This window comes from Peromyscus eremicus, chromosome 3 (assembly GCF_949786415.1).
Source record: "Peromyscus eremicus chromosome 3, PerEre_H2_v1, whole genome shotgun sequence".
In the NCBI taxonomy this organism is placed as follows: domain Eukaryota; kingdom Metazoa; phylum Chordata; class Mammalia; order Rodentia; family Cricetidae; genus Peromyscus; species Peromyscus eremicus.
The window spans coordinates 123,902,760-124,025,590 of NC_081418.1; the positions used below are offsets into that span (position 1 = coordinate 123,902,760).

A 122,831-nucleotide genomic window follows, 5' to 3' on the forward strand; every position below is an offset into this window, starting at 1 on the left:
CAACTGCATGCATGAAATTCTTAGAAATACAAATTCTAGCTGGACAGTGGTGGCATACACCTTTAACTCCAGCACTCGGGAGGCAGAGGCAGGTGGATCTCTGTGAGTTTGAGCTAGCCTGGTCTACAGAGCGAGTTCCAAGATGGGCTCCAAAGCTACCCAGAGAAACTCTATCTCAAAACCCCCTACCTCCCCACCACAAAAAAAGACTAAAAATTCTGATTTTTTTTTTTAATAGACTTTTCTTGCGACTTCCCAGGAAGGAGGGAAGCCAGGACTTCAACACAAGCAGCCAGGCCTCAGAGATCCACTAGGGCGATCAGCCTACTGCTGCACCAGCGTGGGCTGGGGTGGGCACCTCTATGATGAACAAGTATGTGCAGGAGAGATGGGAGAGAAAGAGAAGCGGAACAGTGTGTGCATGCTGAAGAGAGGCAGAACTGGAGACTCAAAGGCGATAAGGAACAGCCTGATGTGAGAGGCCTGCCCTGCCACCTGAGGCCACGGTGACATCTGGACAGACCCATGATGCTGCTGAGGACAATGTCTGGGTCCATGGCCTTTCTGCAGCAGCTGACTGTGTCAACGTCCATGTCACCACCAGATGTCATGTGACCTCCTTAGTTTGGGCTGCCATCTAAGGCCGTGTTGATGTCTGAGTACTGCATTGAGCTAGACCAAGCCCTCACCAGCCACGGTATGGTGGTGCCGGAGGTGATGTGGATGCGAGAGAGCTGGTGATGCAGGAGAGCTGGCCTGCCCCTGTCAGCGGAGGCACTAGGGAGAGCTGGCTCTACCCCTCACCTGGGCAGCATGGGAGAGCTGGGCGTGGGTGTGGGAAAGCTGGCCCCATGACATAGGTATGGGAGAGCAACCCCATCCCTCACCTGGGCGGGGTGAGAGAGCTGGCCCCTGGGGGTGTGGACATGGGAGAGCTGGCCGGTTGACCAGCTCAGCTGCCACCCAGGCCCAGATCCAGGGCTTTTATCTGGCCCACTCCAACACCTACCCCATCTGTGAGCTGCTGAAGTGTGTGAAGGGGCCTGTCCTGCAAAACCAAAGCGGCAGGATCTCCATGACTCAGGGAAACAGCAGGATATCTGAGAGGCGTCTCGTTGAGGGTCCAGTATTGATGCTACAGCAGAAGCCAGAGGACTCAAACCAGACCTATACTCACTGTAATGAACATTTGCAAGTAAGCTGGTTGGAAAAAGGGTAGACTGTGTGACACACTGTGACACACCACAGCTTCCACAGAGAGACTTTTTTTTCCATTTTCTTTTGGTGGGAAGTTACAAGGGTGGAGGGCAGATGTGGAATGACAGGGGGAATGGTTGGGATTGGGGTGCACGATGTGAAATTCACAAGAATCAATAAAAAAAAAAATCATGGGGAAAAAAAGACTGTGTTTCTCAGGGGTGACCCCTGGAGGTGGGCCTGTTGATGGCCCCTTGCAGTTTGTTTTGGTGTCACAGTTCAAAAGGCAAAACCTATCTTTCTTGAAAAATCATCCCTGGTTATCTTGATATGGTCAAGAAAAACAAACTTGAACTTCTGGCTCAAGAATGGGCATGTAATCTGACTAAATTAGCAACAGTCAGACCCACCCTCTACTTAATGATTGGTCCACAGAAGCATGTGACTCAAGATAGACCAATCAGAGACAGTCCTGGGACTTGGACTCCCGAGCTGGGGAAGAGATAAACTTTTTCCAGCCTAGGCGGCTAAGTGCTAAGGTTTAAAGCCGGGATTCCTTTGGGCTGTCTTCGTTACCACTTGGAAGGAGCAGGATGGGTGAACGGACCGGTGCAGGAGGGAGACCTGAAAGGCGGAGGGCCCGAACTTGACATCTTGGATCTCACCTTCCCATCCTCCATCCAGTTCTACCTCCCTGGGCACTGGTGGGGTGCACCAAGTGCCCTTTTTCTGGTCAGCCAGGCCATGCTGGGTTTCTGTCACTTTGAACTGAGTCCTACTTAATGCATTTCTCAACAGCTTTAAGGAAGCAAGGACCAAGCTATTGTCAATGGATGAAAGACCTGTGAATGTCAGGCCAGACAGAATTTACAATGAGAAAAGAAAATCTTGTTTCACACATGACAGGAGTCTGAAGTGGCCTGGGAAGAAAGGTCTGCAGCTTTGCCACATGTGAGTGAAGGGCTCTAGCCTTGTTGGAGGAAGCGTGTCACTGTGGAAGCATGTCACTGTGGAAGCAGGCTTTGAGGTCTCACACATGCTCAAGCCACACCCAGTGTCATAGTCTACTTCCTGTTACCTTCTGTTCAAGATATAATCAGCACTATGTCTGTCTGCCTGCTGGCATGCTCCTGCCATGGACTGAACCTCTGACACTGTAATTGAGCCACCCCAATTAAATGCTTTCCTTTATAAGAGTTGCCGTGGTCATGGAGTCTCTTCACAGCAATAGAAACCCTAAGACAGCATGTGAAGCACTCCGCATACAGCACAAACTTGATGGACGTCATCACTGGTAGGTGGAAAACGTTAGTGTATTTGATTGAGCATTTTGTAGTGTATCAGTCAGTGACTGCTGTGTAATTACCACCCTAAAATGGAGTAGGACTGAAAAACCATTGCTGTGTCTCATTACTCACAGGCCTACAGGATAAGGCAGCTCTCAGAATCTCCTGTGGTAGGCTATTCTATGCTGACACAGTCTGGATGGCAATGACAGTACCCTAGTAACTAGGAGCTTGTCTACCCCTGCTTATGGTTGTCTATTCCCTACTTTAGGGATAAGCTACTTTAGGGGTAAGCCTGTGGCTCAATTCTAAGGATGGAGAATCATCAGCCTCTCCTGAGGCTGAAGAGGTGCAGGTAGTAGAGGCTTTGTGCATTAAGTAGCCACTAGGCTGTGGTGAGCTAACGAGAGAAATAGCCTAAAACAATGCCCAGCTCATCCTTGCCTCATCCTGAACTTGAAGACAGCTCCAGTCTGGGATTTCTAATGTGGTGCCAATTCTCTCTTGCTTGAGGTTGCTAGGGTTGGGGGGGTTTGTCATTGATAAATCAACAATTATTAAACAGATCTGAGCAGGAAGTAAACATTTCAGCTACCGAGCATGCGTACTTGCCGGGAAAGCAGCCGGACAGCTAAAATCTGCCCTTTGTGCAAATTGTGTGCCTCAGAGTCAGAGGCACCGTTCTGTGAACTGTTGAGTCAGAATTGATTGGGGTGATTGTTTTGTGCAATCAGGCTATGAGCAGCTTGAGAACCGGAGGATAGAAACCGGGTCTCATCCATCTGTGTCCCCAATAGCTAACTTGGGGCCAGGCATATAAAAAGATAATCGTCAGATGAAAGGCTTCTGATTTGGGGCTCCTGGATGAGCATGGTTGCTATGACAAGTAAATGGGTTATGGAATGCATAAAGAAATGTTCCATAGCTGAAGAGCCTGACTTAGCAGGAGGCTACCATGGAGTGTGGGATATGAGTGAGTATGGTAGGCACTGGGAATGTGGAAAAGACCCGTTCTTTTTTGCACAGAGACTGTTTCATGGAGATCCACCAGGGGTGGTGGAGCCTCAGGCCCTGAAGTCTTCCTTGACTGCAGCAGGTGGCTACAAGACACTCTCTAAGGATCCTAGACCCAGTTTGGGGTCATGAATACATAAAGGCAGCATGAAGCACATGAAAAGCACACGGTTTGGTAAACAGATGGTTCAAATCCTTGCTCCTGGGCTTCCTATGCACACCTTGGTTAGGCAAGCCAATCAACCTCCAAGACCCTCTGCTTTACCTCTTGCAGGATTGAGTCTAGGAGCAACTCCCTGCAATGGCTGTTTTGAAAATCAGATGAGGGATTTCCTGGGGGAGGTGTAATCTAGTGCTTGGGACAGAAATGACTGGTTAACGGTGCACATATATGCACACATCCACACCTACACCTATCTCAAAAGTCCAAGAGGTTGTATTGTGTTTAGACAACAAAGGATAAAATTTTGCATATGCCTTCATACTAGACATCAGTGCTCTGAGGCTCTGGCAATTTGTCCTTAAATTTTTAGGACACTTCTGGGAATGTAAAAAAGATCCAGCTTCTCCTTGTCTTAGTTTTCCAATGCCCAGTCCTGTTTCCAGCCATCTTCTTAGCTCTCTACACTTGAAGTAGCAGTCGGTCTTTCTTGCAACTTTGACTTTCAGCTGAAGTATGTTTTCAGGGTGGCCGACGGGGGAAGTAGCCGTCAAAGTGAACTGGAGGGTAGGAATGCCACTCTGGGCCCTCTACCCATACCTGTCACCCTTGCAAACAACCACAGACTATGTGTGAGAAAAAGTTAAGCTGTTTTATTTCACAGGATAGCTCCACATCAAACCAGCAGGCACCATCAGAATACGCAACAGAGGATCCAATCAGACACTCTATAGGACGGGCATTTGGTCATAAGGTAGAGAAATGATACCCAGAAGAGGGCCACGGTTAGCATCACATGGGGACAGGCAACCAGCAATTCCCGAGGGTGGTTTCAGTTTGTTTTTCCTGTCACAATTTGAGGGGAAAAGGAAAGCAAAGAAAACAAAACAGACCAGCCACTCTGAAGCAATCAGAAGCAAACCTATTGCCAAACCATGTAAACAGTCACACCGCCTGGAACGAGGGCCTGGGCACAGAGCTAGCCTTGACCCATTTCCGTCTCAGAAGGAAAGTGCACTCTGGCAGTTCCACTTCAAGGAACAGCTTTGTGATTTGCCTGGGACAGTTCCCGCAGAAAGGAGTGGTCAGCAAAGGGCAGCAATGGCCATGTGGCCAGTCCCAGATGATGGGACAATAGAATACTGGCAGATCAATTTCAGCGCAGCCAGGAGGTCTCAGACTGACAGTGAAGTCCCTTCTGGCAGTTCCCCTGGGCAGCTTGGAGTAGGTGGAACTCTCCACTTGGAACTCAGCTCAGTGGAGAAGAGACCCCAGAGAACCAGGGAAGTTGACCTGCACTGTCAACATTAGCATGGTGGGAAAACCAGCTAAGCCATGCCTCTGCTCGCCCCTTCCTGTCTTTTCTTCTGTCATGCCCTTCCCTCCCTGCCCAGCAGGACCCACTACCACAGCTTAGAAGCACCACCCCCTTCCACCCCTTTCTGGGTTTCTCAGGAGAATGAGGCATTTGCTCTAGTGTGGAACCATCTGGAAGATGAGAAGTTAGGACTAGAGAGGCTAAGAGGGAGGGCCATTGTGTGAGTCCTCAGGGTTTCCCGTCACTTGTTTCAAACGTATGTGCCCTGGCCACTCAACGATGACCAGGTACCAGGTCACGAGATGTCCTCTGCATCCATGCCTCCTGAATCAGAGAGGGCGGCACCCAACAAGGCACTCCAGGAGACGCCAATGAAGGGAGCCCTGTGGACAGGTCTCTCTCCCACCAGCTCCTCTTTGTGTACCACAAATGTTTTAAGTGTTTATAAGGCAGATCTCTGAACTGCTGGTTCCAGCGAGTAGCCAATGGATGGCTCCATTTCCCTGTGTCTCTTCCCACTCCAATTTCGTTTCTTCACCGGACATAAACCTTTCAGTCCCTTAGGAATCAATCCATTTCCCTCCTGACCCCTGCTTTAGTGACTTCAGAGAAAAGACTCTCTGGTCTTAACTCCCAAGCCCACAATTCCCTCCAGTTGTGTGCTCTGTCCGGGGTTCAAAAGGCGCTTCAAGGTGAAAAGTTAGCACTGAAAACAAGGAAAGGCGACAGTTGTTCCCAGGATCCCACAGCTCAGAGCAGCTCGATGAGGAAAAGAGAGGGAGGGCGGGGAGGGCGAGTGGGGTCGGAAGCTCAGCTTGTTCTCAAATTGATCGGAGAAAGGTCTTTAGTGGCAGCTGGGCCACACAGTGCCCAGGAAACTAGACCAGGAATTAATTGTCTTTGGTCAGTTTTAATTAAATGAACATCTTGCTGGTTCATTCCTAAAACAGACTAAACACCGGTTATACACAAAGACAAAAGGCTTGACCTCAGATGAGTTGGAAGTTAAGAAATCATTCTGTGAAGCCAAAATAATTTTTTTAAATGCCCGTTATCAACTAACTGATCAGTACAGCTTTCAATAATGGTGATGAACATTGGTAGACACCACTTCCCCTTGTACGCTTGGCTATATTGAGGACTACTAACTATGTTACTACACCCCCCACCCCAATCACTGTACAATTAGGTTTCTGGTATTTGTTTTTACATTGATCTATCTACTAGGTGCAAAGATTTGGTAAGTGGCATTGGCTATAATGTAATTGTAGCCTCCTTTTAAAAAAAATTACAGTTTCACATTTTAACAGTTACTTCCCAGCATTTAACAAATACAGCAATATATAGTGGACTAAAAACAGGCAGGAGTCGGAAGGGAGATGCTCACACTCGATGGACACGGATGGGACCGAGTTGGGGCCTGGGGGTAGCTGAGACATGCAGGGGACCAGATGAAGAAGTGTGTGTGTTGGGGATGGGGGTGGACAGTGTTTTTCCATTTGTTCCGCATCAAAGCTCAGACTGGGGGTTGGAGGAGTTGGGGACTCGTCTGCCATCTGTGCATGCGCTTCCCCAAATGTGAACTCATCAGCCACTTGCCAATGGGAGAAAAAATAGATGCTTAAGGAAAACAGCTGAGGCTCTGCTCTCAGGACATTTGGGGAGAGGCAGTAAGGAAAAATGAACTAAGTCAACCCAGAGACAAATCTGCACAGCATAACTGGCGTTAGGTGTGTCGGGTAACAGATTTGTAAACTCAATGTTTATCTTATCCAGTATTCAGGCAGAGAATGTTGCATTTTTTGCCTGGGAGGTAAGTGGACTTCAAAATCTGGGACTAGCCCTGGGATACCAAAGAGAAGTCTTACCTCCTGGGCGCGTAGCAGAGACAGCAGACACTTAGAAATGAGGGCTTCCGGAGCCTCACGCAGCCCACTAGACCATCTGCCATGTCTTGCCCAGGTTCCAGCCCACCCCCAGGCCTTACTCTCTTCAACTATAAAATGGAGATGTCGTTATGTGCTCAAAGACAGAGGGCCCATCCTAGCAAGATGAGAGGGAAGGAAGGCTTGCTGGCTCAGGCCTCTCCCTGACAACATTCGCATTTTGTGTCCATTCTTGATCCTCCAGGCAAAGCAGAAAGCAATCCTCCCCACATCCAAGAACCAGTGACTCACTAGGTCCCTCCCTGGGGCAGAGGGCAAGTTGCTTTTTAATGGAGGACCCAAGAGATGGTGGACGCAAGCCCAATGGGAAGAAATGCCCAGGGTGGCATCTCAACGTGTCTGTAGGTGACAGGAGTGCTGTATCCAAGGGTCACACAGCTCCTGTCTGCTGGGAGCTAGGACTCAAATTCCGGGTTTTGTACTGTAAAACTCAGAGGCAGGCAGAAGGGGTGTGGGGGGGGCAGGGAGATCCTTGGTTTGACATGAGGGGGAAGGTAGAAATGGTCCCTTCAGGGGTAGATTTGCCTGTGATGCATTATCCAGAAAATCTGGAGGTATCTGGAAAACGGAGACAGCAAAAGTGCAGGTAAAATGGAACCCAAAAGAGCCATGCAGAAGGCTTTCGTCCTGTTGCAGAATCACGTACCATGTTTCTACCGCCATGTTTGGTCTACATTAACTGCTTTAGAAGAAGTGGAGGAATAGGAAGGGAAGGGAACGTGGAGAGCACTTCCATTTTCATAAAATCTCAGCCCACGGTGTTTCCCAGCACAACCTTGCTAGGACGGAGGCCAAGGGCTGACTGGGCACCGAAGGTTCCGGTGGGGAAGCACAGTGTGCTGTGGCCCAATTTGAAAAGAAATGGTGTGACTCAACACCTCCTTGCCCATTTAGTTCCAAAGCTGACATAGCCTAATTAGTAGAAAGAGGAAGAAGAAAAACATGAAATATTTTGAAGATGAGAGAAGTAAACTTCTATAGTCACCACAGATTTATCCCTACAGCATGTCTGGGGTTTGAACTCCTCCATACTACTGTTTGGGTTCTTGCGGAACTTGTTGTTGTTCTCTTTTCCCTAACCACAGGTAATGCTGTGCCATGATGGGGTGTAGCACCTCACCATCCCGTTTCTGCATACAAACCCAAGGGTCTTCACACCAACCTCCCCTGTGCCTTTTAGGGTACAGTTGACCTCTGGCCTTTGGGTGGCAGGGCAGGGTCTCTGGGGGTAGATGAAGGGTTTTCTGTGAAGGGTTCCCCACCTTTAGGAGCAGCCTGCTTGGGGGTACTGCCTGCCCCACCCTTCCTTGAGGGGCAGACTGTTCTGGAAGGCCACGACTTCTGGAGACAGTTGGAGACTGTTTCTGGTTTTGTGTCTCTGCAGGTTAGTGGTATATTGCTTCGTTCGCAGTTACTGTGGGGCCTCTAAGCTCTCCCAGAGAAGTCCCTGCAAACCCCACCGAATACCAGTGGGAGATGTTTGGTGGCATGGGTCTGAGGTAAATCTAAGTTTCATAAAAAGAAAAAAAAAAAGGAGCGTCTATATACAGTTAGCATGTGTGTATGTCCAGCTCTCTAGTATATGTATATAGATGCATAAATATATATACACACACACCTACAGACACATACGTACACATATGCATATATATATGCACGTATTTATATACACACACATATATACGTATGTAGAGAATATCGAGAGAATAATTTTCCAGTGACAATATGAGAAGCTGGTAAGCATCTGCCTCAATCTTAGGAAACACTGTCCCTGGGACTGATCTTGCTCCAGCATTCCTTGGCATGTCTATTTGCCCACAAGAGGTCTGTGGCATTCACATGGCTGAGTCTGAGGTGCAGCTAATGCCTGGGCCTCTGCTCTCCACAGACATACACCCTCCCAGGCTGACCTTCTAGGATCTGCCCTCCAAGGCCAGGAGATCCCTGGGAAGCAAGTGGAAGCCACCGAGGCCACCCAAGGCCACGGTGTGCTGCAGTGGGCCATGGCGGTGTCACCGGTCCTGCAGGTCACATAGTGCCAGACTTGTCTGAGGAGCTATTGGGGAACATCTTCTCAGTAGGTGTCACAGCCGGGCTGCCCACGCCCGAGCTGCTGCTGCTGGAGGATCGGTGCTGGACCACGGGTCTGACCGGACGCATTGGGGGTGGACGCAGCTGGGCACCAGCCAGTCGAGCCGACAGGGCAGGCTTGAAGGTGGTCATCATCTCGGTGGATGAGCTGCTGCTGCGGCGCATGGCAGCGTCAGGGTCTCGGATGACAATGGTGTGCAGGGGGCTGGCAGGCTCCGAGCTGATGGGGCCTGGTGGATTCTTCAGGGGCTCCAGGGTGTCCAGCACCACATCTGGCGCCTGCTTGACAGTGTTCTGTCTCTCAAGTTCCCGCAACTCATGCAAGGCTGTGCTCATGGTCTTCTCGATGTCCTGGGGACAGAGAGGGTTCCGGTCAACACAGGTTCTTCAGAGCTGCTAGCTAGTTCAAGACTTTCCAGAGGATGTTTTCTGGGAATCCCATGTCCCAGAGGGATACCAGACCCCAAGGGTATCTTGTAACCAAAGCAGGGATCAACATGAGTACCGCCCCCCCATACCTGTCCTGCACAAGAAGTCACCATCATAAAGGTAGGTCAGGTCGTAGCAGACAGACATTCATTCAGAAACTGACTCTGCTACTTCCTTGCTATGGAACTGCACGTACCTCTCTGAGCCTGAGAATTCTCACCGGTAAATTTCAGACAGTTATAATACTTACCTCGGAGGGTTGGTGAACGTATAAAACAATCAAATCTATGCATGGCACCTGGCACTCAAAAACAGTAGTAATGATCCCCATAGCAATGATTCTTAATGCTGAGCGCTGATCCAAAGCTTGGAATAACTTACTGATAAGGTAGGGACAACTGTTACACTCACTTCACACATAAGGAAACGGAGGCTCAGATTAGTCAAGTACCTTGCCCAGGGTCACACAGCTAAATAACACAGTCCAAGTCAGGTGTCTGGCTCCAGAGTCTCTGCCCACGACACTTTTTTTTTCTCTTAAGAATCATTTTAGGGGTAGAGAGATGGGTTGGTGATTACGAGCACTGACTGCTTTTCCAAAGGAACCAGGTTCAATTCCCAGCACCCACACAGTGGCTTTCTAACAGGCTGCACCTCCAGTCCCAGGGATCCGTCACCCTTGTCTGCGTCTGTGGGCGCTGCACACACGAGGTACATGTATACATGCAGGCAAAACACCCATACATGAAATCAAATGAAAAAAAAAAAAAGAGTCCTTCATCTTAACACATACAGATATCGAGAGACTCCACACTCTACCCTATAGAACTGTATAGCTGTATGTCAGTTTTGAAAATGGAAAGAAACCCTTGCCCACAGGGAAATTACTACCTACAGAACATGCAGTGTGCATCCCAGAATGGCAGGAAGACCACTTTCCTCTCAGCATGATGATCTAAAAGGTTCATTTCTTCCTTAAAAAGTGGAACAAATTTAAATGGCACATAGGACATGGTTGTATCTGTATCTGTATCTTTCATCAGAAAGAGGATAATTCAGGTGACAGATGTGAGGCACACAGGCCAGCCTGAGGGCCATGGACACCAAATCCAGGGCAGGGTAAGGCTGGAAAGTGGCACTGATCTAGAAGCTGGGCGAGCACCAGCCACTCTGACCTGCGCTTCATCCGTCTGATGAAAGCCCACATTTGCTGGTAAGGTGTGGTGACAGCGAGGACATGAAGTGCTACAAACTGCCAGACAGTGGCCATCCAACTCCTCAGAGAGCAAGAGTCCTTGTTCAGGGGGCTTTTAAGGGGCGGCCTCCACATCTGATCTGACCCGGAACCCACGGAGGGCACAACAAGGGACCTGGCTTAAAAACCCTCCCGCGCAGGTGCCGTGCCCAGTCTGAGCAGTGTTGGCTGCTAAGGGTTGCTCGCTCTTCTGCAGTCTGAGGCCAGCCCGGGAAGAAAACGCATGGCTCTGGGGAGACAAGTGGGGCTAGAGCCTGGGAATACGGTAGAGGCCTCGATCCATCGGAGTCTTCATCCTCTCCTTCCCGGATCTGCAGGCAGCCTCCTTCCTGCCAGACTCCAGTGTGCCCAGGGCACGTCCCCAAGCAGTCTCTTGCTCACCTCATGATCCCAGTTTATCCCATTTGCTCTCTGTGTCCTGTTAATGACCAACACCAGCTCTTACGCTTCCCCCGTCATGTTTAACCCTTTGCCCACTGTGCTGGCCGTTTTAAGAAGGGGCCTTTAGGAGGTTCTTTATCCAGAGACTCAGTTGTGGGTGACTCTGCAGGAAGGGCTCTTCTACCTGTCTACTGCAGACACACTTGCAGGGTCACCCCACTGTTCTGGGACTTAGTCTCCTATTGCCCTCACAATCTCTCCCCACCCCCACCCCCCATTTGCTCCAATCCAATGGGAACTGAAAGGTAAAAATGTCAATAACTAAAATGTAATTTTCTCATCTCCCCATCCCTGGTAGAGTGTGAATGGGAAAGACAGAAAGCTCAGAGAAAGGTGGGCTGAGGAGTTTAGGCTGCAGCCTTGCATTAGTCCGATGAGGGATGCGTTAAGTCCGCCAGGTGAAGCCGCAGAGAGGCAGTGGGGCCTGGGACACAGTTGGGAAAGGACTCGGTTTTCACCTCCTCCCCACTTCAGAGGACGGTATTGCACATTTCCAAAACAGCCTCTTTACCTGGGCTTCAAATCTACTTTGTTCGAATCTAGGGTGACTCCACCTACTATTTGGGGTTCTCCATACCACCTCCCCTTTGACTCCAACCAAGTCAAGGGCTCCTCAGACATGAAGCTGAGCAAGTGGGTGGCTGTCCAGTGTCTTCTCGACTGTTTTCTACGACCTTCACTTTCACTTCAGTCCATGAAAAGCACTATCCAGGTAGAGCGGGCGTGGACACTGACATCGCAGGTAGTATTGCTGTGTGTATTTCTTGAGCTAGGCTAACAAAATGCTCCTCAGATAAAGACTACAGAAGTCTAGAGACTGGATATACCCTCTTCCTGCTAGAGCTCCACAATGCACAGCAAACTATTTCAAGGTTCTAAAACATCTGTAAGTATGTCTTTCTACCTGGTCAGAGTACCATAGCATAAATGATGCTCTAACTCCACTCACTCCACTGGCATTCCGTAGTAGTCTGTGATGCATTAGGCACAGTGCCCCTGACTGCATTTGACTATCCATGTAAAGGACCCTGAGGCAGCTTTAGGAAGCCCCTGCCTTGTTGTGATGGCTGTCTTTAGAAGATGTTGGGTACTAGGGTGATGGTTCTCAAGAGGGTAGCCTTCAAGGATAGAAGTCCAGGTTGGCTGTCTCCTCTACTTGGTCCATGCCAAGGTACCGACCCCAAGGACTCCCCGGAAATGGGCATCAGGATATGAGGTAAAGGCCATGTGTGGAGTTCTAGCTGGTGGTGCATTGCTTCCAGCCAGGGCATTCTCTGAGGATCTTCCCTAGAGTCTTGTAAGGACATGCGCAGAAGCTTACAAGCTCATCTCATCCTCTTCTAAACGGTATTCAAAAAGACTATCAGCACAACAGATTCTCCCCAGCCTGCAGGACCTGCTAGTCCATGTCTGTCATCTCTTCTAGTCCCTGTCTGTTATCTCTTAAATGAGAGACAACATTGAGGGAGGTACATAATAGACCCTTGCCCAAAATTACAGCTAGGGGAATAAAAGGGGAATATGATGTCAAAAACAGACACAATCAGTGAGGTGAACTCGCAAACAAACTGATTCTGGCCAATGGGGGAAAAAAATCATCCAAACAGAAAACATTCTAGAAGAGCCTGGAATAGTCTCCATTGTGCTTCAGGTATTTAGTCCTGTCCATCTTGGGTCTTGGGTCATACCCAGGGGAATTACTTCCAAACTGAAGACTCTCAAAATATGATATACCCTCCCCTGCTAATTAAAGACAATGGGCCCTGCTGCCATTTTGGGTTGGCAGTTCTCCTTAACTATAAGCTCATGTGGGCAGGGCCAAAGTACATCAGGTCTCCACTGTACTTCACTGTGCATGGTAAATGTCACACAACAGATGCTCAGTCAAGATTCATCAATAAATGAATAATGGATGGATGCATGCATAGATGGATGGATGCATGCATTGGTGGATACATGGACTCAATCATAGCATCTGGTGAAGAGGCCTGCCATTACCTCAGCCCCATAATCCAGCTACCCTCTCTCCAGCCTGGACACTGGGGGGGGGGTCTTTCAGTCTTTATAGGAGCTCTAGCTAGTAGCATGGAAAGGAAGCCAATTCACTGTCTTGTCTGGCTCAGTCTCAAGTTCCACCAAGGCCACTGTGGTTGCCCACTCAGAAGTTCCCACCCTCTGTCCCACTGAGTCTCACTGGCCTAACTGTCTTCTGTGGGGCCCTTACTTCTGCCAGGGCCTCAGCCTCCAGGGACTTGTGGTCCCCTAGGCTGCTGTGCCGGGTGGAGCCGCAAGTCGACCTCATGGAGAGCCCTTCTGCCAACGCCTTCTTGTCAGGGTAGTTGATGCTGCCAGCGCTCCCGAATGTCGCCATCCTCCTCTTCTCAGGGCTCTCAATCCGTCCCCGGCTGAGTGGGATTTTGTGGGGGCTGCTGGGGCAGGCAGCAGCTCGGGGTGGCGTGTCTATGCTGGGACCCAAGCCCCGGGGTGGGCTGTGTGTGTCGCCCCCGCTTCGGCGCCTGGGGATGGCCGCTCCGTCAGACCGTAGTCGCACTCTGCAAAGGAGCCAGGGGCAGGGAGCATGGGGCAGAAGTCAACCCTAGCCAGGCTCAGAACGGGCCAGCCAACCCCCACGCCATAGCTACATGCTAATCTAGAGGAGCCAGCACAGTGAAGCCTCATTCAGCCAGACTGTACAATTTCGGTGATGAAGGGCCAGCTCAGACCTGTGACACCTTCCCTACAGGGGAAGGGTAACTTGGCCCAGGGAGGAGGGCTGAGAGTGGGAGCCAGGCTGGCTGCACTGCTAACCAAATTCTAAGTCAGGTTCGGGCAGGAAGATTCCAAACTGGAAATGCTGTGGCTAGCTGTGGTCATACATATAGTCTGACGCCTTTCAGACTCTAGCTGGTTTGTAACACTGAGGCTTGACTGTACCAAAAGGCCACAGTAAACACAGTAAGCACCCCTGGGAACGAAATACCTGCTCGCCATTGTCACCCACCAACCTCCCTAGAGCAGGGCTGTCTCTACGGCTTTCCCAGATCTCTGGGTACCTTGTCCACCTCCAGGGCTCTACTGGTGTAAAAGGGTGTGAGCTGCTTATCAGCTCATGTCTGCCTCAAGCTTTTCTGTATTCTCCCCAAATCCATTTCTGCGAATCTGCTACATTGATGGACTATCCCTCACCTGCCCAAATTTAAGTGGGTTTAACAATAACTTAAAGACTACTGTGTCCTATGGAGGTCACCCAAGGTACAGAGGCCTCCATGAGGGTAGGGAGGGCTGGATGCGGATGAGGGTAGGGAGGGATAGTGGCTGGGAATGGACCAAGTTCCATGGGACTGGTGGCAATTCAAACCCTGTGCCCCAGCAAAGCTAAGCAAGCCTGTGGGTGCCCCAGTAGGATCAAAGCATAGGTGTTGGGAGGAAGAGGCTTTAAGAAAGAAAAGAACAAGGTTAAGAGAGGGATGAAGGGGAGGAAGAGAGGCAGGAGATGATATGGTCCTCCTAGGAGCTGGGGACCACACCGTTATCCTCTATGGACCCAGCCTTCGACTTCCCCACCCCTGGATTCTATAATCTTGCAGTGTCCAAAGCTGACTTGAGTAGACATCACTAAAAAGAGGCTTCAGGACCTCAACTAAAAGAAATTCTTTTATACCCAGTGTATGATGCCACAAGCATCTCTTGCTCTCTTTGCAAAGCCTGGGTTGATCACAAGACCCTTCAGGCTGCAGTGGGGGGTGGGGGTAGGCGGGACAGACTTTGACCATCTAAGAGGACAAGGGGTTGTGGGGAGAGGAAGCAGAGCGAGACTGTTAGCTTTTTCTCTCTTCCTGTTCCCAGGATGACTTGCACAGCTCCTTGCTGGTATATGGGTAATGTGACACAGCCCAGCCTCAGTAAAGAGAACGGCATATCTGTTCCTACCACACAGGGAGGTGGAGTCGGGTAGTGACTTCCACAGAAGAAGGTGTGAACTCTGTTTAAGTGGTGTGTTTCAAGGATGGGGGAGCTTTACATTTTAAAAAGATTGTGTAACAACAGAAAGCTGGCAGGAGGCACAGGAGCTGGAGAGAGAAAGAAAAGCATTCACCAATTTTCCTCCTATGTGTGTGTCTCTCTCATCATTATTATATTAAAATTCTAAGACAGCCTTACTGTGTAGCCCAGGCTGGCCTACGATTGTTATTTAAAAAATAAGAAGCTCTTTGATGCCAGCGTACGTCTTCCTCTTCCTTCTTTCACACCCCCTACAAAAGCTGGGTCGGTTCACACCTGGAATCCTTGGGTCATTCCCCTAACCCACCCAGCTTTACTCAGGATCACAGCGTGTAGAATCCAGGGGCTGTAAGAGTCTCCTTCTCCCCTTCCTGCTCTCTTGCTTCTCCCAATTCTCACACACACACACACACACACACACACACACACACACACACACACACAAATGGGGCACTAGGGGGACAAAAATGAACCCATTTTCCTACCGGCCCATCACCCCCCCAAAGCCGTAATCAGAGATGTGCTCTGTAGGGGACTGGAGGTCATTCTTGGAGGAGGCCTTGTCATCCAGCAGCGGCCCACTGCTGGCCTCACTGTCAGCCTTTTGGCTCAGGCTGTCGGAGAAGGCATCGTCCCTGGGGAGAAGAGAGACATGAATTGGAGGTGGTCCCTGTCCTCTGGGGGAAGGCCCAGGATGCCCAGAGCTCCTCCAAACCTGTCTGCACATACCTATGACTATCTATACCAGCAGCCCAGGCCGAGCACTTTCCCTCCACACATGCCTTCCACGATGCTCCAATAGCCAGGCTCTCTAGTGGGTGGCTCCCTTGTATTCCACCCCATTCCACTGTTTCTTCCCCCTTTATAGCTTTTTTTTTCTCTCCTAGACCCTTTCAATGACAGGGTGGAGAAATGGGTGTTAAGAGTCTGCAAGCTGAGCACAGGGTGCTGAGTTCTGAGTCTCCTAGCACAGGATGCTGCATGCTGAGTTTCCTATGGCTCCATGCTCAGAGCCAAGCAAGGGGGAAAAGAGCTACCTCCATCACTTACCTCCCTATCTGGGGTGCAGGGTGAGGAGGCCCTCTATTACAGCATCCCCTTTCTCATTCGCTTGGCTCAAGCTCAGAACTTTCTCCCCTGCATCACAACACAGGCTTAGGGTTCCCTTCCTGTGGAGTTTAGCTCCATGGCTGCTTCCAGGACAGCTCAACTCCCTTGAGCCAATCCAAGCCGGAAGGCAATGAGAGCCCAGGAAGAACCTCACACAAAGTGTTAACTTCTTGAACTTTCCGACAGTGCTGGATATTTAGGATGTGTGGTGTTTTAAATTCTTTAAATCATTAAAAATGTCATCTGGTTAAAAGAAAATGGGATGTTTGTGTTTCTCCATCCCCTGAGAAGGTCACATCTGGAATGAAGGGCTGTGAGCTTAAGGGGTAGTGAGCTGGTCACTAGCTCCAGGGAAAGCTCAGGATAGTGGAGGGATATGAAAAGACTATGGGATGCTAGTCAGTGCCCTGGTTGTGACTCATAGGTCTAGATGGTGGCCCCAGACCTAATACTATCTCTGTATCATCTGAAGGATGATCAATGTGCATATTTCTTCTGTGGATTTCCACTTAAAGAAAGTTAGGAAAAAACCCATTCTTAGAGATCATCAAGATTTGATATTGATCCCAGGAGAACAAATTGCCAGCATATAACCCAGTATTCCCCTTCTACTGCCCATTCCAGACATCACTAATCTATTACCTCATTCTTCACAGAAGGCCCCAGTTCTCACTCACATGTCCTGTACAACTATGTACTGATGAGGGATGAGTCCATCCACACCATTGTGACGGCCCTCCCACCAGTCCTCTGAGGCACGGTGGTACAGGAGCAATGAGGCCCCTTTTTTGAAGGACAGCTCACGAGGGGACCGCCCCACATAGTCAAACTTGGCGATGGCCTCGATCTGCTCCACTTCTGAAAGAAAATAAAGAGAAAGAGCATCTTTGAGGTCAGAGGGGTGTCCCAAGACTCAGACAGCCTGGGCTTCAGTAAGGAAGATGGGCGGCAGGTGTGATGAGCACATGTGGGCTGGGGCTTGGGACCCCAGCACCCTAGGTTTAGACTCCTCCCTGCTGTTCAGTCTTAGGCAACCTATGTAACTTCTCAGAATGTCTTGTGAGTACCATGCTCAGTGGCGTAGACCTGGAATCTCAGTGTTCTGGAGCCCAGGGCAAGAAGACTGAGTTTGTAACCAGCCTGAGCTATATAGCGATAACCTAGCTCATAAAAAATTAAATAAACAAACAAATACAAAAATTCCACAGGGAGCAGGCATGCCAGTTCCTTGTTTTCCATTGCATGATTATTGAAACTAGTTTGGCTAGGTGTGGTAATGCATACCTACAACCCAGGCACCTGGGAAGTAGAGACAGGATAACAGGAGGTGGAGCCAGCCTGAGCTACATGGACCCCATATCAAATGTGTGTGTGTATGTTTGAAGAAATTCATTTTCCTTTTACACCTCAGCATACATTCTACCCCCACTTTCCCATGAGCCCTTTTCTCTCTTGTCCGCTTACACGTAAGCATCACGCACTACCTGCAGGGCTAGATTCCCATCTCTGTTCACTCACGATACTTTCAGTGGCAATGGTGAATGGAAATAAGGACACAGCACAATCAAAACTCATGGGTGCAGCTACTGCTTAGGTGGAAATTTAGAGTTGTAAATAGCACTGACTGTGCTAAGAAAAATTCTAAACCAATAACCTCCACCTTCACCTTAGAAAGCAGGAAGTGCAGGAGCTGGAGAGATGGCTTGGTGGTTAAGAGCAGGCTGCTCTTCCAGAGGACCTGGATTTGATTCCCAGCACCTACAACCCAGCTCAGCTTCCAAAGGATCTAACGCCCTCTTCTGGCCTCCAAGGGCACTGCATGCACACGGCATACAAGCACACATGAAGACAAAACTTCATATCCATAAAAATATATATAAACTATAAAAAAAGTAAAGACATTAGAAGTGCAAACTGAAGCTAAAGCAAGCAGAGAGGGGAGTCTACAGATTAAAGGAGAATTAGTGAGATAGAGATTAGGGAAAAGATGAGGGCCAAGCCGCTTCTTTGAAAAAGATCAGCAAGCATTTGGCTGAATAAACTAAGAAAATAAGATAGAAAAATCACATTAATAAAATGCAAAATCAGAAATGGAAAAGGAACATTAAGGTCATTAGTTTGGAGGAAAAAAGGGGTATCATAAAGAAATATTACCAACAATTATTTGTCAACAAATTAGATAAGTTGGACGAAATGGGCACATTCCTAAAAACGTAGACTACTGAAACTGACTTGAGAAGTAGAATATTTGGGGCCAGTGGGAGGGCTTGTCGCCAAGCCCAACGATGTGTTTGATCCCTGAGTCCTTTATGATAGAAGGAGAGAACCGACTCCTGCATGTTGTCTTCCAACCTCACAAGTACAAACCACGATATAGGCACCCCTCCCACAATAAAGAAATGTAAAAAACAAAAATTAAAACATCTGGGGCCAGTAAGATAGCTCATGCTGTACACGTTGAGTCACCTCAGTTCTCACATTAAACAATATAGAAAAAAAGCTGGATACAGTGGTCCACATCTGTAATCCAGCACTCCTGTGCGAAGATGGGTAGGGGAGACAAAAGAGTCACCCAGAAGCTCACAGGCTAGACAGCCTGTAGCATGCAGCTGCAGAAACAAGAGACACCCTGCCTCAACAAGCTGAAGGAGAAAGTTGTCCTCTGACTTCTACACGCATGCCATGTCATGCATGTGCCTGCCCATCACACATGCACATGAATACATGCTAAGAATACATTTTAAAAAAAGAAATAAAAAACCTGAATGAGTCTCCTAGAACACAAATCAACCATCAAAGCACTACTCAGAAAGATATGCCCAGCCCCATATGACTTCACTGCTGAATTCCACCAAACATTTAAACAATAATAATTATTCACCAAGTTTTCCAAAAAGCACAAGAGGGGGAAAGACTCGGTAACACATTTCATGAGGCAAGAATTATCTAACACAAAACCTGGAATATATGACCAGAAAACTTCAGACCGACATCTCCTGTGAGTATGGATGAAATTTTTCTCTACAAAATATTAGCAAACTGGATGCAGGGGTATGTGAAAGGAATTGTTCTCTATCCCTGAAAAGAATTTATCCCAGGGATGTAAAATTGGTTTAACATCTAAAATTTCAATGAATCTTATCAGTAAAATAAAAAAGGAAAAAAATGACATAATCATCTCAACAGTTTGCATTTGGCAAAGATTAACATGTTTTCCTAATGAAACACTCCACAGGAACAGAAAGGCACTCCCTTGACTTGATAAATGCACCTCTGAAAACCTCACTGCTGTGTGGGAGAGATGGCTCAGCCATTAAGAGCACGTGCTGTACAACCAGAGGACTGGAGTTCAGATCCCAGTATCCATGAGACAAGTCAGACATCTGTCACACACCTGAGACCTCAGCTCTGAGATGGGTGGAGACAGAAAGGTCACTGAGGCTTACTGGATTCTGGTCCAGCTGAAAATATGTGAGCCCAGGTTCAGGGATTCTGCCTCAAAGAAACAGTGATCGTGGAGGACACTCAATAACTCTTTTCTTATCTTCATGTGTGTGCCAGGCATGAGAATACATGCACACATATGCATGAAAACACATACATACAGACACTTATGAAAAAAAGAAAGCAAAAACCCTGGCAGCTAATATTATATCTGTGGTAAAATGCTGGATGCTTTCTCTGTGTGGTGGTTTGAAATGAGAACGGCACCGTGGGTTTGTACGTTTAAATATTTGGTCCCCACTTAGTGAAACTGTTTGGGAAGGAATATGAGGTGTGGCCTTGTTGGAGAAGGTGTGTCACTGGGGGTAGATGTTGGACTCTAACCCTCTGACACTGTAAGCCCTAAATAAACTCTTTCTTCTGTAAGTTGCCTTGGTCATGGTGTCTTATTACAATAATGTGAACTAAGACACCTCACAAGAAAGAAGGCAAGACAAGGGTCTTCATGAATATCATCAAAACAATGAGCAACAAAATAAAAACTGGATGAATTGGACTGCATCAAAATTAAAACCTTTTGTGCTTCAAAGGACATTTGGAAAGCAATAAGCAAGTCTTATAATAGAAGAAAACATCTGAAAATCATACTTGAGATAATAAACTTATATTTAAATATACTAAAAAGTATTTAGTATTTATCAATACTAAAAAGACAAATTTAAAATGGGCAACAGACCTAAAGGCAGAATATTTACCGCTGCTTTTCCAGGAGATAGAAGTTTAGTGACATCCCTCAGCACCATGGGTCCTCGGATACTGAAGGGCAGTGGTGCTTCCTGGAGAGCTGTGGGGCTGTGGAGACTGGCCCTGTGGCTGGCTTGAGTAGGCATGGGAGGTCCCTGTGAGTTTTTTGGCCCGGACCCTCCCCTCTACTCACCTTCATCACTGGTGTGAGGCTCTGTACCATTGTCATGGTCAACTTCATCAATGGTCCCTGGCTCACTGTGTGGGCTGTCACTGCAAGTAAACATAGGAAGAGATCTTGTTGGGGACTTTCCTGAATCCTCCTTCAGTGACCCCTAGCTCTGGAATTGATAGATTGTCAAAGGCTTGAGTATGTGGCCCACGTGCATTAGAAACATCATCCCCAATGCCATCGTGTTCGGAGGTACAATCTAAGCAGAGGGGATTAGGCCACAAGGGCTGTGTTGTCAGAAATGGACTGGTGTCGACTGGGGTTAGTTAATGTGAGGGTAGACTTACTGTGTTAGCCCTGACCCCTTTGGGCTATCTTGCTTGTTCTCACCGTTTCTTTCCCTCTGCCTTCCACCATGGGATGATTTCACATGAATGCCCTCGCTGCATGTAGTATACCTCTTAGTTTTCAGAACCTCAAGCTACACAGATTTCAGTTCATTATAGACGACGCAGTCTCAAGCACAGTAGCAGACGCGGACTGAAATGCTTTATGTGTTCAATGAGATTCAGATGGCAGTGGGAAACCGCAAGCGTCTGGAGGCCAGGGCTCTCCTCATGGTGTGTGTGTGTGTGTGTGTGTGTGTGTGCGCGCGCGCGCGCAGACCAGGTTTTCATCAAGATCTTGACTGCGTTCTAATACATACCACTGTATTAAGTAGAAAGGACACAATGACAAATCAAGTGGACCAGGTCCCTGACCTCACTGCTCACATTCTAGGGAGAGAAAACAGCCCAAGTAATGAGGCCAGTGCATAAAACAGTTGCAAGATGAAATAATGATTTATAAGAAAGAACCAGGCTGACAGGAGAGCAGCAGAGGGGACCAACATAGAGTGATCTGGATGGCTTTTAATAGGAGGTGACATTTACAATGCCATTTTAAAAATGGCTTTCGGCAGCTCAGCTGGCAGTGTCTAGCACGTACAAAGGCCTGCCTTTTCTCTTCGGCCCCACACAAACCTGGCCTGGTAGTGCACGCCTGTAATTCCAGCTCTCAGTAGGTAAAGGCAGAAGGATCAGAAGCTCAAGTGAGCTTCGGCTCTATAATGAGTTTGGGGCCAGTCTGGGCTACATGAGACTGTTTTAAAAAGGACAAAAAGAAACAGAGACTCTATTGTAATAATTCCCCATTGCCACCAGGATTAGATCCAAATCAAGGCCATCAGAACCGGCCTCCAGCTGACCTGTGTAGCTTGGCACCTCACCAACCTCCTGTCACACACCCCACCTTGTCACTCTGTGCTGCAGGCCTCAGACTTTCTCAGCCTAGTCCTCTGTGAACTGGCCCCAGTTTAAGTTGCTAACTTGGATCTTTCTTTACCTCCTTGAGAAGCCTTTCCTGGTGGCCTGTGATTGGCTCAGGGGCCCCTACTGAAACAGCTTGCTTCTGTCCTGTTAACACTCCTCCCACCGAAGCAAATCTTGCTCAGGCATCATCCCTGTCACCTGGAGATGCAGTCCCCAGAGGATGTTGGGTGGTCGTGGGGGGCACTGCTGAATGAGTGGATTTTGTCCACTGTACTGAGACCTTCAGCTTCATCTCCCTTTTTAGTTCTGAAAACACCGTCACAATGACCACATAATTGCTAATTTTCCAGTCTCATGGGAAGTGAAGAAAAGTGTAAAAGTTGCGAGTGTGTATTGTACATGTGTAATTTGAATGTTTAGCCTCTGTTTACGCTGAAATTGTGCTTTCTAACTGCATAAGGACAGAGAGCTGTGACCAGACACATTTGTGGCCCTTCACTACAATTAAACACATATTAATCTTCACTCTTGCAGGCTTAGCTTGGGGAAGGTAGCCAGGCCTGGTTCCAAAAAGGTTCTTAACTACTTCTCCTGATACAGAGAGTCATAACAGCTAAGAGAGCTAACCAACTAATGATCTTCGACCTGAGGTGGGACAGTCTCTGGAAGAGAGAACTCCTGGGTAGGAAAGGTTGATGATGGGTGTCACTTTCAGCTGTTGGGGTTCACAGAGGGACACCCACTCCTCCACTTCCTGAGATAGGCCTAAGATACCTGGCCAGCCACAACATTATGAGAGCTCCTCAGACTCAAATGGGAACTTCCTATAGGAACATCTGGGAGAGAGAAGCTCTTCTTTGTTGGGGCTGCAGAGAATGGGCGACAAAGAATGGACCTGCTTGCTGGCTGCCTTCTGACAGCCACTAAGGGAGAGGCTGTCTGAGACTGAAGCCAGCACAGAAGGCAGCAAAGCCAAGGGGCAGAGTCGGCAGGGCTGGGTCCTGCTGACAACAGCCGAGCCTCTGGACTCGGCCACACCTGAAGACACAACCCTCGATATTTCAGTTAAGTAAGCTACAATGCACGATGGGCTTAGGCTATCTGGAGGTGCGTTTTATTCCTTGAAACTTACACAATCTTGGCTGATATCTCTGTCTCTCATGTGGGACTGCTGTGAAGCTCTCATGAAAAACTATGTATGATGAACAGACCCTAGTGTCATGAGAAAACTGGAAGGCTTCTGACGGTTCTTAACAACGATAGGATGGTGTTAATGGTGATATTAAGAGGAAGAGTGCCTTACCAGTATTCTTCCCCTCCAGCCATGCATTTTTCGTACACAGGTCCCTCTAGCTCCCGCGGGCTGGGGAAGATGGCTTCATGGTGGATGATGATGGTTTTGATGACTTCATTGACATGCGCCTGGCAGGATACAGGGTCCTGCCCATCAGGGATGTGCATGAGGGTGGGCCCAAAGCAGATGGCCAAGTTGTAGGGATCCATCATGTTCTCATCACTGTACTGGGAAAGGCTAGGAGAGAGCAGGTACCCACTGTTCACCCAAAAGGCAAATCCTCCCCCGTGGTTTCTTTCTTTTTGGGGGAAGGAGGAACTCGACTCAAATGCAAGAATGTTCTATATTCCAGTTTATAACAGTAGCACTCATAAAAGCCTTGGGACACCCCTCCCAGAGGGGGCCAGTCCCAGAGGGCTCCCCAGGCCAGGTACTCACTGATTGAGGAAAGCAAAGAGGTATCTCATGACGACGATGACCACGCGGGGCAGGGTGATGAGGATCTGCTGGATTGGGTGCACCCTGTCAGCTGGGTTCTCCAGTTCTGTAAGGCACAGGGGATCAGGGTGCCTGTTACCCTTAGAGAAAGGCAGAGGATATCTCCAGGCCCCACCTCCTCCATCAACTCCTTAGGGATCAGTCAAGATGGCTCTACTTTCAGTTGAGATTTGTGTGAGATACCGGCCAGAGCCAATCAGAACAAGACAGGTTGGAGGCTAGCCTACTCAGAACCGCTTCAAGCTGGTCTTGAGACTGTGGAGAAACCTACAGAGAGATGCCTGGAACTTGGGTAGCAGAGAATCTGGAGCAGCTAGGGACTGCCAGGAAAGAGCGTTCTGCCTGAGGAGTGACCAAAGGAGTGACACAAACCCCAGGATGGACATGGGAAGTCCAAAATGGATGGCTCTAAAGTTTTCTGGTAGAGGAACTGACATACTTTGTTTTATGGACTCAGATAGTCTCTGTCACTGGCAGCCTTGGAGTCCTGATGACACAGGCAGGGATGGTGGTTTAGTAAGTGTGACAGGCACCAGCCACATCACAGGCCTGGCACACCACAGTCACTCAGAAAAGAACAGTGCAAACATAGACTCCTCTTGAGTAAGCTATTGACTAGATGGCTCGGCGCATGCCCAGGATCTCATCTGAGATCCGTTCTCAGGTGAACCCTAGAGAGTCAAATGCTGGTATTATGGTCTGGCAAGCAGAGTAGTACCTATGGAGCTGGCAACCTGGACTACAAGAAGTGAGGTGCCAGTGCTGTGTGCAGGGCCGACAAGCCACACATTGCCAGTGATGTTTTCCTCACAGAGCCCCAGCCTTCTAAAGCCCTCTTTCTCCTCAGCGGCCAACATGACAGAGCTACAGACACTCTTGCCTGCTTCGTCTCCTGGCCACCATTCTTCCCCGGAGTCTGAAGACTGTCTAGAGCCATGCTTCTCCATGAGGTGCTGTTGCCAAAGCTGGGGTTCTTGCTTCCTGACAAGGCATTGTGTGGGGATGTATAGCAAATGAAAGTCCATTCTGGCATCAGCACCCACAGGCCCTGACTGTGGAGGGCACACAAATAGATGTTCCCTACCTTAAATTTCAACAGGGTGATCGACCCCTCTAGCTCACCTTCAAGACCTGGCTGGAGGAAGCCTCACCCAGGTCAGATCACAGTCAGTTTTTATGCATAAATAAATTTCATGGCCCCTCTACAAGTCCTCCAGGCCCTCCTGTCAGTCATCCATACCAAGTACCACCCCTGTGGCTATTAACTGCATTGTAGTTCTTAAAGACATTTTTTAAAGATTTATTTACTTATTCTGTATACAGTGTTCTGCCTGCATGTATGCCTGCATGCCAGAAGAGGGCGCCAGATCTTATTGTAGATGGTCATGAGCCACCATGTGGTTGCTGGGAATTGAACTCAGGACCTCTGGAAGAGCAGCCAGTGCTCTCAACCTCTGAGATCTCTCTCTAGCCCTTAAATATATATATTTAAAAGAACTTATATCACTCTGTTCTGAGAAAAAAGGAGAACCCTTCATTATAATTAGGAGGCAGTGTACAAACATGTAACAGTGGGGACACGTTCAAAGACATGCTGAGGGCAGGGACAGTGTCAGACCCCGTCTGTACCATGTCTTTATCATGCACACCTTTAGTAAATTTTACCTCATGAAATAGACACAGGAAGGTACTAACAATTAATAATGAAAGGGAACAGTTATAGCAGTACATAGGATAAAGATCATTTAAAGTAATTCTAATTCTAGGATTTTAATTCTAGGATTTCCCATTCAAAACTCCCACACTTCAGTTAACTGGGGGTAACTGTAACTCTGGAAATCAAAAGCACAGAAGGGGGGCTATTACTCAATAAATGTAATAGGGTACCACTAAATTACAGGTAGACTCTGTTTACAAAGACTTCTGAAGATGACCCTGGTCATTGCGTTTGGAAGGAGGCTGATATGTGTAGGTTTCTCTGTGATATACTCATCGCCCTGGACAGAACAGAAGAGACCCTCACACCATGTGACTCTGGTCGGGCACAGTCATGACCCATGCTGGGACTGCCTTCCTTATCCACTCATTGCCCTGCATAGGACCTGAATGATGGGGATTTGGTCTAATGATACTGGCTAAGCCAGTGACATGGGGCTCAGAAGGATGGAGCCTTTGTGGCCTGGGATTCAGAGTTTGGTTTAGAGTTTGGCATAGATCTTAAAAGATGAGCAGGAAGGAAACACCAAGGAAGGTGACGGACCAAGAAAGAACATGAGAGCTTAAGCATGCCCCTTCTTCTGTCCCATTCCTGGGACACGTCCTGACTGCCAATCTCTCTTCCATCAAGCACTCTCATGACCAGCAGTGTAAAGATAATCTCCCAGTCAGTTAACTATCACCATTTTGCTTGTCTGCTGACCTGATCCCTAACCCTTCCATGGATCCCTATCACCCAAGGCACAAAGCTGTGTGGTCCTTCAAAGACATTCAGATCGACTTCTCTTGCTACATCTGACTGCGCCAAACCTCCTGCACCATGCACTGTTGACCCAGGTGGTCCACTGCCCCCAACCCTCTTAGGCTTCCCCCTCTCCCTTCCTCTTGGCAGGCTTGCTCACATCCCCCAGGTCTACTCTGACCCTAGGTTTCCCTAGGCTTCTCCTCTTCGCTCTGTTGTACCTAGGGAGTGTACCATGTCCACTAGTCCCTTGTGCCACTCACACAGCTGGGCCTTAAGCTCTCTGAGGCCCATACTTCTCTCATAGAATCCCTCTCCTGTGCCTGACAGGAGGAAGAGCCAGCACCTCAACTTCTATAAAGACCTGTGGAGCAAGGGGCCGTTCCACCTGGGAAATACTTACTAATAGTAGATATCAAATCTTGAAACCTTTCCTTAGGAAAGAGTGGGTTTTCCAGTCCTCGGAAATACAGTTTTAAAACACCAGCGACTGAATTGATATCTCGCTCATTTTGGTCGTCCACGAGGGGGTCTTCACCTGTGTGGAGACAATGTTTTAGGCTGGTGAGAAAAGGCAATCTCTCTCCAATACTGGAAGATACTCTGTTGTCAGGTGGAATAGGAGGTGACCTGGCCAGCCTGGACAGGAGAAAAAGAGGATGAGACAAGCCTGAGAACATGCGCTCCTCAGTCTTGGCATGTTTTAAATTTCCTATTAGAAAATGTTCAAATCCTCAGAAAAGGGATAAGCATCCAATCATAAATGTCTATCACCTTTTACTCTCTCCTTTCTTGAATTTTCTCTTTATTATGTACACCATGGTTCAAAGATCTGAGAACTTTTGACATCATAACACAATTCTTTTAAGGATCAGCATATTCTCAGCTAACAATAACTTTATCTAACTCAAGAAAGAGACAATCCCTCCAAAAATAACATCGCACACAGCCCACATTCAAACCCCACCCACTAGTTCTGTCATGGAATTTTGTTTTCGAAATAAAAGCACTATTCTAAGTTCCCACAATTCATTTAGGAGTTGGCAGTTGTTCTTTCTTTCTGTTTGTTTGTTTGTTTGTTTGTTTGTTTGTTTGTTTGTTTGAGACATGGTATCCATGTAGCCCTGGATGGCCCGGAACTTGGGATAATCCTTCTGCTTCTGCTCCCAAATGCTGAGATTTCAGGCGTGTGGTTTTATAAGTATAAAATAAACACCAATGTTCTTTGAGTGCTAAGTTTGTGTTTGATGATGTAGTCCTTTCTGTCTTATAGAAGACAGAAGTGCCTCATAATCTGGCTTTCTCTTATTTTCCTCATGACGCGATTCAGGTTGACTACTTTGGGCAAGAATACAGAGACACACATGCCAGATGTGCCCTGTTACTGGTGACAGAACACCGGGCTAAGGGGTTAGCTTTTTTTTTTTTTTCTTTAAACACCACAAAGGTATTTCCTTTGTGTAACAAACGTGAGACCTGTGAAGTGAGACTTGAAGTCCTGGCCCTTTATGCCTGCCTGAGTCCCAGTGCAGCACGACACAGCCCATGGAGTCAGTCTCCAGTCTTGCCTTGTTACCCTAGGAGCTCACTGATTCGATCAGCCTGGCTGGCCAGGGAGCTCAGACAGCCACTTGTCTGGACTCCCCAAAACTGGGGTTTCAGAAACCTACTGCTGCTCCTGGCTTCTACGTAGATGCTGGGCATCTGAACTCAGGCCCTCAGCCCCTCAGCCCCCAAAAGTTTCTCAGAGAGAAGGCCCAACTTTAACCCCTTCCCTCACACCGTACACAACACCATTTTCTTTAGTCTGACTTGCCTGCTGTGTTTCCTCTATAGCAGATAAGCAAATACACGTACATTCATCCCTCCCTACTCATACGCTGCATATCTGTGGATTCAACAAAAGCTAATGAAGATATTTTGAAGAAAAGATTGCCTCTGGGAACCAGGGAGATGGATCAGTGGGTGGCTTGCTGCACAGCATCTTGATCCCAAGCATCCATATAGAAAGACAGATGTGGTAGTGTGTGTAATCCAGCACTGAGGAGGGGTAGACAGGAGAACCCCTACAGTTCTGAAGCCAGCCAGTCTAGCCAATCAGCAAGTTCCAGATTCAGTGAGGGGCTGGGTCTCAAACATATAAGGTGAAGAAGGAAGATACTTAATGTTGACTTCCGGCCTCCACACACATGCGCGCGCGTGCGCACGCGTGAACACAAACACACACACACCGAACACTCAAGAGATCCTGCCTGCACTGAACGCATGCAAACTTGTTTTTTGTATCTCTTCCCTAAGCAACAGTTTAACCACCACATATGGTGTTTCCATTGCATTGAGCATCGTGAGTCATCTACAGAGGATGGGTGGATGTGCCTACTGTGGGGGGGCGGGGCTCAATAAAAATCCGACATTTCAGAAATGCCCTGAGCACTGTTGGTTTTCTGTCTTCTAGGGTGGTTCTTGAGCCAGCACTCTAAGGATGGGAACGGCTGTCTATGTTCTTTAGACCCTTACTTCTTACACAGAATGCCATTCACTCCTTACGTAAATTTGTTCCTTAGCGTGAGAAAATTCTGGAAATCTCTCCAAATTACTTCCCAGAAGTCTTCTCTCTCTCTAATGGTGGTGAAGAACCCTGTCACATAGGGAGGCCATGCTTGACTCCCTTGACTTCTTACAGGTCTACATTTAACTTAATTTTTAGATTATAATTATTTATTTAGTTATTTGTATGTATATAAGAAGGCACACACCTGGAGGTCAGAGGACAACTTGCAGAAGTCAATTCTTTCTACCATATGGAACCCAGGAATCAAACTTGGGTCATTAGGCTTAGAAACAAGTGCAATTATCCATTGAGCCATATCACCAGCTCCACATTGACTTCTTTAAGTCTCCTGCTGTGGTAAACACTGCCGTGGTGAATACCCTGCATGTGTGCATTTGTATTTGTGGAGGCAAGTCTCTTCTCAGTTCCTGGAAGTGGGCACACTGGGTCATCTTGGGTGTGGTTCCTCACCTATAGTCAAAGCCCTCTGGTGGGGCCACACCTTTGTACTCCTGCTAATGACAACTTTTGAGGAGGCTGTCTTCTCCAGCTCTGCCCAAGGCATATTGCCAATCTCTCGAATCTTTGTCAGTGGATGGGGAAACGTGGCATTTCAGAGGAGCGGCCCTGCAGCTTAACTGAGGACGGCTAAGCTGCTCTATTCCTGGGAATTTTCCTGGGGGAAGTGAAAGGAAGCAGAGAGTAATCTAACACCTCCCTGAAGGTGTTGAGGGAGGTTTGCACTAACAGCCAGAACACCTGGCAAGCCATGAACAGATCTGGTACCCAACTTGGATCTCTTTCCTCTGCTTTCAGAGGAAGTGGACATGTGTCAGCGGCAGCCTCTTCTAGTCGCAATGTGTTGAGTGCCAATCAGAGAAAGTCTTCTCCTGTTCTGTACTGGGGCTTGCAGCTTATAGAGCATGAGCCAGAGATAGCTCCCATCTGCCCTGAATAAGTGTATGTGGCAGCCCAGACACTAGTGTTTCCTAGGTTAACCTCTCAGAGGTCCCCACCAAGGAGGTGAGAATGTTTCTCCCATAATACTTTCTTATGGGGAAAGAAGAAAGAACACATTTAAACATAACTGCTTTATTAACATGTTAATTTTCTATATGTGTAATATATACACAGACCTATACATGCATGCATACACACACAGTCATCATTATCATCATCATCATCACCATCATCATCATCATCATCATCATCATCATCATTTCTTGCCTGTCTCCCAGAAGGCAGTCTGTCCCTGAATGGAATTACCCTGGTGTTCCCTACCATCAGTCCAAACCTCCGGTCTTCTGCAAGACCAGTCTATCTGGATCAGGAATGACAATTCAAAGCTGAAGATCATGTAGATGATGGCTTTATCTAGAAGGAGAAGGAGAGCTAATGTTCCAGGTAAGCCTAATGGAAAGCTATGTCCCACTAATGAATCCTAGCAGAGGACCGAACTCCAATGCAATATGTCTTCCCAAAGAACAAGGCAGCCGGGAGAGGGAGAATCATTGTGGAATGAGAGAAGGAGAGGAATCAACTGCAAATATGGAAGAAGAAAACAGAGAACTTTTTGTTTGTTCTTTTTTCTCTTTCTCCTTCCTTCCTTCCTTTCTTCATTCTTCCTTCCTTCCTTCCTTTCTTTTTCTGTGGCTGTGATGTGGGTCAGGAGATTCCCCCTAGATGGGGACCCAAGCCTTAACAAGAGCAGGGAATTCTTTTCACTCACATGTCAGCTCTACACAGTACCCAAGCAAGCAGCAGCAAGTGCTGGCCTCAGCTGGGAGCTGGGGAAAGGGTGGGGTTGCCCATTGCCACAGCTCACCAACAGAGAAAGAGAACACAGGGAGAGGTTGGGGTGAGGTCCTGCCAGGGTGCCAGTCCTCTCCAAGGAGCACACCAAAGAATGCAAACAGGGAAGGTTCTAGGACAGTGTTCTGTCCATTTACAAAACTGAGGATCGAGGTCACCGTGGTGTCGAAAGGGGTGAGGAGTAGATTCTGGCCTGTCCCATCAGTGACATCAGGAGAGGTCGGGGCAGTGAGGCACGACACTGACTTCCTGGCTTTGCACATGTTGTTCCCTTGGCTTGGATGCCTTCCTTTCCCTTTGCTTCCCTTGGCCCTATGCGTCAAGCCTCAGCTTAGGCACTTCCTCCCTGGAAGCCGTCCCTGGCTCTTCTCTCCTTTCCTCCATGCAGTCAGGATCAGGGGCTCCCATACTAACCAGTACTCACTCCGTTCTGGCTCAGACGCACCGTCTGTTTATTAACCTGGCCTCCCCATTTGTAGGGACAGTTCTGCTTGGATTGTATTTCCAGACCCTGGTCCCACGGTCTCCTACAGTGGAGGGTTTGCTGCATGCTTGCTGAGTGAACAAATGACTGACAGCTGCATTCGGGGGCCTTCTGGTGTTAAATGCCCAGCATCCTGAATGTTCTCCAGTGATGAAGCTTCCCTGTCCCCTAGGAGGCCACTGGGCACCACAGCCAGTCAGATTTGCTCTCAATACCCAAGACTGCAGACTGCTTCCTCTACCCTGAAGCCGGACATGCTCTATAGTAGAACTGAGGGTCTGGTGGACAGAGGCTTCACACCTTCAAGGAAGATAATAAATGTGGGAACTGGGTGGGTGCAAGTCTCACAGGGACTCGCTCAGAGCTCTGCCAGTGGGATCACACCATACACTCCTAAGCCAAGGAGGCTCCCATAAAAACAGATAAAGTGCCTGCTAACCAGACCTGGAGAAGCTGAAGCAGGAGGCTTACAAAGAGTTCAAGGCTATGAAGCATGCCCCAGCCAGCTGAGTATCGAGAAAGGAAAAGGGAAACAATGCATTTTTCTTATTCACTGCCCACTGGGATGGGATGTGCTGCTGGGACATGGTTCTGGGATCAGAGTCCTCAGCATCAGAACCACGCAGAGAATAAGGAAGTAAGTCAGAATGAGGAGGGATGTACTACATGTCTTTCAAAAATGGCATGAAACTGGATGCAGGGATTCAGTCTGGGTTGCCTGCTACCCAGCTCTTCTTCCTGTCCCTGAACTGAGGATGTGGGATGACCAGCGTGGGGCTTGGCTCTAGAACCAGGGATTGAGATGTCTGAATGTGTTTTCATGAATAAAAAGGCCTGAATTTCCAGTTCTACTATGGCAGTAAGCTAGGCACTGTGCAGGTAAAGGAGGACATTTGAGAAGTGAGCTTCTCATGGCACAGTGGGTCCTTCCTTTTCAGGGACACTGTCACTAGCCACCTGTCCTCATCAGCAATTCTAAGGCCAAGGGAGGCTGTACTCAGTCAATCATATGTGCCTGCCCTGTCCTTACCACCTCTGTGTCTTATCCTTGACTAAGTAGGAACTTGGAGGGGGACAGGAAAATACATGGTTGATTCCTCCTATTGTGTAAGTTGCCAAAAACCAGTGTATTGAAAAAACAAAGAACTGGGCTGTTCTAGAAGTCACTCTTCATCTCCCAACTTTCCTAAGGTGTAGTTTCCTTTATACATAGAGACATGCCAAACTTCTTTCCAGGTTCTTCCTCCCAGACACCATTGTTAAAGCCCACTGGAGAGTTACCAGTAAGCAGTTATAACTCAGGATGAGCATCCTTTATCCATCAACTTGACACAGCTAGAGTTATATGGGAAGAGGAAAAGTCTCCATAAGATTGACCTTAATTAGTGATTGATGCGGGAGGACCCAGCCCATTATGGATGATGCTACCCCTGGTAGGTGGTTCTGGGTTGTATAAGAAAGCAGGCTGAGCAAGCCAGTCTACAGCATTCCTCCAAGGCCTCTGCTTCAGTTCTGACTCCAGGTTCCTGCTTTGAGTTCCTGCCCTGATTTCTCCCAGTGATGGAGTGTGATCTGAGAGTTGTAAGCTTTCCTTTCCTCCTTTCCTCCCCAAGCTGCTTTTGGTCATGGTGTTTTATCACAACAATAAAAACCCTAACTAAGACAACAGAGTATGGGAGGCCCAGGGTGGTAGCTCATGCCTGCAATTCCAGTAGGCAGAAGGTTCAGGACTTCAAAATCTGCCTTGGCTATGTAGTGAGTTAGAAGCTAACCTGGGCTATCTGGGACTCTATCTCAAAACATAATGAGAAGCAGGCTGGGAAGACGGCTTAGTTGATGAAGTTCTTGACATGCATAAGGACTTGAGTTTGATCCCCTAAATCCATCTGTGTGAAAAATAAAAAGCAGCCAAAAATGTACAAAAATACAAATAAATAAATAAGTAAAACCCAAACCAGTCAGGCACAGTGGCACGCCCTTGAAATCCCAGTGCTGAGGAGGTAAGGGCAGTCAGATCTCTGGGGCTTGCTGGCCAGCCATTCTATCCTAGTTTATGAGCTCTAGGCCAGTGAGAGATACCCTGACTCAAAAAACAAGGTAGGCAGAACGTGTGAGATAACACCTCTGGCCTCCACAAGCCATATGCTTTGCACATTCAAACACACACACACACACCCCACACTCACAAGTGCATATGTATACCTGTACATACATGTATACTCACACAATCATGTAAACACACACACACACACACACAGTGTGTGGAAAGTCAGGTCTGATAGCTCCCACCTGTAATCTCAGCAGTTGGAAAGTAGAGACAGGAGTATCAGCAAGAGTTTAAGGCTAGTCTAGACACTATCTCAAAAATAAAGTAAAATGAAGCAATAAAAGTATCAAACACTAAAATGAGTGGGGCCAGAAGCTTTGGGATTTTAGAATTTTGGTGTCTTGGAGTGAGAGCAAGTATCTACATAAAAATCCACCTGAGTTGCACACACAGCCTGATGGTTCTTTGACAAGGTATCATTTGTGTAGCTGCGTCTTGGCTGTGTCTGGCCCATGAAGTCAAGTGTGGAACTTTCCACTTGTGTGTTACATCAACGCTTAAATGTGTGGACGTAGAATGTGGGATTAGCAATGTTCAGCACGCGGTAAAAGGAAAAGGGAGAAGAGCTGGACGCTTAGAGGAGAACTGTTGAAAGGATCTTGGGGTCTGCCAATTTCTACGGCGCAAACACTACCAATATGGCTATTTCCAGCTACTGTCACTGTGTCATGGATACAAAGTGAAGAAGAATGTGAACACACAGCTCTTGAAAGCCACTCTGGGCCCAGGGCCCCTGTGCACCACTGGCTCTGAGCCCTGTGTTAACCCTGGCTTCTCCGGCCTCACAAGCTTGAGACGGTTAGTCCACACTCACCTCTCTCAAAGGAATTCTTGATGTCATTGACTTCAACTTGAGACCCTGGAACTCTGAATATTCCCTGCTGCTGGAGTCCTAAAAGAGAAATAACAACACAAGCAAACAGTACATGTAAATAACACAAGGCCCAGAGTTCATCTGGCTCCTGGAATTACTGGCGGTTCTCTCCCATGCTTATCTCTTTCTCCTTCCATCTTTTATAACAGCCATTCCTGGTGACAGCTCCTAGCTGAAACCTCAAGCGAGCACTGACAATGAACTACAGCTGGCCCCAGTACTCAGACACGTGCAGAGTTTCGTGTCTGTGAACTTGCTCCTGGTTCTGAAGGAAAATGCTGCCAACTACTCCTCCCCTCCCACTTGGGTAACTTCTTGTCTTAAGAAAACCTAAACTTCAGAGTACAGCCTGACCTGGGACTGGGGAGTCAGAGGGTTGGAGGCACAGCTCAGGGGCAGAGTGCTTTGTCTTGTGGACACTAGACCCTGGGTTAGGTCCCCAGCACCAAAAAATAATAAATACGATAAACTGGTTAGCTGGGCAGAATTGCTCATATTATAGTCCCAGCATTATCAAAGCTGAAACTGAGGCGGGAAGATTTTTCAGAGTTCAAGGACAGCCTGGGCTATAGAATAGCACCCCTTTCCAAGAAAGAGAAAGGAAAGAGCATGGACTCAATATTAAATAGCAGCCACACTGCTCAAAGTGGAGTCTGACAGGTGGAGCTGTGAGGACCTAACAGCGACCCACACAATTGCAGAATCAGAGGACCCGCCTCTTTGAAATGAAAACGACTGCAGACGCTGGGTATCTTTCCTCGTCTTGGTTGTTTTGGATAGAACAATTCTTCATGCTACAATTTATTGTTTCCCCTTGAAGGTAAGGGTTTAGTGGACATTGGCATGGGCATGCTATGTGCTTTGTTGTTTTTTTTTGTTTTTTGTTTTTTTGGTTTTTTTTTTTTTTGTCTGCTTATTTAAGCCTTTTCCACCAAGGCTAGCCACTAGATGGCCAGGCTGATACCAATAGCTTCGAAATTTTCTTCATGTGTCATGCTTACTGTTAAACAAGGTATGCACCTGGATATTTAAGTTGTGACATGATGTGTCCAGGCTGACCTCAAACTTACAAGGTAGCCCAGGCCAGCCTCCAACTCTTGGTGATCCTTCTGCCTCAGGCTCCCTAATGCTGAGATGGCAAGCATACATAATCACTTTTGAGTGTGGTTTTGTTTAGCATTTCTACCACCCCAGAGTCTTCTCCCACTCTTCTGGGTCATTAGCCCTAACCACCCCACTGCCCTTCCTTCCGCCTGCCATTCCCCATTCTCCCCACCCCAGATGCATGGCTGCTTTCCTTGGGGTTCTTCTCCCACTTCAGTCAAGCAGCCTACCCCCCAAAGTCACCATCTACCCTCCTTTGAATTAGTTTCATGGCTGTGTCGCTATGAGACATTATATTATAGTCTACCATATCCATGAGCTACCATGTTTAGTGAGTCAACTAATGGCAGCTTGGAAATTCAAGAAAAAGTTGCATCTGTATTAGACATGTACAGATACTGTTTTACTAGTCCCCAGACAACATGATTATTTCCATAGGATTTGGTCCTATCTGTCTCTCTGGGAAGATTATATGGGTTATGTGTAAAAGCCACAGTATTTTATACAATGAACTTTGGAGTCTGCTGATCTGGAGGTCTGCAGTGGTCCGAGATCTAATCCCTAGAGATACTAAAGGGTGACTACACTTCTTTTCCTGCTATGGACTTCCTTGTTCTGAGACTGTTACCCTGCAGGGATGACATGGTACTTGTTTCTACCGCTCCTGCATTCCTCACAGCCAAAATGGAGCCTGTTATGTTTTGAGGTGACTGAGTAAGTTAAACACAAGTTGCCTTCTGGTAACACCATGGTTAACTAATTCCCAGCACCATTCCCTTCATGGCGTTTACAGCGTATCAACCCAAATGACTCTGAGTGAGGACAGAGCTGAAATAGTCCTTCTGTCCATGCCATAGCTGCTCCCCTGTGACCTGAAGTGCTGGGCCCCTCACACAACCTTCCTTCTCCCACCCCAGACACAGACATGCAGACTCCAAAGACAGTGCTCCAGGTATCAGCCATTCTCTGGAGCAGAGCGAGCACAGGAAGTCTTCCAGGGTGACGGAGACTATCATTTTCCCCCAGAACAGTCCAGCACCTGTTCCACAGTGAACTGAACACAGTGAGCTGAGATGGCGCTTACCATATAAATTGATGAATCGAATACAGCTCTCGACCACCAGTGGTATAGCTTGTCCTGAATCCTTAAGAAAGAAAAAAAAATGTGAGTTTTTTTCAGGCTTGGCATCCAACCACAGGCAAAAGACATCACAAACATGATGGTCAGGTCAAGCCAGAAGATTAGTACCACGTGATTAGTAGGAAAACAAGCAAGGAACTGCTAAGGCTAGTCTCCGGGAACAGTTACCACACAGCCTTCGGTTAAGTGCAGAAGAAGGCAGGCCTAGGCTAAAGTCAAAGAAATGCTCTCTCTTCTTGCCCAGCTTGACAGGCACGCTGGGGGCAGGAGAGACGGAAGCCAGTGTGTGGAGGGGGCTGCAGTCTGAGCTTGAAGGATGACCTGACTTCTCCCACCTCCACTTCGCCCAAGCTCAGCATCTTTTCCCAGGGCTTGGGGATGAAGAGGCAAGATCAATACCTCTCTCTATTACTAAGGTGTCTCATGTCAGAACACATTGTGGGTGAGGAAGGCCTGGCCCTTACAAGCCCCGTGAGGCTCTAAGAAGGGAAGGTGAATCTTATTCATACTGTTTCAACGTAAATACCCAGGTACATATTTTGCTTAACAGTAAGCATGGGCGTGGTATGTGGAGAAGTTCTAGAAGAGTTGATATCAGACATTGGCTATCTGGTGGCTAACCACAATTAAAAAGGCTGAATAGGATGTAATTTAAATAGTTGTACCTAGGATGTGAAAGGACATTCAATTACACCTTTCTAGATTAGTCTATAGTTCCTAGTTGGGCAAGGGTCAATTTTCTTTCAGGGTTCTAAAGCTGGGTGACCTGTTGTTACTTCAGGTCACATCATGAGTACCATTTAAAACACAAAACAAAGCTTTCTTTTAAAAGGGCCACATTAAATCACTAGCCTCCCCAGAAGCTAGTAACTTGGTGTGCTCCTGGCTCCACCACACCCCCCACCTGCTGATGCTGCATCTGGGAGTTGGATGGGAGACAGGCCCACCAAGCAGCAGGGCACGTGGACCTCACTCTAGAAGGCATCCATCTACTAGTTGCATGGGGCTTGTGGGCCTATCTAGTAAATACCTGGTTCCTGGTTCGAGCATTTCTTCTTCCTCTGATAACAAAAAAAGAAACAGGCAGCAAAGCAGGAGAAAAAGAAAAGATTATGCAGGAGTAAGATCAGTTAGAGTATGCAGATCCTTCAGAGTCCGTGAATGCCAAAATGCAATGGCAGCCAGCAATGGTCCTGGGGCATTTGCCCGATAGCCTGCCCACGGGGAGGGGTCTCAGCCTTGGGGCCTCTTAGGACTTCTGGAGCAGTCCCCAGCCAGCCTTCTAATAGGCGGCCTAGCCTCTTTCCCAGATATCAACGATGGAGGGATCTCTTTCAGTCCTTGTCAAAATGTAGGAAATGTGTTTCAACCTCATTCCCAGATCCATGTCTAGTTTCTCCTCAACACAAGGCATTCACCAACGAGCAAGAGTCCACTGAAGACCTACAAGGTTAGGCCATCTGCCCACAAAAGGGATCCTTCATGTCTATTGCAAGCTGTCTTAGAATTCACCTCTGGAATCTTCATTCTTGGACAGATACTCTACTTCACAAAATCTCCTTAGACATGATCCAGCAGGTTGCACCAGATTCCAGACTCCAAACACACCCAATACCTTCATAACCTTCTCTGCGTGGAAGCGTGGTTCTGCTCCCCTTCCCACTCCTTTACTGTCACCCTGGCACCGAGACCCTCTAGGAACACAGAAGCTGGGAAGGATGAGGAGGGAGAGAGTAAGTTGGAACACCTTTGCAACCTTGAGGGTGCACTGAAATCTTTCTTCCCACATTGGGAGTGTCTGCCCGATTTTTCTGGTCATGTGGGCAGTGACTTGAGGGTCTAGGTGGGAGCTGAGTCACACCCAAGCTCAGTGAAGGAGCCAAGTTGACTAAAGGGACATATGACTTCTTGGGGTACAGTATGTCCAGTTTTGCCATCTCAACAATTGGGATCTGAGTTGCCATGATGTCAGCTAAACCCATATGACTTCCAGAACCCAGCAATAGCCTGGTCCAAAGGGACTCTAGATGATGTCCTAAAATGAATAATAGATCAGGCTTACACAGTGCCAGAAGTGTATCAGCTCATACTATGTTCTCCTAAACTCACAAGGTAGAAGATTACTCTCATTTTATAGAAGCAAGATGGGGACTCTCCACCAACCCCACAGGTGGACCTTCTAGGAGTTACCATGGACTTTTAATATAAATGGAGTCTCCTTAAGTCTGAGAGGATAAAAACACAAGGGTTTTGGGTTTTTATAAGGGCTTGTCTCAGGTAGAGTCCAGGAAGTTCGTAAGTCTGACTCCAAAAATGCTTCTCCATAATTGACCTGGAGCTCCTCTCCTTGTTCTGCTAGGGCATTACAATCCCAGCAACACAACGGGGTTATCTGACCAAAACTCTGTCCATAGGCCTGTGTTTTCAAAGCTGAGGACTCTGTTGTACGTTCAGACATATGAACGTGTGTGTGTGTGTGTGTGTGTGTGTGTGTGTGTGTGTGTTCCTACATATGTATGTATGTGCCAAAGGTCAACCTCATAAGTCATTCCTCGAGCACCACCAGCCACCTTGACTTTGAACTTTCTAATTAGGCTAGGCTGGCAGCCAGAGAGCCCTTGGCATCCATCTGACTCCCTAGTGCTAGGATTCCAAGTGTGTAGGGATTGAACTCATGGCTTGCATGCCATGCCTTGTAATTACCACACCATCACCTCAGCCCTGTAGCGGACCAAAGTATCCATTCTGACAGGAAGTTTTGGCACCAACGATAAAGGCTGTGTAACAGGCTCTAAAGAAGATTAGCCAAAATGCCATTGGGGCATAGTGATGTGGTAGAATAGTAAGATGGCTTCCCAAAGTAACCACCTGAAGGGGCAGACAAACACGGAGTTGAATAAGGTCTAAAGTGTCGGTCAGGTGCACTGTCAAGTTGCTTTATTGCCACACTAGGAAGATAGGGAGTTCCACTAAAGATATGACTTTGAAATAGTGTCAAATAAGAGTCAGTTTCTTCCACGTATACTAACTGATCTCCCATTTCCAGAGATCAGAGACACTTGGGGGAGGAGTCCCCATCTCAGATCTCATTGCATCTTTCCCTCCTTCAGGGACCCCTTCTGTCCCAATCCTCTCTTTATTCCCCGCCCCCTATCTTTCCAAGCCCCTGGCAAGGCCACCTGGGCCCCAGCTCACAGCTTTTCTTGCTCTGAATTGCAACAGCATGTTCCTGTGGGACTTCTCATGTGCCTCTCCTGCACTCTTGGCCCTGTGCTAGGCTCTGTAAAGATGGGAAGTGATCAGCCAGGTCCTTTGCAGCCTGGAGAGTGGCTTAGCCAGGAGCAAGGGTGAGTGAGAGGGAAGTACAGGGGAAGACAGAGGATGACAAAGAAATGAAGCACCCCATTTGCCATGACCCCCTGAGTGGCTCCCTGTGAGTCATACAGTTCCTGAGGGACCTCTAATTTGGGGCCTTCAGTCCTCTGAGGCATCCTAAGGCATCCCCCACTGTCCCTGTTCAGGGGAAATCCCTCCTTCTCTTTCTCTAGCTCTTGTGCTGTTGTGAGGACTCAGTCTACAGGCAGAGGTAGTCCTTTGACCTCGGATGGCCCTGCCTACCTGACCCGTCCTCAGGGCTGACTTCTACATGTCTGTAGTCCTTCTCAGTCCTCCAGGTCTGGCTGCACCCTGCCAGAGACCAGAGGCCGGAGTCCTGGTGCATGGGGTCAGCCCCTGTAACTCCCAAATCATGACTGATGCCATGAGACTCTATCCTTCCCTATCTACAGTAGTCCTCTTTTCTGCAGAAATTGTCTTCATTGGCTAGTGGTGGGCTTTCAAACAACTGGCGATGATCTCCCCTCCCTTTTCCCCAAGAACACATCTTGACTCTATCACCATCTTTGTCTTGTTCAGTTTGATCCTGGATGCCTTGATCTTATACCCACTGGGGGTAGGGACAGGAAAAATAACTCGCTTAGCTGAAACATTTCAATTTTTAACTTCAGCTCAATGTCAAGGGTTAAGCTAACACTTAGAAGGACACCTCAACTCTACTCCCACCTTTCAAAGCAACTCCCCAAAGCCAAATTCAGTGGGAGAAACTCTTCTTATGAGAACTCCATGGCTTCCCATGCTCGTAGATAGTTAGCTAACAAACGGTAGTTGTCTTGTATGGAAACCCACAGGGGCTCCCTTGGTGCTGTTCTCAATCAGTCTCCTATTGTGGGAGGAGGGAGTGAAGCTGAGTGATGGAGTTTCCTCAGCTGCCCTTCAGGTGTTAGGACTGCAGCCCCTGCAGCAAATGAGGCCAGCTGGCTGGGACCACTGTGCTGACAGTCCACCTCCTTTGTGCTTACATGATCAGACCCCTCCCCTTACAGCTGAGATGAGTGGCCACGCAGGGACCACTAGTCAGAAGCAGAATTCTCCAATGGAATGCCTCACTGAAGCCAAGAACAGACTACAGTGAGAAGCTAGCTCCGTGGGGCCTGGCTAAGGGTTGACGGCTGGAGCTGGAAGGGACAGGGAGAAGAGAGGCTGCCATTACTTTGGACTCATTCGCGGACTCCACGGCTCCCCAGCAAGTACCTTAATGAATGCTTCCATACTGCCGTTAAAGAGTTTATGGCTATACACTGAAAGAGGCCTAGGTCTCCTCATTTTCTGTGGTTTAGGGGGAAGACAGGGGGGCCTAGGGGAAAACGGAACAAAAGAAATCAAGAAAGCAACCAACATAAACATACCACTGGGAGAGATGCTCTTCAAACCCACAACTGGAGGAGAACACAAAACACAGAGGGGAGCCTCTGGACCCCAACACACTGGTTTCCCATGTTCCATCTGAAGGCCTCCGGATGTTTTAGATCTTAGTTTACCACAATGCCAAGCAGGAGCAACACTCACAAAACACAAATGCATTCTACGTTCTCTGGGGATGGGATGAATCCAAGAAGCTCCTGCAATGCCAACCAAAGGATGGCATCCTGCAGACCAGATGGAGGGGGGTCAGGGGAGAGAGGTGTCATCTGTAGCCCAAGAAAGCAAGAGACTTCAAACATAACCGAGAGGGTTAATTTTCATAATTTTGGCTTAAATCTATCTCCAAGGCCTAACTCCCAACGCACTGGGGGCACTGTCTTCCTAATGCCTCTTGGCATTTCAAAAGCATATGACTCATGTTTATTGCATAGATCTGAGAGCCAGACAGCTAGATGCCAGGAGGCAAGCTGCAGCTTCTTTAGGATCCGTAGGTGGCCTGGGATGTTATTATCCCACTCATCAATCAAGTTCATTTTTGATTGGAGCATTGTCAAATCCATTATCACACTTAACCCAGTATCTTCCCGTTACACATGGTTCTATCTACAGAAGGAAAGCCCGGAGAAAGCATCAGTCAGACATACCTCCATCCCCCTTCCCCTCCAAGTTCAGGTTTTTTTGAGGGGGGGTTGTTTGTTTTCTTGTTTAATTTCAAGTCATGGACATGGCACTGGGACACCTTGTCATTTCTAATGGCAGACTCATCTGTCCCATTAGTCCTTGTCACAGGGGTCAGGTTGAAAGTGTCTTGCTTTGCTTTCAGATCTCTGTTCCCTGTGTTCTGCTGTTATCCACAGGGAGGGGAAACCTTATACCACAGTCCACGAGGAACAATGAAATGGCCATAGACACTAGACCTGTGTCCACAGTTGCTCGCCATGCATAGGCCTGGGTTGGCTTATTTGCTCATTTCACTACATAAACGGGCCTGACTCAATGTTGCCGGCTCTCAGGGAGAATGGCTTTAGAAAGATAAGGGGAACTACCAAACAAGGTAGTTCATTTACAAATGGTTTGATTCAAACTTTAGGAACAACAGGTATATACTCAGCCAGGCAGATAATAGTCATATATGAGAAGCAAAAACCTGCCCCTTCCCCAAGTCTTGATTGATTGCTATATATGGGCAAGAATCTTCTGTATGTTTGTTTCTGAGACAGGGTCTCATGTAGTCCTGTCCAGCTATGTAGCTGAGTATGACCTAGGTTTTATGTGGTGTTAGCAATTGAAGTCAGGGCCTCATGCATGCTAAGCAAGCATTCTATCAACTAAGGTGCATGCCCAGCTCACAGGCAAGAATCATACGGACTTTAGAACCAATGCAGATGGATGAGGGTTGCCCTGCCTCTCTCCTGTGGGTTTATTGTATTCATGTCCTTTAGCAGTCCAGCCATGCAGGACAATCTAGTCAAGTCCTCCTGGGTGTTCAAATGTTGAGCAAAGGCTGCTAACTCCAGGACATGCATGGGCAAGACACAGTTGAGTCCAAATAGCATGCCACCCAATCAAGAAAACCAAAAGAACAGCACAACCAAAATTCTGAAAAGAAACAACAGGCAAAATTATCTCCAGCCCATCTTGGATCTATGTGGATTTGGTTAGCTAAGTCCATGTCATTGCTTTTAAAAATGCATTACATCTTTTTTTGAGGATGTGTGAAAACAGGGAGGGGGAATTGCATACAGTAGATCTGCTTTTGAGTTTTCAAGTGTAAAAGCCAAAAAATGATTGTCAAAAATGTGACACAAAGCCATAGGATCCAAATTTAGGGATTAAGAATAAGGAGGATACAATATCGCCATTTGTTTTTGTAGTATTTTGGACTCCAGGGTCACTTCTTTATCTCACGTTGCAGGATTAACCTCCTCACCAGCCTGGGCGGCAAAGGAGCCCACAGAGATTAAGGAATTTGCCCAAGGCCACACAGATGGGATCCGTCCAGAGCTGGGAGCTGAATGTAGTTCTTCCTGCTAGAGGCTCCAGCACAAGTATGAAGTTGAGAGAGTGATTTTGCCAACTGTCTATTAAGCTCTCGTGGCCGGCCAGAATGGGCACCTTGGCATAGGTACTGAAAATACAGAATCAAAAGCTCTAGGGAACCCAGGTGGAAGGTTTTCATAAAAGAACTCACAGGGGTTCCTGGTTTTTTTTTTGTTGTTGTTAGTTTATTTGTTTGTTTTGCAGAGTAGAATAAAAGGAAGTAAGTGTAGAGTATGCTTCCCTGTTTTTCCTGCCAAATCCAGAGTGTAAAAGAAAATGAAGCTGCAATGGTTAGTCCCTTTGTCCCCCCGTGGTGCACTGGAATCTCTGACAAGGAAACATAGCTATCCCAACTTTGAATGACATCAAACCGGTATCGACTTACTGGAGCGCTGGGTGGGACACAAAGTGGGGAGAGTGGGGGCAGCTCAGCCAGGGGAAGTGGGGCAGCCTAAGCCTTCCATCTCTTCTGCTGCTCAGTTGCAGAGCAAATAAAAAAAAAAGGAAAGAAAGAAAGAGAGAGAGAAGCCGGGAAGACAGGAACAGAGAAGACCACAGAGGGGAAGGGAAAGGAAACCAGAGACCAATGTCCCCTTTCTGCCTTTCAGCTGGGAGGAAAATTAGCATCTGGTGGCAACACAGGCGTGGCCTCAGAACTAGTCTGTGACACAAAGCGAGTGATTAAGAATTTCCCCTAAACATCCCAACAGATGTGGGCGTCAATATCCAAAATGGTGGCAGTACTGATGCTCAACAGCAGGGGGGCTCTTGGAAACTGGGGTTGGATGTGCACTGAGCTGTGTTTGATTGGCCATGATATCACCCAGCTCCCCTCTAATCAGGACTAGAGCCTCTTGTCAACCTGGTTAAGGAGGCCAACCTCTCTTCAAATCACGACGATTAACAACTGGTGTTTACATCCCACTTTGCCATGTTTAGCAATTCTTCAAAATACATTAGCACATCTGGTCAGCCTGAATCCCAGGGCTGTGATGAATTGAGGGCATTAAAAGAATACAGCTCTTAAGTGTGAGAAAACGGCCATTTAAACAGGGGCAGAAGCAACTTGGCCGAGGGAGCCTGCTCTGATGATGGCCCCAGATGACCCTGACTGTGTCTGAGAATCTACAGTTGGCACAGCCAAGGTGCGGGGACATCACCAAGGACCTCTGTGACTCATTTTAAAACCACTTTCAGATTGAACAATGAGGTCCACAAGTTTAATAATGAGCCAGAAAGTATCTGGCTAGGTCTGAAATTTAGGACGGGATGCCTAAGTGGGAGGTCTAGCAACCTGAACTTGGATTTCCCAGGCCCTAGGCCAAAGCAGGTGAGAAAGATTATATATATATATATATCCTGGGCTTTTCAGGGTTGAGAGATGAGCCTGAGACTGGGCCAAGAGATATATTATGGCCCCTGCCCCCATCATTTCACTGGCGCAAGCTCCTTCTGCCTGTATTTTGGAGATTAAGAGGCAGTGAGCCATGGCGTAATTCATCCCACTTTGGTGTAAAACGGCTTCTGTCCTCTTAGGACTATAGTAACATTCTCTTACCAGAAAAAAATAGTAACAAATTTGGGTTCTCCAAGAGTGGCCTGCCCATCTGCTGTTCCACATGTGGGAGGGTCCTTGCCTGTGAATCATCTCCATGTTCCCAAACTGCCTGGGCCCAGATAAACAGCTGGATTCCTGGAAAGCCCTAAATCTCCAGGTCCAACATATTAAACTCCATAGCTTCCCAAGCCTTTGCCACGCCTACTTGCTTCACCAAGAGCAGGGGAGAGTTGAAGGGTCATCTTTGCTCTTGCCAAGTAGGACAGCTTTTCAGGATTCTGAGCCATTGGGAAGAACTGATTTGGAAGGAGATAATATCGTTGAGTCACTGAGCCCTACTACATGAGGTAAAAAGTAGCTCCCAACTAAAAAGTAGCCACACATGATAGAGGGCAGACCTCTGGGCCACTGCTAGATTCATGGTGAAAACTCAGATGCCAGGGCAGTGCTGGCTGCTTAGGCATCTAAAGCCTATGAAAGGCTGAAAGCTGCTGAGTGAAAGTGTTCACTGGCTCTGGTGTGCTCAGGGAAAGCACAAAGGGAGATGCGGAAAAAGCTAGAAGGAAGCATGAGTTGCCTATATGATTGGCCTCGCCAGTCCATCCAGTTCCCACTGAACTTCAAGCCAAAGTATGACGGGCAGTGCGGGTGGAGGGGGGAGCGTAATCTGGGCACACATTCATGTGTATGCAGCATGCGCGTGGCCATCTGTGCACACTATCAGCCAACCGCAAAGCCTTCGCAACTGAGTTCCCAGGCTGGACCTGGACCACCTATAGGGAAGTTTGGGCAGTGGCCATGTAACATATCCAAGAGAAGAAAACAGCCACCCTGTAGCCTGTGGCCTCTGCTATTGCCTTTAGACACCCTGGGATCCACTACCCTCCCACCGGACAGGACATCTCCCACTGTCCCAAAGCAGCTATGAAAGCCCCCTCCCTGTGGCCAGCCTGCTGGAGCGTGGCTTTGCCGGTCTAAAGCGAAAACAAGCAAGGCTGCCTCAGTAGCCACTGTACCCTCCCCCATCACCCCAAAGCCCCCAGAGGTGGTGAAAACTATCCAGCTTCCCTAGTTCCCGAGAGGCTATCTTCAGCTTATATATCTACCCACCCACCGCATCCTCTCAGACTTCAGGCAGCCAGTACAAGGGCCCAAGATTCCCCAACTCTCACCTGGTTGTGCCGCACTCTGCTCTCTCTCCTGGGGAAAGAAAACAAAATTGCATGTTGATGGTTAGTTGGCTTTGATTGTGGCTTTAACCAGAGAACTTTCTTTCCTTTAAAACAATAACAACATCAGAAAGATCTCACATGCCCATCTACAGTCCTTTATTCCTGCCTCCTGCCTCAGGCAACAGCTAATCTCCCTGTTTCTGCAAGTTTGATAGACATTTCATAGAAAAGAATCACTCTCCTTGTGATTTCTCTCCTGAATCTGGCTTCTTTAGCTTACCATAATTTGTCTGCAGTTCATCCATAGGTCATGATTCAGTAGTTCATTTATTTTTATGGTTGAATAATATTCCATTGTGTGGACAGACCACAGTTTCCTTACCCACCTGTTGTGTAACAGGTTCCTCAGAGTTTGAAGCATTGCATCCTGCAGGGAAGCTCCTTAAGCAGGAAGGTAAACAACTCAAAGTACTTTCAGGAAGTCCCTGAAACTGAACAGATTCACTAGCCAACCCCCCCCCACACACACACACACACACACCCTGGCCAAAGTAAATATAAAAGCTGAGAGTCCCTCTTAGACTGGAAGCCAAGCTGCAAAGGAGACTTGATTGAGACCATACCAGCTGCCTGAAGAAGCAGAAACCAGCAGAGCTCCCTGGAAGAGGTTTAGATCAACTGAGGCACCTGGAAAGGACACTCTGACTTGTTGAGCTGCCTGAGAGCTGTACAGTGGCTCCAGGTTTCCAGCTTTGTGACCTCTTCCCTGAGCTGGTGGTGGACCTTGTCGATGCAGCTGTCTTTGAGTAATTTCTGCTCCTGTAAATAACCCCTCACCCATATTCCTGTTAGTAACCCCAATAAAACTCATGGTCCACCAAGTCGGACTTTGGTCTGCCATGGTATCCCTATATGGGGTAAGTCACACAATGCTGCCCCCCGCAAGGATCTCATACTTTAAATGTTCCCCAAAATGCTCTTCCCATGTCCCCAAACTATTCCTATATAAGTCTTTGACATTTCCATAAGTGACCCCCTCACCTGACCACTTTAATTGGAAGTCAGAGAACAGCTCTCCAGAGCTCTCTGCCCTTCTTAACTTCAGTGGCCCACTTCTCTCCATCTCAACATCACTATCTTGGCTCACTTCTCTCCATCCCAACATCACCATCTCGGCCCACTTCCCTCCATCTCAACACCGCCATCTTAGCCCAGGTTCCCATCATCTCTAGCTGGAGTACTTGCCTTTAAAGTGGAGTGTTTCACTACAATCTATTCACAATTCAGCAGCCAAAGAAATAGCTTTGAACAGAATATGTCACATCTTCCTCTTGCTTTCTAGAGCCCACTGTCACATGTGGAATAGAACACAAGCCTCATACTCTGTATCCATAAGTTCTTCAAGCTACTGTTAGATGTACATAGACTCCTTCCTCCTTTGGCCTTGAAGCCCCGCCACAGAGTCCTTCTGCTAGGTCCCTAGCTTGTTTTCAGGGCTTATCTTGCCCCTAACATTTGAAGGACTGCCTCTTGCTAGCCTTTTGCATCTCAGCTGAAAAGGAGGATCCAGAGCAGAGCTTCCTCCATCTGAAGTAGACAAGGTTTTCCCCAGAGTTCCTCTGTCCGCACTGTCTTCAACTACAGCTTCACTTGTTTACTGCCAGCCTGTTGTCATTAAAAAGTACCATGTTCTGCCGGGCGGTGGTGGCGCACGCCTTTAATCCCAGCACTCGGGAGGCAGAGCCAGGCGGATCTCTGTGAGTTCGAGGCCAGCCTGGGCTACCAAGTGAGTTCCAGGAAAGGCGCAAAGCTACACAGAGAAACCCTGTCTCGAAAAGCCAAAAAAAAAAAAAAAAAAAGTACCATGTTCTATGAGAGACTCACATCTGTTCACCAGGAGAGGTGGTGAAGAACAGGTCTCATGTAGGCCAGGCTGGCCTCAATCTCACCATATAGCTGACACTGGCCTTGGACTCCTGACCCTCCCACTCTCACTTTCCAGGTGCTGGATTACAGGCATGCACCACCATGCTCTTAAAACTCCTAAAGGGATAGGAGATGCTGGGTTGATAGAAGTGCCCGAGTCCAGAGTCCCAGCACACACTTAAAATCAAGGTATGGCAGCATGTGTCTGGAGGCCCAGCACTGGAGGATGGATACGAGAGGCCCATGAGCCAGCCAGCCTAATGAACAGCAAGCTCCAGGTTCAATGAGAAATTCTGTCTCAAAAGAGAAGTGGAGAACATACTATGCTGATCTCTGGCTTCCAAACATGAATGCAAAAGCAAATGTACCTGCACACACATATGCACATGCTGTGGAATGCTGTTCCATATGCTGTGAATGTATGTTGCTCTGATTGGTTGATAAATAAAATGTTGATTGGCCAGTAGCCAGGCAGAAAGTATAGGCGGGATAAGCAGACAAAGAGAATTCTGGGAGGAGGAAGGCTGAGTCAGGAGTTGCCAGCCAGACACAGAAGAAGCAAGATGACAAGGCAAAACTGAGAAAAGGTATCAAGCCACATGGCTAAACATAGATAAGAATTATGGATTAATTTAAGTGTAAGAACTAGTCAGTAATAAGCCTGAGCTAATGGCCAAGCAGTTATAATTAATATAAGCTTCTGAGTGATTATTTTATAAAAGGCTGTGGGACTGTGGGTGAGAGATTTATCCCAATCTAAGGCCAGGCAGGACACAGGGAAACTTCCAGCAACATGCACACACACACACACACACACACACACACACACACACACACACCTTTGCTAAATACCAAGGTTTTCAATGTTGTTTGGCACTAAGTATGAACTCATTAAAGGTTTATTGAGTGGGTAAGTGAAGGAAGAACCCCTCTGCCTTCAAGATGCTCCTTGATAAGTGGCTATAATAGCCTACAAACAAGTGCATCCTGAAATAGGAGAACAAGTGTCACAACACCAGTGTACACAGAATACCATCCCCGGAACAACACACAAGCAAGGAGATCAGAGCGGGCAGAGTAACTTGCTCCAGTCCCTGCTAAAGGGCAGCTTAGATTCCAACATAGGTTGTCTGACTTTACCTCTGCAAACCTGGTTCCACCCACACACACAGGTGGGGGAAAGCAGATATTTACAGTAGAATTTGACTCAACCCAATGCCTTCTAAATGTGGTACTTAGTTTTTAATAGTATCCTGTAGCTAGAGTTTTCCTGCCTGGCCCACAGTCAGGACAAATCTCTCTCCCCTACCAGTCCCACAGCCGCTCAGACCCAACCAAGTAAACACAGAGACTTATATTGCTTACAAACTGTATGGCCGTGGCAGGCTTCTTGCTAACTGTTCTTACAACTTAAATTAGTCCATTTCTATAAATCTATACCTTGCCACATGGCTCGTGGCTTACCAGCATCTTTACATGCTGTTTTTCATCGTGGCAGCTGGCAGTGTCTCTCTGACTCAGTTTTCCACTTCCCAGCTTTATTCTCCTCCTTGTCCCGCCTACATGTCCTGCCTGGCCACTGGCCAATCAGTGATTTATTTATTGACCAATCAGCAACACACTTGACATACAGACCATCCCACAGCAGTATCCCTTTCTTCTGGGCTATAGGGACCCCTTATCTTAGAAGACCTCCCTAAGTAGGAATGGAGTGCTCAAAACAAGGAGATAAACAGCATCTCCTTCTCCCACAAAACTGCACTGACAATGCAGAGGTCCAGGTCCTTATACTAAATTTTATCAAGTTACTGTGTGATCTGCACAGCTCGCTGTCTTTCTTTGGGCCTTGACATCATCAGTTACATTATCCATCCAGGCACTATGGATGCTCACATCTATTATCCAACCAGGCACTGTGGATGCTCACATCCATTATCTACCCGAACTGTGGACACTTACATCCATGAGTTTCACTTGCTGAACAGCAATAATAGGGATTTGTTCCCCTGGCACATCAATGTCTAAAAATGACTTCCATTTCCCCAACACCCCGAGGAGAATAAAACTCCCCCACCTGAAGTCCTTTAAATCAGTGCTGCCAACAGAAATGTACTGCAAGTCACAATTTCTAGAAGCCAAGGAGCAAAATAGCAAAGTAAAACAGGCAAGGTGAATTCAGTGCTTGATGATTTAAAATTGTATCCTGCTTGACCCAAGTTATCAAAATATTGTCATTTGTGTGTGTGTGTGTGTGTGTATACATATATATGTTGTAGAATATTATTTTAAAGTGTGCTACATTTGTTTATGCTTTGGAACATCTTAATGATGCAAAGATGTGTTGCATTCATTTATGTTGCATGTATTTAACTCTGTGAAGCTGTGTTGCTTTGCCTGTCTAAAATACATGATGGTCTAATAGAGTGCTGAATAGCCAATTACAAGGCAGGAGAAAGAATAGGAGGGGCTGGCAGGCAGAGAGAATAAAAGAGGAGGAGAAATCTGGGAGAAAAAGAAGGAGGAGCAAGAAAAGGAGAGAGGACACCAGGGGCCAGCCACACAGCCAGCCACAGAGTAAGAGAAGGAAAGTATATAGAAGCAAAGAAGGAAAAAACCCAGAGGCAAAAGGTAGATGGGATAACTTAAAGTTAAGAGAAACTGGCTAGAAACAAGCCAAGCTAAGGCTGGGCATGTATAATTAAGAATAAGCCTCCATGTGTGATTTATTTGGGAGTTGGATGTGGGTCCCCCAAAAGACCAAAGAGCCCCCAAAAGAGAAAAAAAACCCAACAACATATATATGTATATATGTATACACACACACATACATAAGTATCAAGCAAGATACTTTATATTCTCTTCCCTGTAAGCTAACTCTTCAGATTTTGTTCATTCTGCCCATCTCAATGAACATGACCAATCCATGTTTCAAGTGTTCAGTGGCCCATGTTTCAAGTGTTCAGTGGCCAATGTGGTCCAAGGCCTTCATCTTGGAGATACAGCTCTAGATAGAAACTGACTCAATATTCGTATAAAGTTTTTTTGTTTGTTTTTTGTTTTACTGTTGTTGATGCGGGGGGGGGGGGGCAGAGTCTTATGTAGCACAGGTTAGCCTAATTATTCGATGGAGGATGGCCTTGAACTTTGGATCCTCTTGCCTGCACCTTCCACAGGCTAGGATTACAGTAGCTGTTTTTATGCTGCCTTAAGTATTGAACTCAGGGCTTTGTGCATGTTAGACAAGCACTCTACCAACTAATCCCCAGCCCATGCTGTTTATTTGTTTGTTTGTTTGTTTGTTTTTAATAAAGAGCCTAAGCATGTTTTTCCCCTATAGAAAGCAAGGCAGTGTAGGGACAGAGAGAGGAGTGTTGGGGGATAACCTGAGGTCTGACTCAGGGAATAAAGTGACTTTGTCCCTCAGTCCCTGACCAGGGCTAACTGCAGAGGGTTAAACTGAAGCCAAGGACCCAAGCAGGGGAGAAGTCAGGTAACACAGACACATTTGCTGTCTTTCGTTTGCTCATGTGTCTGGGATCTGCTGCATATTCTCTGAGGCTCTGGTTTGAGCTAAATTTTCATGCAGATGGAGACCTGTGAGAGCCCACAGCATCCTCAAAGAGGCTTCATGATGGCCTGGGATTGTTCTGGGGGAAGGAAGGCCAGTCATACACCTATCCTTTCCTTCAGGGCTGCAGCCAGCTGCTCCCTTAGTACCCAGTAGTCTGTAAGGCCATTTCTGATCCTTCCTTTGTTTTCCAAATGATCCACTCTTCTATGGGCTTGCTCTGGTCCAGTCACACTCCCATCCATCATTTCTCCTAACCTACCACTATTTCCTCTGTCCTGACCCCTCCTGCCAGTCTTTTCACACAGATGGCACCTTCTCAGGCACAAGGTGGGCCATAATTATGATGGTGAACTCATAAAGTGAGAGCGAAGCTGAAAATCCCTGTCTAGTGATAACACAGGCATCACAGGTAATCATGGTGTAACACATTCCCACACTGGTGGTGACACTGAAGTCAACCCTGGTGTAAACACACCTACTATCCTGTCCTTATACACGTGGAGCATATACAATTACATACAGCATGTAACACTTGTTATTGATAAGTGATTGTCTACTATTTATGCTACGTTAGAGAACATTCTTTCTACTCCCAAAAACACGGGTTAACTGTGACACAGTGTGAATTGTTATACCAACAGCACCCTCATCTTGGGTTTTCTGTGTCTCCTGATCACATCATTTTCTCTTGTACTTGACTTAATCTCTTGCTGTGGTCTCACACGTGTATCATATGGCCTAAGGGTGTAGTCAGCCTTGGTTTGTGTCAGAGCTGCTTGTGACATTCATACAGTGATGGAATTGCCTAATGTATTTCTCAGAGGACATCTTCATCACTACATAATGCCTGCATACAGTTGACTAACTGCATGATCAAGAGGTAGTTCTTCCCTATGAGGATGGGACATCATTTGTCTGTGTATCATGGCACCCTCCTCCAGCCCTGCAGTGTCTGTGCCTTTGGATATATGAGAGACAGTTGAGGGCAGGGAGGAGGTAGGAATCAAAGGTTTAGAGCATGGTCCTGGATGCCAACACACAGTCAAGGAATACCATCCCCTACCTTTCAGCTTTCTGCCTGAATCCTAGCTCTCTCTGCCAACAGCTTCAGGAATGTGGATTGTCACTTCAAACACATATCAGAAAAGTTTGTTTTTTAAAGCACTGTCCTTAACCCTAGGGACCTGTTGAGGTTTTAAAAACATATTATAAAATATTGTTAGAACCTGAGTCCTTTTCAAAGTTTGCTTGCAAATGAAAGTGACCTGGAAGAATTTGTGCTTCTTTTAACTGGCAGGTTCTCTGAGCCACACTGTCAAAGTGGTACTTTGGAGAAACAGAGGCACATGACATCATTAAAACAAAACAAAACAATATAAAACAAACAAATAAAAAACCCAGCTCAAATCCTTTTGGATATTCCCTGGGGACTCTATTTCTCATTGGTTTTTAACACTTTTTTCATTTTATCCCTCTCAGCATGAAATAGCTCTCTGGTGACAGGAGAGGGCCAGAGATGAGGCATAACCACACATGAAGCCTGCACTTAGACCATCATCTACTGAGTGAAGAATCAACTGTTCAGGTGGGGGTAAGGATACTCCAGCGTTAAAATTTAGAAGAATGGGTCTGGTATGGTGGCACATGCCTTTAATCTCACCATTAAGGAGGCAGAGGCAGGTGAATCTCTGTGAGTTCAAGGCCAGCCTGGTCTACACAGCAAGCTCCAGGCCATCCAGAGCTACATAGTGAGATCTTGTCTCAACAAAAACCAAAACAAAAATTTAGAAGAATGGATTTGATAATGTTCTGAGCTCTGACTGCCCTGCTCAACTCAAATTCTCCTGGTTGCTTTACTCAGTGTCCTAAGAATTCATAACATACCTTTGTTAGATCATACGTACGTAAAATGAACAGTGATTTGGTGTAAACTTACTCAGTCTCTCTGTTTTGAGTAATTCAGTGTTTATTAACTTTAGTTTATAATAGTGTGTCAAAGACAGGCATGGTGGCCCATGCTTGTAGCCCCAGCACCGGGGAAGCAGAAGGATCAAGAGTTCAAGTCTATCCTTGAATTCAAGGCTACATATCAAGTTTGAAACCAGCCTGGACTATATAAGACCCTGTCTCAAAAAAACAAAATATGTATTTATACTCACTAATTGTGGTATACCATACTGATATAGGACTAATAAAGGGGAATTGAGGATAGACCATATGAGAACTCTACAATTTTTCAACTTTCATGTAAATTAAAACCCATTCTAAATAAAACATTCATTTAGAAGAAGAAAATCTTCCCTAGAACTGACCAGTCTACCAAGATCTGTCCCCACAGTCAAAGGAAGTACTCTGGGCTTTTCTATGTCTGATGTGCTAGACAAGACCCGGTGGGGCTTCTGGGTGCCTCTTATTTGTTCCTCCATTTCTGAGGCAATATTTTCCTAGAGCTCTTCTTGTCAACCAGCTCAAAACTCAGAAGGCAGACATCAGAGTTTACATCTCCGAGTGAGGCATGGTTGATAAAACCCGGAAGAACAAATGAGCCAGGAGCTATGTCAGCCGAAACATTATGATCGAATTGAGGCCATGCAGACAAGGGCAGTAATAGATGAGCACTCAGAAGGGAACGGGGAAGAGAAATTTCTCTACCCCACAGACCAAGGACCCAACCAGAACCTTGGATTTTCAAAAAGTACTTGGGTTCTAAACTCAGAAATCTGATTCCAAAGCACTAGCAGCTGCCCCTCTCAATACTGGTCCAATACTGAGAGGTCAAGATGGGCAGAACTTAACAGATGAAGGAAAAGCTCAATGCAGCCAACTCCTCCACACCCGCAGTCCTAGCGCTTTGCAGGCCTGAAGCTGGAGGATTGTTAAAGTCATGCTAGTCTATATAGTCAGAACTCAGGAAAGGGGGTGGGGTGGGGGTGAGGCTGTGTGTGTGTGTGTGTGTGTGTGTGTGTGTGTGTAGGAATCAGATCAGTGATTTGCTTGGGGCAGAGAATGCAGGGATTGACTACAAAAGGGACTTGAGGCTCATAGAAATGTTTTCTATACCCAGCTGGGTGATGTTTCCACAAGGACATTCAAAAACAGCAGGAATAAGCGGGAAATTTTACAAGGCACAGGTGAGCCTAGCCTGGCTGGAGCATACTAAGGGAGGGGAGGATGCTGGACAGGGTCAGGGAGGCAGGCAGAGGGTCTTATGTGCTCTGGATATCTGAGGTTTTACTCCAGTGCCACTGGAAACTTCTGGGCAGCTTCAAGCCTAGTTTTCTGATCTCTTATGGGCTGAACTCTATCATGTATGTATTTTTCTTCTCTGGACCTAGAACCTTGGTGAGGCCCTCCAACAGTTCCCCTGATGTGTGCTGACAAATGCTGGTCCATGTGTCCTCGGATTCTGTGGGAGCCCACAGAGGTTTCCTAGTAAAATCGGAGCTTGCTTTACCCAGCAGGACTGCATGAGAGGATGATTGGACCACGGGCTTGGGTACCAGGTGTTTGGAAGGGTCTGCACTTGGCTGTATCTAGCAAGGGTGAGGTCTTTTGCCTCGCCCCTCAGTATTGTTATAAAAAGCCCTTTTGAATAAAGTTCTGGGCCCCGGGTATTGACCCAGGTTCTCCCAAAGCTGTTCCGTGTTTCTGTTTTTCTTCTTCTTGGCTAGGCCTATCATTTTATCTACAAGTTCCTTATTCCTCTCTCTTCCTCATAGGAACCCTGTAAAAGGTGGGGCTGGTCACCCACAGGATTCCCACCTCCTACTTATGGGGATACATCCACCACTTGGCCTTGCCTCTTCTTGCCCACCTCAGCCCCTGTACCAAGGTGGTTTTCCCATCCTGCCTAGTGAAGGCACAGAGTCTAACTAGCATCAGGTCTTTCTCTGCCCAGTGCTGGGTGTCTTGAGCTAAAGTGGCTCAGCAGCTCTGGACCACACAGCAGTCCCCCTTGGGCTCTCTCCCACCGACTCACCTTCACCCAGTGTCTGCTTGAGTAAGTCATGCTTGGCTTGCAGCTTGGTGATGAGGTTACTGCCATTCACATATTCTTTAAATTTCTGTAAAACACACAGGCATAAGGAAGTTAAAGGCCACACAGCCAAGTGACGGTGGGGTCTCTCATTCTAAAACTCATCTCCCCAGCAGGGAAACCAAGTAGATGTCAGGCTATCCAGGACCTGGTAGGGGGACAGGCAGGACTTTGTATCTGTTTTGAGCTATTCCAAGTGCCTGTCTAAATCTTGGGGATCCCCGAGCCATGTAGGTTGGGTTGGGCACATAAGAGGCAGGAGAGTATGGCAGCAGTAGAGGTCACTTCTACGGTGAGGACTGTGGGCAGCACAAGGTGAAGGGCCCTTTGGTCACCAAAGCTCCACTGTGTTTCCAGGACCAGAGCAATAGGAAGAGAGCCATGCAGAGGCCCTGCAGCTGAGGCCAAGGGCTAGCAGAGCAGAGCTTAAGATGAGCCTTTTTTCCAAATGAGGAAGGGCTGTGCAGGCCACTGAGAAACCTTGCATCAGGAGGTTTATCAATGCACATCAATGCACTGGGGACATGATTTTCTGGGTGGATGAGATAAAGAGGGGTGTGCAGAAAGTGCTTTGCCCCAAATGCCAGAGAGGAGAAAGAGAGAGAGAGAGAGAGAGAGAGAGAGAGAGAGAGAGAGAGAGAGGAGCCCCTCCATGATCTTGGAGGACAAATGGAGAAAGCTTGATAGTACTTATTCTAAGGAAACAGAAGCCCAGAGTTGGGTTCCATGCTGTGCAGCCTGGAGTGCAGCCCTTCCCATATCTAGACCTTCATTAGCTCCTCAAGGTAAGCCAACCGTAGATTTAGGATGTCTCTCCAAATGTGGAACAGAGGACCAGCAGCTTCATCGCCAGTTGGGAAGACTGTTAACTTGCAATTTTCCATTTCAAGGTACCTTGAATCTAACCCTTCATTTCTCACTTGCGGGAGGGGGGAATCACAGAGGCCCTTACACTTCCAAGTTTCAGAGCCCTGCTGAGGAAGATGGGAGATGAAACACTTGAATTTTAACTGAATGCCTTGGCTCTGGGTAATGCACACCTTTGCTTCAGTCAGTAAGTAGTGACTTACAGGCTGGCGACGGAGGTGTCTAACAATACCCTTCTCTGAGTTCATCACATGTCTAAGAATTAATGAAAAACAGAGGTGAGCTGTACACATAAAAGGTTGATTGTGCCTAAAGCTGTTTTCTGACCTCCAGAAAACATACACACATATATGTATGCATATATGCATGCACACATATCAATATGTATATAAAACATATAAATATATATACACAAACACACACACACAAAAACCCACAACATCTTCTGATCTTGGTCAAAGACACTAGATTTCTTTAAATACAAGCAGGCTGGTCCCCTTCCTCTGTTTCTGCTGCCTAGACTTTGTTCTACTACTGAAGTGACTTTCTATTTATCCCCATATGCACTCCCTGCTCCCTAGAGACAATAACTTCTCTTTGTCAACACAGTAGGCCTCTAACAGAAGTAGTAGATGCCAGGAGTCATGAAGACTAGCTTTTTTTTCCTTTCTTGACAAGGTCAAAGAATACTGATGGAAGAAATGAATGTCAACTATTGGATTGTAGCAGGGTTTTGATTAAGGCTTACCAATTACAGAGTTCTATGCTAGAAATGGGTTAATTTGTGACAGGGTCTATGAGCATAATCCAGTCAACAGCAGCCTAGCTGTGTGTCTCTAGTGACCTGATTGTCAGCCTTGGCAGTAGCCTGGCACAGCCATTACATTTTCTTATTAGCTACCTTTAAGGTACTGGAGGCCATGCTCGCTGAATCTGCATATGATACAAGATCTGAAAAGAGCATAGAGGTCTAGGGATTAGATTAGGATGCTGACCGTCTGGACCTGTGACATGAATCCATCAAGAGCATAGCTCAGTGAAGACCTAAGTTTTTAACCTATAGGGCCTTTAAGAGGAGGGAGACCTGGCTGCGCACAGAGAAGCGTCAGCTGACACCACCTTAGCTTAAAAATAAAACAAGGGCCAGGTGTGGTGGCACACGTCTTCAGTGAGTGTTACTGTGGACATTCAAAGAGAAAGTATTCAGGAGCTACTAGAGTGCGGAGGCTGCTCAGAACCAAAGCTTATAAGGTAGGCTAGAAGAATCGGCACTCAGCCTGGAGGAAGGGAACCTCAGCTTCCTACAGCCAGGGAAAGACTGTTAGAGCATCAGCTTCACTCTGGTCACCAAGGAAAACAGCATCAAGACCAGTGGCCAGGAATCCTAGGGTGACAGATTTCCCACAGATAACAAAGGTGTCAGCCACAACTCAAGCAGGAGAACTATTTGGGTGAACGGGAGCTTTTCACCCTGGGCATTTGAGCAGAATCCCCACGGGCTTTTTGTGGGATGTGCACCAGATGGAAGGTAAGTCCCTTACAGCCCCAATCTCCATGTTCAATAAGCCCAATGTGAACTAAAGCTTCAATTCCCCTTCCCCACTTCCCTCCTGGTCCCTGGCCAAAATGGAGGTCTGTAACCTGGGATTTTACAGGAGGCACTAGCAACTCATGAATAACTTGCTTGCAATTCTGAGGTCCTCATTTTCAAAGCTTAGTCACCGATTTAAGACAATAGCATACACATAACTCTAGGTTGTTACCTGACTCCTTCACTACACTTCCTCATGTTGTGGTGACTCCCAACCATAACATTATTTCCATGGCCACTTCATAACTGTATTTTTGCTACTGTTATGAATCATAATGTAAACATCTAATATGTAGGATGATCTCAGGAGACCCTGTGAAAGAGTTGTCTGACCACCCTTCCCCCCACCACCATCAAAAGGGCCATGACCCACAGGTTGAGAATCACTGCTCCAACCCAATTGAATAAAACTCTTTGGTTCCTTCCTAAAGCATCAGTGATCATCACTCAAGATTAACGTTAATACCACTCACTGCACTTCAGAAAACCAAGCCAGGCAACCTAATGGTAAAAAAGCATGTTAGGAGATTTATGTCCTATTATTTTGCTGGCTCTCTTTCAGACTGCTTCCAACACCACAGGCAGGGAGTCAACAGTGGGCTCCGGGTCCCAGATCCTACTCACTGTGAAATAAAACATCTCTGTTTCCTGCTGGTTGGCTCTCCTTTTGGCGATGTTGATTTTGCTCATGTAGGTCTCAGAAGCGGCTGACTTTATGGACTCTGTAGATCGGCTGTGTTGGAAGGCGTCAGAGACATCGAAGTCCTCCACAGTCAGCATGTCCTGTAAGGTCTGCATGGTGGCATCTAGAGTTTTCCTCACCTAGGGAAAAGCAGCACAAACACCTTTATTCTCCTAATGCCTCTGACGCCACTAAGTCCTTTTCCTGACAGTGGCTTTGTTCCTTCACTTAATGTCTCTAGCAGGTAGGCAGGTCAAGATGGTTGCTCACAGTGAGGCCAATTGGTCATTGGTCCAAGACCAAATAGCTGGCAGGGTGAGAAGCCAGATTGTCCATTCTAAGGTCATTTATTGGATTGCTACTGACTGAGGGACCTTGGGAATGTCATGAGGCTAATGGAGTCAAATTTCTCGGCTTGTTTCCCTGGTCTGGTTAGATACCGTAAAGGAGGCTCCCCCTGTGGGTCACTTGAGCACGGCAGTCAACAGAAATGCTCTGGTGTCTTATCTCATTTAGGGAGGAAGGCGGCATCTGATGGTGGGCAGAGGTCTGCTGGGAGACAGGAAGTTACTGTCACAGGGTTTAGTTGGGACTCCAGCTTCCATCTTGGGTCCAGTGAAATCACACATCACAGAGACTCCAAAAGCAGGGCATGAGGACCCCAGTCTCACAGAAGCCCTGGGATGAGTGGGATCTCAGTGGCAGGCTCTATGTCCCAGAGGTAGGTCAGTCCAAAAGAAATCACTGGCAGAAAATCAGACTCCATTTATTGTAAGATCATTGTCACTCAAAGTCTGTCTCATTGCTCCTCAGCTGAAATATCACCCTCTAATACTGTCAGGCCTCCTAGCACATTCCATTCATGGTCCAGTGTTTTCCCATATGCAGACACTCGTTGGTCTTCATGTTTTCATTTCTGGTGTTTTCTCATCAGAAAGAGGAAAAACTATGGGGCTGTGTTCCTTTGATTTATTCTCTACCTAGAATAATGTTTAGCATGTATTATGTGAATAAATATTACAAAAATAAATGCTTGTTGAATGAGTGAATAGATCACAGTCAATTCTTCTTTCCAACACAGACTGACGGAAGCTGATTCAAGAACAAGCATATCCAAGCCCATCCGCAGCCCACAGAGAGGAATGGGTGCCTCACTCTCCTCCCTGTGGCCCTGATTTCCATTTAAATTCCATTAATGGCATTATACATGTGAACCATTTAAAAGTCTTTGTGGGGAGACAGAAGATAGAAAGCAAGCAGGCAAGCATTCTGCCTAGTTCCTGTCTCTCTCTTGCCAGGTTAAAAGACAAGTCAGTTTGCCTTCTTATGACCTTCCCTAGACACGCTTTGACTTGTGTTAGCTCTGTCCTAGCTCTGCCCTTTGTGAACAAACCAGACACAACTCTCCCTACGGTCCAGGATAGCCTGCAAAAATTTGAAGACAGTGGCCATGCCTTCTCACTTTCCACCATGACTGTACTGCTTGGACATAAGTTTGTCACACAACCTTGGGTGGCACTGCCCAAATCCTGAGGTCGTTTCTCCAGGGCCCTAGGGTTGGCTGGCATTCCTCCTCTGGGTGGGGTATTAAGGTCTTAGTAGGACACAACCTACCTGGCCTCTTCAGTCCACGTTAGAACGGACCCACCCAGTGTGATGCTGGAGCACGATGCAATATGGGAGGAACACTGAGCTAGTGAGACTGACCCACCCCCTGGGGCTTCCCATCCACAATACGTCTAGGGCAGCCTGGGCTATCTAGTTCACTGTGTAATTGTAAATACTTGCTCTGACTTCTGATGATCACCACAGAAACTGAGTGCAGAGAATGAGGTGGGAAAGCACAGAGTCAGTGGTAAACACCAATCACTCTACAGCTGAGATGGAGCCAACGTTCACACTTGGAAACATTTTTCCTGCGGGCCTTTCCTCTATGCCTGCAGATCCGCAATCATTCTAAACATAGAGTCCCACTTCCTCCCGTTCCCCTTCCATTCTTGTACGCATTCTTGTACATTCTTGAGATCTTGTACACAGCCTTCAGGCCATTAAAGATTTTTTTAGTGCAGGTAGGTTGTGTGGTTGTATGGTCTCCCACCAGTGAACCACCGTTTCCTATATATTCCAGGGTATGAGAGCCCCCAGCACAAGCCCAGGGAACTAGACCCAGGGTAGCAGCTCACTCACCTCTTCATTCTCAATCTTGAGAGTGGCCAGCCTGGACTGCAGCTGGTGGTACCGCATAAGCAGCTCCGTCTGGACGGGCTGCTGTGCGCTAACCTGGCACACCTGCAGAAAGAAACTGTCATTGCAGCTGCATGGAGCCAGAGTGGAGGCCATCATTAATATTCCATCCAGAGCCCAGGACACAGGTCCGGCAAGGCAGAGTGGCCTGCCCTGGGTCACCCACGTTGGACACAGCAAAGGCAGTACCAGATGGGAACTAGGGTCCTCTTACTCCAGAGTCTACCCTCTTGCTGTGGCCAGTGTGGCTTCCCAGTCACAATCTTCTCTATTTGCACAGTAACTGTGGGCTAATAAAGACCTTGAACGTAATCTTGGCAAGCCAAACTAATTCACTGCAAGGCAGGAAGTTGTGGAATGAAAGCACTGCCTGAACAGCCAGTAGCAAGTACAATGAACCAGAAGCAGTTGACAAGTGACCCTGTCACCACAGGAGTGCATAAAGATGTATCAGAGAGATACATCTTTGACTATCACACTGTTGGTCCTCTGTGTCCACAAGTTTCATGTCCACAAATTCAGCCAACCAAGAACATAAAGTGTACATAGGAAGGGGAAAAAAACAAAAACAAACACCTGGACTGAACATGGGCAGGCATTTTCTTTTATCATTCCCCAAACAATACAGTACAACAACTATGCACAACATTTGCATAGTGTTAGGTATGCTACGTAATGTAGAGATGATTTCAGGCATGCAGGAGGATGTGCACAGGTTCTTTGTAACCACTGTGAGGTTTTATATAAGGTGCTCATGGGGAAGCCGTCACCCACAGATACCAAGAGCAGCTGTGCTGTTCTTCTGGAGCCTTCCCTTCCAAAGCTGTTACCACTGTGAGCTGGGCTACCTGGTACACTGTGGTTTCTCACCCGTTCTAGGAGCACAGCTAAGATCACGCAAGATAATAGGGCTGTTTGCTGAGTTAGTTATTCACTGTTAACTGCTAACTAGGTAGCCCAAGCTTCACAGTAACGTCTTCAGGTATAGACGACCTGGGACAGCGGGATGCCTCAGGAAGAGTGGTATCTGTCACCTTGTAGAAGTCCTCTCTTGTGCAAATGAAGGAAGCGGGCAAAGCCATGTAGAGTGGCCGCTGTTGTCATCTTCTAAGACATCCCCTGTCCCTCCCCAGAAGCAGATGTTACACGTGGCCCAGCTGAGCTCCCCCTAGGCTTCTGAGGCTGGCTGTTTCTGCTTGCCTGTGGTTCTGCACCCACTTGCCTCCCAACTCCCATTGGGAAAATGTTCCAGGAAAGTACAGGGAGCTGTCTTCTACATGGGGACAGGGGACAGTGTCAAGTGTCATCTGCACACTTCCTTTGTTTTCCTCTCCAGACCTCGGGAAGAGTCTGGGCAGCACGAGCATGGCAGGAAAGTCAGTTGCCTGGTGTGTGAAAGGCTCATGGTACTGTAGAGGGCATCAGATGAGGGCATCTAAGGTCTAAAGAGATAGGAGACTATTTCTAGGCAGACTGGAGCATCCTTGAGATCTCCTAAACACATCTAAGAGGCAGCCTAAGGGAAGCCAAGATCCTACAGTTCTGTAGGTGGGGATGTTAGCCAACAAGACAAGATGATCACCTGAAGAAGCTCGTGAATTAAGAGCTGACTCTAGGCCTCTGTGATAAATCAATGGCATATGTACTCAAGGCTTTTTTTCTCTTCCCACAATGCTCTAGGAGCATGGGAGAGAACAGAAGTAGTAGCTATGACGCTAATGTGCCCTACTCCCAAATTTGAGGCATGGGAAACTTATTCTCAAAGTCATGTACAAATGGCATTTGGAGGTGGGGCTGCCAGGAAGTGATTAGGACTACATGAGGTGGTGAGGGTAAGGCCACCATGATGGCATCAATGACTTGATCGGAAGTAGAAGAAAGACAGACTGGAGCTACACGCTTGCTCTGCCTTGCCGTATGGTAACCGCGCCACATCCTTATGCAACAGGATGGCCCTCATGAGATGCCAAGCAGATGCTGGCACCATGCTTTTAGACATCCTAGCTTTCCTCCCTGTGAGCTGAAGAAGCCGCTATTCCAATGGCTCTCAACCCTCCTAATGCCCTACTTAATACAGTTCCTCATGTTGTGGTGACCCCCCAACCATAAAATTATTTTGGATGCTACTTCCTAACTGTAATTTTGCTACTGTTAAGAATCATAATGTAAATATTTTTGGAGATAGAGGTTTGCCAAAGGGGTCGTGACCCACAGGTTAAGAACCACTGCTCTGCTCTATTCTAGGTTATTCAGGCTTAGGTACTTCCATATGGTAATGTATAGCTAACTCATACAGCTAGCCCCCAAGCAGGGTTCTGGCAGGAAGCCTACCTCATCCCCCATGTGGGGCTGGAACTCGAATTTGAGTGGAGGGCAGAAGACCTGGCTGCACATGTCCATGACCGTGTGCTTGTCGCTCCGGGAGTCCAGGTTGTCCACGGCGTTCTCTATGACGTCCAAGCCCTCGTGGCGAGAGGTTTCCAGGTTATATTCTGCTGAGAGGTAGGTCCGAAAGGTGCGGGCCAGACTGGCGTGAAAGCCCAAATCACAGCACTTGGAGAGAGGCAAGGACAGAGGGTACAGGTGAGAGCTGGGGCGGTGGCCTGTGATCACCTTTCAGTCCCCAGCACTTTGGAGTTCTGAATAAGCCATAGCAAACCCTTAGAGGGAGCTGAGAGCTGAGATTTGGGTACAGAGTCTTTCTGCTCCCCAGGCCCACCACAGTCTTTCATCTCCAGGCTTTCTCCATCCATGCTCTCTGTCTGGAATGTTCTCCAGCTGCCATTTAGTTTATAGGCCATTTCCTTCTGGAAGTTTTCCTTGATGTTCTCCATACCGAGTTTTGGGCAGAGATCCACATGCCCCCCACCTCCCTCACTGTGACCCTGGCCACTTGCCACTGTAATTGTCTATGAACGTGCCCTAGGCAGGTGTGCTCCAGGGGGCCTGCTGGCTCTTGCCCACCACTGAGCCTCAAGTCCTAGTCCACGGTAAGGTGCTCAGGAAACATTTGGCAAGTGAACAGATGAAAAGGCTAAAAGGACAGTTGAGAGCAAGGGAAGAGGGGGATGGCTTTACGCCATTGGAAGGCTGAGCAGACTGCCGCCCACCCCCACCCCCATGCTATGACTTCCAGAATAGGATATACAGGGTTAGAGGAAGAGAATCCAGCACCCACCCTCTACTGAGCACCTACAAGACTGGATCCCCCACTTATCATGGAAGGGGAGACAGAGAAACAGTCCCAGCGCTAATGTAGATGACACAGTCTCCCATCACCGCCACTCACAATATCCTTCTTCAAGCCTGGTGTTCTCCAGGGAACCCTGCACAGCCAGCTCCCCAGAGAGTCAGTGTTCTACTCTCCAGTGATCAAACTCATTCCTCCCAGGAGAATTTCCCCACACCAAGAGACTCGGTACCATTTTCTCTCTCCAGTGACTTTCCCATGGTGTACACCTGGCTGGCTGGACCCAGGGGTTCTGAATGTATGGCCCCCTCTCCTCTTCCACACCAGCAGCTTCTAAGGGTGTGAACTGTATATACTTCTCCCCTGTGCCCTCACACCCAGCAGAGGCCCTGGTGCATAGGAGAGGACTTTGGAAGTTTGTATTGGATATCTAACTAATCAAGCTATGGCGGGGGTGGGGGACATCGGCCAGAACTCACTTCTATCCATGGAAAGCATGACCATGAATTAGCTCATACCCTAGCCCAAAGCACTTCCAGTCCTTCCCCGCTAGCAGGGTTACAAAAGCTTGGCCAGCTCACATGTCAGCTGAGGACCACGGCCAGCCCCATCTTCCCCCCAGCTCATGAGATGTTTCAGCCTGCATGCAGCCCACCCAGCAACCCAGGTTGCTCACATCAATGAGATCGGACACATCGTGGATGTAGTATTTGCTGATGGCGGCGTTGGTGGCTGCCAGATTCAGCAGGTAGTCATTGCGAGCCTTCGTGCACTTGAGCTTGTTCTCGGAGTATTTGGCCTGCCTCTGGAGGAAGAAGAGGGAGACATCAGAGCCGAGCCGGCCAGAGGGAGGACCTACGATCTCCACAGGAACTGTCCGACAGTGAGGCCCACCTTCCAGGGATGGGATGCTTCTGTGCCAAGGGAGCACACTGGATCCTGAATTCAGTAATACACCTCAGCTAGCAGAGCTGCAGCCAACAATGATGTTATTTTGTCACACAGCATCTTTCGTGTGGTCTCTACCAGGTGATATCTTATAGATAAGATATCTCACCCTCAGTATCCTCCATGGGCTTCCCTAACTGTTTTCAATGGCCCAGAGGTCTTCCAAGAAATGGCGTCTAGCCACCACTCCAGATCACCATTCCAGCCCCATCTTTCTGTATACTCCCCTTCTCTCATCTAACCTCTTGTCCATAGACCAAGTCTGTTTCTGTTTTGAGTCCTTCAGACTCCTTATAGTCACATTTCTGAACCTGTATGTGGTCTGTCCCTTGATGTCACTCAGGTTCTTACCCAAAGTGATAGCCACACAAGCTACTGATGATGGCCTTGTCTGATCTCTTGCATCTCTACTACTCTCCCCTTGCCCTGTCATGTTTTCATAAGCTCTCTGTTTGTATGTTGATCACTGGTACCCCCACAAGAAAGTGAACTCCATGAAGTCAGTGCCATGACTTGCCTTGCTTGTGGGTGGTGGATCCATAGCACCCGAAATAGATCAAGTCTTGGGTTGTTTTTAAGAAAGGGGAAAAGGGAGGGAGAAGAAAAGAAGGGAGAGAGTCTGGGTCTAAATGGCAGGAGGAGTGGAGCAGAGTATCCAGAATTTTGCCAAAGCAGCTTTTGTCCTGGGCCAGCCCAGAAGGGAGGAGGCACAATGGACAACTGCCTCTGCCCCTTTCAGACAATGAGTCTTGACTGGGTCTCTTTAAAGAAACCATGCCTTCAGCTAACTGCTCTTTCCCATTCTTCATTCCACATGAGATCCAGCTTTGGAGTAGACCAGTCCCACTGCCAACCTTTTAATTCTCTTCAGGCATCTTATGTCCTCTCACTCTGGGACCACTCAGCAGATGTCTCCTGGAACTCACATCTTGTGCCAGCCAGGCACCTATCTGCAGAAAGTCTGAACACTCCTGACCCTCTCTAGGGGCCCATTATGACCTTGAGACTGTTTTCCTGGGTTGACTTCATTTTTATAATTTTTATAATTATCGTGGCATCTTAGCTGAACTCATCTATTTATAGAGGAGGAAATGAGAGCTGAAGAAGAAAAGTGGCTTGTCCATGAGCCAAGTGGCTAATTAGCATACGGCTGCACCAGGAATGAGCCTCTAGAATCCCAGCCAGTATCTTTCCGTCCCAGCATTTCCTCTGGAGAGAAACCTTCCACCAATGAGCAGCCACTTGTTATCCTCCTCTTCCTCAGATTCAGAATACCAACAGTCTACTTCCTGTGTCCATGGGTGTGTCTATTCTGGACATTTTATGTAAGTTAATTTGTATAGTTTGGGGCCTTTTGTGTCTGGCTTCTTTCACTTAGCATGATGTCTTTCGGGTTCATCCACATTGTAGCATGTATCAAGACTTCATTCATTTTCACGGCTGAGTTATGTTCATCAGTAGCTGAATGTTTGAGTTGTTTCCATCTTTTGGCTACTGTGAACAGTGCTGCTGTGAATACTCACATACAAATGTTTACACAGATATGTTTTCATGCCTCTGGGGCAGATACCCAGGAGTGGCATGACTAAGTCACATGGTAGCCTGGTCCATGTATATCTAATATCTGAAGAGCTGCCAGATGGCTTTCCATAGTAACAGAACCACTCACATACACAGCCTGCCCCTGACAGCAGTGCAAGATTTTCTGATTTCCATATCCTCATCCATGCCTCTTCCTGCCAGCCTTTATATCCTGGTCCTTTGGGTGGCTGTGAAGCCCTACTGTGCTGTGGTCTTCATTTGCATTTCCTTCATTGCCAATGAAGCTGAGCAGATTGCCCTGTATTATGGACCACCTAGACAGGTTCTTAAGAATTGTCTATTCTGAGAGATGGCTCAGCAGTTAAGAATGCTGGCACCCACATGGTGGCTCAAGATTGTCTGTATCTCCAGTTCCAGGGGATCCAACACTCTCCTCTATTCTCTGAGGGTACAAGGTATAAAAGTGGCAAATTTACATACATACTGACAATACATCCATACCATAAAATAATAAAAAAAAAGAAATGTCTATTTGTGGTGGTATTGTGTTCCCCAAAATATTGTGTACTCCAATAAACTTATCTGGAGTCAGAGAACAGAACAGCCACAATATTAAACATAGAGGTTAGGCAGTGGTAGCACACGCCTTTAATCCTATCACTTGGGAGGCAGAGATCCATCTGGATCTCTGTGAGTTTAAAGCCACACTGGAAACAGCCATGAATGGTGACTCACGCCTTTAATCCCCGGAAGTGAGCCTTTAATCCCAGGAAGTGATGGCAAAAAGCAGAAAGGTACATAAGGTGTGAAAACCAGGAACTAGAGCTGGTTAAGGTTTCAGGCTTTGGAGCAGCAGTTCAACTGAGATTGATTCTGGATGAGGACTCAGAGGCTTCCAGTCTGAGGAAACAGGATCAGCTGAGGAATTGGCAAGGTGAGGTGGCTGTGGCTTGTTCTGCTTCTCTGATCTTCCAGCATTCACCCCAATACCTGGCTCCAGGTTTGTTTTTATTAATAAGATCTGTTAAGATTCCTGCTACAGTCTATTCAAATTCCCTGCCCATTTTGGTAGTCTTTGAGTAGATTTTGGATTTTCCTCACTTTCAAAAATTATACCAGGACACACACACACACACACACACACACACACACACACACACACACACACACTTTTATATGCTTCCCAGTTACCCAGGTTCTGTTACGCTTTGTTCCTACCCAGTCTATAATTTCTAGAGCTAAAGGATCCTGTAATCATAGAATTAGGCCCACAGAAGAGCAGATAAACATCTGACGCAATGGCTTGCAGACAGAAGAACTCTGCAAATGTTTCCTGGTTGTGGGGAGTACATGGATATGGAATATTCAGCAAGAAGATCATAGCCTTTGAAGAAGAAAGGGAGTTAGAAGTCACAGATGGGTCCTGCCCTTCAAAACTCCCTGGTCATAGCAGACATCATTAAGTGATCTCAGCACCTTTCAACTAAGCCTTGATAAAGCTTCAGAATCCTCAACAGAGCACTCTGGCCAGCCACTATCAATGTATCAGAGCCAACATGAGCAATAAGACTTATTTATCAGATTTGAAAACCGAAGCTCAGGGAGAGGTATTAATATAGCATTTAAAACCCCAGCTGATATGCTGGGGAGAGGGCTGAATGGGTAAAGTGGTTGCTGTGCATGCATAAAGACCTATTTGGATCCCTAGCACCCATGTGAAAACTGAACTCAGACCTGTAACCCCAGAGCTGGGGGAGGAGTAGAGCTAGGAGACTCTTGGGGGCTTGATGGCCAGCCAATCTAGTCAGTCAGTGCACTACAGGTTCAGAGACAGAGCCTGTCTCAAAGAGTAAGGCACAGAGAGCAATACAGGAAGGTACCTGACGTCAACCTCTGGCCTCACACACAGGCGAGGAGCACACCTGCATACAGATGTGCACACACTTGCATACAACATACATGAGTAAACAAACAAACCCCAGGTTATCGGACTCCAAATCTTGAGCTCTCTCCACCACATCTACAAAAATGCTTTGCAGCACCATCCACAGTGATTCTGAAGCTTCGGTCTTTGATATGGCCATGGCAATTTCACAATGGGCCTGTGATAGCTTTAGATGTTAATTTGGCACAGCCTAGAATTACCTGGGAAGAGAGTCTCAATAAGGAGTTGTCTACATTGAGTTGGACTCTGGGCATGCCTATAGGAGATTGTCTTAATTGAGTGAAGTGAAATGGGAGGACCCACCCTGAATGTGTGTGACACTATTTCACTGGCTGGGTCCTGAACTTTGTTAAGTGAATAAAGCTAGCTTAGCATAAGCAAGCGATCAAGTAAGCGAGTGTGTTCATTTCTTTCTGCTCTTGACTGTGGATGTGTTATGATTAGCCATTTTCAGGGCCTGCCACTTGGACGCCCCTGCTGTCATAGACTGTAACCTACAACAGTGAGCTAAAATAAACTCTCCCTTAAGATGCTTTTTGTCAGAATATTTCATCACAGCAGCACAAATGGAACCAGGACAGGGCCCTTTACCCTTCATGCAAAGGGGAAAGCAAGTCTGCAGCTGAGCGCATGGCTCTCCTCTTCGTGCCTCGCCCCATTTCTCCCACTCACCTTCTCCTTCATCTTCTCGATCTTCTTCACGGAGCTGCGGCGCTGGGGCCGGTCCTCGTGCCGGAGCAGGTTCATGCTGAGGTCTCCTGACTTGTTGAACTGTTTCTCCTCCTGCTTCTCGGCCTCCTTCAGCTTGCTTTCTGCACTGATGCTCTCTGAGTGGTACATGTGGTAGGTTTTCATGACCTGGAGACACATGCGTACAAGAAACCAGTAGCCTGTTATGGCTCGGCATGGTACATCTCGTTCCTGGCCCCACCCCAAGTTCCACATAATTGTCTTCCTTCCCATCATACATTCATCTTAATTTTTTTTTTTTTACTTCTGCTCAGACTTCCTCAGGGCTGGACATGAAGATGCTCCTCAGGTGTACCAACTTTATCATGAGTGACATCATCATCACCCCCTTCTTCATCATCATCATCATTGAGGCTCTACTAGGTGTCAAGCATGAGCTAGTAAATGGGAAATTAAGAAGAGCCATCACAACCCACAGGTGGTATGGCAAGCTGGGCCCTCGTTAGCTGTCCTCCCCAGTCCTGCTAGCTGAGACCCTTATATTCTACCTCTTGTCTTTACTCCCAAATCAGTGGAAAAGCCCTTAAAATGGGCTTTGTAAACTGCCCTGTTATATAACCTAATAGATACTCTGTGGTCCCTGGAATACGTTCAACCTTGGCTATACAAAGAATTCCAACAAAGCAAATTGCACTCTGCTACTCATCTCCTATAACAAAACAGGATATGATTATAATGGGGAATTCTGAGCCCAAAGTTTCATCCTGAACCCTTTCCAAACTTGCAAAGTGTCCTATGAATGAGACATAAAGTCAGCGTTTCCTCTCAGATCTTGATGGAGACTTTTCTACAGCCCACCCACATGGCTCACTTGCAGTTTTCCCCCAAAGCCACAAGAACCCACTTCTCGCTGATTTCATCCATTCCAGTATGCCAGTCCCAGGAAACTCTTGCAAACCCCCACAGCCCATAAAGTATCCTTACTGGTACATGCTTGACATCTAGTGGCCAGAAGGAATGACTGCAGCCTTAACAGGTGAGCAAAGAGGTCCTGTTGTTCCCAAGGGTCTTTAGGCCATTGTTGACAGAAAGGGCATGCAGTCAAGAACTAGAAGGATCTACTGCAGTCTTTTTGGGGTTCCCACCTTCCCCTGTGATGTCCCTCCATCCCTCTGTGCTCAGAGGTACTCAGCTCTGTGGCTTTGCTGTCACACTGTGTGGCTTTGCTGTCACACTGCTACTGCTGTTGTTTGGATCTAGACACACACATCCCTCCTGGGTTTAGTGATGATTGCTACATCAACTTTTCTACTCCAGCTCTCCGGGCCTGCTTATCTCAGTAACAACCTATCATCTGTACTGAGTAGTTCATATAGGTGGTAAAAGCATTTCTATGTGTGTCTAGATCAGTGATTCTCAACCTGTCGGTCCCAACCCCTTTGGGGTCCAACAACCCTTTCACAGGATTTACCCAAGACCATCAGAAAACACAGATATTTACATTACAACTCATAACAGTAGCAAAATTATAGTTAAGATGTAGCAACAAAAATAATTTTATGGTTGAGGGGTCACCACAACATGAGGAACTGTCCTAAAAGGTTACAGCATTGGGAGGGTTGAAAACCACAGCCTAAATCATCTGCTCCATCATTCACATGTGCCTCTGTCTAACTGCTCCAGGGTGACATCCCAGCTGGGTGTTCCCACTTCCCATGTTTTCCTCTGCCTCAGTTTCTCCCCCCACATTGCCTCATTTTCTTTCACTCCTCTTGAGCCACACAGTGTTCCTTCTGTGCCCTACAATCCAAACTTCCTGGACTGTTCTAAAATTCCCATGCACGAGGAAGAACAGAGCCCCGAGAACCTGGGGCCCAACTGCCTGTGATCCTACTGAATCCTGACCCCAAAGACAACAGGGGATTTGATTGTACAGGATGACATGTCAGGCAGCTGCCACTGAAGCATTTATTTGGAGGCCTCTCTGAAATGAGTTTATTTATACCAGAAACCTCCATTGTTGCCTTTATTCAATTACGGTTATCCTTTGGTATTCATGAAGGACTGGTTCTCAGAACTCCCCACAGATGCCAAAATCTGCAAATGCTCAAGTTTCTTATATAAAACAGTGTCATAACTGTATAAAGGCTGAGTATGTCCTTCTGTAGACCTTAAGTCATCTTGGGATCACTGGCAATAAATGTTATATAATAGATGCTATACTATGCTGAGAATAATTATAAGGAGAAAGTCTGTCCATGCTCAGTATAAACATTTTTTCTGAATATTTCCTGAAGTTTCCTGAATATTTCCACATATGCAGAACTGACAGATACCCAGAGCCAACTGGACCTGAAACACAGGCTTCAGCAGTGAAAGACTTCAGTTCAATAGACTAGAGGAGTCTGCTTGATGTTGCCAATTCAGGATGTGTTAAGTCATATTTAAGCTTATCTGGTACTTCAGAGTTTACAAATCTTTCAATTATCTGCTTCTATTGAAGGAGCAATTCAAATCATCCTTAGCCTACTCTAGGAGGCAGTATGTTATCAATTAAAATGGCAATAGCCCAGGTGGTGGTGGCACACTCCTTTAATCCCAGCACTCAGGAGGCAGATCTCTGTGAGTTCGAGGTCAGCCTGGTCTACACAGTGAGATCCAGGACAGGCTCCAAAAGCTACAAAAAGAAATCTTGTCTCGAAAAACAAAACAAAACAAAACAAAAAAAAAAAAGCAATAGCACCTAAGATTTACTGAGCACTTCCTCCATGTTGAGCCTTGATCTAAGCTCTGCATACACCACACTATTTATTTCTCACAAAAAGCCCATAAGAAAGGCACCTGTGATCTCTGATTTATACTCGAGGACCTAAAAATAGCTCAGCCAGCTTCCTTGAGGTCAAAATGCTAGCACACGTGGAGTCAAGGTTCAGAGCCAAGATGTCTGACCCCACTGCGGGATCATGGGCACATGTTTGTAGATCCCTCTTGGTACACCTCCCTCTACCATACAAAGGGGTATCAGCATCCCAGAGGTCAACCGTCCTACTACATCCTAGGTGTCTATGGAGAGGATGTGTGTCTTCATGCCCTCCTGATGATGTTCAGACAGGGGTAGATATAAGAAAGAGTGGGTGCAAAGTGACTGGCCTTTGGCAGCTGTACACTAGGAAAAGGCGTGTGTGTGTGGTCCAGAGGCCTCCATCTCACATGATCCTAGCATGGGGGTTCTAGGGAGCAACCTCGAAAGGACATATAAGTTGGGGCACTATCTTGGACACATGTGTTCTCAGAATGTAAGAGCTAGGAGGTCCTCTAGGAATCTTGATGTATTAATCCCTCATTCAAAGAAACAGACTGGAGGCTGGGTCTTTTGACCCCTAGGCCTGGTCTTTTCTGGTAATCATGCTGCCTTTTGCTGTGTTCACATGCCTTTCACGGCTTCCCAAATGCCCAGATCCTGAAGGAGGAAAGTGGTGATCTTTTAGACCCTCATTTAAATGCAAAATATAACAGAGAACTTGGAAGTCAATAGCATCCATAAGGAGACATGCTTTATAAGGCATCAAGAAGATCAGCTGTTAGGAAACATTTTCTCAGAGATGCAGTCCAGGTGTGCCTTGATCCTCGGTTATGGCCAACCCAAGGCACATCGACGTCTGCCTGCAGCATCTCCTGGGCCAATCTGTTACTAAGACATCTAAGAAAGAAGGGATGTTCTACAATTTGTTTGATCACCCACTGGAGTGACTTATGATCTCCATAGAACTTAATCTCTATTTTCACTTGCTCATTTTTCATGTCTATAGGCTATCTTGTCCCAACTAGAATGTAAAGTCCTGAGGTAGAACCTCACCTCATTCCCTTTACTAGAGCATGGGCAGATTGCCATCAGGTGTCACTGTATATCTGTATGCATGCATGAATGTGTAGATGGATATAGTTGAATAGATGGATAGATGGAAGGAATGGAGGAATCCATGGGTAGAAGGTGGAAGGGAAAGAGATGAAAGAGAGAGGAAAGGATGGAAGGAAAGCAAAATGGGGAAAATATAATTAGTTCTACTGCTTTTGATCTGATGACACTATTTGAAGTTAAGGAGAAGTTATATCCTTCATCATTAAATACTTCTTATGTAGCCGTACTATATTAGGTACTCTATCGGGAAATACTACAGCATATAAGACATATGCAGTCTAATAGAATATACACCGTGGTGGGAATATGAACAATGTTACTAGCTACTATCACAGGAAGTGGGAAGAGCTGTGATGTGGGGAGTGTAGGCACTACAGGAAAACTTCCTGGGAAGTGATAGCTAAACCAAGCCTTGAAGAAGGAGTGGTTGTTATCTGTATGAACAGGGCTCAGGGCTCAGGGCTCAGGGCTCAGGGCAGCGATGGGTGGTTTAGACAAAGAGACACTAGCTCAAGAGAAGCAGGAGCTGAACAGAGCTGAGGAATAACTGATGCACAGAAAAATAGCAGGTGACTGGTCATCAGAGCCACTGCCTTACCCTTCCCCTCCTCACCCTGCTGTCCCTTCAGTGGACATCTGTTGTTTTTCTCTGCCTGGGATCATCTAGTCCTCCTCCAAGAAGAGCTTCCTGATTTTATTTGAGGAAACCCCCAAAATTCCCCTCCATTATTCTCAGTCCCATGGAGTTCACGGGAAACTGACATGACCTCCAATCCTGGCAGTGGCCATGAGAGAGCCAGGCCTGGCCAGTCGGCAAACACCATTTCAATCCGGTCATCAGGATGGAGGCTAACGATCTAAGGCAGACTAATTAGATGCTACCCTGCAGACCTTATGTGAAATACCGAGAAGAGTGTGGCACTGTGGTATTAGGAGGGTAGGAGGTCAAGCGGGGGTAAACTCAATAGGAGACGCCCCCACAGAGGAACACTAGAGCAAAAGGAGAAGCTATACACTGGCTCCCAAATAAGGAAGGAAGGAAGGGAGGAAGGAAGGAAGGAAGGAAGGAAGGAAGGAAGGAAGGAAGGAAGGATGGATGGATAAATGGGTAGGTAGGTGGATGCACAGTGAATGGGCACATTACAGATGATGGATGGATGGATGAGCAGCCCTGTGCCAGGAATATACCTGATGCCCTCAAAATATCATAGTATACATGGCAGAGGGACCCTCTGCCCTCAACGTACACACTGTATTGATGAGCTGGACCATGAAACGATAGACAAGTCTGTGGGTCCAGATATGCCTAAGCCACCAATAGATTATAATGTTCACCTAATTGGTGCTGTAGTGTGAATGGGTCCCCCAGAGTTCGGGCATTAGAACATTAGTTCCCCAGTGAGATCATGTTGAGAGGTGTGGGTTGGTTATTGCAAGCATGGATTTAATGTGTTATAAGACAGATTCAGACTCCTCTCACGGTCTGTGGTGGCGCTTTCCTGGCCTCCTGTCTTCTGCCACAGATGGCATATAATGAGAGCATTCACCATGTGCCAGTGCCATGCTCACGGACCTCCCAGATCCCAGAGCTTTACACCAAATAGCATCTATTTTTAATAGATTACCTACCTAGTCTTAGATACTCAGTTATAGTACCACTAAACACTAAAACAGCCTGTCTGTGCTGGATTCCTGTCCCTTGCTAATACTTGAGTCCCCAAAGGCAGGTTTCCTTCCCTTCCAGTTCCCCATATCAGTCCTGATCCCAATCTATCAAGCTTAGGGCAACTCTGAAAACTGCTGACTGGCAGAGCACAGGCCCCTCCCACACGCCAGCAGCCGCTTCCCTGCTGCTTCTTGTGGCCGGTGCCCCTCCACCTCGTGCTCTGCCGAATGCCATCTCATCTCTGCTGACTTTCTGGCTCAAAGATTTCACCAGGCCACCTCACTTCTCCCATTCCCTCACACGGTGTCAGATCCCCACGGAGGAGTTCTCTTCCGTGTCTAGCCACATCTCATCATCCACACACAGATAAGCAGCCACGGGTCCATCAGTGGCTGAACAAGCACCTCACTGGACAGCGGGGAGAGGTGAGAAAGCCACCCAGAGAGAGATCACACCCCAGCTGGCAGGTGATGACCCGACAGAGCCGCCTCCCTCTGAGTCTAGACTCACTCCTCACATGTTCCCTCATGGGCAGGGTGACATAAAGGGGAAGTGCAAACAAACAAAACCCTCCAAGTGCCCGAACCCCAGTACTTCATTCCTCTGAGCAGGGTGACCAAGAACCCAGGCTAGTTGACTGTGTAGGGCATCCCCACAGGTGGGGGAGAAATTTCCATGTAAACAAGGTGATTCTCAGCATCCCTAGTGCGTTATGAACCCCTTCAATGCTCTTGGGACCCTTTTGGTGCACGTGGGAACTAAGCCTCACACTGATGCATCTTTAGTGCTTGTCTCTGGCTGCAGCTACCCAACAACTGAGTGAGGCTACATTTCATGGCAGTTGCAGAATGCTTCTTGTATACCAGGTTGCCTTTTGCTGCTCAGGTGAACTATACCATTTCCTTCTAAAGCCTGTCTGTGGAAGTCCAGTTGGCCCTCTGTGCCTAGGTTTCCACTCCCTCATGATCAATCCACTGCAGACTGAAAATAGTCAGAAACTATTTGCACCCCTACTCAGCATGGACGTTTGTTTTCCTTGTTATCCCCTAACGAATAGAGCATAACGACTGCTTGTGTAGGGCCTCCTTACACTGAGCATCAGACACAAGCAAGTGTATCTGAAGGATGTGGAGGGTTTGTGTAGGTTCTATGCAAGTACTATGTTGTTTATGTAAGAACTGTGTTCTCAGACTTTGGCATCTCTGGGGATCCTGGAACCAGTCCCCTGTAATTACTTGGGGACAAACGTAGTTGGCATATATTTATATAACTAGATAATATATTTCCTTAAGACACTCAGGGATGGGTGCTTGAGCCTAGGGTCTCTGGCACAGGCTCGGCCACTCCCTAGCTGGGTGACCCTGGGCTTGCTACCTGACTCTTCTGTGCCTCGGACCCACCATCCACCATATTATTGTAGTAACGATGCCTCCTCCTTCTGAAGATCATGGTGAGAACAAGAATGAGTCAGTACAACAGGAGCATTCGGACCAGCACCGTATGGGGGAGGAGAAAAGACAATGGCCATGGAAAGGGTGTGCAGGGACAGTGGCTCCCACTCATGGGAACTGGGTGTGTGAGGCATGGTGGACATGTGCACTGACTTGGAAAAAATTGCTATGGAAGGAGACCCCACTAACAAGACGCCAGTAACCTAGCAACTGAGGTGGTGTGGGGGCAGGGAGAAAGCCAGGCAATGCAGTGGGAGAGACTTCCTGCTATAACGGTTTAATTATAGTTGTTTCTATTGTTTATGGAGAATCCATATTATCTATTTCTAAACTTTTGGAAATGAAGCCTTTTTTCCCATTGTATGTGTGGTGTGCATGTATGTACACCCATATTTGCATATGGGAGCCTGAGGTCGATATTAGCAATCATCCTCCAACACTCTCCCACTTATTCCTGGAGGCAGGGATTCTCAATCAAACCCCGAGCTCTTTGATAGCCACTGAGCTCCTCATCCATCTCCAGAAGAGAAGCTGGAAATAACCATGTGTTCCCAGGAAGAAGAATCAGGGGCTCTCCTGATGGGGCTTATAAAGCCTATGTTTTTGTCAGTGTACAAGGCTGCTTTTCCACTAATTAATTAGGACAGGGAAAATTGAGAGAAAAGTATTCAATGAGTTAGAGGGCCCAATGGCATGTAGAAATGATGCGGGTTGTATTTAAATGTCATTCTAGAAGATACAGACCAGCCAGCCTAGCCTCTCTGGTGAGCTCCAGGCTAGTGAGGTATCCTGTATCAAAGAAGGTGGGTTGTGCCGGAGGAATGACACCTGAGGTGGTTTGCTGTCCTCTACATGAGTGCACACACATGTACATGCACATACACATGCACCGTCACACAAATACACACACACACTATACACATGCAAAATAAAAAGAAAGATACACAGAAAGCCTGGGTAGAACTTGGACTAGAACTCAGGTTCAGGGGCACCTAGTGTGAGGCCCTCTACATAGCCCATCAGGAAAGAGACAACATTACAAATATTTTCCTGGAGGCCCAGAGTGGATTTCATACCCTGAGCCTAACACACAACCAAATCAAGTTTGACCTATACAAGGTATAGCCTATTCATTACTCCAGTTAACATCTATCAGCCACTAGCTGCGGCTAGTGTGGACACCTGAAGGCCTCTCCATTTTGCTCTTAACAAAGAAACAGGGTGCCTCCTGCAGCCAGAGCAGAGCTACTGAGCACAAGGGAGGGGCTGAAGTGGCCTGCCCAGGGTACCAATCAGTTACCAAAATAGCAGTTGTATCTCATGACCTAGAAATATAATGAAAACCTAAACATAATGTTAGCTGAAGTTTGTTGTTTTGGTTTGTTTTTGTTTCTTTGGAAGGATTGCACCATGATCCACAATCTCGCTCTGTGTTCTTCTTTTCTTCCAAGTCAATATGTGATCAAAGACTATAATGTGGAGGGCTGATGGGAGTTCAGAGAAGAGAGGGGGTTGACAGACAGACAGAATTGATCGCCATCATCATTACCCTCAGCAGGGCCCCTCAGCAGACTTCTTCTTCCATGGAACATTGAGAAGGAAAAGAATGGGGCTGAATGCATAGTTCTTCTCTACCTCATTCATTCCTTAGTTACTATGCCTGTGAGACTCGGGCTGGGAAACAAAGGGAGCTGGGAAGATGTGTGTAACCGGGATTTTAAGTAGGGACTTCTAGCAGTGAAGTCCAGGAAGTCCATAACGCTCCCAGAAGCTGGGTGGCTGTGACAGACAACCACCAGACATTGCTCAGGCTTGACTTTAGCACTGTGACTACAGGAAAACAGGGAGTATATTTTTCTATCTTATGACCTGGGACTTGACTGTAACTTGCTTTGGGTATTAGCAAAAGCGGTTACTAGCAGAAGTTTGTGTATTGGAGTCCACTCACTTTGGGTTCCTTTTTCTTAGTCATCTAGAAAACCGCCACCATATAACTGGCTAGAACCAGCTCAAACTGCCAACCCAGAGGCTCACAAGCAAATAACATGGTAGGTTTGAAGCCGTCGAGTTTGGAGGCAATTTTTTAAAGAAGCAGTTGAGCAAGCAGCACGCTCAGCCTTATGTTCTGTCACGAGCCCATGCACTTCGGTCTTGTCTGTACGCTCAAATCTAACACTCCTTGATGCAAAATCCATGACGTCTACTGTCTACACAGCATTTCCCATTCCTCTGCTCTAACCAGCACCATGAGAGCATCAAGGATGAGAAAGATGCTGACAGAGACCAACTTCTCGGTTGTTGTTCCCAGTTCCTGGACAGCAAAGATTCCCTGCTGCCACAGTGGGAGGCCCAGAATTTAGGGATTAAACTGCATTTCTAAGTAACCATGGTCATCCCTCAGTATCTATGGTGATGGTTTCATGACACCCTTTCACACATATCCAGATAACAAATTCTGTGGATGTTCAAATCCCTTATATAAAATGATGCAGTGATTATAAAGAACCCCACACTCCCTAACGCAGATCATCTTGACAGTCCTCACAGTACCTAACACAATGTTTCACTGTATAAATGGGCATTATACTGTGTTGTAGTACTTGGGAAATAACAAGATAGCTGCATGTGTTTAGTAATATACCATATTTAAAAAAAATATTTTTGACTCAAGTTTGGTTGAACCTATGTATGTTAGTTAGCTTTTTGTCACTATGGCCACGGTTGAGAGAAATTAAAAGAGGCTTCAGAGATTTCCATCCACGCTCGGCTGATGCCTCTGCTGTAAGCCTGTGGTGACACAGAGTATAACGAGTCAAGAATGTGTGTCAAAGCCAAGTGGCTCACCTCATAGCAACCACGAAGCAGAGAGACACGAAGGGGCCAGGGACAAGACACCTTTTAAGGACATGTCCTCCATGACCTGCTTCCTGCAATCAGGCCCCACCTTCCCTACCTCTCAATGTTGTCTTTAAATAAAGCTGCATCGGTGCATGAAGCCTTTAGCATATGAGCTTTTAGGGGATACTTAACACTCATTGATGCAGGACCTATGGACACAAAGGGCCACAGTTAGAGATATGGAGTATTTATTGTTGGCACCTGAGGCCCCCTCTCCTTCACACACACCCAAAGAAGAGAGAGTTGGGAGGCACTGGGCCCTTCCTCTCCACCAGCTCCTGGAGGACCCCCAGCAGGCCACTGTGAGCATAGCATGGCAGGAAGAGCCTTATCATGGGGTGAGCCAGCCACCTACGTGCATGTCTGATGCCAATAGTGTTTCTGTCCAGCTGCTCTAACCTGTGGACAGAATGGGCAGCTATATACACAGAACCTGCTGGGTTCAGGGCACCAGTACCATGAGGGACACGAGATGTCATTATCCTCTCAACCTTTGACACTACCTGGTACTATTGCGTCTACAAACCACAGGAAAATGATCAGCCCTGGTTTTCACAGACAAAACTGAGAGGTGAAGTCATGTTGTCAATGCCACACAGTCTTTGAGATTTAACAGCGTCACTCATCAGCCAAGACATGACTCCGAGAAGACACGCTACCACAAGGGAACAGGTGCAGACAATGAAAACATGAGGTTTTTATAAGGCTACAATAGGACTAAAAGCCCAGAGGTGGCATTTTTCTGAAGGTGTTAAAGTTTGGCCTAGTTGGAAAAGTGAGTCTGACTCAGATAGACAAAGGATAAAAGCATGCAGGCCACAACAGGCAAAGGCAACTGCAGAGTGAAGAAGCAGAGGAGGGGGTATTGGGGGAGAGCATAAATAGTTCTCCTGGTTAGTTTTTATTGTCAGCTGACTATAACCTAGAGTCACCTGGAAAGAGGGAATCTCAATTGAAGCATTGCCTTGGTCAGATTGGCATGTAGGTTTGACTGTGAGAGTGTCTTGATTGATGATTGATGCGGGAGGGCCCAGCCCACTGTGGGCAGCACCATTCCCTAGGCATGTGGGCCTGGGTTGTATAAGAAAGCAAGCTGAGTATGAGCAAGCAAGCGATCTGGAGAACGTGGCAGTAAACAGTGGTTCTCTACAGTTTCTACTTCAAGCTCCTACCTTGAGTTTCTGTCCTGACTTCCCTCAATAATGGATTGTGACCTGGAAGTATAAGCCAAATAAACCCTTTTCTCCCCAAGTGGTTTTTGATCAAGTTGTTTTGTCACAGTGACAGAAAGCAAACAAAAACAGACAAAACAAGGTTCCCAGCTGGAGGATAGAGGGAAAGTTAGCAACCCAGGCAGGAGCAGTGAAGTCCTGTGCCTGGAGCTATGATGCAGGACTGCTGTGGAGAAAGTGTTCCATTCTTAGAGGGACTGAAGGAGCATAGGAAAGGCCTAGCCTGGGTAATGACCGGTGTCAGGAAATCCTCTACAGAATCCTAAGCTAGACAATCCATTCATTCACCAACCTTAAACACTCATCACTGACCCCATCCCTGTGAGTACAGACAACAGCCTATTACACCCATTGAGGGTGATATAATAATGGCAGACATGACTAATGGCACACAGACTCTCTAGCTCATTATGTACTCTTTCATTCTAACAGTGTGTGTTAGTGTGTGTGTGACCCCCTCGGTGCAGTTGGCCCTCTATACCTGTGCTCTCCACATCCATGGAGTCAACCAACTGTAGGTTGAAAATACTTGGGGAGGAAAGTTTTATCTATACTAAGCATGAAGAGACTTTTTCTCATCACTAAACCACACAGCGTAACAACTGTCTGCATAGCACTGAAGCTGTATTGACTGTAGTAAGCAATTTAGGGATGGTTTAAAGTACCTGGGAGGATGTGTGACACGATACCACTTTATACAGAGACCTGAGCATCTGCAGAATCCCTGTATCCATGAGGCTTTCAAGAACCAATTTCTCCAGAGACCGTGGGAAAATTCCACTGTTCTTTCCAGCTGAAAATCAGATTTGACCCAGATTCTGACTTCAGACTGTCTGCTTTCTCTTCACCTCTTTTCTCTGTGGTATTGGGGTGAATCTAGGGCCCTGAGCATGCTGGATAAGAGCTCTATTACTGAACTACACACCCAGGCCTATCTTTACTTTTCTATTACTGTATTTTATATATTATTGGACATATATTATATATTATAAGATAAAGTGTCCAGGCTTTGCCCATACTCTGTAGCCTGGGCAGGCCTCTAACTTATAATCCTCCTGCCTCAGCTTCCTAAGTAGATGGGATCAAAGGCAGGTCTATCTATCTATCAATCTATCTATCTATCTATCTATCTATCTATCTATCTATCTATCTATATTGAAGCAAAGTTGGAACAAACTCTCCCTATTTGATATCAGTAAAAATGAAAGTCTTATCCTAGGTCCTAGAGCTGCTGGGGTCGACACTGGGCTTTCCACCTGAAGTACAGGCCCTGAGCCTAGGCTCTTAGGCCACAATGAACCCATTGCTACCACCATGGGTATAAATATAGAAAGACAGCAATAACAAAGAGAAAGGGCTTCATGCAGCCTTACTTATTCATATGTTAAATTAGGACTTTTATAAAGAGCACCTGCATACATAAACATAACAGTTCTACCTGGTACTTTTCCTGTTGGGCCTACTGTACCCAAGGCTATCTATGGGGCTCTCCACACTCCTCACCAAGGAAGCCAAAGTCTGTTCTTGCCCTAAAGTCTAGGCAGTGTGTTCTCCACCCCACTGCCTTCCTCTGTTCTAATGCCCATCTCAAGTGGGTTAGGCCTTGGCTCCAAAGCAGGCAACAAGGTCAGCCATGGGCTAAACTGTGATGTTCTCCAGCGGAAACAGGCATGCTCACTATTTCACTTCAAGTTATTCTCAGAGCAGGGTTCCATTCTACAGACAAAGACAAAGGGATCTAGGCAAGCTATGAGCCTGTCTAAGACCACAGTCACTAAGGAGCACCCTGTCTGGAGCCTATGTCACCTGACACCCAAGTCCATATCCCTGCCCTCTGGATATGGAGCCCTCACACTGTGTTCTTCCATCCTCCACTTCAGGACCTTTGTGCTCATAAGTAACACATCCTACGTCTGGAAGATCACGTTACTCTCTCACATACTTTAACTTACTAAACACGTCCAGAACCCATTCCAAACATAAGTAAGCAGGACTTGGGGTCATGAGTCATTACATACCTTCATGATGATCATCTGTCACTCCAAATTCTGACCTGCCTCCCTCCAGATATGGGTGCTAAAGACAAGAGACCCAAACAAACAGCAATGGTCCTGGGCAGAACTTACTGTGTAGAGCTCATTGGTCACCTTCAGTAGCTCCTCGTGCATCTGCAGGCCAATCTCTTTGCTCTGGAATATGAAAGAACAAATGTCAGCACACAGAAATGGTCTGGTTGTCCCTTCAAGTCGCCCAAAAGTAACACACATACACCCAACCCCATGATTTTGAAGCAGGAGACATCTTCCAAGGCTGTCAAGATGAAACTTTAGAGTTACCTCGTCGAGTTTTAATTATCCCTTCTCCTCAATCCAATCTATCACCATGTCCTACCTTCAAACTGCTCACTCCTTTATACTGTGTAGTAGAAATTGGGGGTCCCCTCCCATCACCCACCTCTGCTCTCCCTACTTCCTAAAAGAACCATGCATTCGGCCTGCATTTGTTCCTCCAGCCCAGTTCTTTCAGGGAACCTCATCCTAACTCCACAAGGTGGATTATTCTTTGTGCTCATATAGTCCTGGGCTGTCTTAACTAGACAGAGAAGCAGGATTTGCATGATGTAGGAGAACATTTTAACCCTTCTACCAAGTGCAAGCAAAACTCTACACAGTCCCAGTTGGTACCAACAGGCATATAAAGACAGAAAGAGGATGCTGCCTTAGGAAAGCAGAGTAAAAGCATCCTGGTTCCTTTCATTACTAACTGAGGGCAGTGGTGGCACACGCCTTTAATCCCAGCACAGGTGGATCTCTGTGAGTTCGAGGTCAGCCTGGACTACCAAGTGAGTTCCAGGAAAGGTGCAAAGCTACACAGAGAAACCCTGTCTCAAAAAACCAAAAAACCGAAAACCAAAAACCCCACAAAAACTGGAACTATCTGAGCACTGAGTGATCCCCGAACTCAGAGCCGTTCTCTAGTCTCCATCTACTTCTGTGGCTTAAGACATGTTAGTCTACGTTCTCCTGCTACTGTAGCTAGAGCATCCTAATGCACACAGCCTCATCTTCCATCACCTGTTCCTAGAAGAAGACATCCTCACTATAGACCCAGGGCTCTAAAGCTGCCCTTTTTGCCTAGGCTGGGGTAATATCATGGAGGCTGATGAGGCTCTGGCTTCATTCAGAGTGGAGCTGGGACCCACTGAAGGCTTTTGAGTGGGAGAATAGGATGCTTAGGGTCATACCTCAAGAAGAGGAACATGTGCATAGAGTATGGACTATGGGGTGGGGTTGGGGTGGGGCTGGAAGCGTGTTCTTGTATTTCCTCAAGAGAACTGTAGGCCAACATATGGGACCTGCTGAGTCTCAGCTCATCAACTCCTAGGCACCTCCCCGGAGCAGCCACCAAGTTGATGCTTGGCAGGCAGCCCTCAAAGCATCTTTGTTATTTTTTTTTTTTCTTTTTTAGCTCAAGCTGGTTAGGGAAGGGAAATATTCCCAATTACAGTTCCAAATACTACTGAGTAATGAGCCCAAACCAAACATTCCACCAGGGACAGGAGGCCAAAACCAAGACAATCTTCAATGGGTCACCACACCCAAACCTTAGGGACTCAAGTGACAACATATTGGGCCTTGTTGCCCACATATTTTGCATTATTTTCATGCCTACAAAGGACACTGGATGGAAGGCAGTTCCTTCACATACAAGGTTGGGCCAGAGAAGGCTCAACCATCCCAATCTTGCCTTTCTGACATACTGACAGTAACCTGAAGCTAGCCAGTCACAAGGGCCAGCCACCATGAAGCAGGTGTCCCCAGACTCTTTCTCCTCAAAGGCTAATCACAGCTAAATTTCCTTAGGGACAACTAACTCTTCGTCTGGAACACATTCCTATGAATGGATGACAGGATGATGGGCAGGCTGCCTGCCTCTTCCTAGGAACAATCCCTACCTTTAGCCTGAAGTTGTGACCACCACAATCATTTCTAGGCTTTGCCAAATGTCCTGGCAGCTAAAACTATTTCTCAGCAAAATACTGTCTTAAGTCAAGGCCTCCAAGCAGCAGCTTCTTTGGCCTGCAGGCATATTTTGCTTGGCCACTTGGTGCTTCTAGAAAGTCTGAACACTTTCCCGGCATTTAACAATCAGGATATTTCCCTCATAAGCTCCAATGTTCAGCTACTCTGGAAAGACTAGATGGCCCTGTGTCAAGTATGGCAGTCTCATGCCTTCTGGCTGTCCATGGGGCCCAGGGCCTCCGTTCATCAGGCCGTGACCTCGGCTTGGCCCATAGAGGTGTTTCCATTTATGATTCAGAAACCAGAAGTCATTTCAGAAAGGTGTGGCCATCTGCACCTCCAGGTACTCATGAGGATGACAGCTGCAGGGCCAGGACATCTAGGATGAGATTCATTCATTCCCATTCATCCCACTCTCAGGTGCATCCACCTCACAGCCCATGGGCTGCATACACTCCAGGGTAGCTATGAATCCAACGTAGCACAGAACCATAAACTTGCTTAACCCATTAAGGGATTTCTTTTTGGCATTTCTGTACCTCAACTGTGTAGTTTCTCAGTCCTGAATTTTGTGTATAACCACATCATATGGCAGTGTTAAAAGGTTGGACACCCCCAGTAGGATCTTCTGAAGAGTGTGGTTGCTGAGACCCAGCCTCATGGCTTTGCAGGGCACCCCAGCACCAGGACCCGTGTGGATTCAAAGCACCCCAAGCCCTTGCTTGAGTCTATGCTGTCTCTCCAGTTCTGCCCTAGCTTTGGATCCATTCACACCTGCATGGCATATCTAGTAGAGACCAGCCTCTACCAGGCACCCAGACAAAGCTGAGCAGAAAAGCCCTGCTTTCAAGCAGTATTTAGCAACAACATTCATGTACATCTTCCATTTGCTTGATACTATCAGAGTCCCTTCTAAGCACTATCTAGTTTAAACCTTTAAGGTAGCTACGACTATTATTCCCTTTGACGCATGGGGAGAGCTAGAGGTTCAGAAGGGCTGAGCATCTTGCCCAAGATGGTGTACCTGGAAAATGGCAGAGCCCAGAATCAGCTTTTGGTTGGTCTGGCTCAAAAGCCTAGTCTGTTTCTTCAGGACTCAGTGCAATGTGAGGACACACAGATGAAAAGTAGCCACAAGTCCAGGCCACAGGCAGGTGGGAAGGAGGCCAATGCCACTGGACACTGCCTGTGTCTCTGATGTCCCTTCTCTCTCTGCTCAGGTATTGCCATGCCCACACCCTCAAAGAAAGTCTGCTCCTTTGTTGTTGTTGTTCCAATTGCTTTTCCATTCCTCCTTCTAAGAGAACATGAGATGTGTGTGGCTGATCCACTGGACATGGACTGGCTGTGACAGGGTGACCTGGAAACTTGTCTCAGGGATGGGATCACAGAAAGAATTGTGGCCCAGGCTGAACCAAGAAGCTTCTTCCTTGGGGGCATTTTCTGTGAAATGTTGCTCACAAAGACTTGCACACAAGAGGAGCCCTATAAATGCTCACAGATACTCTCATGGGTGCAGTTTAAAGTTAGAGAGAAATAAAAGATGGCCATTTTTATCCTTCTTCGTCAAAATAAGCAAACATTAACTTACATCAACATGAGATGAAATGACAAAGATTTTCTTGTAATGACACAGTTTGTGAGTGAAATCAATTCCATTGCTATGAAGATCTTGCCATGTGTGACTTGATTTGGTTTTTAATGCATGTCTAATTATGTTTTTTGGAGAAACTCTTAAGACTTTATTATAGAACTGAGATGTAGCTCAGAGGTGGAGTAAGTGCTTAGTATGCAGAGGATTTGGGTTCAATCTCTAGTACCACACCCAAAAATAAAAACCCCCAAAATAGGCCTGCCTTAATATACACCCTAGGACTTTATGAGCTACGTTTGAAAAGTTCTGTTCTTAAGGAGTCTGTTTACATCCCCATCTAACTAAGTCAAAGACGAGCCATTTCTAACACTAATATCATCTTCTGTATCTCCTACCTTTGGAGTGTTCATCCCCACCCAAACCATGCTGAAAGCTAACCCTTAAAGCCATAATATTGAAGGTAGTTAGGACTGGTCAAGGTTGGGAGGATGGGGCCCCCATAATGGGATTAATGTCATTGTACAAAAAGAGAGATCCCAGGGAAGCCGCCCACGCTGTCTCACCTTGGGGTTCTGCAGTCTCCACCAGCAAGGAGGCCTTCATTAGTTATCCTTCCAACCTTCAGAACTGTGAGCACAGCAACCCTACTTTATAAATGACCTACTCGGAATCTTTGAGTTATAGCAACACAAACAGACTAGGACAATATCTAAAAATAGCACGGCCTAATTGTGTTGAGTGAGGTCTCACCTAGGCCCCAAAGACAACAATCTCCTCTTCTCTCACATGCAGATCCTAGCTTCGAACCTTTTCATTCTGTGTGTTTAACTACAGTACTACAGGTGGAAGCCGGGAAACCAGAAACAGGCCACTAAACATGAGTGCACGCTTCTGGGGGAGGGGATAGTCAAATACAGGCAAAATGAAAGGAAAACGGAGGAACACTGGGAGGTTCTAGGAAAGGTCCATGTGGAGGGGGGTGGGAGGATGAGGGAATGAGGCACTGGCCGAGGGCTTAACCAAAGTGAAGGGTGCATGGAAAAAGGAAACATGGAAACCTACAATCTTATAACTCAAGAAAAAAATTTCAATTAGCATTGGTAAGAGAACACAAGTGTCATAAAAGGAGACAGGAAAAACCCCCTGAGTAGAGAAAGGGGAATTGAGGAGAGGAGAGCTTAGGGGATGGGTTAGCCAAAAGTAAGGATCCATGACAAAGCCCTAATACGCATTTGTTAAGGGAGTTTGAACACAAGGACCCTACATGGGTGGACAGTGCTGCTTCTACAATATATGGGCTATGAAATGAAAATCTCAGTGCCAAGCATGGGCTACCTCTCCACGAGTTATTAGTCAGGAAGGCCCCAAAGGCTCCAAGACAACACAGCCATTGCCACTGCCCTTGGCTGTCCACCAGAACTACATGGTTAGATCATACTGCTGAAGACATCATTCACTGTAGGAGCCAGACATAAAGAAACCAACGTCAAATTGACCAGGAAACGCTCTCTGCTGGCTAACTTACATAGTAACAGAAGGTGCTATGTAAGTTGAGGGGAGTGCAAAAAAAACAGCAATGGTCTTACTCAGCACAGGACCCTGCATGCTGCAATACTCACCTGCTGGAAATACGTGCTCCCTGGTGCAATAGGGATCTGATGGGTACGGGGATAAAGTCTTCTGACTAAACGTGAGACCAGCTCCATGGGAGGGATTTTGTGTTTGGTACTGTGCACCTGATTAAAAGCCCACGAGAGGAGATCACAGAGGCTAAAGAACAACCTACTGTTGCTGTTATGCTAAATGATCCTGCTGTCAAGCTGCATTCTAAATATTTCTGTTGACACCCACAGATCTGTGCTGCCCTCCGCTTTGGTCACAGGGCTTCTTTGCCTGTGGGTTAACGCAGGGACTCATAACTGGTCAAGGCACCAAGTATGAGTAACTGTGAGTGCTCACCTATGGATGGGTACCCCTGAACACAGCTTTGTAGAAGGGTCTTGAGTCACCTATAGCAAGGCTCTATGTGTTGTTGTCTCACCCCCTTAGAACATCTTCCTCAGCCTGGTTCCCACCCTGACCTTAGATAATCTTCTACCTGCTACTAGTTGACTTTTCCCTGGTCGTGACCACCCTCAGGGTTCTTCTTCTCTCAGAGCTAACTCTGTTTCCTGCTGCTGCAGCTCCCAATGGGATCATTCCTGTTTCAGCAGCAAACCTGGCCTCAAGTCTACCCCCACTTCCTCCTCCGCTTCCTCCAACTCAGCCATGGTTCTCAGTCACTCCTGGGGAACTTTTTGAGCCTGAAAGCTTCCTTTTCAGAGCTGCTACCACAATAACTGATCTGAGGGCACCCAAAGATTCCTTACAGCTGTGCAAAGGCCCCCCAGGTCCTGGAGTTGAGCTTGCTTCCCAGCTGGTGACATTGTTAGGGAAGGCTGTGAAGCCCGAGGAGGCAGAACCTTGCTGGAGGAAGTGGGGCATTGGGAGTGGGGCTTAGAGTATTATAAACTAGCCCCACTTCCTGTCCGCTCTCTGCTTCCTAAGTCTGGTCCAAGGTGACCCCTGCCTTATACCCCTGCCGCCATACCTTCTGCGCCATGACGGACTGCATCCCATCCCCAGCTGTAAGCCAAAGGAAACCCCTCTCTTAGGTGGCTTCTTGGTGGGTATTTGGTCACAGGGATGAGAAAGTAACTAACATAGCTATGAAAGAGTGACCGACGTGGTCAGGATAGAAGTGTCTGGATCTCTAGTACTGCTACTACTACTATTAACCACAATACCTGCTTTCATCACTCATAACAGTGTTTAGTGCTCTCACTAGGAATGGCATTTATCATTGTAGATAATGGCAGTACTCGCTACTGTTCCCAGGCCACCTGTGTTATGCTGAGCACCACACTAACTGCTTTCTCAGCTGATGCCTGTGTGAGCCTAGATCAGCCCTTTGGGGGGGACACTGATACAGACCCCCCCTTTGAAGAGCAGGATGCAGAGGCTCAATAAAGGGGCATCTGTTACTGAAATAATAACAGCATTCTCAGCCGTTCCGGTCTACTGCCTCAGTTTTTCTGTTTGTTTGTTTGTTTGTTTTCTGTTTTGGGAAATATTTAAAAATAATACTAGCACATGGATGTCCTTGCTCTAGAAAGCACACCAATATTTACAAATCTCTGCTTCGGATCATTGTAAATACCAGATAACATCCAGCCCTCAGTACCAGATTGCAGACTCAGTTGTCAGTAGTGACTAAGTTCCTGCCCAATCCCTGGCCTCCCTGCAAGCAGGGATGGTGTAGAATGCTGGGCTGTATCTCTGTGGGCATAGAACTTGCCAGAAGTAATCTTTCTTGACTATGTCCTGATGGTGGCTGACAATTTTCCATTTTCTTTTCTTTTTTCTGCTAGAATCTCTTACAGATGAGAAACTGATATCTGAGTGGGAGAGCTTCCTGTCCTGGGAGCAGGCAAGACAAATTTCTGATGAAAGCCTCCAGCTCCTCAGTTCTGAGTTTGGTGTTTTCTCCCTCTCAGTGCTAACTTCAAGCCTATGGATGCTCTTGGGTTTATTTGCTCCATTCAAAACTCTCTCCATCATGTATTACCACTAAGTCATTGACCTAAGACAGTGCTTTAACTCCCCATCACTTTCCAACATGATCTTCTGTTTGCTTACATTGTTTGTGGACAGGAGAAGAATGAGAATTGCATTGGCATTTCAAAAATGCCTTTACATGTGTATTCACTCATCTATTCACCACCTTTTACCCATTCACCCATCCACTTATCCACCCACTTATCTATACAGCCAACCATTCACCCACCCATTCATCCATGCACCTAACTATCCATCTACCCATTCACCTACAAATCCACTCATCCATCCACCCACTCACCCCACTCTCACCCACCCAATCATCCATTCACCCACCCAGCTACACATCCACACTTTCACCCACCCACTCATCCATTCACCCACTCACCACACTTTCACTCACCCACTCATTCATCCACCTACCAATTCATCCATCCATCCACCCACCACTTTCACTTACCCACTCATCCATCCACCTACCACTTTCATCCACCCACTCATCCATCCATCCACCCACCACTTTCACCCACCCACTCATCCATCCTTTGACTCACCTATACATCTACCTATCCATGCACCTACTCAACTACATATCCACTCATTCAACCTCACATCTACTCATCCTTCCTTTCCATTTTTATATCATCTTCCCTAATCCTGGCTCTGAGAATATTCTACAACTAGTAGTAGAAAATACACGTAGAAAATACATGTAGAAAATACACGTAGCAGCATGTAACTTTCCCCCTTTTGGTAAAGATATAAAATGCACGTGGCAAACTAGTCACTCTTTAGCATGACACTGAGTACTTCACTAGTGAGACAGAATTCTTGGATGGATGAAGCTCAGTCAAGAAGTTCCAGCAGCTCTCTGATGTCTAGAAAATACAACCCAAACCTCTCTGACGGACACTCAAGAGCCTTCCTGACCCAGCTTGCCCTTACTGATTTCCACCCTTACTTTAAAATTCCCAATACTTAAAACATGCAGAAAGCAGAGAACACATTACTTGAGTTTAATAATTATTAAAACATGGGCCATTCTTTTTCCTTTGAAACTACTTTAGGAAGTAAACTGTTACAGAGACAGTTGAAGTCTTGGGTCTTTCCCAAGACAAGAGAAGTCCTTGGGTCCTTCCTCCCCCTCATTCCTCAATGACTGTTCTATGGCTGGTGTGTCTGCTTACAGGTCTACAGCCACCTGGCCTTCTTCCAGACAGGGGCCTAAAAACATACAATTTTCACCCGGAATCTACACTTTACTAAAACACTGCTCTGTGTTCAAAGGAGACTGTTGAGACTGGCTCTCTCTAGCTCACGCTGGCTTCAAACTCAACATCCCTTCTGTGCAGTCCTCTCAAGTGCTGGAATTATAGGGCTGCACCACAATGTCAGAAAAAAAAATATAATACTTGACCCTCCTTTTCATACTTGACACCATATTTTCAAGTTTTATCCAAATTGATATTAGTAGATGCAGATTTATACTGTTCTATCATGTGACTGCCTGTAGCTTATTTAACTAACCATTCACTTATTGGGCACCAGATCCCCTGGAGCCGGAGTTACAGAGGGTCATGAGCCACCTTGTAGGTGCTGAGAACCAAACCCAAGTGCTCTGCAAGAGCAGCCAGTGCTCTTAACCTCAGAGCCATCTCTCCAGCCCACAAAACAGATGCTTAACAAGGAATAATCTAGACCAGGGTGAATGGTGGGCATGTCCATGAGGCATCGTCCTGATTGTTCATTGCCCCAGGCCCCTGTGGGCAGCACATTTCCTAGGCAGGGGCCTAAATTGTATAAGAGTGAAGGAAGCCAGGCCAGGATAAGCAAGCCAGAAGCATGAATCCCCACCTTCTACCTGTTCTTGACTATGATGTGACTGTGGGGGTTCCTGCCTTGATTTCTCTGAAACTACAGACTTTAATATGGAGCCAAATATTAAACTATTTATAGAAAACATCTCCATACAAAGTTGTGTATGCAAATGGCTTAGAACATTTTCAGGTTATTGTAGCTTGAGTTTTCCTGCCTGGCCCACAGTCAGGACAAATCTCTCTCACCTGCCAGGCCCACAGCCACTCAGACCCAACCAAGTAAACACAGAGACTTATATTGCTTACAAACTGTATTGCCATACCAGGCTTCTTGCTAACTGTTCTTACAGCTTAAATTAATCCATTTCTATAAATCTATACCTTGCCATGTGGCTCGTGGCTTACCGACATCTTCACATGCTGTTTGTCATCGTGGCAGCTGGCAGTGTCTCTGACTCAGCCTTCCACTTCCCAGCTTTATTCTCCTCCTTGTCCCACCTATACTTCCTCCTGCCTGACTACTGGCCAATCAGTGCTTTAGTTACTAACCAATCAGAGCAACACATTTGCCATACAGAACATCCCACAGCAGGTTATACTTAAAAGTGGAATTGCTTGGTTGCAGAACCTGTAATTCTTCCTCCATTAATATTAGATAATTTATATCCTCCAGTGATAATAGGCAATTTACATTCCTATGACAATACCTGACACTTTACACACTGGTCTGCACCAGGGACTGCTTCATTAGTCCACCCAGCAACAAGTTGTGTCTCACCCATCCTGTGATCACCAGGATGAGCATTCTTCTATTTTTAGAATTTTTAGTATTGCAGTTACATCTTCTATGACCTGAGCAGTTATATCTCTTACCCACATTCCTACTGGGCTGTTTGCTTTTTTTTTTTTTTAATGTATGTGTAAGAGCTCATTTTATTTTCCGGGTATTAAAATTTTATTAATTCTATGAAGACCAAATATCATCTCCTTGTCTCAAATGTATTTTGTCTATCAATCTATTAATTTATGTTTGTTGTTGTTTGGACAGTTTTTAAAATTATATAATAGAATTTACTAATATTTTTCTTTTGGAGTGTATATTATTTTTTTTTTAATTTAGGGTGTTGGAGAGATGGCTCAGCAGGTAAGAGCACATACTTCTCTTACAGAGGACCCAAGTTTGGTTCCCAACACCCACAACTCCCTGTAAACTCAGATCCAGGAAATCTGACACCCTCTTTTGGACTCCACAGGCACTGATACTTAATGTGTATGCATCCCAAATCTCTCTCTCTCTTCGTCTCTCTCTCTCTCTCTCTCTCTCTCTCTCTCTCTCTCTCTCTCTCACACACACACACACACACACACACACACACACACACGCATACAATCTCCCAATCTCCAACATTTTCTTCCCATCAAGTTTTTCTGTTTATCTCTAACTTATCTGAAATACACTTTGGGAAAATAACATACATGCTTTGTGAGGTGGGGGTCGTGTGTAAAAATGTAGGCATGCCTGTGCATGTGATATGTAGTGTGTGTGCAGAATCTATTTCTTTAACTAGGAAGAAAAAGACAGCAACCAGTTGAAGCTACTCATCTGCTAAACTGTCGTCCTTTCTCTTCTCTTCTCTTCTCGTCACACTACTGCCATGGACCAAGTTCCCATGTGCTGAGGGCCTGTTTGCCCCTAAGCTCTGCTCTGTCCCATGTCACTTCCGTAGCCACGCTCTAGGACTACTGGCTATCACTTTAGAGGAAGTATCAATATTTGATAAGTCCAATGCCCAACACACACACACACACACACACACACACACACACACACACACACACACCTGAATTTCTCTTTTTAACTATGGAATGATTTTTTTAATTTATTTTATGCATATAAGTCTTTTGCCTGTTGTATATATGTATATATACCCCATGCATGCCTGATGCCCTCAGAGGTCTGAAGAGGATGTTGGATTTCCTGAAACTGGAATCATAGATGGTCATGAGCCACTGTGTGGGTGCTGGGAACTGAACCTACATCCCTTGTAAGAACAGGAAGTGGTCCTAACTGCTGAGCTGTATCTCCAGCCCAAATCATAATAAAGCTAGAAATTTAAAATAATATATAAAAATAAAGATATTTGAAATGGCCAGGCATAGTGACTTATACCTTTAATGCCAGCACTTGGGAGGCAGAGGCAGACAGATTTTTGTGAGTTTAAGGGAAGCCTACTTTGCATTTCATTTCTGGGCCAGCTAGGGATGCATAGTGAGACCCTGCCTCACAAACTGTGGTAGTTTGATTGTATTTGGCCCCCATAAGCTCATAGGGAGTGGCACTATTAGGAAGTGTGGCCTTGTTGTAGGACGTGTGGTCTCATTGGAGGAGGTTGGATGATACAAGCCTTTAATCCAGACCTTAAGGCTAGAGGGCACATCCTTAGACTGGGTCACACCTTCTGTTAGAAGTGTGTCACTGTTGGAAGTGGGTGAGCTTTGAGGCCTCTGTCTCAAACTTCCTCCTAGGATATGCTGTCCACAGACACCATGGTTGAAGAAGCAATTTGCCTAAGCATGCACACACCCCCTTCTGGAGACAGCCCACAAGCAATAATTAATCAGCACAAGGGCCCAACCTCTAGGCATAACTCAGCAGGCGCGTCTCTCAGCTTCTTCATGACTCCACCACACACTTGGCCCTGATGCCTCCTGCTCCCCATCCTTTTTATCCTGCAGGTGGGACCCCAACCTGCACTGTGTCTCCATCTGAGAGTCGGCTTCCCAGGGAAGACAAGCTGGGATCGACTCTAACCATCAAGGTTCACCGCGGCACTGAATCCTCAACATCATGCCTTCCTTGAACCTCCCTCTGAAGGAACTTGGGGAGGGATGACACCCCTCCCCACTGCTTCCAAACAATCATTTCTTTGTATCTACCTCAACTTCTATAGTACTCTATGAGCTCCTCAAGGGAGGGCATTATGTTTAAATGGTTTGTCCTGTTCATCACCTGTCTCTACTGCTGAGCTGGATGTACCTGAAATAAAACTACAGCCTCTACCTTCTTGGGTTTCCTCATCTGTAAAATGGGACGATGGCAGCATCTTCTTCCCAGACTTGAAGAATTCAGTGCATACAGAATGCTTAGGGCCTTGCACAGAATAAGCACTCACTGATGGTTTCTTTGCTACAATTGCTTATCTGCCATCATACTAGCACTAGCGTATGTGTGTTGAATGAGTAGGAAAGGCTGCTGAGGCCTGTTTCACAGGCTGTCTCCCTGGGAGACGGTGGAGACCGGCTGAGGTCCCTCATCTCTTTGTTCTCCCCGCCCCAGTGCAGACCTCACCGCTGGACCCTCCAGCATGCAAACCCTCACTCTCTCCTGCAAGGAAAAAAAAAAAAATGAAAAATAAACTTGGCTTTGAATCCAAGGCCATGGCTGCTTTTGATCTCTGTTACAAAGCAAAGCAATTATTGGACACAAAAGCCCTGATTTATTTATGAAATGCGATGGACATCTTCGAGGCGGGGATGAGAAAACTCACTGAAGACCAAGTCCTTGTTGCCACACAGTGAATGGCTGCTTTCAAACACAGGCCCCCCAAATGCCCTCTCGTCTCTGCTAAGAGTCTCTCCTCATTAGCGCTTCTTCCAGAATGCTGCAGCTTCCAACAATCAAATTCACATCACGGCCAGGGCAAGTAATTAAATTCTACAGGCATCGGAGTGCAGAATAATGGATGGCCATTGTGAAGGAAGCCGGAGGAAACAGAATGAGGCTGCAAATGGGGTGGGCTTCAGTCCCCAGTCTCAGAACAGTCAGGGGTAAAGAGGCATGAGTGTGACACACGGTGACCCTCCCAGCTGGTGTACTGAATGGGGCTCGATTCAGAGCTGGGTCAAATACCTGGGTTTGGGGAAGACTATTTCCTTAGCAAACACGGGCCTCGGTTTCCTTAATTGCAAAAGAAAGAGGTTACCCTGGAAGTCCTTCCCATGCGAGTTTCCACAGTCAGCTGAGAAATGGTTAGAAATGCAGATTCTCAGGCCACTTTCTAGACCTACTGGGTCAGCAACTGTGACTGTGGAGCCCAGCAATCTGCTCCTAACACATCTCTGGGGGACCTACCCCAGGCTAGACAATGACACTCACTGGCCGATTATGTTTAATGGTGAGACCACAAACTCAAAGGCAGGCAAGGCTGCGGAGAGGAAATAAAGGAGTCAATACAACATTCTGGACAACATTAGGGAGGCTGGGCAAATAAAGGAGTCAATACAACATTCTGGACAACATTAGGGAGGCTGGGCAGCAGAAAGTTCTGCTTGGTTTGGTTTTGGTTTGGGCTTTGTGAGACAGAGTCTCTAGAGCTCAGGCTTGTCTAAAACTACTATGTAGCTAAGGCTGGCCTTGAACTCCTGATTCTCCTACCCCCATCTCCCAAGTGCTGGGATTATAAGCAAGTGCCACCACACCTGGTGTGAAATCTCCAAGTTTTAAAATGTTGGATCTTCGTGTAGTGGTTCTCAAACTGTGGGTTGTGACCCCTTTGGGGCTCAAACAACCCTCTCACAGGGGTGGCCTGAGACCACCAGAAAACACAGACAGTTACATTACGATGCATAACAGTAGCAACACTACAGTTATGAAGTACCAACCAAAATAATTTATGGATGGGGGTCACCTCAACCTGAGGAACTGCATTAAAGGGTCACAGTGTTAGTGGGGGGTTGAGAACCATTGTCTTAATGTAACAACCAAGCAGGTTATGTTTAAGAGCTGAATTCACCTCAGACTGCTGTCTGCACCTCACTTCTGCTGTGCCTCTGACCTCCATCAGGACCCATCTGTCCTGTCTCCTGAGCTCTTGCCTTGCCCCAGAGCTCCCAACCCCCTTGCCTCACTCGGCAGACTCATAGTTACCCTTTAACACCCTCACTGTTAGCTCATTCTCAAGTCTCAGTCCCACTTTCTACATCCCAACAGAAACGATTAAAAACAGAGCCAACAAATTGTCACTAGAAGGCATATGGGTTACTTTTCTACGGCTGTGATAAAACACCAGGGCCGAGGCAACTTCTCAAAGAAAGGGTTTAATTGGGCTTGCGGTTCCAGGGGGTTCGAGGCTGTGATGGTAGAGGGGCGCACAGTGGCAGAAACGGCTGAGAGATCACAGCCACAAACAGGAGGCAGAGGAAAGGAGCCTTTTGAAACCTCAACGCCTGGCCCCAGTTCCATCCCTCCTCCAGTAAGGCCACACCTCCAAACCCTTTTCAAACAGCTACCAAATGGGGACCAGTTCTCCCCATAGAGTGTAACAGGCCCCAGACCTTAGCACAGCTGACTCCGTGATGGAAGTACCTACCACTCAGGCTGTAAAACTCATTACACAGACAGCACCCGCCAACACTAAAACAAAGGCCTAATCCATCAAAGTCCACAGTTCTGGGAAAGTCTCTAAATGTACTAACCTTGCTTTTTAGCTTCTGTGGTTCTGCTTCTGGCTAACTGTTCTTGTTAAGTGAAGCATGTCAACCCAGAACACGGTTTTGGGCTCAAAAGCTCATCCTGAGAAAGGCTCAATGCTACACTGGAATCCTGAACACCCAGTGTAGTCACGGGCCAGCTAACAAAGACTTTGGCTTAAACCCATGTCCAAGCAGTCTTCTCTGGTGAATACCCCACAACAACGGGAGACGTCTCGTTCAAATCACCACAGAAGGTAACACATGCAAGGACAACATGAAGACCTTATGACACGGGCCTTCCCCACAGAGGAGGAGTTCATGCCTCTTGAGAAAACTTCCTTCTGACTGCCTGAAAAATCACTCAACTAACTTACCCGAATCTAATAACATGAAGTTTTAAAGAGACAGACTTGGAGGGACGTGTGCAATTCAGGCCAGATTTAAAAAGCTGATGCAAAAGCAAAAATATCTGGAGGTTTCAGCTGAGACATGAGTGTCAATCATGAGCTGAGACAGCCACCGGAAAGGCAAGCATTTTCTTCCTTGGTGCTATTAGAGTTGAAGTGTTTGAGATAGCTCTCTCCACTCCAAGCTGGTCAATCCTTCCTCCTGCATGCTTCTCACCACGAATGACAACAGGTCAGAGAAAACTCAAGAGTAACCCATGGTGAGCAGCTTCCAGGGAGACCACAAAGCAAACCACAGAGATGATCCAAGTGAACGGGAATGTGCGTCTCCGGGCAGCGAAGACCTGGGTGGACCACCTTGATTTCGGTCTCCAAGCAGCAAACAGGTTTCTGCACTTATAGGATATTTGTGGCCCTCAAGAAGCCAAGAGCAGAAAACTTCTACTATTCCATTTCTGCACTGAAGGACTGTCTACTGAGTGCAGCTGTCCCCAGACAGAATGGGCAATCCTGAGAGGTAAGGCACATCCTTTGTTGAGGGACACATAGTTAAACACCATAAAAGGACTGGAGTAGAGAGTCCAGGGGACATCTATTATCTCTTTCCTCTCATAAGGACACCCCAACTTTTCTTGGGGAGCCACCCTCACCCATCTTCGGCCCTGTGGACCAGCAGAGTTGAGCACCTCCTCCTCCAGAGGTGGGCATCTTCCCTACACTTAGGTGAGAGAGCTTCCTCACCACAGAGGAAGTGTCAAGGACCAATCCGTGCTTAGAAAATCTAATGGTCGATTAAAAGCTGATCAGATTCAAGCCTGAAGCTGCTGGGAGCCACCCGGTCCTGGAAGTGGGACAAACTAACTGAGAAAAGGCTCCTCATCAGACCTCTCCCCTGAAAACTGGGAAACAGACACCAGAGCCATAGAGCAGAAATAGAGACTATTATCTGAAAATAATCTTTGTGTCCCTAGAAGCACCCCCATGCCTCAAGCCAAGGGCATCTTGAAAAAGCTGAAAAGCCTTTTCCCCCTTCAAGCAGGGGGAACTATATTTCTGTTGTCCACAGCCACAGGTCCTGACCATTTCAGACTGCCTCTAAGATCTCATTCAGTTCCACTCTGCTCTGTCTGAGGCAGACCCCTCCCCTTAAAGCCAGCCACCTCCAGGAGCTTCGGGAATGCCTTTCCCTAGTGCTGGGGGACCGAATGATGGGCTAGTCATGCACGCTAGTCAAGTGTTCAGTCTCTGGGCTACATCCCAAGCCCTTCTGTTACCGAACTGGGGCGGGGTATCACAATCTGTGCCCAAGTCAGGTCCAGCAACCAATAAACCAATAAAAAAGAGCCAATTTAAAAGCGAGAAGAAAAAAAAAAAGATTTATTGAATGTCACATTGAGAAGAGGGACAAAGAGTTACAGAAAAACCCTCAAGTCCATCTTTGGGGTCCTGAAGTGAGATGGAAGTTTAAACAGAGGGCCAAGGATGTGCACATCTAACATGTCCCAGTCAAGGTGTGGTCCCACCCACTGACTCATCTTTGTCTGGAATTCAGTCTCATCCTGAGAGGTTCTGACAAGTTGTTAGAACTATGGGAAGTATCTTACAGGGAGACAAGTATACACACACACACAAACACAAACACATGCATGCACACACGTACTCAGGGTCTCACTATATTGACCTGGTTTAGTCTGTGGCCTGAGCTGGCCTTGAACTTATGATGAACTCAATGATGAATCAGTCTCCAGAGCAGTTGGATGACGGAGCTACACCTCTCAGAGACACGAGCTTCTGGGATTTGCAATGCTGCCACTTCTCTGTAAAACAGAGTCCCCATGGGCTAGGGAGTGGCTCAGTGGTTAAGAGCACATTCCGCTCTTGCAGAGGACCCAGGTTCAGTTCCCAGCACCCACAAGCTCACAAACGCTTGTAAGTCCCATTCCAGAGGATCCAATGCCCTCTTCTGCCTTCCACAGGCACCGCACGCACATGGTACACTTACACACATGTAGACTACACATGTATGCACATTAAAAATGAAAAATAACCGAACCAAACAAACAAATGAAACCCAGACTCTATGAAAAGGAGAGCAGAGAGGGATGAAGATGTGAGAATCAAGGCAGGCAGGGCAGGCAGGCAGGGCAACTCTTCCAGGCCCACGGCAGCCATCCCGAGCCTCCCGACTGCCAGAGTAAGACTGGGTGGGTGGTCAGAAAACACCCCATCAAGCACTAGGACTCCAAGTTGGCCACATGCTGCCATGCGAGGGACCCCTAACCAGCTTCCATTTCTTGAGTATGTTCTGAGTGCCACACCTGATGTTGGCACTTGACATGCCTTTCTACTTCCAAGTGGTCCCCGGTGTAGTCATTGTACCAGACCCATTTCCCAGATGAGAAGACTGAGGCTTAAAGAGATTGGCCAGGGTAGTCAGTGAAGCAGTACAGAGACAAACTTTAAAAGCCCTGCCTCACTGATGGTAAGGGACTAAAACCACATTTAGGTTCTCCTTGAAGCTGCATAAAATGGAGTGTACCCCACCATTTGCCCAGGACTTAGTCCTGAAGTGGTTGAGAGAAATATAAGAATCCCCCCTCTATAAGGAGCATGGGGCTCAGCTCCGAGTTATATATAATGTGGGCACAACAAAGGAACCTCACTGGGCTAAGTCAGCCAGGCACACTTGTCCCGACACTCTCCCAGCCCACAGGGGCCAGGTCAGTTCCTTTGTTCTACAGGACGGGCCTGGTAACGAGGCAGCCAGGAGCTCAGCTGTGGACATTTTTCATTATTTTCCGCCCTGTTAACCTCCGTCACAAGTCAGGCTGCTGTCAGGCGAAATGAGAACTGCAAAGATTTATCTCACTTGTCCCAGGGCTCAGCGCAGGAAAAAAAAGAGCCTTCGTGTCCTAAAGGCCTTGACGACCCTTTCTCTCTGAGTCATTCCCGCCCAGGAAAAGGCTGTGACAGCAGCATCGGGCGGGGCCCACACCAGGATCAGGACTCCGAACCAGCAGACAGCTAAAGCTTGTCAGCGGGCCTCGGTGAAGCACTGTGGGATTTTTTTTTTTTTTTTTGGCACTGTATTTACCTTTCTAATTATGTTTGCTTATGCAAATATTAAACTCAGACCACATTTCATAAACACAGCATCAAGAAGAAACCAGAAGTGTTCCGTGCGGTGGGAGGGCCACGAGACAGCAACTACAGCTCTTCTGTAGAAGTCGTCCTCGAAATGGACGAGCCAAGCACAGACCTCAGAAGGATGGTTCTATTTCAAGTCAGCAGCTTGGGCCCTTCCTTGTGGGTCTAGCAGCCCTGGGTCACCAGATCACTACACTGGTACCCGGGAAGAAAAGCTGAGCTACACGGAGGAACAATGACTGCTGTCCTAGGGTCACAGCCAGCTTTCACAGAGCAAGGCCAGGCTAGCCTGTGCTGCCACCCCCCCCCCACCAGGGTGTTTCTACCCATTTCACAAGTGAGGAAACTGAGGCACAGGTTTAAGGCACAAGCCTGAAGATATACAGGACACATGGGGCTTTAAAGGGATAGTACCAGGATTATTTTCTTTCTAAAGTATTAAGGAATTTAGTCTCCTGCTGAGCTGCTTCCCCCTCCGGAACAGCATGTCTGACCTTCACGAAGGCCCCCAAATGCAGCCGATTTCAGCCTCACTCAGCAGACTAAGAAGGTCAAGTGACACACCCATTTTACAGAAAATCCAGTTCCTCACACATTTACACAGAGCCTCCATTGTGCCAGGCACTGTGTCGGAAGCTTGGGACAAAGGCTACAGAAAATCAATGGCTCTCTTCACCCTCGGCTACTGGATATTTCCCGGTAAAACCTTTCTTTCAGTACTGGGGTATTCCACCAAAGCTTTAAAAGTAAACCAGCTTTTGACCTATTCTCATTCGGGAAACTGATCCTAAGTAACAACGGATGTGGGGAAGTGTGGTGATATTTGTGTATCAAATAAAGCTTGCCTAAGGATCAGAGGACAGAGCCAGCCACTAGATTAAACATAGAGGCCAGGCAGTGGTGGCACACACCTTTAATCCTAGCACTCGGGAGGCAGAGATCTGTCTGGATCTGTGAGTTCAAAGCCACCCTGGACTACATGAGATTGACTCAATCTAGGAGAGAAACAGAGCCAGGCAGTGGTGGCACACACCTTTAATCCCAGTACTTGGGAGTCACACACCTTTAATCCCAGCACTTGAGATCTCATGGCTCTGTCACCAGTATTTGGAAAGCACATAGGCCATTAATCCCAGCACTAGGAAGGAAGTAATGGCTAGATGGAGAAAGGCATATAAGGCATGAGGAGACAGGAACTAGGCCTTTTGGCTGAGGACTCAGAGGCGTTCAGTCTGAGGATTCATGGAGACAGGATCAGCTGAGGAGTTGGAGAGGTAAGAAGTGACTGTTCCTTTATTTCCTCTGATCTTTCAGCATTTACTTCAATATCTGGCTCCGGGTTTTTATTATAAGACCATTTAGGATTCGTGCAACAGGAAGAGCTCACAGTGAGGCTTTTTGTAACAATAAAATAATGGCATTTACCAAAGTGTTCAATAGAAAGAGACCAGGTATGTAGGTCAGCGTAAGTCAATATAACAAAATGCTGTGCAGTCATTCAAAACAAGCAAATTTTCAATGTGGGAAATTTCTGACAGAGAGCATTACCTAAGTTTGGTAGGTGACATAAGTAGGCAGTAATATCAAATATACAGTATAATCTTACACAGGGGGAAATGTGTATGCATTCTAGAAAGTGTACATATTATAGGCACTCACAGGAAATATATTTATATAAGTATACATAATGAAATTTCTAGAATTTCAAAGTGATTGACTAATAAGATTTCTGTTGATTTAAATTTTTGTGCCCATGTCCCACCTCCATCTTTCCAGATTGCCTGTGATATATGTATACTACACACCTAGCTGTGTAAGTTTTTACTCCATTTTTCCAGACTGCCTATGGTACATGTATATGTAAAGGTTTACTCTTGTGTCCATAGGTGCTAAAGTGGTTGAGTACACACTGTCTTTCAAAGACGCATACAGAGGTCAAATTTGGGCTGGAGAGTATAGTGAACCCCTCTGCCCCCTGTATCATTCAACACCTGCCTTTCTGGTCCCTTGTCCCCAAACTACATCTCACCCTGATGGCAGAATATTGTCATGGCCAGTCTGGGAAAGAGACCTGGGGCAGATAGGGCAGCTCACCTTTTTGAAGAGTCTGATGACATCCTCACTGATCTGGGAAAGGCGGACGATGACGTTGTTCATGAAGATGTCATTGAGGGTGGCATGGTCTCGGCTCTCCCGCCGGGTCTGATGCAGTACCAGATACCAACAGTTCACGGGTGAGAGGAGGTATTGATCCTTCCTGTGGGAACCAATATGGCTCAGGTTGGCTTCACGTCAGTTCACGTGGTCACCCACTTTTGATCCTCACAGTCACCTTCAGAGTCAATCTTATTACACTTTTTACAACTATGGAAACAGGCCAGAGGACTAAAGTGATATTCCACGGTTATAGAGTAGTTCTAGAGCTAGACTTTGGGTCACTGATTCTGTCTCTGTCCTGGGTGATCTACACCCCCCTTGAACACAGCACTTGCCACATTCTCTACCCTCTTCTGGGAAGAATCCATCTCAATGGGGCTGAGAAACACTACATAGATTGCTCTGAAATATTTCATGGTTTCTAGGTCTATGCAGTGGAAAAAACAAAAAGACACTTCCTCTCTGCTAACCTGTCTCCACCAACCCACAGAGTCCCCTGGGTTACTGACACCTTTGTCCTTCCCTAGGGAGCTCCTGACCTCCTAGAAACAGTGTAACAATGATGATGCTTGAAAGAGCTGGTGAGTGTCAGCATGAAGGGTTCAGGTTCCGCACATGGGAGGAGGGGTAAAGGAAGAGTACCTACAGGACAAACAAGCCTTTGTCCTAGAGTGGCTGATGGATTCTCAGACCGACTCTAGCTGGACATTGTGCTAAAATGAGATGTCACACTGTGATCTCCTGAAAACATATCAGAAATGCATGCCCCAGCCTTGCAGAATCAGAAGCACTGGGATTGAGCCCGGCAATCTGGGTTTTAAGAAGCCCTCCCAGGCACTCTGATGTGAGCTGAAGTCTGAGGATCTCTGATTTGTCTATCACTGCTTCCCAAGCTAATGAAACAATAGAAAATCACTCTCTTGTCTCTACTTTCCCAAAGATCCCTCTGTGGGGCTCAGGAAAAGATGTACATACTCTTCTGTAAGAAGAAAGGCAAATAAAACCCTAAACTCAAATGCTATTGATGACCCCATCTTGACACACGGCATACCTGAGCTGGGGTTCTTAATCTTCAAGCCCCAATCTTTCTCTTATTGTGCTTTCTAGTGTGGAAAGAAATATTGGAAACGAGGCCCACCACTAGCTCCAGAGAACTCCAGTTCTGCCTTGTTCCACCCTTGTCCTGAATGAGGGGCTCCTTAGGGAGCTGGCTAAGTAAGGAAAGGCAGCCACTGAGTCAGTAATGGTGAGGAAGGTAATTGCTGATTCCCTCTATGACTGCACCTCCTCACCAGGGCCCACTAGAGGTGTTATGGAGAACAGCCCCATGGACTTCTGGGATGTTCCTCTCTCACCATCCCCCCCCGCCCCCCGGCTCCTGGAATTTGAGAAGGTAAAAGAAGAAGATCCATTTAACTTCAAGGAGCTGAAAATATTGCTAGGTAGCAAATATTTGGGAGAAGAGAATTTGAGATGGAGGCAGTGGTCAGATCAGCAGCACTGGCTTCACTTGGGAATAACTGGGAATACACGTTGTCAGGGTGAATACGCAAGAAGATACAACACTAAAGAGTCATCCTTTGCTGATACACTGGAAAGATCTGGAATGTTAAAATTCAGCCCAAGCTGAGTTCCCTGGGCATTGATTGCACAGAAGGTCCTGAGTGGGCTGTGTTCTTCCACGGGCGACTGTAATACAGATTCTGCCTTGAAGGGGCTCTCTGTCAAGAGGTTGAGACCAGAGAAAAAAGAAAGGAAAAGAATTAAAGAGGGAGACCATGTGGGTCAATAACGCAGATGCCCAGAGCATCCGTTTGCTGGAGTTTCAGGAGGCCCAGCCATGTTCCTCCTATGCACTTGGACTCCAGTCCCTTCCTTTCCATGGCAAGCTCTTCCTACTGGGACCTGCACACCTTGCCCTCCTTGCTACCTGGGCCACACTAGCACCCCCTTCTTCCCTGGCTCCTCCTCCACTTCTGTAAGTATAGCTCAAATGATGTTTCCCTTCAGAGAGTAGTCCCTGACCATGTGCTCTGACAGCAGTTCTCAAGCGTCCTCTCTGGCCTGCAACACTGGCATTGAATAGGAGTTTGTTGGAAGTACAAACCATCATGAGCACTGATCAGAAACCCTGGAGTTTGGTCGGGCACCCCGGGCTTCACACGCCCTCCTGGGGATTCTGACGCATGTGTGACTCTGAGAACTATGCTAAAGTTCAACTTGAATGTCTCCCAGTGACCCATGTGTTAAATGCTTGCTTCCCAGTGTGGTGCTGTTAGGAGATGGGGGAATCTTTAAGTCTTTAGTTCATTGAAAGCACAGCTTCATGTGACCCCAGCCCCTCCTCTTCCCCTCTCCACTTCCTGGCCACCAGGTTATCAGCTCTGCCACACCATGAATTCACACCACACCATAATTGCTGTGCCCTACAGACACACACAGGAGACCTGAAAGCCCAATTGTAGACTAACACCTACAAGACTGTGAGCCAAAAAACAAAACAAAACAAAAAACCCTTTCCTCTTAAAAATTGCCTGTCTCATGGAAGTCCTTGCAGTTACAGAAGGCTGCCTGACATATTCTGCCTTTAATTTCTATGCCCCACCTCTCACCTTCCTGGGAGCTCTTAGAGAGCAGATACTGTTTCTGTTGCAATCACTGTGCTCAGGGCGCAGCCAAGTGGCAACCATGGAGGAGATGCTGTGGTAGTGTGACCCTTGAGAAAAGACTTCATTTGTGCTGGGTTTTTTAAGGATGGATATGGGGTTTCCAATCAGAAGTGTGTGTGTGTGTGTGTGTGTGTGTGTGTGTGTGTGTGTGTGTAAAAGAGAGAAAGACAGACAGACAGACAGACTGAATAACTAATTATCTCAGGAAGCCCTGAATTCTGAGACTACTCCTGGAAGATGGTTGGAAATGAGACTGAGAAACAGGATGGAGTCTTGATTGTAGCAGGTGGGGAGTGTCAGGTGTGGAGTGTGTCAGGTGTGCAGTGTGTCAGGTGTGGAGTATGTCAGGTATGGAGTGTGTCAGGTGTGGAGTGTGTCAGGTGTGGAGTGTGTCAGGTGTGGAGTGTGTCAGGTGCGGAGTGTGTCAGGTATGGAGTGTGTCAGGTGTGCAGTGTGTCAGGTGTGGAGTGTGTCAGGTGTGGAGTGTGTCAGGTGTGGAGTGTGTCAGGTGCAGAGTGTCAGGTATGGAGTGTGTCAGGTGTGGAGTGTCAGGTGCGGAGTGTGTCAGTTGTGGAGTGTCAGGTGTGGAGTATGTCAGGTGTGGAGTGTGTCAGGTGTGGAGTGTGTCAGGTGTGGAGTGTCAGGTGTGGAGTGTCAGGTGTGGAGTGTGTCAGGTGTGGAGTGTCAGGTGTGGAGTATGTCAGGTGTGGAGTGTGTCAGGTGTGGAGTGTGTCAGGTGCAGAGTGTCAGGTGGGTGGAGAGATGGATAGAAGATGAAGATGATGAATGCATAGATGGATGAGCAGGTGGGTAAGTGTGAACGTTAATACGAGGCTTAAAAAGGAGTAGCACTCGTGAAGGAATCTTAATTCAGTCAAGGGGAGTTGGTGAACGCTGGGCGGTAGTCCTGGGACCGCTGAAGTCTAGACAAACATCCTCAGCAGGGTGCATTTCATCCTGAAGAGCTGCTGGAAAGAGGAGTGGGGACAGGAGAGAAGGGGGTTCTGAGAGCTGGCTTTCGGGAGATCTTCCGTTGGGAGGAAGCCAATGGCAGGCTGAGAGGAGAGCTGCAGGGAAAGAAGCAGGTCTGGGCAGAGAACACATCCCATCCCACTTCCTACTACTTCCTGGGTGGTGATGGAGGGAGAGGATTAGAGGAGAGACGCCATAATTAAGCTGTTACTGAAACTGCTGCAGGGGCTTAGCCCAATCTGAGATGCAAGAATTGAACAGCATCTGGGGAATTAAATGTGTAAAAATTATGGACGTTTCAGAGGAAAGCAAAAAAGGCAAGTGGTTTTGAAAGGACTTGGAAATGCCAGATTGACTTTAATGATGGCCTTTAATTGGGTTGCCTGGCCGGAGCAAAATGGTAACAGACAGACGAAAAGGACAGAACCTATGGGCCAGGAGGAGACACAGCCCAAGACTGGGCTGAGGAAGAATGTAGGAGGGAGAAGGGGAGGAGCAGAAAGAGGAGGAGGAGGAGGAGGAGAAGGAGGAGGAGAAGGAGGAGGAGAAGGAAGGGAGATACAGCAGCTAAGCTAACGTGTTGAAGAGAGGTCTGGGGTTCCTTCAGGCTTCCACTCATTGTCTCTGTGGGTACATGAATTTGCACATGTGTTCACATGTGTGGGTGCACGCATTTTGCTCATGTACACATGGACTAGTTCATCCAGGTGCTGTGTGTGTAGAAGCTCAAACTCTCTGGTGAGCCTCCGCATGAGCCTTCTACTTTTAAGTAAGAAAGATGCATGAGAGACAGGAGACGATGCTGTAGCCTCATTAATTGTATCCATGGGAGGGAGGCTGCAGAGCCTCCCCATACCAGACCGGGAAGTAAGGTGGTCATTGCTGTCTTCTTTCGGATAGCACTTTCTAGACTGAGGATCAAAGGCTGGAGTGGACATGCCCAGAGCAGAGCCTTCTGGGTGGAGAACTATTACCTAAGGGCCAGCAAAAAGGAGAAAAGAGCATGCTGGTGGGCTGCAGGGCAGCTTAGGGACCCTGCACGATGCTCTGGGGTGAGACCCAGGGTGACAAATGTGCCTGGGGAATATGGTAGAGACCAATAGCAAAGGGCCTTTAAGTACTGTTAAAGAGTTTGAGCTTCATCCTGAAGTCATCAGGGAGCAATAGAAGGGTCTAGAGCAGTGGTTCTCAACCTCCCTAACACTGCGACCCCTTAATACAGTCCTCATGTTGTGGTGATCCCAAGCCATAAAGTTATTTTCACTGCTACTTCATAAATGTAATTTTGCTACTGTGATGAATTGTAATGTAAATATCTGTGTTTTCTGAAGGTCTTGGGTGAATCCTCTGAAAGGGTTGTTTTCCCCAAAAGGGGTCATGACCCACAGGCATAAAGGGGTCAAAGCATTTTTTCAGCCCTGACAGTGGGACCCTGGGAGGACGGGGGCAATGTCCAGGGACCAAGAGAGGAGTTGATGGACTCAGTGCCTGGGTATTGGCTGGACTTGGGGGCCAACTGAGAAGGGTTGGGGTTGGGGAAGAAGACTCCGGGAAGGCACCCATTTTCTGACTGGGCACCCAGGGAAGCAGAATTGGCTTTTGGGGAATGAAAAAAAAGGTTAGAGGTTTGGCTGGGAGGGGAACAACATCTCCCCCAGAGAGTTTGACAAGCCGCAGTCCGAGAGGCAACTCTCCTGATTCCCATGACCAGGAACAAGGAAGGGACAGGCAAGGCCAGTAAGCCCTGTGTGCCTTCCAAGCAGACACCCACTCTGAAGCTCCACCCAGCACGGAACAGCTAGCTCTGCCTTCCCGCCCCTCCCTGCCCGGTCTGCACTCATGTGTGTGGGGCCCAGCTCACGCAAAGAGCTGGACACAGAGGCTTGAACGAAGAATGTCCTCCATCAGCTCCTCTATCTGAACCCCTGGTCCCTGGCTAAGTGCTGTCTGGGGAGGCGCAGCCTTGCTGGGGGAAGGACATCACTGGGGACAGTTTTGGGGAGTTTACAGTCTCACCCCACTTACAGTTCTCACTCTTTGCTTTATGTTTGTGGTTAAAGATATGATCGCTCAGTTTTTTGCCATGGCTGTCCGCTGCCATACCTTCTCAGCCATTATGGCCTCCCTTTTGGAACCATACGCTGACACAATAATTTTTTTCTTCCATAGGTTGCTTTTGATCATGGTGTTTATCACAGCAACCAAAAGCAACTAATGTGCCAGGTGGGCTATCCACAGCCAAGAGTTAGAGCTAGCCCTTCTGTAGAAGGCTGGCATCTGTGACCTCCATCACAATGGTACCAGGCCCTCACTACCTCACTGGGCCACCAATAAGAGCCACTAAGGTGAAACAGAAAGATACCTGGACCTGGGTGTGGTGCTCTCCTATGTCTTCCTTCTAGCAATGTGACAATACATAGGTCACCTATGCTTGTGGCCTTACTACTCAAACCATGCCACTAAACCCCAGAAAAGGGCTCCCTGGTCACTCTTCAGTGGCTCATCTGTGCAGTGTCTTTACGATGTGCATTCTGTAGGGTCGGGTTCCAAGATGACCATGAGTACATGTGTGGCTCCTGTTCTCCACACAGTAGACAGTGTGCTGGGGGAAGACAGACTCACCGGAGGCATCTCAGGTGTGTATAGAATTAAATAGGCAGAAAGTGCTAGAGTAAAGGGGCATATATGCCATGAGAGCCCAGAGCAAGGGACTTGAGGCCTGACTTTGAGGTTCACTGAAGTGTCTAAGAGGAAGGAGTAGGTAAGGTGGGCTTCTTAGAAGAATTAGAGGGGGTTAAGGGAAAGTACTAGAAGAGTGGCCTCTCTTAGGGGCAGGGAATTTGGTGCATGTATTTAAGGGACTAAGTAAAGACCAGCGTGGATGAAGCCTAGGAATCAAGATGGGCAGGATAGCGCTGGGCAGTGGTGGCATATGTCTTTAATCCCAGCACTCAGGAGGCAGAGCCAGGCAGATCTCTGTGAGTTCGAGGCCAGCCTTGTCTACAGAGCGAAACCCAGGATAGACACTAAAACTACACAGAGAAACCCTGTCTCGAAAAACAAAAACAAAAAGATGGGTAGGATAAGAATGATGTATCGTGGGGGCCTGCAGGGCTGCTGGGCCCTGGGGTGCCTGCTGCCTCATCCCACGTACTGTCTGCATTACCCTGGGACTGCAGAAAACAACATCCGGAGCACAGGCGACAGACAGGATGGAGGTCCTCAGGAACCTCTGCTTCCACTCTCCTTTTCCTGGGGTCATCTGTGCTTTTTCAAAAGGGTCCCTGGGCCCGATACCTAGCCCCCTCTGCTACCTTTGCTTGCTACAGTCCCCTTTTTAGAAGGCACCAAAATGGAGGGAGCTAGCCTTCCCTCTCTCAGGCCCACTGTGAGCGACTCCTTGGCTTTTCTCATCCTGCCTCCAAGCCTCTCCTCGGCAGGCAGAAGCTGCTGAGCTAGGACATAAGGGCAGAACTTCCACAGATGTACATATTTTCTTTTTTTATGGCTAGAAACTAGCAATGAACATTTCTGGTGAGTCACAGCTTGCTTGCTTTCTTTGGCTAAGAAAGGTGGGAATGAGGTTCCAAGAGACTGAAGCTGGAGAGGCCAAGCTTTGCCAAGCTGGTAAGGTAGGAAAATGAAATTAGCAGCAAGTTAGCTCTGCCAGCTTCCCGGCTGGGGGCTGGAAAATTCCACTTAGCAAACAGAACCCAGCTCCAAGCCTGCAGAACCCCAGAGGCACGTGGATCTAAATCCAGTGTCCTGGGATCTTGGGATCAAGAGAGCACAAGTCCCTGCAGTTGACACCCTCTTCACAAACCAGATCCCTGTCTTTGGTCAAGTCCTGAAATGAAAACCCCTGCCCCATTAGGAAATACCTGAGCAACCTCTCCATCTCCTTCTCTGCAAGCCTCTGTGTCTCAGTTTATCTAACAGAAAAATGGATGTGACATGTTGTTTATATAGAACAAAGCAGAGGAAGGGCCTACCCAAGGCTCACCTGGCCAGTTATTTCATCCTTCAACCATGGGTCCTGAGTGAGGACCCACTGAGCCTGGCCTTCAAGTCCCTTGTGTGTCCCATAGGGGTGATGCCACCTCCTCTGACTCTCTGTGTTCCACCAGAATTCTTAGAAGGATGTATGAGCTAAAGGTTGGTGAATGAATTTGCAAAGTATAAGGTCCTATATAATTCTTAAAACCCACTCTTATTCTACCTACCTGATGGAATGGAGACAAAACTAAACTGCTACATACACCGTAGCCTTTAAATCTACTCATCATTCTTAATACAAAAATAGGGTTCTGTTGATGCATATGTAATATGTATGTATACACACACACAAATAAGTTACAACCTGGTTGAGAGCTTGTAACTCATTGATTATGGGCTGAGGATTCCGGGGAACGTGTGTGGGAGCAGTGAAAGCCAGATGGAGAACTAGGAAGAGGACAAGGGGCTGCAGCCATCACAAAGAGCACACTGTAAGATGAGCTTAAGAGCCCTGCTACAGGGGAGAAAAGGAAACTGATGACAGAATATGGAAGGTGGGAGATGGTGGGAGGAGGAAGATGATGGAAGATGATGGGAGGAGGAAGATGATGGGAGGTGGAAGATGATGGGAGGTGGAAGATGATGGGAGGTGGAAGATGATGGGAGGTGGAAGATGATGGGAGGTGGAAGATGATGGGAGGTGATGGGAGGTGGAAGATGGTGGGAGGAGGAACATGATAGGAGGTGGAAGATGATGGGAGGAGGAAGATGATGGGAGGAGGAAGATGATGGGAGGAGGAAGATGATGGGAGGAGGAAGATGATGGGAGGAGGAAGATGATGGGAGGTGGAAGATGATGGGAGGTGATGGGAGGTGGAAGATGGTGGGAGGTGGAAGATAGGAATTAGGAATGAATGAATGCAACAGTGACGGAAAATTGATGCTGGGAGATACAGATGATGAGATCTGGAGCTGATAGATGGCTGAAGATAGAAGGTTGAAATGGCAAAAGAAGGAAGAGAGATGTTGCGGGGGAGGGAAGGTGGACCAGGGACAATAGAACGTAGAAATGACAGACATTTGAGCTGATAGGAGCTGCAGGATGGAAGCTAGAGGTCAGGGAAGGTGATGATTTTCTACAAGGAACTGGAAACGGGCCCCAGCGTAAGCTTTTGCTAACATCAGGATTATCACATCCCAAAACCCAGGCTCAATATCTACCTTTGATTTTAATTTTAAGTGTGTGTGTGTGTGTGTGTGTGATATGCACATGCCCATGCACACACAGAGGCCAAAGGAGGACACCAGGCATCCTTTTCTATCACTCTACACTTTATTCCCTTGAGGCAAGGTCTCCCACTGAACCCAGAGATGGGTTGGTGACTAGGCAAGGTCTCCCACTGAACCCAGAGATGGGTTGGTGACTAGGCAAGGTCTCCCACTGAACCCAGAGATGGGTTGGTGACTAGGCAAGGTCTCCCATCGAACCCAGAGATGGGTTGGTGACTAGGCAAGGTCTCCCATCGAACCCAGAGATGGGTTGGTGACTAGGCAAGGTCTCCCATCGAACCTAGAGATGGGTTGGTGACTAGGCAAGGTCTCCCATCGAACCTAGAGATGGGTTGGTGACTAGGCAAGGTCTCCCATCGAACCTAGAGATGGGTTGGTGACTAGGCAAGGTCTCCCATTGAACCCAGAGATGGGTTGGTGACTAGGCAAGGTCTCCCATCGAACCCAGAGATGGGTTGGTGACTAGGCAAGGTCTCCCATCGAACCCAGAGATGGGTTGGTGACTAGGCAAGGTCTCCCATCGAACCCAGAGATGGGTTGGTGACTAGGCAAGGTCTCCCATCGAACCCAGAGATGGGTTGGTGACTAGGCAAGGTCTCCCATCGAACCTAGAGATGGGTTGGTGACTAGGCAAGGTCTCCCATCGAACCTAGAGATGGGTTGGTGACTAGACAAGGTCTCCCATCGAACCTAGAGATGGGTTGGTGACTAGGCAAGGTCTCCCATTGAACCCAGAGATGGGTTGGTGACTAGGCAAGGTCTCCCATCGAACCCAGAGATGGGTTGGTGACTAGGCAAGGTCTCCCATTGAACCCAGAGATGGGTTGGTGACTAGGCAAGGTCTCCCATCGAACCCAGAGATGGGTTGGTGACTAGGCAAGGTCTCCCATCGAACCCAGAGATGGGTTGGTGACTAGGCAAGGTCTCCCATCGAACCTAGAGATGGGTTGGTGACTAGGCAAGGTCTCCCATCGAACCTAGAGATGGGTTGGTGACTAGGCAAGGTCTCCCATTGAACCCAGAGATGGGTTGGTGACTAGGCAAGGTCTCTCACTGAAACCTAGAGATGGGTTGGTGACTAGCCCCAGGGATCCTCCTGACTCCTCCCTCTCTGAAGTGCTGTCATAGACATATGTAAGCACACATGGTCTTTATGTGGGTGGTTTTGTGAATTTGAACTCAGATCTTCACACTCAAATACAGAATATTCTTACCCATGGAGCCATCTCTCCAGTCTATTGTTGTCTTTTTCTTTATATTTACAGAAAACTTTCCCTAGTCATAGTTTACTTTTTTTAAATGCTTGCCATAAATAGAAGGTAACTGAGAAAGTACCGTTAAGGGAGACAAACAGTATAATGCATTCTTGGGCAGGTGCAGAAGCCTGAGGTTTGTGGAAAGATTAGAGAGGCGTTACCACTGCAGGAGCGCCAAGGAGGCTTTCTCCTCAAGGCTGAAGGAGAATTGAGGTTATGGCTCAGGCAGCACCAGTGAGCCTTCCTTTATTTTGAGGAGCACTGCTCAGTTCTGTACTGTGTTATGACACAGAAAGAGAAAGAGAGAGACAGACGCAGAGATAGATAAAGAGACAGAGACAGATTAGAAATGCCCCCCTTGCTTCAAGTACCTAGCAGGATGAAGGTGGCATGCCCGATCTAGAAACTGTTTGGTTCCTCGCTAATCTGACCTGAGACCCACAACCAGTCAAGCCAGAAGAGAGACTTTGCACAAGAGCCTTTCCCAGACCCCTGATGCTCACACAGGTCTGGTTAGATGGTGACCCTCAGCAAGCACTAACCCGGGCAGAGAGCCAAGGAAACGGACCTGCCGTGCAGTGACACAGTCAGAGGCACTTTGCACTTGGAGTCTGCAAACCAAGATGCAAATCCTGCCTGTACCATCTACAACTAAAGCTGTGTCCTTGGCAAATCAATCTCCCCAAACCTTACCAGTGTCAACTAGGAAGATAAAGATGTATCTGTTCTGCATGTCACAAAAGTGCCACTAAGAGGGTGACTGCTGTTCACCTTGGAGAGAACGTGGCACAAGGTAAGGTAGACAGGAGGAAACATAGAAAATCAAACAAGTTATTGGTGTGACTTTGGCCATGGGAGCAGTCATAACTATCAGTAGAAACACAAGCCCAATTTGAGGGCTTCCTCTATCCCTATCTCTTCTGCTCAGACCTTCAACCCTGGGTTCTCTGCACACCAGCTTCAAATTACACATTGCAAAAATGCTTTTCTGTCAAGAATAACCTGGAACGCTGAATACTATTGTTTTAAGACATGCTGCAGCTGTGAAAACTATAGCACTTCTTCCCCAGTAAAGAGTGCTTTCTTGGAAAGGAAGCCAGGTGGGATCCTCCCTCTCAACTGCTCTGTGGAGCTGGAAGACACTCCCAATGCGCTGGCACTGAATATCTGCACAGAATAGTACGCAGTGTCTAGCCAAGCACCGCCTAGCTCTTCCCAAACTCTGGCTTTCCCCCCAAATACTTGTAATGTGTTTAAATAGAATTCTCTGCTGCTTTTCTCTGTGGTTCACAGAGCAGCCAGCATCACTTAACCTTGGACAGGGGATTGTCTTGAGGCATTTTCCCCTGAAACCAAGAACTACCGAAAGCCCAAAGGAGTCAAAATAAAAGGGGCTCTGACACCCCAAATACAGGGCACTGTTTGAGTGGAGTGCCATTATACTTCGGGGTATGTGTAGAACAGAGCTTTGAATATGGGGTCCCAGAGAGCCCTAGTTTGCAAAGTATAACTACTTATCCTAGGAAGGGGAAATCCTATGGTCATCTAGCTTTCAGAAAGAAGACAACAGGCTTTGTACAAACCTCTCAGAGCCTTCTACAGACTGTACTCAGCTGTTAAGAGCAGTCAGTGGGCTGGGCATGACAGTGCATACCTTTAGTCCTAGCACCCAAGAGGCAGAGATGGGTAGATCTCAGCGAGTTCAAGGCCAGCCTGGTCTACATAGTGAGTTCCAGACTAGTCAGTGATCCCCAAATACAGAATTCGTTTCTTTTCTTTTTCTTTTTTCTTCCTCTACCAAGTATGTCAGAGTATTGGTGTTTTAGAATATACAGCTCTTGGGAAAAGTCTTGGTCACAGGAAACCTCTGCCTCTGCAGACCTAGCCATCTTGTTTGGACCAGACCACCCACCCACCTGAGAAGCAGGGCCAGGCCCCTATGTGCTGCCCTCCAGGGCATCTTCCTGCCCAGGGGATGTTCCTGGTTCCAGCCCATCAGAAGGAAAAGCCAGGCTCCTGCAGGCCCCTCCAGAAAGGGCAAGACCGTGACTTCTATGCTGGTGACTAGGAAGGTAGGCCAGCGTAGCCCACAAAAAGACTGAAAGCATTTGTCATCTAGAAAACCATCAAAGTGGCTGGTCACCAGAACCCCCAGAAAGGCTTGCTGCTGCCCCAGAGCTTCTGATGCAAGAGGCTGGGGGAGGCCACAAACACTGCATTTTGGAGAAGCCTCTATTTTACCAAGCCTTACACACCGGCCCCTTGGTTGTCCCCATTCCCCAGCCAGAAGGCTACTGTCAAGGTCACTCTGTGCTCATAGCACCACAGCGCCACGTACCAGGTACCTGAGTGGGGAATTTGCTCAAATGGTTTCACCAATCTGAGGAAGTCAAAAGACACACTGCCCACTATGGCAGCTCTAATTACCACTGGACATTTATTCAAGAAACATTTGTACCAACCCAGAGCCAAATACAGAGTTAAAAGCCCAAGAGATCAGAGCACTAGCGAAGAGCCAAGACTACCTTATTTTACCACTCGCTGCCGTCCTTCCCCTCAGAGAGAGACCTTCTTCCTGTGTGTCTTGTGTTTTATTGCTTTCCTGTTCGGCCTTCTCATTGGCTCTAAGCCCAGCTGCATGACTTCCTCATCACTGCCTGTCTATACAGACCTCCTGGTCTCTATGGTTGGTACTGGGATTAAAGACTCAAGGGTCACCACGCTTGGCTGTGTCCTTGACCACACAGAGACTCTGCCTGCCTTGTGATCGGATTAAGGGCGTGGGCTACTACCACCTGACTTCTATTCCTGGCTCGCTAATGACCTCTGATCTCCAGGCAAACTTTATTTATTAACATATAAATAAAATCACATTTCAGCACAATTAAAATATCACCACAATAGGCCAAGCCTTCTGCTAGGTGCTAGATACCCTTGCTCACTGGCCATCTTCTCTGCCATTTCAGACTTTGAAACCCAGTGCTCATCCACAGAGGACAGACCAAGGCTTCAGCCCAGGGCACTAGCTTTGCCTCATTCCCAACATAAATCCTTCCCATCTTAAGTCAGTGGAGGATGACCATCTGGATTCCTCCTCCTTCTCTACAAATGTTCAAGCTCCCCCAGGAGAACTCAGGAGCTGGCATCAGGCCCTGTGGACACAGGGGACAAGAAGTCAGTCTCTCCTTCTACCATATGGGTTCTGGGGATCAAACACAAGTTGTCAGGATTGGCAGCAAGCCCCTTAGACTGTTGAGCCACCATGACAGCCCCTAGGCCTTTCTTTAAATCAAGTGCTGCTGTGGGATGTCCTGTATGTTGTGAATAAATAAAACACTGATTGGCCAGTAGCCAGGCAGGAAGTATAGGATAGGCAGGACAAACAGAGAGGAGAGGCTGGGAGGTGGAAGTCTAGAGGGGACACCAGCCTGCCATCCAGGGAACAACATGTAAAGACAGCAGGTAAAGCCACGGAACACGTGGCGACATATAGATTAACAGAAATAGGCTGAGTACAAGAGTAAGAGCTAGACAATGGTAGGCCTGAGCTAATGGCCGAGCAGTTTAAATAATACAAGCGTCTGTATGTTTATTTTATAAGTGGGCTACGGGACTGCCAGGGCTTGGCAGGACCTGGAGAGGAAAAACTCTAGCTACAAAGTGCCACATGGAACTCAACCTAGCTAGGTCTGGCCCTAAATTTAGCACCTTCCACAACTGTAAACATCCCCACAGCCCAAGCAGATTAGGAAAAGTGTGGGCCTTAGGGAGAAGTACCCATAGACAAAAGAAAACACCCTGACCTAGAGCAGAAGGACCTGGGTTTCAGTCCCAATTCTGTCCCTAACTTGCAGTGGTATCTTCAGCAAATCAATTCCCTCTCTGAGTCCAATCTCTCATGTAAAGTGCGCAAACCAAGAATTAATAAACCTCCCCCTCCCCTCCTTCCTGCTCTTTCCTTCCCCTCCTCCCCTTTCCCTCCTCAGCTAAGCTCACTGCAATCAGAATAAAACAAGCCCCCAAGAAGCACCCTTCAGTGAAGAATCTGTAAGACAGCCTGGCTTCTCACGACATCTAGGCTGAAGGCCCAGAGCACAGCACAGACCCTATGAACAGAAGCAGCAGCCAGGTCACTGAGCACCCTGGAGTCCAAGGTGAGTCAGCCTGCCCAGAAAACTCAACTTCCAAAAGCCATCAGGGCTGGACCATCACATTAGCGTCACATAGAGGGTCTACCCCAGCTGCACTGGCCTGGGTGACCCCCTAATTAGACTTTGATAGTGAGACAAGCAGCCCACTTGGTCCAACTGCCAGCTGGGGCACCCATCCGTCTGGTGGCTGAGTTAATGAACCCATGAGGGGCTAGTGGGGCTCATTATAGACAAGGTGAGGGAATAAGGGACCCCTGTGTCCTCAAGACCTGCCCTCCCCCTCTCCTCCATGCTCACGCTTAGGATGTAAGCGGAGCTGGTTTCAAATCAAGAGGAAGGAGGGGCAGGTGATGAGACCCCAGCGGTACACACCCACTGTGGATAGCTCCAGCAGCAATTCAGGGTGTAACTACAGGCCTTCAGAACCTGCCTGGTCAGATAGAGACCCTCAGCACTCAGAGCTTGGGGTGTGAGCAGTTAGGATATCAGAGGGTCTGTGTGTCATAAATAAGAAGGTAGGACAGTGTTTAGGTACTGAGGTCCTCCAGAATTGCAAGGAAGGAGGATGCTCTATGGACCCAGTCCATGAGAAGACGTCTATTCTAAGGACATAGAAGCTGAGCTGATACCCAAGTAAAAGTCAACCAGATAAAGTCATGATGTGCTGAAAGGAGGTACGGAGTCTCAGCTGGGCATAAACAAAGGCAGCTCCAAGCCACTCATCTACTCTCTACAGCAGCCTTCTGCATCGAAGTCATCTCCATCTTTAATTGGTGCATGAGAATCACGAACTCCTGGAAGCCGCAGAACCCAGCACCTCGCAGGACCTCACAGGTCAAGGTCCAGGCCTGGCCTCTTCATCCACTCTTGGCCTCCTTCGCTCATTGCCTCTGCCAACAGCCCTCCTGCCTGGCGCTACCTCCCACCCCAGGACCCACAGCCAACTTCTCACTTGAACTGGTGTTCCCGGGAGCTGCGGATCTTGGAGGAGAAGCGCTCGGCCAGCTTCTCCAGGCTTCGGGAGTACTCCAGCTCGATCTCAGCTTTCCTGCGGAAGAACTCCTGCAGGTCTTGCAGCAGCTGCAGCCGCGACTCTGACTGCTGTTCCAGGCATTTGAACTGCTCCACCAGCTGCATGCGGATCTCTGCGGGAGGCAAGGAGCTGAGCATCAGGCTGCGGCTGGGGACAGCAGTGGACCCAGACCCCCCCCCCCAGAACTCAGACAGAGCCCCGACTTTGCTATGCAGAGATTTGACAAGGGCCCCCTTCTGCTCTACAGTCTAACCTACTGTTTCCCAAACTTGAGTTACTCCATGTTGCCATGAAGGTTTCTGACTGATGCACAGGCCACCAGCTACATGTTACTCAACATGATTAGCAAATTTACTAACTTTTATCACTGGAATGAATTTGCTTAAACTAAAAATCTATCTATCTATCTATCTATCTATCTATCTATCTATCTATCTATCTATCTCCAGAAAAGGGGGAGCCCTTGCAGCCTGGGATATTGGAAATGAGTTCTATGAAAATAACTTTTAAACCCTATTTACATACTACAACTAGGGTTTACCAAAGGGCCAGAGGCCTTGCCCAGGAAGCTTATTCTTTTTCAACAAAAAAGAGGTAGCCCAGGGAGAAGTGTTAAGATTTTTCTCATTAATACAGGCAGGACCCAGAGGGCATCAGAAGGTATCCAGAGCCCCGGTGTTCTTTAAGGTCCTGCCTATACTGCTTTCAATTACCCTAAGCTCCTAAACATCTCAAGTGCCTCTAGAAGAACCTAGTCCACACTTGGAAAAGTACTGACTGATAGAGCTGAGTCTGGACAACCAGGAGAAATGTTCAAAAGCTAGGAGTCGAGCTAAAAAAATAAAAAATAAAAAAATCTCACCTCACGCCTTAAAACCCTTAACAACCTTAACGGGTCCTGATGTCCTAACAGTCACAGCCCAACATTTTGTCAAGTCCTAATACCTTCACTGCCACAGTTCAGATGCAGAACCCCTTCCTGGGTCCTCAATAGATTCAGCTCTTCAAGATATCCTATTTGCTCTTTGCTGACAACCTTCTCAAAAATACCCCAGGCTCCCCTCTGCCTAAAGCTTACATTCAGCTCTTTAGCATGGGTTCTCCGTCTACATCCCATGAATTTTGTAAATCACTCAAGCCCATCTTTGAATGGTCCAGTGTCCCCAAGTGTCCCCTTCCCATCGTCACCATCATCTAAGAGGTCTACAAACTGGCACAGAGCTACCTGGGGACATAGCAAGACTTCCCTACAGGTTTGCAGACAGGAGTATGGGAGAATCCACATGAGAGCCTCATTCCCACTGCTGTGCTGTCTAGCTCTGCCTGAGAATGCCACCCTCCTCCCACCTCACTCTTCACAATGGGTCTGTTCCCGATTTCCAGAAGAAAAACCAAGGCTGCATTCACCCAGAGTCTAATTATGATGGAAGACCCCAAAATGGCAAAAATATCTGGGTGTCCCAAAAAGAACAATTTCAAATATTGGTGATAGAAAGCCTTCCTCAATTCCAAGGACCACAAACCCTCTGTGCTCTAATTAATTAATTAATTAAATGTAACTTTAAAAGTCAAAATGTCTATTTCAATTTGTATATAGGTTAAAAAGAAATATGATAATCAATTTATAAGTTTTAATCATAAAACCATATTAAGATAAAATTCTGTGAAAGAAATTGAAGGGAATTATGAATTTTAAAAGACAATAAATGATGTAAAAAGTTTTATACCTTTGGGTTCTCTTTGATGGACAGTGAAGAATACTGATGTATTACAGAATTCTTCCTATGACCTGGCAATTCTACTCACAGATAAATACCCAAAAGGAGTCAATGCTTATGTCCACCCAAAAATATGCTCAAGAATCAGAGCTTTATCACTAAGCATTAGAAGCTCCAAAGTCCAGTAAGAAAGAAGTGATGTTTTGTTCAGGAGAACGCTATGTAGTGAGAAGGTACGGGCTCCATACAGCACAGACTTGAACTGCATGGATCTCATGTTTATTGAACCAGCCAGGAAAAACGAGACCAGGAAGAGCAGTTTACACTGTTAGAGAGAGAAGCTGCCACTTTTAGGGGCATGTTGACTCAGAGGAACACAAGGTTGCCTTCTGGGGTTGTGGGCATGCCCAATACCTTGATCTGGTCAGAACATGGGCAGATGAATGGAACTGCACCCCATATGTGCATTTTTCTGGATTATATAACACCTCATGAGAAGACAACTTTTTAAACTGCAATGTTATTGAGTTTTAGTTTGGTCTACTTTTAAGAGAACGGTGCAATGTTATTCTAAAATGCCAATATTTAAAACATGGTAGAAATATATCCTTTGTAACTCCTTACACTAAGATTGAAACATTTTAAATGTCAGCTAAAACTGTGGGACAGCAGAGACTTTTGAGTTCATCCTGAGGATAGACAGCAGGAGGCCCACACTGCTGCCCTGCAGCCCTGGTGGGAGGCCTGGCGGACCCACTGGCCCACCACCATCCCCAGCACACTGTGGGACTCCTGGCATCAGAGATTGCCAGGACTGGTTTTGGATGATGGTTGTTTTCATTCTCTCTGAGGTCTCCACAAATGAAAGCCAAGCTCTGAGTATAGAGTCTCCCAGAACAAAACAGACCCATCAGAAAACAGTACCAGTCCAACAAGCTACTAATGCTTATGTTCCTCTGCCCAGCCCACAAAGCAGCTGACTGTGAGCACCTTATCTGACACACAAAAACACACTGGTGTCACACACAGATAAACACAAAGTTCATATACAGAACATAGTGCATTCCACATACTTAGAATTAACTACACACTACTCACCAACCTCACCTACCAGACACACTTAGACAAAAGTCACATTACAACACATGCCACATTCACACAAACACATATCACATGCACATACATGGCACACACATACATGCATACACACATGTACACATGCCACATACATAAACGCATGCATACATACATATACCACATGCATACATATATACATATGCCCCACAAATACATACACATATACACATGTGCACACACTTGCCATACACAACTTGGTGTGGCTCTTACTCACTATCAATTTTTACACACAAGCACACAGAGTGTGGCCCTCGCGCATTATCAGTTTCTACAGAGGAAGAACAAAGGCTTTGTGTAAACTAAGCTTGGAGGCTTGGCGAAGAACACATTATGTTCTATGAACTATCACCAGCTGCACAGGCATGTGTGTTCACAGGCCCATGTGTGTAAACGGATGGAAATGCTGACACTCTTGGGAGACCCAGCTGCTGTATCAACACACAGCCACGACAATCCTTTTCAGATATTCCCCTGCCAACTTACAGACCCTCCACTGTTAGAATCATCTCAATGATGCCAGCGTTTCAAGGGCTCATGTTCTGTGGGTGCCTCCCTCATGGAAACCACAGGGCACTCCTAGAAGGAGGGCACTGCTGGTGTCCCCAACTTCACCTCTGTAGTTAGGGGGTGGTGGCTCAGAGGACACCATCAGGCTACGGTCCTAAAAGTTAGTACAAAGCCGGGCTAGGAATAAGACTCACATCCCTCTGAAGGTGACAATAAAGCTTTGGACACTCGGAGAGACTGAGATCCACCAAGAGCCTGGTGTTTTCCATGTTCAAAGAAAACAAAGCCCAGCCCACTGTGGATTCCCCGCTCTTCTGCCCCTAGCATCTTGCGCATAACAAGAAGATGCCACTTATCAGACCGACTACAGGGCAGCGTCAGCGGCCAGTGTTCTCACGTTTTAGAGGGAAAACTCATAAATCATACTGCAGTGACAGGAGACAGCTTGGAAGGGGCAGAGACGCTTCCCCTAACACACACAGCCAGCTAGAGCTTCCAAAGTGGGGGCAGGTGGAGTTGGGGTAGATGGAAGTCAAGGTGTCTAGCAATCAGAAACCTCCTCCCATCCTGCTCTGCATCCTATCCTGCTCTTTAACCCCAAGGGAGTTGGTTCCCAGTCTCCTGCTTTCTGTCTCCTCCCCATGAGGCTGCTAGGAACAGGCTAGGCCTTAGCTCTTCCCCTTGAAGACTTCACAGAGAGAAAAATCAGATCAAATCAAATGGAGCTGCTCCCCAGGCATAGCCTTGTGCAGTAGATGTCCCCCAAGGGGAGCCATCCAACCAAAGCATGAGACAGTGAGACAGAGGCAGGGGAGGGAGGGGATGGGAAGTTGGGCCAGACTTCGACCTCAGACCCTCGGGCTGAAGACAGCTTCCCTGACAACCAGTACAGCCTTCTGGTTCTACAAACAGAGCACGAAGTTCCGAGAAGTTCCGAGAAGGGATACAACTACAGCCCAGGCCTCCTGAAGTATCATCTCCCCATGTCACTCTCCTGATGGGCTTTTCTCAGTAGCCCCCACTGTTCACAGGGTAAAGGCCATATTTCTCTGGCCCTCAAAGCCTAAGAACCCACAGCTTGCCCACCTAGTCACAGGAGGCTCACTCTCGGGGCCACAGTCTCACCAAAGCTGCTGCCCACGGCAATAGCCAGGGCCACGCACTGTGCTTCACAGCCACAGCCTCCCAAGCAGAAGAAGATCAACGGAATTAGGAAGTCAGGCTTTTCTTTTCTTCCTTTCTTCCTCCCTTTCTTTCGTTTCGTTTCGTTTGTTTTGTTTTTGGAGACAGAGTTTCTCTATGTAGCCTTGGCTTTCCTGGAACTCACTTTATAGAACAGGCTGGACTCGAACTCACAGAGATTCGTCTGCCTCTGCCTCCTGAGTGCTGGGATTAAAGGTGTGCGCCACCATGTCTGGCTCAAGCTTTTCTCAGTGAATAAACTAGGTTGGGGTAAATTCGGGTTTGCCCAAACACTGGCAGGAGGTGCAGGAGCTCCCATCTACTCCGCCCCTGCAGCTTCTCTTCTCGGGGATATTTTTGCTGACTACATTTGTTGCCACTGAAGAACTAATGCAGATACACTCTTATTTTGAGCCCATATTTTACCTTGGGGTTCTCTCTTGGTGCTCTGTCTCCTGAAGGGTTTAGACAAGTCTTTAACTGACAAGTGTCACCATTATAGTCCCATACAGCACAGTTTCACTGCCCCCAGAGGC

The 122,831-nt window shown here is 47.3% G+C and overlaps 1 protein-coding gene across 1 annotated transcript; it reads right to left on the reverse strand.

Annotated features, from left to right (window-relative positions):
• Window positions 1-4,288: 4,288 nt before the first annotated feature.
• Window positions 4,289-117,888, reverse strand: Srgap3 (SLIT-ROBO Rho GTPase activating protein 3). Its single transcript, XM_059257098.1, has 21 exons — window positions 117,671-117,888; window positions 102,322-102,484; window positions 82,298-82,360; window positions 68,988-69,173; window positions 64,557-64,685; window positions 63,022-63,243; window positions 60,634-60,735; window positions 58,389-58,586; window positions 55,250-55,334; window positions 45,774-45,801; window positions 40,833-40,935; window positions 36,186-36,246; window positions 33,938-34,015; window positions 26,573-26,707; window positions 23,652-23,757; window positions 23,223-23,450; window positions 20,631-20,710; window positions 16,927-17,107; window positions 15,625-15,774; window positions 13,362-13,689; window positions 4,289-9,363 (listed from the first exon to the last, which is right to left on the reverse strand). The coding sequence occupies exons 1-21, from the start codon at window positions 117,886-117,888 to the stop codon at window positions 8,950-8,952; spliced, it is 3,258 nt and encodes a 1,085-aa protein (XP_059113081.1). The 3' UTR covers window positions 4,289-8,949.
• Window positions 117,889-122,831: the final 4,943 nt, after the last annotated feature.

Coding starts and splice junctions, on each gene's coding strand:
- Srgap3 (XM_059257098.1), bottom strand. CDS start 117,888: ATGCTCAGCTCCTTGCCTCCCGCAGAGATCCGCATGCAGCTGGTGGAG. Junction 64,686..68,987: donor TCGAGAAGATGAAGGAGAAG/GTGAGTGGGAGA, acceptor TTCTTCCTCCAG/AGGCAGGCCAAATACTCCGA. Junction 40,936..45,773: donor GCAGAGTGCGGCACAACCAG/GTGAGAGTTGGG, acceptor GTTTTCCCCTAG/GCCCCCCTGTCTTCCCCCTA.